General features: G+C 45.4%; 1 protein-coding gene and 1 long non-coding RNA gene across 2 annotated transcripts; one reads left to right on the top strand and one right to left on the bottom strand.

The window, feature by feature from the left end:
* Positions 1-396: 396 nt before the first annotated feature.
* Positions 397-97,587, bottom strand: LOC103280851 (uncharacterized). The gene is made up of 52 exons (XM_062976995.1): positions 97,312-97,587; positions 97,139-97,223; positions 93,469-93,713; positions 93,076-93,359; positions 92,718-92,989; positions 88,734-89,338; positions 87,107-87,683; positions 85,763-85,962; positions 83,230-83,610; positions 80,805-81,091; positions 78,364-78,635; positions 77,481-77,630; positions 77,092-77,351; positions 76,917-77,001; positions 76,652-76,708; positions 73,127-73,371; positions 72,735-73,018; positions 72,377-72,648; positions 68,327-68,931; positions 66,843-67,419; positions 65,066-65,265; positions 62,892-63,275; positions 60,237-60,523; positions 56,151-56,422; positions 53,268-53,408; positions 52,115-52,377; positions 50,484-50,568; positions 50,085-50,120; positions 47,135-48,508; positions 46,413-46,663; positions 43,706-43,886; positions 41,545-41,653; positions 41,324-41,412; positions 38,333-38,509; positions 34,558-34,760; positions 34,127-34,271; positions 32,514-32,758; positions 28,080-28,250; positions 26,837-26,964; positions 25,616-25,884; positions 23,874-24,085; positions 20,976-21,120; positions 19,268-19,518; positions 12,784-12,913; positions 11,989-12,157; positions 7,940-8,119; positions 5,732-5,862; positions 4,740-4,939; positions 2,736-2,874; positions 2,198-2,329; positions 840-954; positions 397-703 (listed from the first exon to the last, which is right to left on the bottom strand). The coding sequence occupies exons 1-52, from the start codon at positions 97,585-97,587 to the stop codon at positions 586-588; spliced, it is 12,951 nt and encodes a 4,316-aa protein (XP_062833065.1). The 3' UTR covers positions 397-585.
* Positions 97,588-99,462: 1,875 nt separating this feature from the next.
* LOC134297942 (uncharacterized) lies at positions 99,463-102,534 on the top strand. The gene is made up of 2 exons (XR_010004915.1): positions 99,463-99,989; positions 100,627-102,534. It is a non-coding gene; the product is annotated as an uncharacterized LOC134297942 (long non-coding RNA).
* Positions 102,535-121,896: the final 19,362 nt, after the last annotated feature.

The raw sequence follows: 121,896 nt of genomic DNA, 5'->3' as shown, positions 1-121,896 counted from the left end.
ACCAGTAATAGAGGTGATGTTAGTGTTAGTGTGTTCTGTTGTTAGAGTGAAATGTTAGATCAAGTTATGCTGTTGGGTGTTTGCAACTGTGTGTTTCCGGCAGAGCATTCCAGCAGCGCATGGGTTAATCACAAGCCATCTTGATTGATTGCCCGCAGGACCAATAGGTCAGGGCTTCCGTTTGAACTGTCTGATCGGAGCTTTCATCTGGAACTGAGGAATGCAGGAGGTGCCTGCTTGTACTGATAACAGCCTTGTAAATAAAGCAATTAGACCTGCTGGGATCATCAGTAATGCAAAGATTGAGCTGTCATTTTGTTGGTGCCACTTTTGCTGCTGCATCAAGTGGTCCTTCGGGTTAGCAGACAGAGAACTGACTCATCAAAACAGTCAGGGTGGTAGACAATCAATTTATCTCCCTCTCCCCAACCCCTGACAGTTAGTTGGAAAGATTCGTTTGGAGAACATGGGATTTGATGGCAGTCTTCAGAAAAATAGCTTTGGTTTATTACGAATAGGAGGGTCGAGAAGAGGAAATTGTGGACTCTGCCACATTCAAGAGACTATTGCCAGAAACCACTGATTTTAGTCCTGTTCGAAGGCCAGGTTGGAGACCTGGATGAAGTCTCTCTGGGCAGCCGAGGAGGAGGAGGGTCTGGAAGGATGCAGAGACCGGGCTCCTCTGGAGTTCCTGGTGCGCTTTCTGTTCAAAAGGGAAAAGAGGGCCTGCATCAGAGACCTGGGTGGAGACCTCTTGCCCACCTGCTTTGGGAGAAGCTGCTCTGAAGGTGGCCACCCCCTTGGATCTGAGCCTGCTCACCTGGACAAAAGGGACTCACCTGGGCAGGCAGGAGCAGAGCGCGATGGCGGTGATCAAGGTGAGAAGGACAGCACCGCCCGAGACCCCGAGCGTGATGTAAACGGCCATCCGGGAATCGTCTTCTGTTTGCTTTTCTGAAGCAAGGAAGGCAAAGAGGGGAGATCAGGAGGTGTCTGGCTGGGAGCAATTGCATGGGGACCCATCCAGTGTCTCCTCTCACTGAAGTCTGGATATATCCCACCTCACCCAGGTAGTGAAGTCGCAGGTGTGTTGAACCAGCAATGGGGACATTGTGCCATCCTTTTGCCCTGGTGATGTGCAGGGGCTTCTTTTGGCAATGCCAGGGAGTGAGAGGCACATTGAAGCCCATGGAAAAAGGTTAGGCATAGGCCAGGGGTTGCACTTGTGGAGTTCTGCTTAAATGCACTGGACTAGAAAGCACAACACCATGGGGAAGGGCACTGCATGGCTGTGGGCTGAACTATTATTTTATTTATTTATTTACAGCATTTATATTCCGCCCTTCTTTCTCAGGGAGGGGGACTCAGGGCGGATCACATTACACATATAGGCAAACATTCAATGCCTTTTAACATAGAACAAAGACAAACAAACATAGGCTCCGAGCGGGGCTCGAACTCATGTGATTCATTGCAGTTAATTGCACTGGCTTGCTCTCCCGCCTGCGCCACAGCCCGGGCCTAACTAGATCTCCTTGTGCATCAAACACCTCCAGGACATCAGCCAACATGCTCACATTAAACAGCATTACATTGTCTGTGGAAAGGACACCACTGAAAGCATGCCATTTATAACACTGGCCAATGCATATTTTGGCGTCTCAAATGTTAGACCTGTTTCTGGAGATGATCTGACCTACTGGTTCCAAAAATGGCACTAGTTTCCCTCTATCAGCTCTAGTATTTGAGATACAGAAGACATGCCATAGAACCATTGACATCTGCTCACCCAAAGAAAATCACGAAACTGGAGCAGATGGGGACTAGCCTATGGAATTATCTTGACCAGCCCCAAATAACTCCAGGAACAGGATGAAACACCAAGACATCAAGAAATTTCTTTTGTTGGGCTGTGGCAAGCAAACCACCTGCAGAAGGACAATAGCCTTGTTCTGCCAGCCAAAGGACAGATTCTGCCATTACATGGAGTTAGCCAGACTACGTTACCACCTTGAACTCATTTTGCAGCAATGCTGGAGACAAGGAGAGAGTGGGAAAGAAAGGAGGCAGCCACGGGGACATTTTAGAGGCAGCTGAACATAGCAGAAGGTTAATGAGGGCCATCCCAGCTGGACAGTCGGAGAGTTTGTAGCTCATGCACCTGTCAATTATGGCCATTCGGTGTGGGGATGCTTACCTATGGGTTTTGTCTCAATCTCACAGTAATTTCCATGATAGGCCTCAGAGCATCTGCAATGGAAGCCCTCGGGACTGCTGTCCTCATTGCAGACACCGTCATTCACACAAGGGCTTGAGAGGCAAGGGCCGTCTGGGAGGAAGGGAGAGAAAATTTACGAGGGATCCAAAGGATTAGGTAGTAGAGAGAGAGTGACCCTCCTTTCCCCTTTCTGGAAGAATTCCACTCAATATTAGGAAGAACTTCCTGAAGGCCAGAGAGAGCTATTTGACAGTGGGATCTGCTTCTGCCTGGGAGTCCAGTGGTGTCTCCTTCCTTCTCTGGAGGCTTTCAAGCAGAGGCTGGGCAGCCACCTGTCTTTGTGCTTTGACTCTATGCATGACCAAAAGGAGTTGCATTGGACAGCTCTTGTGGTCTCTTCCCATTCTATGATTCTATGAGGTCAGTCTGCCAGATCCACTGGCCTGGCCTTGAGGAGGATAATGATGGAGGCCCACCCTCCTTCCAACCCCTTGGCAACCATTGAGCATACACTCACTTGTGTAGCAGCCACGGACAAAGTTGACCACGGTGCAGAGTTCGCTGTGGGCACAGGCCGCTCGGGCACAAGAGACCCTGGAGCTGTTGGTGCAAAAGCACGTCTGGCCACAGTCCTCTGTCACAAACCTCTCTCCGACCTGGAGGGGAAGAAAAGAAGAGGAACTTTAATGAGAGAACCCTTCTTGGCCCCATCCATGTCCAGGGCGGAATTCCTCCCACCAAGAGATACTAGAAGACCTTCCTGAGATCTGCCTTGATCAATGCTTGGATGCTTTGATCATTGTAGGCCTTGGGATCCAATGCGGTTTGGTGCCTGGACTTCCCTGGATACCAAAATCCATGGATGCTCAAGTCCCACTAGATACAATGGCACAATCAATTGAGGCCCCTTATATATAATGGCCAAATAAAAACAGGCTTTTTGGATTCCCTGAAAAACATTTTCAAGCCATGAATGATGGAATCTGAAGATGCAGAATCTATGGATATGGAGAGTTAGCAGCAAAGTTGGAAGACTCTGCACCTTCCATGATATGCTGGGATAATCGTTGAGGAACATGGCTGGAAGCAGAACGTAGTAGAGCCATTCCTTTTTTGGAGTATGCTTCCAAAAGAGAATGGATTCCAGGACTTATGGTCAAAAGGCAACTTTGCCAAACTCAATCAGGAGGAACAGAAGGGAACTCCCTCAAACCAACCAAGGTCAACATTGAAAGGAGCTACTCCTTTCAATGGTGAGAAAGAGACATTTGTCCCTCTCAAAATACCTTGTATTTCTGCTGGATCATTGGAAGGGAAACATGGGCTTAATCCAGGTATTGGGGGGAAACCAGCTAGTAGTAGAGACTGTGCAACCCACAGAAAAAGACCAAAATAACCTGAGTTATATAGCTCTCTGCAGGGTTTTATGACTGTTGACTCCATCTGGCCATATTTTGTGATTGCAAGAGAAAGGCAAGATTCCTGGACGGCCCAGTTTGTGAGATGCTGAGATGCTTCTGCACTTTAAAGCAAACAATGAGAAGATAACCATCTTTGCTCAGAAGTGAAGTGCCTTTAAAATCTCCTTCCTGTTCTTGCCAGGCCTTCCAAGGCTGATATTCTAGACCAGGGCTTCTTATATTTTTCTACTTGGGATCTCTTTTGGCCTGAGAAGTGTTTATGTGACTCCAGGTATACAAAATAGGTATGAAACTCAGACCTTTACGGATAACAAATCAGCATTTGCAAGGCTTTCTAAACAGGCAGATTTTCCTTTTTAGGAAGTAAAGATGAAGCATCTTCTGCAGAGTTCACTGGACACCATGCACAATAGATTTATGTAAATGTCTGCAACAACCACTAGGTGGCGTTCAGAAACCTTTTATTGTTGCCAATTTTTTCATAACTTTGACATTGAGCCAAGGGGACTCAATTTGGGGTCAGGATCCATGGTTTATGAAGCAGTGGCCTAGAGGGCCATTTTCCATGGGACATTTATTGCTGCTGCAATAAATCACTCTGACCATGAGGTCATGAGTTTGAGGCCAGCCCATGGCGGGGTGAGCCCCCGTCAATTAAAAATAAAATAGCAACTCGACCTAGCAACTCGAAAGATAGTTGCATCTATCAAGTAGCAAATAAGGTACCACTTATAAAAGTGGGGAGGCAAGTTTAACTAATTTACGACATTGGAATGAGGAAGTGAGGAAGTGCCATCAGAGTGGATGATGAAGCAGCTGCTCCCCCCTGTGGCCAGAATCGAACATCCCCTCAGGAGAAGGTTAAATTGCCTCTGCGTCTGTCTGTCTCTGTTTGATGTGTACATGGGCATTGAATATTTGCCCTATATGTATATAATGTGATCCACCCTGAGTCTCCTTCGGGGTGAGAAAGAAGGGCGGGATATAAATACTGTAAATAAATAAAATAAATAAATAAGAAGGGAGTCGGTCAAGACTTCCTAGAAGGGAGTTCCACGGTTGTGTTGTCCAGGGAAGAAACGGGTCATTGTCTGCCTTACCTGATAATACCTGCCCAAGAAGGTGCATCCGCACTCCCGGAAGGGCACACACTCAAAGCCGCTGAGGACGTATCCGGGGAGGCACTCGCAGCCTTCGAGACAAGGGGCATCACACTCCGCCGGAGCAGCGAGGTCTGAACATGAAGCCGGGCAGGCGGACATGCAGGAGCTGTACTTGCTGTTTGGAGGGCACTGGAGAACTGCGGAGACCGAGACACATAACCTCTGAGCATGCAAAGGGAGGGCAGTGGAGGCAGGGACTCTCTTATGGGCATGAGAGACAGATGTGGAGGAATGTGGCCCAAGCCCTGCTTTGGTGCCCCCCAGAAACCCTTTGGAGACCCAAAGTGAGCCTCCTCCCAACCCTGAAGGAAAGCTACATTCCACAGTTTGGGGTGCATCTTGCAAAAAAGGTCTCCAAACGTTTCCAAATTGCCTTCAGATGTGGTAGTTCAGTGCATCCTTCCAGAATCCTCTGACATTCTCAAAAACATGGAAATAATAGCCCCACATTGGTGCACACTGCTGACCAGGAGTGATATCACATCTCTTCTAATGTGCTTGGAACATGTTGGAATGGCCCATTCCCTGGTATAAATATTGCCCCTGTCCCCTACTCCAATGTTCACCCTGGGTATAGTTGTAGTACAGCCATTGAATCAATGGGATTTCCATAAGTGTGGGCTCACCCTTCCATAACCGAGTCAAAGGGTCTAAGTGTAGCAGGAATTCACTCTAGGGTTTGGGCTGAGAGGGTGGCCCCGGAGTGTGACCTGGCATTTGCAGCCCACATCAATTGGCCACAGCTGAGAACAGATCTCTGTAGGCCAGGATTGGGCCCATGAAAGGAGGGGTTTTAACCCCTTCTGCCCTTCCCAAAGGAAGGAAGGAAGGAATGTAGCCAATGGGTCCCTTCCCTAGGCAAAGGGCCAGGGCTAGGCCTGCTCAAGGCCACAGCTGCAGAAGGAATGGGTCCGTGTGGCTCTCCTCACCGCAGGTGGTTTTCTCCCTCCAGTCCGGCAGAGAGACCCCTTCCTCCTGGCAGGCCAGGGTGTACTGGTCCAGGATGGGACACAGCCTGGCCGTCCGGTTGTCCTCCACGCACAGGTCAAAAAGGCAGGCCCTGCAGGGAAGGCAAAGGTGGTGGTGGTGCAAGGAAAGGCAAGGCGACCAAGAGTCAAAGGGAAGAAAGTTGGACAAAGAGTTCTTCTCTCACCCTGGACTTTCCACAGATATATAAACCTTCCTTGCTTAGTTTCTCCATACCTCACAACCTCTGAGGATGCCTGCCATAGATGAGGGTGAAGAGTCAGGAGAGAATACTTCTGGAACATGGCCAGACAGCCCGGAAAACATACAACAACCCTGTGATCCCGGCCATGAAAGCCTTCGACAACAGATTGGACAGAAGAGCTGAGACGACAATGGCCTCAGAGGGAAAGAAGGGGCCGTGGATCCCATTTAGTCCATCCTTCTTGTGCCAGAAGAAGCTGGAGAATTGCTCTCTGCATAGTTGAGGCTATGCGTTGGTTGCCAATAGGAACAATGGGCATCATCCATTGCTTGACCCTCATTTCAAGCCAAAAAAAGACAAACCTCCAGACTCCTTGTATTTAAAATATAAGACCAGACCCAGGAAGATCTTGGCTTCTCATTTTAACCATTTTTAGGCTAATCAAGTTGCAACCAGCACCAGATTGGGTCACTAGCATTTGGAGTTGCTGATGCGTATGACTTAAACAGGTGAGGATCCTACATCAGGTAAAGGTAAAGGTTTCCCCTGATGTTAAATCCAGTCGTGATCGACTCTGGGGTTTGGTGCTCATCTCCATTTCTAAGCTGAAGAGCCCACGTTGTCCGTAGACACCTCCAGGTCATGTGGCCGGCATGACTGCATGGAGCACCATTACCTTCCCACCGGAGCAGTACCTATTGATCTACTCACATTGGCATGTTTTCGAACTGCTAGGTTGGCAGGAGCTGGAGCAACAGCGGCCGCTCCCGCTGCTCCCGGGTTTTGAACCTGGGACCTTTCCATCTGCAAGTTCAGCAGCTCAGTGCTTTAACGCACTTCGCCACCGGGGCTCCCATCCTATATATATATATATATATATATATATATATATATATAATTTAGCATAACTTTACACTCATGGAACATAGCCTTAGTTGCACTCGGCTGCCACCCTGTGACAGAACAGGACTACTGCACAACTGAACGCACACTCCACAACAGCACAATGCTCAGGATTTTTGTGTGTTTTCCAGGCTGTATGGCCATGTTCCAGAAGCATTCTCTCTTGATGTTTCACCCACATCTATGGCAGGCATCCTCAGAGGTTGTGAGGTAACAAATGAAGTTGAGGTTTGTGGTGGCACAGTGAACATACCTCACAACCTCTGAGGATGCCTGCCATAGATTGGGTGAAAGATCAGGAGAGAATGCTTCTGGAACATGGCCAGGCAGGCTGGAAAACATACAACCCTGTAATTCTGACCATGAACGCCTTCGATAACACAGCACAATGTTCATTGAGCAGTGTTGCACAATGCACAACTTTGTGAAAGAATGCAGAATTATGTTCACTGTGCAATAATGCACAAGGCCACCACATACTATTTGCAAACCTCAACTTCATTTGTTACATATTGTCAGGAAAATTCCTAACTGTGTCAGAATGCTTGCAAAGTGTGGGCATCAACAGGACGCCAGATGATATGAATTCAATTCTTTTTCTCCAAAAGGTGTATTGAAGTTGATATTTATCCATAAATGATAATAAAGAGAGCTCAAACCACAGCAAAGGCTGGAAATTGCACAGCAACTACAGAAAAATCCGGATGGATAAAAGTGTATGTGTGTGGATAGATAGATAGATAGATAGATAGATAGATAGATAGATAGATAGATAGATAGATAGATAGATAGATAGATATTTGTGGCTGTAGAACCATTTCTCTTTGGTCCTGGTGTTTGGCCTTTTCTTTTCAGGTCATAAATGAGCAAGCAACACACACGGTGACTTTGATTGTGTCTTCCTTTGTGTTAGGAGGAGGTTGGATTGGATGGCCTTTGGGGTCCCTTCCAACTCCCCAGCTATGGTCCTAAGACTTTTAGGTTTCCCAGCCCCTGAAGACAAAACCCAGCCTCTTGCCCCAAGGGATGCCAAGCGAAAGGAAAGTGAAGACGGAAGACTCACTGCAGGAAGTTGTTTGGAGAGACCCGGTCGAAACAGGCTCGGAAGGGTCCGCTCGGATCGGCCAGGACGCCGCAGTTGGCGCTGCTGTTGGCCCAGCTGAGCTGCTCAGGGGAGCAAAGCAGGGAGAACCCGGTGTCCAGCTCGACCCCGTCCAGGTCTTCCTCAGAAAGGACGTCTCGCCTGCAATGGAGAAGAGGCACGCTTTGTTATGGTTGAGCCTTCTGGCTCCGATACTGGGAGACGAGGTCGTAAGACTCCTCGGGAGTCAGACTCTCTTGAGGAGCGCGAAAGGAAACGGCTCTGAGACTTATTTGCAGAACCAACTGACGAAGACTCCTTTGAGGGTTTTACGGAGAGAATGGAGGAAGAGATGGTTAGCTCAGAGGAGGATGACATGGAGTGGACTCGTGTGAGGGAGGATTTGGGTGTCACCGGCAATGATAGCATGGGAGGCAACTGGCGGGTTGCAGGATCGGACCCGTGGACGGGCTGGAGGGATGGGACGGGATCCACAGCTGGGGATGCTGTGGGGTGTAGTCAAAGGTGTTTTAGCTCTGATGAGGATGATGATGAGGAGGCACCTGGAATTAGGGTAACAGCTGACAGCGATGAGGAGTTATGAACTGGCATAAAATGGGGTCTAGAATCAATGGCTAATTGCGTTGGGCAAGGTAATCTGGACGAACGCTTGGGCTCTTGTTGGGAATTTCCTGAAGACGGGTGTGATTCGTTGCTGGATACGTAAGTTACCAAGGACACTGGGCATAGACGGCGGGAGGAACTGTGTGGGGTTTTTCTGTGCAACTTGTGTTTAATCTTGATAGCTTGGACCTCCGTCGTCTTTTTGACGGACATTAATTGCCTACTCTGGACTGACGCTGGACTGACTGACTGACTTCGACCTCGGACTATCCCTTCTGTGGCTATCGGTGGAACTGGTGAACTAAAGACGTCTGTACCTGGCTTTCGACCTCGGACCGGATTGGGACCCTGCTGACCGTTGCTACCCTGATTGATGTGTTTGGACCCGGATTTCGCTCGCTGCACGGAGGAGTAACAACCTTAGTTACTCAATTGTAGCTTTTGAGTAGCAGAGAGGAATCTGCTGCCAATTATTTGTGTTACATTGAATCTTTGTTTATCAACTTTTGTTTGTTTAAATTGCCAGGCTGAAGTAAGCATCTTTGATTTAACTCGGATTAAACTCCTGTTTAATCCGGTTTATCTTTTGAACCGTTTTTAGTACCAGCGGAGTCTTTTTTGTATCTTTTCACATTGAAGGCAAGTGTTTGCCTAGTCCTTTGTTTCTTATGGGCATTTTTTAGTTCTGTAACTTTAATAAACTGTGTTGAACTTTATTTGGTGGCGTTCTGTCTATGACACGCTTACATCCATTCCGGAGAAAGAGGAGAATCTTGCCTGTTTCTGGATTTGCAGTGAAATGGGAAAGGGAAAAGTATGGTATATAATAATATAATTTAAAGTAACTAATTTATGAGTTCTATATTTGTAAGTTTTATACTTCTATAGTAATATAATCTTTTATATATCCATCTCATATCCAACTTGTATAAGAAAGGGGTGGTGGTGACGTACCTACTTAAGTCTGAACTGGATTTAAATGAAGTCAGTGATAAACCATAACCCCGTCCCTATCACTGACTTCATTTAAATCCACTTCAGACTTAAGTAGGTACGTCTATACAAACAAACGATAGTCTATGTACAAAGAAAATGTGTCCAAATGACATATATTGTTACAGTTCCCCATACAAAGCTCAATTTGGCCGTGCCCGACAAAATGAAAAGGAGCAACAGCTCTAACATAAAAGTTATTCAAGTTATTCAAAAGGTATTGGTTCCAATACATATAGGCCTCAGGGATACAGTCAATGAAAATATCTTCCAAACAGATGGTTGGTCGTGTTGCTGTATACTGGAATGAAGAAAATAATTCCAGTATACAGCAACACGACCAACCATCTGTTTGGAAGATATTTTCATTGACTGTATCCCTATATACATTGGAACCAATACCAGACTTGAATAACTTTTATGTTAGAGCTGTTGCTCCTTTTCATTTTGTCGGGTACGGCCAAATTGAGCTTTGTACGGGGAACTGTAACAATATATGTCATTTGGACACATTTTCTTTGTACATAGACTATCGTTTGTTTGTATAGATACTTTACAAGTATTCTGGGACTTTGTATAGTTAAGTAGGTACGTCACCACAACCCCTTTCTTATACAAGTTGGATACGAGTTGGTGTTACAGATTGGATATAGAAAAGATTATATTACTACTAGCTATGCCCGGCCACGTGTTGCTGTGGTGAAGTATGGTGGTATGGAAAATAAAGTATTGAGGAATTGGTGATAGTTAAGGTAAAGGGTAAAGGTTTTCCCCTGACATTAAGTCCATTATAAATGGGTAATATAGCTGTGTGGAAGGGCCTTGAGTCTACACTGCCATATAATCCAGTTCAAATCAGATAATCTGTATTTTATAGGCAGTGTGGAAGAGGCCTAAGTGAGGCCTAACTCTGCCTGTCCCATGGGCTGAGTGGGTTGCTAGGAGACCAAGTGGGCGGAGCTTAGCCTTCTAATTGGCAGCAATTGGATAAAAACAATTATTCATCTCCCTCTAATTGGGACTTTATTTCTCTTTTCTTTTTGTTGTATGAACGTAGAGGCATGGATGAGGGGTTGTGCTGCCAAGTTTAGTGTTTCTGGGATGTGTAGTTTTGTTGTTTTGTCCTAGGCAGAAATTTCATTACCCTTTTATATATATAGATAGAAATATAAAACTTACAAATATAGAACTCATAAATTAGTTACTTTAAACTATACTATTATATACCATACTTTTCCTTTTCCCGTTTCACTGTGGATTATAGACATCTGTGCATTCTGTTTCTGGATTTGGGCAAAGGGAACATCCCAGGAATTTGGGGTTCTGAAGGCCCAGATGAACTCTCTGCGGTGAACTGGGCCTTTCCTGTCTCCCAAAACATAATCACCCTCTCCTTGGAAACTTCAGGAAAGCATTTCTTCCTGTGCTATTGGGGCCACTGGTCTTACCTACATGATGGGCTCACAGCCACAAACTATTCCAGAGGGATTTGTGCCATGGCCACAATCCCAACAGAAGTGCTTTGGGGCTGGCTATGGTCATCTCGGGATGCTTGGTAGCCATTTTACCATCAGCAGAGGTTGACATTGGACCACAACAAATGCTACTCCCATTATGGTGGCCATAGCATCATGGCACTCCCGGTGTGGTTGGATGGAATCCCTCCGCATTTTGTGCCTCTGGCTATTTTGGGCCTGGACTGCTAGTCTTTACAGTCCAACAACATTGAGAGGAATGCTTGAGGTTCTACTGCTTTCCTCGGGTGTTTTGGCCTACAACTCCCAGAAATCAAAGCCAGTTAACCAGCTGCTAGGATTTCTCAGAGTTGAAGGCCAAAACATCTGGGGACCCACAGGTTGAGAACCACTGCGATAAAGCTATGGGTTCTCCTTGGTAGCACACCCTTCATAAGACTGGCACAAATCCAGATGGAGGCCCAGAGAACTCTCCAAGCTGACATAGACTGATCTTTCCCCATGACCACAATGTACTTTCGGAATGGCTGGGTCATCTCTGGAAGCCATCCCACCTTCATCATATTGGACCACAACAAGAACTCCTCTCTTGCAGGAGCTGGAACTGTGTGGCCGTCCAGTTGTGTTTGGATGGAACCTCCCAACATTCCTTGCTATTTGATACTATATTTGGACCGGACTGCTGGGGTTTGCAGTTCAGCAACATTGAGAGGAATGCATGAGTCCTACTGCTTTCTGATCAAACTACGATTCTCCGTGGCATCTCCATCTGCTTAAGTCTGGACCAGATGGAGCAGCCTCTTTGTCAGTCAGTCCCAGTTGTGCCTCTCGCACACTTGGTACGTCAACCACAGCTCTGGCATGTCAACCACAGTTGGGGCTTGGGGGCCTTCCCCCCAAAGGGCCTTTGCCCAAACACTGGGCCTCTGGGGCCACTACCTGAACCGAGCGGTTCCTCTCTGGATGGGAACCTTCCAGCTCTCTCCGAAGGAGTCCACGTTGCTGACCAGCGTGCCGTCCGGTGTGGTGAAGTCGTTCTTGTGCTTCCCGTCAAAGTTCCCACAGAGGCCCTCCACGTTCTTCTTGTAGGTGTTGGGGAGCATGATGTCTGGAGGCAAAGACAACGGGCATGAAGCGAGGGCTGGAAAGGATGCATCCACTGCCCTGCCTTCCCCTTTGCCCAGGACACACCACTTGCATGGTAGAATGGCAGGCACCTGGTCTGCACTCTGCACACTCCCAGAGGCTCTCCTGTGATGCTTTCCCATCTCAGGGCCAAGACACCAGACTCAGGAGGGCCTGAGCCCTCATCCTGCTCAACCGTCATAAAGGGACCCTCCTACATCTGAAACCCTTGTAGGCGCGGCTTCCCCCAGTTTATGCTCCCCACAGAGAAGAAATGCACCCAATGTTCCCAATGGGTGCCTTTCTTCTGAGGGCAGGCCCCTTGGGTCCTTGAGTCTGGGGGCCACAGCACTGCACATGGCTGCACATTGAACATGGATATATCATGCATGTGGTCCATGGTTGCCCAGGCATGCAGCATTGCCCTTTGAATCTTTGTTATGTCACACAAAGTAGGGTTGTGCAACTCTGCATGCAGAGATGTACACTTTGCAAACTCTATCTAGGACTTTCAGGAAAAGGCTAGTAGATTGATGGATTAATCTTGAGTCTGTGGTTTCAATCATCTGCCTTGAAAGCACCACCTAAAAACTATCAAGCCTCCATTACCTGCATTCTCAGCTCCATCAAAGCTGACGGAAAGGCCAAAATCTGTGTCCAGGAAAATCCTTGTTGCTCGCTGCAGAATGCGGAGGCCTTCGTGGGGCTGCGCCGGGGGAACCGTCTTCACGCCGTCCACCTGAAAGGAACGAGGGAGAAGGGTCTCAGAAATGTTCCAAAAAAGGGCAGGATCCAAGAAAGCCAAGGAGCTCATAAGAAATGTCTTAAGGACCAGGGGATGTTTGGCTTGGAGAAGAGGGGGCAGAGAGAAGGGGGCATGACCTAACCCATTTTAAATGTCTGAAGGGAGGCCACCAAGAAGAGGGCTGGAGAAGGGTGCTTTCTGCTGCTCCAAAGGCCAGGGTATGGCTTAATAGATTCAAATCACAAGGTAAAGGATTCTACCTCAATATTAGAAGGTCTTTCTTGCATAAGATGTGGGAAGATGCCCTTTCCTCAATATGATATCCAAGCATGGCTCTCCTGTCACCTCCTCTCAACCTTCTCTTCCCGGTCTAAACATCTCCATCTAAACATCTCCCCAGAACTGCTCCTCAGAGGGATTCAGTTTCCAGAGCTTTGATCATGTTGGTGGGCCTTCTCTGGACACCTTCCATCTTGTTCATCTTCTTGAATTGCTTTGCTCAGAACTGGACACAAGATCATTATTCCAGGAGAGGTTTGTCCAACACAGAACAGAGTGGGAGTGGGACCTTTGATGTTCTTGATCCAGACCCTGAATACACTTAAGGAATTCAGTGTATGCAGGGTGGACCTTATGCTGTGGCCAAAATGCTTGAGTGCATACCTAATGGATCTTGAGTACGCCTTAAAACATCAGCAGGAGGAAGATCTTGGCTTTAGAAACCAAGCCCTACGAGAAGCAGCTGAGGTAGCTGGGAATTTTTAGCTTGAGAAAAGGAGGCTGAAAGAAGTGGACATGATGGCCGTGTTTGGATATTTGAAATTTGGGTTGAGGGGGAGTCAAGCTTGTTCTTGTGCTGCTCTGGAGACTAGGACCCAATGGAGCAATGTGTTCAAATTGGAGAGAAAGAGACTCCAGCTAAACATTAGGAAGAATTTCTTTAAGGTAAGAGCTGCTTGACAGTGGAATAAGCTGCCTTGGAGTCTGGTGGAGTCTACTACCTTCTTTGAAGGTCTTCAAGCAGAGATCAGATGACCATCTGTTGGAAGGGTTTGGATTGTTTCTTCTTGCCAGGTAGAAGGGATTGAACTGGATGGCCCTTGGGCTCTCACCCAGCTCTAGAAGTCTATGTGTCAGGGTTACAGCCTTTCTTCCAAAGCGTAGTTGAAACAAACCGAGATTCAAGCTGTAGTCCTTCCAAGGAAAAGGGGCAAGCAAAGCAAAGTCCTTTCCAGAAGGTCAGATACACAGAGTTTCACCAAAAAGTCCAAGTTCAAAATCCAAACAGTGTGTTCCAAGGGACAAGGGTCACCAAATAATACTGTAACACCAACACAACCATTGCTTCCAGCAATGAGCTGTTACGAACGCCAGCCCTTTATGCTGCTTCTGATTCTGATTGTGAAAAATCCTTCCCCTACAGACATTATAACAACTATACCAGCCAGTCTCATTAACACGAATGAGGAATCAAGTACACTGGAAGGTCGGGGAGGGATAAGGCTCAAGGAACAGAAGGCAGTCATTGGATCAGGTCCTGAAGTGGCTAGGGAGGGGGGTGGGTTTTCATCTGGGGGAGAGGGTCTGGAGAGGGTTGACAGGAAGGAAACCAACAGTGTCCTGCAGAAGCTGAACAATGAGCTGTCCTCTGAATTGGTTGGACAGTTTTTGGATACTTCCTGCAATTCACAACATCTTTTACAAACAAATAAGGTTGCAGTGGAAGTTTCAGACTCATCACTGAACAGTGGCAGATGGTCATCTACCCTGTTTCCCCTAAAATAAGACATCCCTAGAAAATAAGACCTAGTAGAAGTTTTGCTGAATTGCTAAATATAAGGCCTCCCCCAAAAGTAAGACCTAGCAAAGATTTTGTTTGGGAGCATGCCCAGTGCCTGCCAAACAGAACACCAGAGCATGCAGGATCAGTAAATGTACATACCAGTTGTACATGGAAATAATGGTAGTAACAAGAAATTCTTGATAGGATTCACATTTTGTCTGGTTATGCTGGTTTGTGATGACAACTACTGTACAGTATATAATAAATGATCGTTTTTTTGTTCAACAATAAATGTTAATTCTTCTTCATGGAAAAATAAGACACCCCCTGAAAATAAGACCTAGAGCATCTTTGGGAGCAAAAATTAATATAAGACACTGTCTTATTTTCGGGGAAACACGGTAAACGAGCGGTCCAGACATCTCTCTCACAAATTCTATCTATAAGCTGGTCGGAAGTGAAGATCAAGACCATTGACTGGCTTCGTAGAGAGTACCAATCCTGGAACCGCCCCATGTGTCTTATTATTGGATTGGAAGATAAAATGTTAAAGGAAAAATTGTTTTTATGTGGGCCCAAATTACAACAGTGGGGCATCACTCTTAGGAGGGTACTAGTAGACCCATTGATTCGCCCCTTGGATATTGGGCTGAACATTGATATGCAAGATTCCCCAATTCTAAGCCATGCTTATGCTACCTCCCAGTCCCACAACCAGTCTCCGCTCTTGTTCAGTCCCCTTCCCTTATCAGACGAGGCCAAATCAGTCGACTCCACTCCCCCTTCAGTGGAGAGAGGCCCCTTTTTTAAACGAACAAGCACTTCTGGAAGCTTTCCTTTTCAGGACAGCTGACTAGCCCCTACAAATGGCAACTCCATCCAGCCATTCCATCAGGGGGAAGAGGGCTCTCATGGACGTGGCTCCATTGAGGTGGTATGGGGGAGGAGAAAGAACGGTCACTATCAACCCAGGGAGAAGCGCAACAGAGTTTTTGCGACCCTGGAGAGGATTAGGTGTGTTAGTCTTCAGGACAGACCCCCCAACCTTAAGGTCCTGCTTTTGAACGCCAGATCCGTCAATGGTAAAACAACTGTCATCCAGGATTTGGTCCTGGATGAGGGGGCGGATCTGGCATGCATCACCGAGACGTGGCTGGATGAGCTGGGTGGTGTGAATCTCACCCAGCTGTGTCCTCCAGGTTTCGGGGTGCATCAACAGGCCAGGGTTGGGGGGCGGGGAGGAGGAGTCGCGGTGATCTTTCGGAAGTCCATCGCCCTGATCAGATGCGCCGTTCCGCAATCTTCGAGGTTCGAGTGTGTTTTCCTGAAGGTGGGAGCCCGAGACAGCTTGGGGATTCTGCTGGTGTACCGTCCACCCCGCGACCCAGCAGTCTCCCTGTCCGAGCTAGCAGAAGTGGTCTCTAATGTGGCCCTTGTCTCCCAACAACTTATAGTTTTGGGAGACTTTAACATTCATGCCAAGATCACATTGACAGGTGCAGCTCAGGATTTCATGGTTGCCATGACAACCATGGGGCTGTCTCAAGTTATATCTGGGCCCACACATCAGGCGGGACACACTTTGGACCTTGTTTTTATTGTGGACGGTGGGGCAGTCAGAGTGGAAGAGCAAAACATTCTTCCATTGTCATGGTCTGACCATTATCTGATCTGTTTAAGTTTTGCCGTGCCTTCTAACCTCCGCAGGGGTGGTGGACCCATTAAGATGGTCCGCCCCAGGAGGCTGATGGATCCGGATGGACTTCTGAGGTCTCTTGGGGATCTTCCTGTCCTGGAGACTGGCGATCCTGTCGATGATCTGGCTGATCGCTATAATAGTGAGCTGACAAGGGCACTGAACACGATCGCTCCCGAACGTTCCCTCTCGTTGCGTAGAGTCACGTTGACTCCTTGGTTCACCGAGGAGCTGGCTGTGATGAAGCGTGCGAGGAAGGGACTAGAGTGCATCTGGAGGAAATCTCGGGAGGTGTCTGACCAAGCACGGGCTAAAGCCACTATTAAGGCTTACTCCTTGGCTTTGCGAGCAGCCAGGAAAGCTTTCACGACTGCTCGCATAGCGTCTGCGGCCAATAGGCCATCGGAGTTGTTCCGAGTTGTTGGGGAGCTCCTGCGGCCTCCTGAGACCCAGGGGCTTCCTGATGACTTGGCAACTCGGTGCAGTGATTTCGCGCACCATTTTTCAGGCAAAGTTGCTCAGATACGCCATGAGTTGGACTCCAGCTTAATTGTAGTCCCAGCGGAGATGACCGAGGTACCTGTCTGTCCGATTTTGTGGGATTCTTTCCGGCTTGTTCTTCCTGATGGCGTGGAGGGGATTCTTGGGTCTGTGAGGGCGACCACTTGCGCTCTGGATCCTTGTCCCTCTTGGCTGGTTAAGCTAGCCAAAGAGGGGTTGTTGGACTGGTTTGTGGCTATAATAAATGCCTCCTTGGGGCAGGGGTAAGTTCCATCCTGCTTTAAGCAAGCAGTAGTAAAACCACTACTAAAAAAGACCACATTAGACCCATCTGTATGTAACAACTACAGACCAATCTCCAACCTCCCGTTTCTGGGCAAGGTTCTGGAGCGGGTGGTTGCCACGCAGCTCCAGGAATTCCTTGATGACACAGATTTTCTGGACCGCTCGCAGTCGGGTTTCAGGCCTGGGCACAGCACCGAGACAGCTTTGGTCACCTTGGTGGATGACCTCCGCAGGGAGCTGGACAGGGGGAGTGTGACCCTGCTAGTTCTCTTGGACATCTCAGCGGCTTTCGATACCATCGACCATGGTATCCTTCTGGGGAGGCTCTCCGGGATGGGGCTCGGTGGCACAGTTCTGCTGTGGCTCCAGTCCTTCCTGGAGGGTCATTCCCAAATGGTGAAGCTGGGGGACACCTGCTCGGACCCCTGGCCATTGACCTGTGGGGTCCCGCAAGGGTCTATTCTATCCCCCATGCTATTTAACATCTACATGAAACCGCTGGGAGAGGTCATCCGAAGTTTTGGAGGGTGTTGCCATCTCTACGCAGATGACACACAGATCCACTATTCGTTTCCATCTAATTCCAAGGAAGCCCCTCGGATGCTGAACCAGTGCCTGGCCGCTCTGGCGGACTGGATGAGGAGGAACAAGCTGAGGATCAATCCTGACAAGACAGAGGCCCTCCTGGTCAGTCGCGCGTCGGATCGGGGTATTGGGTGGCAACCTGTGCTGAACGGGGTTGCACCCCCCCTGAAATCACAGGTCTGCAGTTTGGGGGTCCTCCTGGACTCAGCGTTGACACTTGAGGCTCAGGTGTCAGCGGTGGCCGGGAGGGCTTTCGTGCAACTCAAACTTGTGCGTCAACTGCGACCCTACCTCGTGAAGTCTGACTTGACCACGGTGGCCCATGCCTTAGTCACCTCTAGACTGGACTACTGTAATGCGCTCTACGTGGGGCTTTGCTTGAAGACGGCCCGGAAGTTACAATTGGTCCAACGCTCGGCTGCCAGATTAATAACGGGGGCGAGTTACAGGGAGAGATCCACTCCCTTGTTTAAGGAGCTCCACTGGCTGCCGTTCATCTTCCGGTCCCAATTCAAGGTGCAGACCATCATCTATAAAGCCCTAAACGGTTTGGGACCCACCTACCTTTGTGACCGTATCTCCCTCTATAAACCTGCCCGATCCCTACGTTCATCGGGGGAGACTCTCCTGTCACCGCTTCCTATATCTCAGGCTCGCCTTGTGGGAACAAGGGAGAGGGCCTTTTCTGCTGTGGCCCCCCGTTTGTGGAACTCACTGCCTAGTGAAATTAGGCAAGCCCCCACTCTTTTAGCCTTTAGGAAAGATTTAAAAACATGGCTATTCTGATGTGCCTTCGGAGAGTAACTGTTCTTTTGTCACTCCCCTCAACATTTATCCCCTAGACTGTTTCGTTATCTGATGTCCCTGTTCCCTGAGGTTTTTATCTTGATCCCTTTCTCCCCCTGAGTTTTTAACTTAGTGTTCATGTGGCTCGCCCCTGTTAGATTGCTTTCTTGATTCTGTGCTGTACTGTATATTTCATCAATTGTATTGGTTAATTGTATTATGATATGTTGTTTTGTTGTGTTATATTGTATTGTCCTGGGCAGGGCCCCATGTAAGCCGCCCCGAGTCCCTTTGGGGAGATGGTGGCGGGGTATAAATAAAGTTTTATTATTATTATTATTATTATTATTATTATTATTATTATTATTATTATTATAAAAGTCCTTATGGTTGCAATACTCTTTTGAGCCAGCCGATTGGACCTCTGCAGCTGAATGGCATCAACCCTAAGATGAAGTAGGGTGGGGAGAGTGAACTCCTGCTCCTTCTCCTGAAGAGCCTCATCCTGCCCAGACTCAGGTGCTTCCATTCTCGAAGGGTCCTGCTCCTGCTCAGCAGAAGCATTCTCTCTAGTGTCAGGTTGCTCATCCACCTGGGGCTCAGATTCTGCTGCTGGGAGGAAACCCTCCTCCCCATCATCCTCATCTTGCCCCAAGGTCCTGACATCATGACTGTATGAATAGACAGGCGGATGTTTGCAATGAGTCCTTACCACCAGCTTCTTTCGCTGCCTGAGGAGCACGGTGTGGTTGTAGACGGAGACCTTCAGCTCCTTGAGGAAGGTGATCTTGCTGTTCGTCCCTTCCGCCTTGTTCTCCCCCTCGATGCTGAAGGGCTCCAAGCGCTCAGGAGCGTCCGGGCGGCTTTGGGTGACCACATAGGTGTGCTTCCCTTGGAAGTGGTGCTGCAGGCCGTCGAAGGAGAAGTAGTGGGGGTCCCCTGTCACCAGGCACTTCCCAAAGCCTGCCGGGCAGGAGAGATGGCATATAAAATACTTTCGCTATTTTTTATTCCCCCCAAAAGAAAACATAGTAAAAGAACAATGCTAATAAAAAGAAGCAGATTTTAAAATAAGGTATATTGCTAAAATTATGCAGCTATCTAGCTGCTACAAGGAAGGACTTGCATGTTTTTGGTGTGAGGGTTGTTCAGCAGCGGAACAGACTATCCCATAGATTCTGCTTCTTTGGATGCTTTTAGAAGAGCATGGATGTCCATGGGTGCATCTGAACTGTAGAATTAATGCACTTTGACACCACTTTAACTGCTATGGATTACAATTATGCATGGCATCTAACCCTGTATGCCAAAAAGTCATAGAATCATAGAATCATAGAATAGTAGAGTTGGAAGACTAGAGTTGGACTAGATGGCCCTCATGGGCCATCTAGTCCAACCCCCCGCTAAGAAGCAGGAAGTCCTGGTACCTACACTTCCCAGTATTCCATACCATGGAACCATGGCAGTTAAAGTAGTGTCAAATTGCATTCCAGAGCCTCTGGTGGCCTAGGGGATAAAAGCCTCATGACTTGAAGGTTGGGTTGCTGACCTGAAGGCTGCCAGGTTCGAATCCCACCCAGGGAGAGCGTGGATGAGCTCCCTCTATCAGCTCCAGCTCCATGCGGGGACATGAGAGAAGCCTCCCACAAGGATGGTAAAAACATCAAAAACATCCGGCGTCCCCTGGGCAACGTCCTTGCAGATGGCCAATTCTCTCACTCCAGAAACAACTCAGGTTGCTCCTGACATGAAAAAAAAATCTGTCATGGCGTCATAGCAATGGATTCCTGAACCAGCAGGGGATTGGACTAGATGGCCCTTGGGGTCCCTCTCAGCTCTATCTATCTATATAAAAGGGTAATGAAATTTCGGCCTAGGACAAAACAACAAAACTACACATCCCAGAAACACTAAACTTGGCAGCAGAACCCCTCATCCATGCCTCTACGTTCATACAACAAAAAGAAAAGAAAAATAAAGTCCTAATTAGAGGGAGAGGAATAATTGTTTTTATCCAATTGCTGCCAGTTAGAAGGCTAAGCTCCGTCAGGGGAAAACCTTTACCCTTTACCTTAACTACCAACAATTCCTCAATACTTTATTTCCTATACCACCAGACTTTGCCACAGCAACGCGTGGCTGGGCACAGCTAGTACTTCTATAAAATGCAGGCCATGCATGCCGTGTGCATTTTCCATTAGATGCAGGAATGGGAGGCTCCAAGAGTCCAGCCCTTTTCCTTCCCACCTGAATCATTCACCATTTCCTGCCCTGAACACATTCTGGATTCCTACCAAGAATGGTTGCAAAGGGTCTGGTGCAGCCTGTGACTTCTTCTCATTCCTGCTTGGGTCCCTTTTGTCCCCAAACTGCAATGCTTCTATTCCTTCCATCACGTGGTTTCCTGTGCAGTAAAGTACCTGTTGGTTTGCAGCCGTACTTCCCGTTGTTCTTGAGCTGGCAGATCTCCCCGACGTCACACCCGAAGCTCTGGCACTTGAGGAGGCCTCCCGGGCGGCAGCGGCATTTCTGGCTGCAGTGCCGGGTCACCCAGGTCTCCCCCACCTGCCAGAAGGGAAGGAGACATTTCAGGAATATGAGCTCGGCAGGGGTTCAAAGGCCCGATGGGACCTCAAGAGGCAGGGCCTTCTTGGTGGCCGCTTCAAGGCTGGGGGTCCCTTCTTACTCTCCCTTTGCCTATTGATTCCAGCAGATCTTTATGAACTAGATTCTAGCCTGAGTTCTCACCTCAAGCCCAAGTGACTCAACAGGGAGTGCAACTAATACTATTTATTTTATTTTATCCCATTTCTACCCCACCTTTCTCTACCCTGCAGGGGACTCAAGGCGGCTTACGTATGGCAACTATTAGATGCCTTAAAACACATAGTAAACTTAAAATTAGTATATATTAAACATTTAAAAACATTGCATTCAATATTAAAATCACGTCATCCAAAAATCATAGTCCAGGGCCGTTCCGTTGTCATTCTACATATTCCAAGTCAATTATTGCAATGTATTAATTGGAGCTCCACAGCCCTCATCCCCGTTTTTCCTTTGTGTGAATTTTTTTTGAAAGGCATAATAAAAATGTATGGAAAACAATTTATTGACTGATAGTCAATAAAAATGATATATTTTTTAAAAAATAGCCAGGTATGAACAAATGTTTTAATATGATGACTTGTTTAAAAATATTTTAACTTTTTATCATTGGCTCTATCTTGCAAGCTATCTTGCGACAGCATTTTCACAATACTGTTGTGAAGATTCTTTGAGGAAGCAGTGACAAGTGAATTAAAAATTGGCAGCAAGTAGATTATGGAACCCTGTCATCACGCCTATTAAAATCTGTAGAGTAGGCACTGATAAAACTACACTGCAAAATTAACGCAGTCTGACACCACTTCTACTGCCATGGAGTCCTGGGAGTTGTAGTTTTACCAAATCATCAGTTTTCTTAGCCAAAGAGCACTGGTGCCTCACCACACTACAACTTCCAGGATTCCACACTACAGAGCCAGGACAGTTGAAGTGGCATCAATCCAACTGATTCAACAATGTAGAAACACCCAGGGCCTGCTTTATTTTGGATGAATGCGAAAGGAATGTGACTCTATGAAAAATATAATAATGCTTGGTCAAGGGAGTAGGAAAAGAGGGAGATTGCATGATGGGGAGATTGACGCCACCAAAGAAGCCTTGAAAGACCCGAGAAGGGCAGCTGCTTTGCAAGGCCTGAGCAGGGAGGCTGATGACCGGCAGTCTTGGAGTGGGAGTTGGTCATCCATGGGGCCGCCATAAACTGAGGTCAACATAACACCAGTAACAGCAGCCAACAACACCAGTAACGGAGCCCCCAGATGGCGTAGTGGACTAAGTGACTTGAAGGTTGGGTTGCTGACCTGAAAGCTGCCAGGTTCGAATCCCACCTGGGGAGAGTGCGGATGAGCTCCCTCTATCAGCTCCAGCTCCATGCGGGGACATGAGAGAAGCCTCCCACAAGGATGGTAAAAACATCAAAACATCCGGGCAATGTCCCCTGGGCAACGTCCTTGCAGACGGCCAATTCTCTCACTCCAGAAGCAACTCTGGTTGCTCCTGACACACACACACACACACACAAAAAAGCAGCCACAACAACAGAACTGCCTTGGGTCCTACTATTGGGGAAAGGGACAGAGGGGCATGAAGTACTGGATATACTCATGTACAAGTCAACCTCATGTATAGGTCAAAGGCAAGCTTTTGGGCCAAAATTATTCATTTTGAGATGACCTATGGATAGATTGAACATCACCTTACAGAGAGGGGACATCACCAATGTTGATTCAGAGGGTTAGACCCTTCTTGCCACCACCATCATCCTCCCAAGGCATTAAAAAGGGTCAAAAGTGGGCCTAAAATGGGGAGAATAGAAGGGTTCTGTCCTTCTGTTGGGTTTCTCAAACAAGGACTGTGCTTTCTGCCTTTTGTGGTTGATTGATATTATTATCGCTGTATTAACTCCTGTTTCATTGTCTTACTGTGTTTTATTTTTTGTATATGATGCAATGTATTTATGCTGTTGTTTTTGTAAATTATGCTGGTTGGGCCTTGCCCCATGTGAGCTGCCCCGAGTCCCCATGGGGAGATGGTGGCGGGATATAAATAAAGTTTTATTATTGTTATTATTATTGTTGTTGTTGTTGTTGTTGTTATTATTATTTTGCCACTTGCCTCAGAAATGGTTCCTTGTTTGGACAAGAGATAAGGCTCAGTATATCAATTGACCCATCAATAAGCTGGCCCAGTTTTTGATAGGGGGCGGCGAGGTTGTCCTGTCAGGGTTCGAATTTTGACATCCGGAGAATCTCATAAACTCTCTCCCTGACATTGACAGCCTGGACCAGCAGATGGCATTGGAGACCAAGTTGTGGAACTTTCCGGAAGCGCAGACTTGGGAACGAGGGGGGTGAGGGCTTTAAAAACAAGTCTTTTTCTTCTGTAGAGATAATTGCAAATACAGCCATCTCCAATCAAATCTGTTGTGAGTGGCCTTCTTTCTGCTAACAAGCTCCTGCAGTGTGACATTAAGACTCTACTGGTATTTTCCCCATTTCCCCATTTTGGGACTGAACTTGTTAGACTTACGTATACATATACCAATCTCTACGCAACTCTGGAAGTTATGGACCCAGAATGGACAGATCTGCCGGATCCATTCAGAGTGGGCAGAGCAGCAAGTAAAACCAAGAGTGAATTCACCATCCCGCACAATAATGATGTCCCAGTCCCAGTCCCATCCCATGGAGGAGGAGGATCGGAGGGCTCACTTTGTAGTAGTTGTCGTCCTTGTCGTGGCACCCACACTCGCTGAGCGGCACGCATTGGTCATCACTGAGGACATGCCCCTCGTCGCAGGCACACCCTTCCAGGCACTGCCCGGCTGGCTTCTCGCAAAGGTCCTTGGCGTAAATGTCGGTGCAGGTTGCGGGGCAGGGGGAGGCGCAGTCAGTGTAGTGGCTGTTCGGTGGGCACGGAAGGGCTGCGGGGAGAGAACCACGGGGTCATGGACTTGTAAGGAATGGACTGAATGAATAATGTGGGGTCTGGCTCAGCCTATAATGACCTGGTAAGGCTGAAGACACCATCCAAATAATAGAATGTGGAAAACTGCATTATGGACAAAGTGTCAGCATGGAGGTCAGGGTGAGTGCTGGGTAGGTTTCTTCAAACTCCATCAATCATCTTCTCCAGCACCCTGATTAATTGGTTGCAATCGGCTTCCACACCAATTCCTCTTTAATGTCAGACTCAAACACATCTGTTGTCTGAAATCCAAACATTTATTTCAATATGTATAATACATATTTACAAAGCACAGCAAAAGCCATCGCTCTGAGTTGGCATTCTTCTATAGCCTCTTCGCTCGGCAAGCTCCAGCTCAACACACAGAGATAAGAAAGCACATTCCTCAGTCTGCAGGAAGTCCCCGACCTCCAAGGCCAGAAATCATGCCTGATTGGTCATAGCAGGCTGTCAGTCAAAACTAGCCTGCTGTTAACTGTTTCATTACTGAAACACACACTCTTGTACAACAGCAGAAAACACTTGATTTACATTTCATACACATACAACCATAATCCAACACAAAGGAGGTGAAGAATTTGATCAATTTTGGCATGAAAAGTGCTAATGAGAAAGCTGTTGAACTGACTTGAGAACTTTGGGGTCTAAACAACACATGTTTACATAGTCAAAGACAAGGCCACATTAAGAAAGAAGTTAAACAACTATCTGTTCTGCAACTGATGAGGCTCCAGTAGGTCTGGGCTGAATGACAGAGCTTATCTAAATAGCCAAGCAATGGATAACCAAAAGTTGCTACTTAAAGAGACCCTTTTCCTTTTCAACAGTGTGGCAGATCTGTGAGGAATGCAGCCTTTGTCCACCCGCCTTTCTTCTCCAGCAGCAGGCCTGAATGGAGGAGGTTGGTGACTAGGAATGATGAATGTATGTGAGTGAAAGCTCAATATATGTGATGTTCCCCCCTTTGTCTGTGTAACCAATATAGCTGTTTATAAAACGAGTCTGTGTGTCTGTCTACTTGTTTCTCTGAAAGTACCTGATGCACTCTGTCCCACTAAAAATGGACTAAATAACATTTTAAGGTTCAAAAAGTGTCCATGAGAGACTCGTAGAGAAGGAAGGTCCACAGAAGCCACCCAGTCCAACCCCCTTCTGACAGGCAGAAAGACACCATCCAAACCCTCTCAACAGATAGCCATCCAGCCTCTGCTTTAAAACATCCAGAGAAGGAGACTCCACTGTACTTCCAGGAAACATATAACATCACCAAACAGCTCTAGTCACCAGGAAGTTCTTCCTATTATTTATTTGGAATCTCTTTTCCTGCACTTTGAGTCCATTCCCCATTGTGACCAAGTCTCGAGAGCAGCAGAAAACAAGTGTGCCCCCTTCTCCTCAATGGGACCTCTTTTCAAATACCTGACCCAAGATGTTTGCCATTCTCCTTGCCCCTTCCCCTTCCCCAACTTCCTCCAGCCCCACTCACGGCAGAAGGTGCTATTTCTCCACTTGAGGGACACTCCTTCGGTCTTGCAGGCATCCGCATAGGCTTGGGTGATGGCACACAGGGTGGAGAGCATCCCGTCGTACTTGCACATGTCATAGATGCAGGTCTGGACAAAGAGCTCTGGCCGGACCAGGCGGTGGCAGGGTGCAAAGAGGCTGGACTGTAGGACATGGCATTGCTCCTCCACAAACGGACGCAGCTGGGCAGAGCAGGGAGGGTCCAGGTCCTGGCGGTCATCTGGCAAACAGCTGCAATGGGATGGCACACAAGTGGTCTGGGTCAGGAGCATGAAAATGACCTCCTCACTGCCCCTTACATCTCCCATATGGAACAGCTGAGACACTTTCTACACCTCCCTCTCCTCTAACTCCTTCCATGGCAGAGATTAACCCCAAGACAATTATAGGCTTCGATCTTGTGGATGGTTTTTGCAAGTGTCAGTTGCCCAATGCCTGTGCATGTTGTTGCTGTTGTTAATATTGTTTTAATGTCATTGCATAAGAAGGTGCCATTTGGAAAAGAGGTTATGGACATCCCTGATGGCCAATATTGAACCCAAATGGAATACAAAACTGGAAGCAGGAGATGGAGAAGCTCCATTTACTCTGCAAAAACAAGACCAGGAGCAGATTGTGGCATAGACCATGATTTACTCGCATCCAAAATCTGTGACACAGACCAAGAAATGCTCACAGCAAAAACAAAACAAACAAACAAAACCAAAGTAAGGCTAAACAAGAACATTAAACCAGCCATCATGCCAAAATCCAACCCTGTAGAATTTAAAGATAATAAGGTAAATTGATTTGCGCTATTAAACCTAATTAACTGGGAGTTAGAAAGACTCTGGATTTAAGCTACAAACATTGTCAGGGAAGAATGCCAAAAGATACTGTCTGCAGCAGAAAAGAAAGAGAAGCCAGGTGACAGGTGAAACTCTTCAAGGACAGGTGAGAATCAAAAGGCATGCAGAAAAAGAAGAATTAAAGCACCCCCATCCAGCCTCTGTTATAATGTCTCTAAGGAAGGAGCTTCCACAACACTCCGAGGCAGTGAGTTCAACTGTTGATCAGCTTAGTGACTTGAGTGCAGGGACCAGGAGAACTATGAAAATAATCAATAGATCTTTTCTACACGATAGAATCATAGAGTTGGAAGGGTTCCCCAGAGGCCATGGAGTTGAACCTGCCAGGGGTTTACCTGGCATCGCTGTCGCTGTCCACCTTCCAGCTGTTCCCAAACTGGGTGACATTTTGGGCCTGGGTTCCGTCCGGCATCATCAGCTCATCTCCCTGGAAGCTGTTGTAGTTCCCACACAGGCCACAAACCTGGGAGACAAAGCCAGGTGGCATCAGAGAGGGTCCCAATGGCCAAAGGAGCATAGTGTGTGTGTGTGTGTGTGGGGGGGGGGGCTATAGGGCTGCATGGGTTGGCCCCCTTCCTCAAATTTCTCCCGGCTAGAGCTGTACTCCCCACCCATCAATTGGTTCTCATGAATCTGCTCTGGGTTGTAGTCTGAACTTTGGAGTAGCCTTCAAAGAACCTCAACCAATGTTGTTTACTTGGGAACTGCATCATGGTGAGGACCTGTAGAATTAGAAGGAAATTAGGCCACTTCAGGGGTCCATTAATAGTGGAGTTATCAAATGGAGCCTCCATTTCCAGAGGCAGTCTATCTTACGATGACAATGAGAGGGAGGAATCACACATGGAAAACACTTGGCTGGAATTCTGCTTTCTAGGCAAAGAAAGATGGGACAGGCAATTTTCTGACCTAAAGGACCAGGCTGTGGCGCAGGCTGGTGAGCAGCTGCTGCAATAAATCACTCTGACCATGAGGTCATGAGTTCGAGGCCAGCTCGTGGCGGGGTGAGCACCCGTCAATTAAAAAAAATTAAAAATAGCCCCTGCTTGTTACTGACCTAGCAACCCGAAAGATAGTTGCATCTATCAAGTAGGAAATAAGGTACCACTTATAAAAGTGGGGAGGCAAGTTTAACTAATTTACGACGTTGGAATGAGGAAGTGAGGAAATGCTGCCAGAGTGGATGATGAAGCAGTTGCTCCCCCCTGTGGCCAGAATCGAACATCCCCTCAGGAGAAGGTTAAATTGCCTCTGCGTCTGTCTGTCTCGGTCTCTGTTGATGTGTTTATGGGCATTGAATGTTTGCCCTGTGTGTGTATAATGTGATCCGCCCTGAGTCCCCTTCGGGGTGAGAAAGAAGGGCGGAATATAAATACTGTAAATAAATAATAAATAAATAAACTATTCCAAGCAGTTTTGTTATCTTCTGGAACTTGGCAAGTTTCTTCTTATGGGAGATTCAAGACCCTTTGGGTGCCTGTGTGTAACCACGGAGGAGCCCAGCAGCATGCTCTCCCTTTCAGGAGCAAAGCCAGCTCTGCTGCCAACGGAAACAAAGCCTGCTGCCCACAGACTCACCTGGGAGAAGTAGGTGCCCGGGAGGCTGATCTCCAGGTGTTGGTCCCCGTCGTATTTCACCACCAGCCCAAAGTCGGTCTCCACGACTAAGTAGATGCCCACGTTGCCTACGGAAATGCTCTTACCCCTGGTGCGCCTCTCCACCGGTGCGTAGGCTCTCTCCCGGTCAAACTGCAGCGGGAAAAGAGACCCATCAGGGCTCCGGCCTTGGCAACTCTCCCCCTTCGGCACACCTTCACTCAGGCCCATCTACACTGCCATAGAATGCAGCTTCAGAATGCAGTTCATCTGCACCCTGATACAACCATCATTCCACTTCTAAGACCCAGACAATGGCTGCAAACCCCATGGGAGGCCTTGCACATGGAGAATGCATTTTGCCACAGAAGTGGTACAGCAATACTCCAAAATTAAAAAAAATTATCTGGGATTCCAAAATGCTCCAAATCCTGAAATTGTCCACCTAAATAGATGAGGTAATGGCTCTTTCGCTTTCTGTTTGTTTACTGTACCCAAATTTTGCCTCATGCAAAAAATTATTTAAAATATTGTGCATAAAATGGTAACCTATATACAAACTGAATTTTGTGTTTAGACTTGCGTCCGACCTCCAAGGTGTCACATTGTGGATATAGACGCCAATACAGGTATTATGGAACTCAAAACACTTCAGATCCCAAGCATTTTGCATAAGGGAGACTCAGCCTGTGTGTGTGTATGTGTGTGTGTGTATGTGTGTGTGTGTGTGTGTATGTATATGTATGTGTATATATATATATGTGTGTGTGTGTGTGTGTGTGTGTGTGTGTGTGTGTGTGTGTGTGTATATATATATATATATAGGTAAAGATTTTCCCCAGACGTTAAGTCCAGTCGTGACCGACTCTGGGGATTGGTGCTCATCTCCATTTCTAAGCCGAAGAGCCGGCATTGTCCATAGACACCTCCAAGGTCATGTGTCCGGCATTACTGCATGGAGCACTGTTATCTTCCTGCCAGAGCGGTACCTATTGATCTACTCACATTGGCATGTTTTCGAACTGCTAGGTTGGCAGGAGCTGGGGCTAACAGCGGGCACTCATTCCGCTCCTGGGATTTGAACCTGGAACCTTTCGGTCTGCAAGTTCAGCAGCTCAGCACTTTAACACACTGTGCCACCACCAGGTGACGATAGTGACCATATATATATATATATATGTATATATATGGTCACTATGTGACTTCCAATTTATGGCAACCCTACGGCGAATCTTGCACAAGGTTTTGTGAGACTTGATAACTTTTTCAAGGACCAGAGGTCCCCAACGTTGCTCCCTTTCCTCAGCAGGATTTTGTGGATTCCAAGTCAGCTGGATGTCAAATCCATTTCAGGATTTAGTCACATTACTTCCACTTTATGGCAACCCTAAGGTGAATCTTGCACAAGGTTTTGTGAGACTTGATAACTTTTTTAAGGACCAGAGGTCCCCAACGTTGCTCCATTTCCTCAGCAGGATTTTGTGGCTTCTAAGTCATTTGGATGCCAAATCCACTTCAGGATTTAGTCTGGAACTGGAACTTAAAAGGAGCTGTTCCAGGTGCTTATACTCCCTCATGGGACCCGCCCTTTGGAGAACTCATTCAAAGCTTCTTTCCATGGCTGAACTCAGGAAAGTCTCCAAGCTGCCCTTAGTTGCATCTATGCAGGAGAATGAATGCAGTTGGACACCACTTGAGGTTTGCCAAGGTCCTTAGCCTCCTCTGCCAGAGATGGTCAATGCCTCAACCAGGATTTCACAGCATGTTCATACAGAGAAGGCTAGAGACCTTGACAAACCTCATCTCCCCTGAGACGTGGCATTTAAAAGTGGTGCCAAACTGTGTGATGTGTGGGAGGATAAATGTTTGGGCTTTGGTGAAGGCCTAGTAAGGCTTGCCAAGACTGAAGATGCCATCCTAAGATTGAGGTCTGAAATTACATTATGAAGGAGATTGAAAGTGCTGACGAAGAAAAACTGCTGAACTGACAATAACTGACCTGGGAACTTTTGGTGTAAACAATAGGTTGACATGGTCAGAGACAAGTTAAAGAAGTTGAAAACCATGGGTCCTTACTTGAGGAAGAAAAACAACACTTGTCTGAAACTAATGGAGTGTCAGTACGTTTCTGCGAATAACAAATTCATAGAATCATAGAATAGTAGAGTTGGAAGAGACCTCAAGGGCCATCTAGTCCAACCCCCCGCTAAGAAGCAGGAAATCGCATTCAAAGCACCCCCGACAGATGGCCATCCAGCCTCTGCTTAAAAGCCTCCAAAGAAGGAGCCTCCACCACGGCCCGGGGGAGAGAGTTCCACTGCCGAACAGCTCTCACAGTGAGGAAGTTCTTCCTGATGTTCAAGTGGAATCTCCTTTCCTGTAGTTTGAAGCCCTTGTTCCCTTGCGTCCTAGTCTGCAGGGCAGCAGAAAGGAAGCTCCCTCCCTCCTCCCTATGACTTCCCTTCACGTATTTGTACATGGCTATCATGTCTCCTCTCAGCCTTCTCTTCTGCAGGCTAAACATGCCCAGCTCTTTAAGCCTCTCCTCATAGGGCTTGTTCTCCAGACCCTTGATCATTTTAGTTGCCCTCCTCTGGACGCTTTCCAGCTTGTCAGCATCTCCCTTCATCTGCGGTGCCCAAAACTGGACACAGTATTCCAGGTGTGGTCTGACCAAGGCAGAATAGAATAAGGGGGAGCATGACTTCCCTGGATCTAGACGCTATTCCCCTATTGATGCAGGCCAAAATCCCATTGGCTTTTTTAGCTGCCGCATCACATTGTAGGCTCATGTTTAACTTGTTGTCCACAAGGACTCCAAGATCTTTTTCGCACACACTGCTGTCAAGCCAGGCATCGTCCCCCATTCTGTATCTTTGATTTCCATTTTTTCTGCCGAAGTGAAGTATCTTGCATTTGTCCCTGTTGAACTTCATTTTGTTAGTTTCGGCCCATCTCTCTAGTCTGTCAAGATCGTTTTGAATTCTGCTCCTGTCTTCTGGAGTGTTGGCTCTCCCTCCCAGTTTGGTCCCGTCTGCAAACTTGATGATCGTGCCTTCTAACCCTTCGTCTAAGTCGTTAATAAAGATGTTGAACAGAACCGGGCCCAGGACGGAGCCCTGCTTGTGGCACTCCACTTGTCACTTCTTTCCATGATGAAGACGACGCATTGGTGAGCACCCTTTGGGTTCGTTCGCTTAGCCAATTACAGATCCACCTAACCGTAGTTTTGTCTAGCCCACATTTTACTAGTTTGTTTGCCAGAAGGTCGTGGGGGACTTTGTCGAAGGCCTTACTGAAATCTAGATATGCTACATCCACGGCATTCCCTGTATCGACCCAACCAATTGTCAGTCAAGAAAACAACAACAGGAAAATTGTTACATAAAGGGACACTTTTCTCTTGGAAAATGTGTCAGACCGGCAGGAACACCATTGTGAACAACTTCCTCCTCTCAAGAAGCTGATCAAGGATGGTGAGCACGAATGAGGAAGGAACGGATTATGAGTGAATGTTAGAGTATATGTGAATGTACCCTTTTTGTCTGTGTGACCAATATACAGTAGAGTCTCACTTCTCCAACATTTGCTTATCCAACGATCTGGATTATCCAACACAGTCTACCTTTTAGTAGTCAATGTTTTTGTAGTCAATGTTTTCAATAGCATTGTGATGTTTTGGTGCTAAATTCGTAAATACAGTAATTACTACATTACGTAACCGCGTATTGAATTGCTTTTTCTGTTGATTTGTAGTAAAACATGATGTTTTGGTGCTTAATTTATAAAATCATAATGTAATTTGATATTTAATAAGCTTTTCCTTAATCCCTCCTTCTTATCCAACATTTTCTCTTATCCAATGTTCTGCTGGCCCGTTTATGTTGGATAAGTTAGGGTTAGAATAATAATGAAGAATAAGCATGTGTTGGCTTCGGTGCGGTCTGAATTACGGCTCTTGTATAAGGTCTGGTGGATGAATGGCATAAGCACTTTGCATTGTTTTAAACTTTGTATATTGTATTTTATGACTATTTTATGACTGTTTTAACTGTTTTAATCGTTTTAGTTTATTGTATATCAGTGTAACGGCATCAATTGCCACTTGTAAGCCGCCCTGAGTCCCCTCGGGTGAGAAGGGCGGGGTATAAATAATTGAAATAAATAAATAAATAAATAAATAAGTGAGACTCTACTGTAGTTGTTATTAAACCCAATACTGGAGTCTTCTTTCTCTGAAAGTGCCTAATGCACCCTGACCCATTGAAAACAGATCAAAGAAGATTTTAAGGTTCAAAAAGCATTCATGACAACTTGGTTCATTCTACCCTGTAGATTCGCCCCTAGTCCCACTCAGCCAGATGCCAAAGTAGCAAGCAGTTCAATCCCCCAAACGGTCCAGGTTTCCCTCCATACCAAGATCCTCTTGTTGTTCTGGAGGGTGACCCGGGTGCCGTGGACGTCAACGTAGACCTCCCGCAGGTAGGTGGCGCCCTTCTGGCCTCGCTCTTCGTTCCTCCCGCTGACGGCGAAGGGGGTGGCGCTGCTGTTGTTGGCGCAGAGGGTGGCCAGGGTGTAGGTGCAGCTGCCCAGGAAGGTGTGCATCACCTTGTCGAAGGTGTAATAGTGCGGGTCTCCGGCCACGTGGCATGACGCCCGGCCTGCGGAAGGAAGGGGAAGCTCAGAGCCACGCACCCATTGGGAGACAGAGGCCAAGGGAAGCCAGAGGATGAACATGAACCATCAGGACCAAGGGAGAGTTAGGAGATGGGTCCTGTTTCTCTTCCATACACTAGCACAAGAGTTGGAGGCCAACACATTTTGTTTTTCAAAGACAAAGAAAGGTTGGGTTTGAGAAATTAGGTACCGCTAATTAAACGGAGGAGATATTTTATGACACCATAAAAGAAAAAGACTAGAAATGCCGGCGACCAAAAGGAAGGAGGAAGTCCTGATGGCTCTTTGTCATAGAGTATGGAGCAACAGCACCCCCTTGTGGCTGAATCCAAGCACAGCCTCCAAGGCATCGAAGCTGGAGCTCGACACAACATACCTCCTTTCTCTTTGTTCTGTTTATCCAAACGACATTGAATGTTTGCTGTGTATGTGCATGTAATCTGCCTTGAGTCCCCTTGGGGAGATAGGGCGGGATATAAATAAAGTGTTATTATTTATAAAGTGTTACTGGGACCAACTATTAGTTGGCAGAGAAATCACTACTGTAATTTTTGAGTAAAGAATCTTATCTGGAATGTTAGTGAAAGCTGCAGCTGCCAATCAGAGCTGACACCATGGGGCCAAATGAACCCTCAAGGTTCTGTATAAGCTAAGGAAGCGGCCTATGTTGCTATGAGGGGATCTGATCCACACCACCATCATCCTAAGTCTGATTCTGGAAGTCAAGTCAGGTCACATTAGGATAGGATTGGGACAGGAGACCACCAGGATTCTTCTCCAGTTAAAGCAGGAATGAATCCTGTGGGTGCCAGTCAGAGCGGTCAATATTGGCTTAATTGACCAAGTGTCTGAATTGTTTTCCAGGTTGAGTCGCAGGCATGGAAACAGGAAAGCCTGAAGCCCCAGTGATCCATAGCAACCTCAGGATGACAGTATTGGACTTGGATGGGTCGAAGACCTGGTTCAGTCCCCTTTGACCTATTATTATTAATATTTTTTTAATCATGAGAACTCATGTCAGGAAGCAGGTAAAAAAATATGAACAATCCAAACAATTCCAAATTAAAACCAATGAACAGTGAAATAAAAACATGTTAACCTAATTAAAAATTCCAACAAATGACATGTCTTCATTTGAGTTGCTGAACTACCACCTGCTCCTCCTTTCATTTCCTTACAGCTGGATGCTCTATGAACAGAATGAGCATACTTAGACTCTCCAGATGTTTTGGACTTTCAACTCCCACAATTCCTAACAACCTACCAGCCCAAGTTTGCCCAAGCCTGCTCTATGGAGACCCCTACCCCACATTGTCCAGCCTCCAAGCCTTGCCCACCGGCCCCAGACTCACTTCTGGTGTGGCAGCCAAGCACTCCATCCTGAACACCACATTTCTCCAGGACACCACATTCCCAAGGTGTGCATGCAATGGAGCCGCCATGTTCACAGGTGCAGCGCTCGCTGCAGGTCTCCTCCGGGAACCAACTCTCCCAAAGCTGCAGAAAGAGAGAGAGAGAGAGAGAGAGAGAGAGAGACAAAGAAAGAGATCCATCACATCTGGGCGGACGTCTGGAAGAACATGGCCATACAGCCCGGAATACATACAACAACCATGTTTGGGTTTGTTTGCAGGGGACCTGGCAGTTGAAGTTGATATTGTTCTTTATGAGTTCCACGGAGGTGGCGCTTTCCTCCATGGGGATGGCTTTTGTGGTCAAAGAATGGACACAGGTGTGTCTTCTTTGCTCACGGCCTCAATGACAACAAAGGGAGACAACCTGCCTGGAAGTACTGGCCCTGGTCATTGATGCACCCGCAGCTGCTCTCGGGGACGCATCGGTCTCCGCTCAGGAGGAAGCCTTCGTCGCAGAAGCATCCCTCGACGGGCAGACGGCTGCATGCGCTGCGCAAAGCAGGAGTCACGCAACTAGCGACACAGCGCTCCCCACAGCTTTGGAAGTGGCTCCCCGAAGGGCAGGAGATGGCTGCAAGGAAGAAGCAGAAAGGAAGAGAAACTCAGTGCATCCCCACAAGGCCTTCCACACGTTCACTCTGTACGTCTATGACAATGGTGGGCAACCTTTTGCGCTTGGTGTGTCAAAATTCACCAAACAACCTAGCATGACTTGGGTGGTGTGTCACTTCAAGAAAAAAAAAACAACAACACAATTTCGCAATATGTATAGTTTAAGTAACAAAAATACATAATAGTAATATATAGCTGTATTTAATAAATCAAAACTATTTACTACCATTATTTCCATGTAGAACAATCTATGGTACCTCTTGCAGTTTCCACACTGATTTTTCTCTATTCTAGTTTCAATGTAGTCACGAATAATGAATAATATAATAATAATATAATAGTAATCATATGATAATATACTACAATAACAGAATAATAATAGAATGATTATATATATATATATACACACACACACACACACACACACACACACACACACACACACACAGTAGAGTCTCACTTATCCAACATTCGCTTATCCAACGTTTTGGATTATCCAACGCATTTTTGTAGTCAATGTTTTCAATACATCGTGATATTTTGGTGCTAAATTCATAAATACAGTGATTACTACATAGCATTACTGAGTATTGAACTACTTTTTCTGTCAAATTTTTTGTAAAGCATGATGTTTTGGTGCTTAATTTGTAAAATCATAACCTAATTTGATGTTTAATAGGTTTCTCCTTAATGTCTCCTTATTATCCAACATATACGCTTATCCAACGTTCTGCTGGCCCATTTATGTTGGATAAGTGAGACTCTAATGTACAGTAGAGTCTCACTTATCCAACACTCGCTTATCCAGCGTTCTGGATTATCCAACACATTTTTGTAGTCAATGTTTTCAATATATCGTGATTTTTTGGTGCTAAATTCATAAATACAGTAATTACTACGTAGCATTACTGCATATTGAACTACTTTTTCTGTCAAATTTGTTGTATAACATGATGTTTTGGTGCTTAATTTGTAAAATCATAACCTAATTTGATGTTTAATAGGCTTTTCCTTAATCTCTCCTTATTATTCAACATATTCGCTTATCCAACGTTCTGCCAGCCCGTTTATGTTGGATAAGCGAGACTCTACTGTATGTATGTGTATATATATATATATATATATATATATAAATGTAATGTGCATAATTCCTATGGAGTAAACAACAAAACCACGTGACGAAATCACACTGAATTTGGCCACAAAAGACATAGTCATCCAATCAATCTGCATGCGGCAGCGTGTCAGCAAAAATGGCTAGGCGTGTCAGTGCTGACACGCGTGTCATAGGTTGGCCATCACTGGTCTATGAGAACTAGTGTGGCATTGTAGCTGAGACGTTGGAAGATGACTTTGGAGACCAGAGTTTGATCCCCACTCAATTAGGGCTGACCTTGGGCAAGTCACATATACTGCAGAATGAGTGCAATTGGATATGACTTGGATTGCCTTGGTTTAATGCCATAGAATCCTGGGAGTTGGAGTTCACTTCACTTCACTTTATTTCTTAATTAGTCTCTTTCCACCAGAGTGCTCCGAGCGACTTACAATTCAAAATATCATTCCACAATATAAAAACATTCAACATAAAAACATTCAACAGTGACTATTTGGCAAATTAGATCTGATTTACTTAAATGCACAACCAAACAGCCAAGTCTTGAGCGCTTTTACAAAAGGTCGCAACTCCGACATTGCTCTAACATATGGAGGCCATGAGTTCCCCAGAATCGGAGCAGAGGTCGAAAAGGCTCTACTATGCCTTGTAGCTTCCAGGTTGAAAGATCTTGAGCCTTTTCTGCCAAAGAGTCCTGGTGCATCACCAAACTGCAAGTCCCAGGATGACACTGAGCCATGACCATTAAAGTGGTGTGAAACTGCATCAGCGCAGCTTCAGAAGAAGGCAAATTCAATTTGAGTGTTACATTGATTCCCGTTCAGCTTTGACAACCCACTGGGTGACCTTGGGCAAGTCACAATCTCTCAGCTTCAGAGAAATGCAAAGGTAAACCTCATCTGAACTAATGATGCTCAGAAAACCCAGTGACTTGGGAGGCCCACAACAACAATGCAAACCTCTGCTCAGATAGTTACATAGTGGTTTGGACTGCAACCAAATGCTCTACCAATTATGCATGCATGCACAATGCATATGCAATGCCCATACATGCTCAATGTGCCTCTACTTGCCTAATAGCACTAACACCTTTTTCGCAACCTTGGACTGCACCAAAGGCAAATACCCCACTGTTTCTCTAGAGCAGAGCTTTTCAAACATTTCATGTTGGTGACACACTTTTTAGACACGCATCATTTCACAACACAGTAATTCAGTTTCACTAGCAAACTGGAGTTTAAACCAGTCCCTTATTAGAGATAAAAACACATACATACATTGTCATAAGGAGATGTATGGAAACACATCTCTCATGAATATTAAAACCTTTTGTTTATATATTTTTAAAATACATGATTCATTGCTTAGAGTAATTCACATAGACCCAGATGTTTCTAGTTATGTTTGTGCCACACATTGGTGCCAACATACCAACGTGGCACAACACACAGTTTGGAAATGTCTGCACACAGTTGTCCTGTTTTGTCTTTCAAGAACAGCCTTAAAACTGCCTTACTTCAGCAAAACATAAAGTACAGCACATTCAGTGGAATAATGCAAAAAGCAGCAAGGAAGTCATAGGGCAAACACAATCTCTAATAAACTCCCAAATCAAACAGCAGTCTTACTTCAGACAAAGAAACAGCCATAAATCCAGATGCAGACTAGGAGCAGGCACACGGAGAGTGAAGGCATTAGAGTCAGTTTGTTACCAGCAAGAGCTGGCTGCACCTGCTTCTGCTTTATAGCCTTGAGTCCCCTCACAGCTGCTAGGGAAGTTCCTAATTACTCAGCTGCATTTCTGGCAGATATTCTAGCTGAACGATGTCTCTGCTCTGTTTCATTTTGCCTCTCTAGAAATATAATATAATATAATAATAATAATTTTATTCTTATACCCCGCCCCATCTCCCCGAAGGGACTCGGGCGGCTTACATGGGGCCAAGCCCGAACAGAACAATAAAAAACCCAATAAAACCAAGGAAACCAATAATCAGACAATAAGCAAGTCATAAAAACCACATACAAGATAAAATGTTAAAATCATGTATTAGGTTCAAAGAATCTATGTGGGTACTTGCAAAATCTCCTCCTCAGATTCATGAACACTTTCATGCTCCCCTTCCTCTTCTGAAGAAGAGGAATCCCTAACAACAGTCTTCTTGATTTCCACCTGCCTCCTCACTGTCTCCTCAAACTCATACGATTCCCTTGGGGGTGGTGTCAGTTACCAGAATCCTCCACCAGCATGGAGAACAACTCCATTGGCTGTGAGATTCTGGGGTGTACAGTCTAAAAAGACTACTATTGCATGTTTGATCTTCCTCTAAATGCAGCCAAGCCAAGGCTTCTCCTCCCGCCCCAGTCTTGGTTTTGCCCAGAGAGTCCCTCTGCCCATCCTGCGCCCCACTCACGGCAGAAGGTGTCGTTCCTCCACTCCAGGCACAGCCCTGCATTGGAACAGGCCTCCGCGTACGCCTGCAGACCGTTGCAAATGGCCGTCTGCTGCCCGCTGGTGAAGCAGGAGTCCAGGACACAGTTCTCAAAGAAATTGGTTGGATTCACCACGGGATGGCAGTCCTTGAAGATTCCTGTTCAAAAAAAGGGGGAAAGAAGATCCTAGAAACATAGACCTGGAAGGAACCTGTGGTGTGTGGCTTGAATGAAATTGTATGAAAGGAGTGTGATTGGGGCCTATAAGGCTGAAGATACCATTCTAAGAGCATTGAAGCCTGGAAAACAACAAAAGGAGGTTACGAATTCAAGTATTCATACTTATAAATTTTTAATGAGTAGAGAGCTTAGACTGAAAATAGTGGATAACATGTAGAAATAGCAAGACTATGTTTTAAGGTAAGTTGCTGATAATAATATGCACTCAATGTCAGAATTAACTGATTGGGGTCGGGCTGTGGCGCAGGCTGGTAAGCAGCTGCTGCAATAAATCACTCTGACCACGAGGTCATGAGTTCGAGGCCAGCCCGTGGCGGAGTGAGCACCTGTCAATTAAAAATAAAATATAGCCCCTGCTCGTTGCTGACCTAGCAACCCGAAAGATAGTTGCATCTATCAAGTAGGAGATAAGGTACCACTTATAAAGTGGGGAGGCAAGATTAACTAATTTACGACCTGGAATGAGGAAGTGCCGTCAGAGTGGATGATGAAGCAGCTGCTCCCCCCTGTGGCCAGAATTGAACATCCCCTCAGGAGAAGGTTAAATTGTCTCTGCGTCTGTCTGTCTCTGTCTCGGTTCGATGTGTTTATGGGCATTGAATGTTTGCCCTATATGTATATAATGTGATCCGCCCTGAGTCCCCTTCGGGGTGAGAAAGAAGGGCGGAATATAAATACTGTAAATAAATAAATAAATAATTGACTAATGCAGGTATGCATGTATACATCAAAATTATTGTTACCTGACTATATCTGCTATGATTTGTTGTTCTTTTATATACCATAACTATAATAAACTGTTTCAAATTTTTCAAAAAAAGAATTCCTGAACTGCTGAACTGCTGACATGACCAGAGACAAATGTGGTGGAAAACAACATGTTTACATGACCAGAGGCAATGACTCTTTTAAGCTAAGGAAGTCAAACAATGCACCTTGCTTCAGAAGGAAATGCTAACATCTGTCCTCAGCTGATGGAGTCAGCATGTTTTAGCTGCAAAACAACCTGTCAGTCATTTACAAGTTTTTGGAACAACATCAGCAAGAAATATGCTATATAAGAGACCTTTTTACAATCCAAAAATGTGTCAGATCTGCAATGGAACGCAGAATACGGTCACCCGTCGCTTTCTCCAAGGGACGGAGAGAGATGGTGTATTTACAAAATGGGCAGATTTGCAGGGAATGCAATCTGGCCTACATACGGGTCTCTTCTCCAGGCGATGGAAGAAGGGATGGTAATGGATCCTTGATGGATGAATTAATGTTTATATATGTGTGGATGCTGAGTAAAATGTAACATCCCCTTTGTTTGTGTACCCAATGTAGTTATATAGTCTCTGTGTGTCTACTTTCTCTGTAAAGTGCCTAATACGCTGTCTCACTGAAAATGTAAAGGTTTTTTAACGTACTTTTGACAAACTACATGGAGAAATACATAACCAAGGGACCACTGAAAGACAGGATCATGCAATCATAGCCTTGGAAGGAACCCCTCCCAGGGCCATCTAGTCCAACCCCATTTTGCCATGCAAAAAAAATACAGCCAGTGGACGTCTGGAAGGCAGAATCATAGAACTTGTGGGGACTCCAAAGGCCATCTAGGCCAACCCCATTTTGCCATGACTTGTGGATGTCTATAAGACAGGATCATAGAACTGGAAGGGACTCCAAAGCCCACCCAGTCCATCCCTCTTCAGCCATGCAGGAAGGCACGATCTAAGCTCAATCAACGTCCAATGCAACCTCAGTTTCATAAACTCCAAATACAATGAGTCCAAGATGTTAATGCAGGTGTTGTGAAGCTCCTCATCTGTCAGATGGTCAATGGTCCAGTTGGTGCAATGCCCATTGGCTGTGGACCCATCATAGAAGTGGTGACTCTTTCAATGTATTTCTTGCAGGGTTGTACAGGACATTCTCTTTTGGGACCTGCTATAGGGATTGTCCTCCTTGGCCACCCCTTTTGCTGAAGTGGCTGCTACTATGGGCCACCGACAGAGATACAGAAAGCCCTGAAAGTGGCATCTCTTGGTGGCAAGTAGGGCTCTTCTTGGGAATGGTGGGAGCCCCCATTGCTTTTTGGCAGGTGGTTCTAAGGAGTGGCAACCCCTTCATGCTCCCAATAGTAAGGGTCTCTCAGAGCAAGGTCTCCCACAGACCTGCAACCTGGATCCTTTCGAGTGGGGGAAGGTTTTACCCCATTTATGGACCTTTCCAAACTTCACATGGATCTCCATAAACCCAAGAGGAAGAACCTGGCAGTCATGGGCAACCTTCCAAATGTTTTGGACTTCAACTCCTACAATTCCTAACAGTTGGTAGGCTCCATGCCTCACAACCTCTGAGGATGCCTGCCATAGATGTGGGCAAAACATCAGGAGCGAATACTTCTGGAACATGGCCATACAGTCCGGAAAACACACAACAACCCTGTGATTCCAGCCATGAAAGCCTTCAACAACACAGTTGGTAGGCTGTTAGGAATTGTGGGCGTTGAAGTCCAAAACACCTGGAGGGCTGAAGGTTTCCCATGTCTGGTTTACTACAATCAGAATTGAAGATGAAAGGAAAAAAATGGATCTGTCTGTCCCTAGAAACTGGAGAGCCTGGACCAATCTGGAGCTTACAGTGGTCAAGCAAACAAGCCACCCCAGCTTTGCAGCCCTTCTGGCTTCTTCCCAGTGGACAACTTCCATTCCTCGCCCATCATTTCCTACCAGAGGTCCTACCTGCTGGGTCTGTGATCATGGTACAGGCAGAATCCCTCCGGATTTCTTCCTCCAAGTCTGGCTTGCAAAGTGGTTCAGGGCTGGAACACCTACGTGATGCAAGGAGGAAAGCAATGGCTTTGAAGCAACTTTTAGGGGTCTCAGATCTTCTCAGAAAAGCTTCCTGGTGGAACCGCCTTCCCAGAACACCAAGGAAGCCCATGAACCTCTGAGCCACTTACTCTGTGAGGTTCTCCGGGACCAGCCAGCTGTCTCCAAGGCTGGTGGAACTGCCTGCAGGTTGTCCATCAGGCTTAAGGTTGTCGTCACTTGGGTCACCGTTGTAATTACCTTCAAGGAGCAAGAACAGAAGAAACCTTGTCAGAGTCAAGGGCTACATCTACACTGCAGAATTGGTGCAGTTTGACTCCATATCTACATTGCAGGATCGGTGCAGTTTGACCTCATATTTAATTGCTGTGGCTCAATGCTATGGAATCCTGGGGTTGTAGTTTGATTGGCGCCTTAGCCTTTTCTGCAAAGGGTACTGGTGCCTTACCAGACTACAACTCCCCAGGTTCCATAACACTGAGACAAATAATTAATAATAATAATAATAATAATAATAATAAAAGTTTATTTGTATCCCACCTCCATCTCCCCCAAAGGGGACTCAGAGCGGCTCACAGAAATATCAGATACAAAACAATAACAATGTACAATACATCAATAAACAATAACATGCACCGTCGTCGTCCTCGTCTCACTCGTTCAGTCGTTTTTGACTCTTCGTGACCTCATGGACCAGTCTACACCAGCTGTAGTATTTACACATTAACCAGAAAATTAAAAAGCACTTATTAAAAACATAGAATTAAAAACAGTGAGGCTGTAATAGTAGATTAGCAAAGTGCACATTATAAGTTGCGAATTCAAAACATAGATAAAGTGCTACAAGTTCGTTTGAGGTCAATTTGGGATGAGAGGAGCCCTGAGCCAATGTCAAGTAACCAGGAGAAGTGCGACCAATATAAAAAGGTATATAAATAAAAGTATCCACTGTTGCAGTAATACAGAAATTGTTTTAGATGTCATTAAACCTATATTTAGTTCACTGCATCAATATGAATACAGATACGAAAAGCATTGCTATATAATCAAACAAAGGACTGTTATATTCACAGTAAAAACAATATTTTTCTCTTGAAAGATGAATTGACTCCTTTTCTCATGAACAATAACTGTTCTTTAGTTCTTTAATTGTTCCAAATACACAAATTGATTCTTCTTCTTATATAAAATAACTAGCTTTGCCCGGCCACGCGTTGCTGTGGCTTATGCTTTCGGAGTGTTGCTCCTTATTTACTGTCCTGATTTTAGAGATTATATTGTTCTGTATTATTATATGACAGTAATTATTACATATTATATTTATAATCTTATATTATCTGCTTAGAACTGGATTATATGAGGCCCCTTCTTCACAGCTGTATAAAATGCACACTGAAGTGGATTATATGGCAGTGTGGAGTCCAAATAATCCAGTTCAAAGCAGATGATTATAAATGGGTTATATAGCTGTGTGGAAGGGCCTTGAGTCTACACTGCCATATATAATCCAGTGCAAATCTGATAATCTGTATTTTATAGGCAGTGTGAAAGAGACCTAAGTGAGGCCTAACTCTGCCTGTCCCTGGGTTGAGTGGATTGCTAGGAGACCAAGTGGGCAGAGCTTAGCCTTCTAACTGGCAGCAATTGGATAAAAACAATTATTCCTCTCCCTCTAATTAGGACTTTATTTTTCTTTTCTTTTTGTTGTATGAACGTAGAGGCATGGATGAGGGGTTGTGCTGACAAGTTTAGTGTTTCTGGGATGAGTAGTTTTGTTGTTTTGTCCTAGGCCGAAATTTCATTACCCTTTTATATATATAGATTGTCCTTATTTCTTTACTATGGATAGTAGACTCTAAAAAACCACAACCGGTTTCAGCTCAAAAGAGTCTTCATCAGGTGGATTGTAGTCTATTCTTTAAGTTGTTTTTAGAAAGATCTACTTCTTAACACGCAGACTCTGCAAGCAGTTTGATTCCAATGCAAGTATTTTCTTTTATGGTTCCATAACACTGAGACACGGCAATTGAAATGAGGTCAAACTTTACCAATCCTGCAGTGTAGAAGCACCGTAGAAAAAGGAAACACTTTGGGGGTCCTGGAACAGTGGGAGGAGTGGATAATGAGGGGTGACCTCTGATTCTCCCCACCAAAGAACTGGCCATTGAGAATGGGCCTCTTCACCAAGATGGTCCGTAAGTCATGGCTTTCAGGGCAAAGGGCCAGACTCAAGAGGGGCCCAAAGCGTGTTCCCCCCAATGAATGGCTGGAGGACAAGGGTGCGCCACTCACCGCACATGCCGCAGAGCCGTCCCTTGTAAGCCGGTGGGATGGAGACCTCTACGAAATGGTTCCCGTCAAACCTGACCCCCATCCCAAAGTCTGTCTCCAGGAAGATGTAGCTGCCACTGCTCTGCACCACAACCTTGTTGTTATCGATGAAGATGGGCAGGTTGCGCCTCTGGCCATTGACCTGGAAATATCCAAACCACATGGGAAAGATCAGGCCTTGGTCTGATCCACGTCCCACGGCCAGGGTCTCTCAGAAGCTCCCTTGGTTGCTCCCTCCCTCCATGGGTCGGCAGGGCTGAGGAATGAAGTCCCAGAACAGAATCAAGTCATCCAGAACTGGAAGAGTCCCCCAGGGGCCATCTAGACCAACCTTATTCTGCTGAATCCAGGATCTCCAAGTAAAGCATCCTAGGGAGTGATCTGGCTCAGAGACGTCTAGCACTGTAGCAATGCAAGACTTTGGCTGGACATTTGGAAGGAGAGCTTGGACACCAAAGAAAAGGACAAAAGGCCAAGTCTCCAAGGATATGAGAACTCAGCAAAAAGGTTTTGGTGTGAACAGTTCTCTATGCCTCTGTGTTCTCAATGAAATAAATTGGATGATGGAAGGATACACTGATGAGGTCTCCCCTGCCTGCACCCCATAGTTTCACCTTTGGAACCCCTGGCTTCAAGTACCACTGAAGCATTTGCCTCAGTGATCTCTATGATAGCCAAGGGATTCTCAGCTGAAAGGAAAGTCTGACAATGGATGCCTCTATTTATTTATTTATTTATTTACTTACTTACTTACTTTGTTTAATAATAATAATAATAATAATAATAATAATAATAATAATAATAATAATAATAATAATAATAATATGCTTTGATTGAAGTCAAAAATCAGAAACTCCTCAAAGCACAGCAGACAAAAAACCAGTACAAGAAAACCGCACTACAAACTAGAGCTGACATCTGGCACAACAAAACATTGCATGGAAAGTTCCTTGACAAAATTGAAGGAAAAGCTGATCAGGAGAAGACCTGGCTCTGGCTCACAAATGGGACCCTGAAGAAGGAGACAGAAGGCCTGATCCTTGCAGCCCAGGAGCAAGCCATCAAGACAAAGGCAATTAATAATAATAATAAAAAATAATAATAATAGAAGACCTGGCTCTGGCTCACGAATGGGACCCTGACGAAGGAGACAGAAGGCCTGATCCTTGCAGCCCAGGAGCAAGCCATCAGGACAAAGGCAATTAATAATAATAATAAAAAATAATAATAATAGAAGACCTGGCTCTGGCTCACGAATGGGACCCTGACGAAGGAGACAGAAGGCCTGATCCTTGCAGCCCAGGAGCAAGCCATCAGGACAAAGGCAATTAATAATAATAATAATAATAATAATAGAAGACCTGGCTCTGGCTCACGAATGGGACCCTGAAGAAGGAGACAGAAGGCCTGATCCTTGCAGCCCAGGAGCAAGACATCAGGACAAAGGCAATTAATAATAATAATAATAATAATAATAATAATAATAATAATAATAATAATAATAGAAGACCTGTCTCTGGCTCACGAATGGGACCCTGAAGAAGGAGACAGAAGGCCTGATCCTTGCAGCCCAGGAGCAAGACATCAGGACAAAGACAATTAAGGTCAAGATCGAAAAATCAGCTGATGACCCAAAATGCAGACTGTGCAAGGAAACCGACGAAACCATTGATCATATCCTCAGCTGCTGTAAGAAAATCGCACAGACAGACTACAAACAGAGGCACAACTATGTGGCCCAAATGATTCATTGGAACTTATGCCTCAAGTACCACCTCCCAGCAGGAAAGAACTGGTGGGATCACAAACCTGCAAAAGTCTTGGAAAATGAGCACGCAAAGATACTGTGGGACTTCTGAATCCAGACTGACAAAGTTCTGGAACACAACACACCAGACATCACAGTTGTGGAAAAGAACAAGGTTTGGATCATTGATGTTGCCATCCCAGGTGAGAGTCGCATAGATGAAAAACAACAGGAAAAACTCAGCCGCTCTCAGGACCTCAAGATTGAACTTCAAAGACTCTGGCAGAAACCAGTGCAGGTGGTCCCGGTGGTGATGGGCACACTGGGTGCCGTGCCAAAAGATCTCAGCCGGCATTTGGAAACAATAGATATTGACAAAATCACGATCTGCCAACTGCAAAAGGCCACCCTGCTGGGATCTGCGCGCATCATCCGAAAATACATCACACAGTCCTAGACACTTGGGAGGTGTTCGACTTGTGATTTTGTGATACGAGACCCAGCATGTCTATCTTGTTTGCTGTGTCGTAATAATAATAATAATGTTTGCAGTGTCATACTATGTTGTTGTGTCAATAATAATAATAATAATAATAATAATAATAATAATAATAATAATAATATTAAGCTGCTATAATTCTGCCGTGTGGGTGACTTCTATGTCTCCATTCAGTTCTTTATGAGTTAGGGTGCATTTACATTGTAGAATTAATCCTGTTCATGCCCACTTTAAATGCCTGGCTCCATGCTACTAAATCCTGGGATTTGTAGTTTGGTGGAGAAGGCTAAAGACCTTTATAAAAATACAGCTCCCAGGAATCCAAAGCATTGAGCCATGGCAGTGAAAGGGGCTTCAAGTTGCCAGGATGGCCCATCTTTGGGGTCCCTGTGAGGCCACAAAAGGGACCCTGTTGTCCTTACGTTCACGTTCCGGTTCTTGAGCAGGGAAACCCGCACGCCGTGGACCTCCACGTGCACCGAGTTGATGTAGGAGACATCCATGTTGGAGCCACGATTCTCATTGGTGGTGGAGATGTGGAAGGCATCGGGCACACTGCTGTCATTGGCACAGACCCGGGACAAGGTGTAGGTGCAGTTGCCCATGAAATGGTGGACCTGGTTGTCAAACGTGGTGTAATGGGGGTCTCCAGAGGCAATGCAGGTGGCACGACCTGTAGTGGACAGAGGAACCATGCATGAGCCCACCAGCCATGTGGATGGTCCACGGACAGAGTTAGAAGGAATGCATGAAGCCTGATGCTCATGGGGCCCAAGGAGAGAGTCCATCCACTGGGTCTGGCTGTTTAGCTCAATAAGAGCTCAATGCAGAACATTCACATTCCGTTCAAGGTCACAGATGTGGAGCCACACATGTGGTGCCATTGCAGATGCAGATCCATTGTGCATGCAGCACCTTCCCACTTGCAGTGCCATTTCACAGGCAGCATGCTTGGACACGCATCGCTATCATGCATTCAAGTGCAAATTCTTGGGCAATGTGTATCTGATTGACTCTGCTGAAATTGGTGCTAGTTCACCTACAGCTGTGCATTTTCTGAGTGTTCAGCTGCACATTCAGTTGATCAATGTTGCCATTGAGCACAAGGGTTGCATAAATTAGGGCTCCAAACCAAGTGACCCACCTGTGGATGGAAGGCCAGCTGTTGCTGTGGATGTCTCCTCTGGAGGCAGTGAAGGGGTTGCATCTGGGAGGATGGGAGAGGTTGTGGTTGTGTGGTAAGTCCGAGGGGGTGGGCCTTGAGAGGAAAGAAGGCTAACGTTACTCTCTGGGCCTCCAGACCCCCTTCCCATTTGTACATCCCACATCTCGTTCCTCATTGACTTACTTGTGGTTGCCTTCTCTGGAGGTTGTGATGGGGTTGCACCTGGCAGGATGGGCGAAGATGTGGTTGTATGGTAAGTCCGAGGAGGTGGGCCTTGAGAGGAAAGAAGGCTAACCTTATTCTCTGGGCCTCCAGACCCCCTTCCCATTTGTACATCCCACATCTTGTTCCTTGTTGACTTACTTGTGGTTGTCTTCTCTGGAGATTGTGATAGGGTTGCACCTGGGAGGATGGGTGAAGATGTGGTTGTGTGGTAAGTCCGAGGAGGTGGGCCTTGAGAGAAAAGAAGGCTAACCTTATTCTCTGGGCCTCCAGACCCCATTCCCACTTGTTCATCCCACATCTCGTTTCTCATTGACTTACTTGTGGTTGTCTTCTCTGGAGGTTGTGATGGGGTTGCACCTGTGAGGATGGGTGAAGATGTGGTTGTGTGGTAAGTCCAAGGAGGTGGGCCTTGAGAGGAAATAAGGCTAACATTATTCTCTGGGCCTCCAGACCCCCTTCCCATTTGTACATCCCACATCTTGTTCCTCATTGACTTACTTGTGGTTGTCTTCTCTGGAGGTTGTGATGGGGTTGCACCTGGGAGGATGGGTGAAGATGTGGTTGTGTGGTAAGTCCGAGGAGGTGGGCCTTGAGAGGAAAGAAGGCTAACCTTATTCTCTGGGCCTCCAGACCCCCTTCCCACTTGTTCATCCCACATCTCGTTACTTGTTGACTTACTTGTGGTTGTCTTCTCTGGAGGTTGTGATGGGGTTGCACCTGGGAGGATGGGTGAAGATGTGGTTGTGTGGTAAGTCCGAGGAGGTGGGCCTTGAGAGGAAAGAAGGCTAACCTTATTCTCTGGGCCTCCAGACCCCCTTCCCACTTGTTCATCCCACATCTCGTTACTTGTTGACTTACTTGTGGTTGTCTTCTCTGGAGGTTGTGATGGGGTTGCACCTGGGAGGATGGGTGAAGATGTGGTTGTGTGGTAAGTCCGAGGAGGTGGGCCTTGAGAGGAAAGAAGGCTAACCTTATTCTCTGGGCCTCCAGACCCCCTTCCCACTTGTTCATCCCACATCTCGTTACTTGTTGACTTACTTGTGGTTGTCTTCTCTGGAGGTTGTGATGGGGTTCCACCTGGGAGGATGGGAGAGGTTGTGGTTGTGTCTTCAGCTGGAGGAGGTGGGCCTTGGGGAAGGAAGGGAACAAACATCAGGAGAGGGGTTGGGACCACAATTTTGTCACCCTTGGGCACTTCTGTACATAGATGATGTCCTTTCCATCCACTCCCTCATTTCCTGACATCATACATTAGATGTCCCTGGCTTCACCCAGGGACCGGGCTTTGGCGCAGCTGGTTAGTAGCCAGCAGCAATAAATCACCACTGACCTAGAGGTTGTTGGTTCGAAGCCCGGGTCGGGGTTGAGTTCCTGACCATTAATAACCCTAGCTTGCTGTTCACCTGAGCAGCTCGAAAACAGCTGTGTCGGTGATTAGAGAATTGTAGTTACCGCTTAATGCGGGGAGGCTAATTTAACTTAATTTATGACACCACAAAACTGCCAGTGGCATGCAAAGAACTTTAGGAAGTACTCCCAACACAAAGAACTCGGTGTCACAGTGGATGATGAAGTTGCAGCTCCTCCTGTGGTCGGAATTGAGCATACGCTCCTGAAGCCGGAAGCTGGAGAATGTTAAGAGCCTCTACTTGTCTGTCTGTATATGTGATATGCCTGACAATGGCATTGAATGATGTTCTGTCTGTCTTGTCTGTCGAAAAGGGCATTGAATATTTGTAGTTTATGTGTACTGTGATCCGCCCTGAGTTCATTTTGGGAGATAGGGCAGATTATAAATGAAGTGTTGTTGTTGTTGTTGTTGTTGTTGTTGTTGTTGTTGTCTAATGACAGTAACTTCTCCAAGGGGACCAAATTGTCTTAGGGGTGAAAGTGGATTGGGGAACTTAATGCATATCCCCTCCAATTTACACAAATGGTTAGCCTTTAAGAAGCTCCAAAATACATTGTCATTTATGCTCCCAAGCAGTGTACTGTTGTAGCCCAGCTTGAGACCGGGTCCATTCAGCCAGTAATTGTCCCGGCACCTGCTTTGCTAGAGGACTTGGGATTTGGGCCTGAGATGCAACCAGAGCCTGAGATTCAGCCAGAGTTTGTCCCAGTGGATTCTGGGGCCAGAGACATAATGGTTGCAAGCAGGCATTTTGGACCACATTCCTCCCAACAGTCAAGTTCAGATCTCCAGGTGCCAGGTGGACATTCTAGTTTAGAGGAGAATAATGAGTTTGAGAGGAAGGCAGAGATAACTCATCAGAGGAGGGAATGAGAATGTTTGCGGAGAAGCAGACAGTTGCTTTTGAAACAGTCTAATGAGTAGTTTTCTCATGAGAGAAAGACCTTGGATTTCCCTTAAAATGGTTTGCTTTCCCTGCCACAGCCAGAGGTGGTAACATTGCTTATTCAAGAAAGAAGGATCTTTGCTCTGTGTTCCTGTGTGTTCCTGTGTATTCCTGCAGCCGTGTATCCTGCTTCAAGTTCCAGCCTTGCCTTGGCCAGTGAATCCAGTTGGATATTCCAGTGACTTTGCTGTTTGGTTTTTATTCCAGTCAAGACCCTCGCCTTGTGACTCTGAACTTTATTTTGCTTTTGCTTGCATATAACCTTCAATAAACAACTTGATTTCTTAGATTCTCACAATGGTGATGATGCACCATTATAATCCATGCATTCACTTGCACAGCATTACCTGAAGGTGTGGTCTCCTCAGGAGTAGGGGCCTCCCCTGAGGAAAGAGAAAGATGGGCCAGTTAGGAAAAGCACACTCAGAAGGTCAAGATGAATCTAGTGTAGGCTGCATCTACACTACGGAATTAATGCAGTTTGAGACCACTTTAACAAGATCTGGTTCAATGCTATGGGATCCTGGGATCAGTTATTGTTTTACGAAGTCTTTAGCCTTCTCTGCTAAAGAGGGCTGGTGCCTCACCAAACTACAATTCCCAGGATTCTATTGCATTGAGCCATGGCAGCTAAAGTGGTCCCAGACTGCATTCCTTCTGCAGTGCAGATGCACTCTCGTTCCACTTCTTGCACCTTCTTTTCTCCCTCCCCTTCTAATTGGTGCAACGGGATTTCTGCAACTTACCCAGGCAGCAACCGGGTTCAAGGGAGACGTCGTCCACATCCAGCCTGGTTTGGTTGCCTGGCCCTGTCCTGCCTTCCAGGAGGATCTGCCAGAAAGAAAGGGCCCATCAAGGAGTCAGTAAAGTATGTGTGTTTATTGTTTACATATGTTCAGGGAGAGAAAACAGCGGCTGCTGCACTGAACCATACCTGGCATCTGAAGGAAGCAAAACACTACCCAAGCTCAATACCTTAAGTTTTATTTTCATTTAAAAAAAAAAATTGAAAAGAGAATTGTGGGAGTTTTCTCTTTTCCATTGGAAGAAGAACGGCATAAGCTTTGGACTAGATGGCCCATGGTGTCTCTTCTAACTCCATTATTCTATTATTCTATGATCTGCATAACTTTTTTATCGCATCAGAAGTGAATTGAGCGGAAGGAAAATGACTTTGACGAGGTTTGGGGGAAATTTATTGAGAAGGGTTTAAAAGAAGTAGATGGGAAATTACCTACCTCCACAAGAAGAAATGGTATTTTGGAAAGAGAATGCAAATTGAAATGGCTCGGGGGGGGGGGGGGAAGAGGTGAAAAGAAACAGCATACAAGATATATATATTTACATAGTTGATGCAATGAATTAAGAGTGAAATATAAGAGTATTGAAGGTATTGATGTATGGATGTATTTTAAGAAAACTAATTAATTTTTTTTTTTAAAAAAGAAGTGAATTGAGAATATACTGCAAGCCGCTTCTGGTGTGAGAGAATTGGCCATCTACAGAGACGTTGTTCAGGGGATGCCCAGATGTGTTACCATCCTGTGGGAGGCTTCACTCATGACCCCACATGGAAGCTGGGGCTAACAGATGGGAGCTCACCCTATCTCGCGGATTCAAACCACCAACCTTCAGATCTTCAGGTCAGCAGCTTAGCCGGCACAAGGGTTTAACCCATTGTACCACCGCGGCTCCCTATCTCCATATCTTGAACCACGGCTTGTGTCTCTTGCTGTTAAAACAAGTAAGTGTGCTTTCTTCACTCCAAGGCAGAGCCCTTTGCCTTCCTCACACTCTTACAAGAATATAACATTATGTAACAAACTTTGGGAAAAAAATCTTTTCCTGGTTTGAAAGTGTTATTTCCCGTTTAATTGTGCAATCCTTACTTTAAAAGTAGCTCTTCTTTAGAAACTTTGTTTTTGTGTCTGCCACAAATTACGTTCAATTGGTTGAGACTCAATGACGAGAGATTCATTGGAAAACTAGATCAAAATGTGCTGCAGGATGTCTCGCAAAAAACAATGTTTTTGCAATTTAATAAACATTTTCCATGTTTTTATGATAGAACCAATTAGGAAATGGCATTTATATCCTAGGAACATAGTGTAATTGAAAAACAGAAAGAAAGCAAGATTTTAATGCCAAACCTACCCAGCTATATTCCAGTTCAGGCATGGACTTCAACTCCAAGAAATACCAGCCAATCTGACTAGTAAACTGGCTGGGATTTCTTGGAGTTGGAGTCCTAAATACCTGGAGGGCCAAAGTTTGCCTATGCCTGTTAAATCTAGCTACAATGACTAGCTATGAACCCACACCAAGGCGCAAGCACTCAAACGAAACACACACCTCTACACACAGGCTGGCCTCTCACCTGGAACCTGCCGGAGAGGTGTAGGTCCAGCTCCGCCCGCAGCCAAGCCCCGCCCTTGTTTCCAGCCAAGAGCCAGACCAGGAGGGGCTCGCGCTCCACTTCCTGGACCAGGTAGACCCTCAGGGACTCCTCCTCGGAGGCCCCTTCCATGCGGAACCAGAAGCGGAAGCAAGAGGGGCCACGGGCTTCGCACTCGGGGCTCATCAGCTGAGCCCGCTCCCCTGTGCGGGAAAAGGCGCTGTCGGCAAAGATGTAGTAGTTTCCTGGGGAGAGAACAGATGGGTCAGGGAAGGCAGGTAGCGGAACATGGGAACCGCCTGCAGGACATCCGGACGAGAAAGCACCAAGTCATTGAGAAGGCTGCAAAGATTTGTAAAGAGGCACCATGATCTAATGGGTTGACTGGAAAGGTATGTGTCGACAGCTGATTGGCTGAACCAGACAGGAGCCAGAATTTTGATTGGCTGCTGTCTCTGGCTTGCTGCTGAGACAAACAGTTTTAACTGCCACTTTCACCTCAGAGAGTGAAGAGAGCGCTGACTGGAAACATTTAGGAAGGAAATGGCTGCCAACTCTCCGAAGCCTGATTATTTATAACAACAACCACCACCACCACCACCACCACCACCACCACCACCACCAGTAGGATATTTTTAAGTAGAGCATCTTGTTTTCTGCATAAATTTTGCGCAGAAACAATGGCTTGGTTCGTATTATGAATCCCACATGAGCAGCCTCAATGAATAATGAATGAGGGTCCCCTATGTGTTGATCCACCATTCAATAATTGGCTCAAGGGGACTACTTTAATTAGGACAAACCAGCAAAATGCAGGCAAACAACATTTCTGGAAAATAATCAGACTGAAGATGATAAAGAGAAGCCAGAGTCTCATTGTATTCTGCACTGGTCAGACCCCAACTGGAGTCCTACCAACAATATAATTGTATGATTTGATGATGATGCGTATAAACATGTCATTATAGACCCCATGGTGGTTGACTTTTTCAATGTGCCAAGACCTCCTTTCCCATTCAGGGTGAGAACATTTGTGGATACTTTCCTCATCCCTACAGCCAATTTCAATCTCTTTCCCTGAGGGATTGCTGGGGCCCAAGCAAGGGCTGCTGAGTATGGTCCACCCCAAACCTACCTGAGGAGTTGCACGTCCTGTTGCTCCCGTCCAAGCCATCATTCAGGCAATGGGTGGTGCGGCGCCAGTCAAAGTCATCCTCCCCAGACTGCTGCCATTCACAAAAGTCTTTGTCAAAAGTGCAGTTGAAGAAGCAGGATTCTGGAAAGAAAGAAGGAGATCAACAGAGGACCAGAGGAACTCAACCGTTTGTTGGACTTCATGCATAAATTATTTCCTTTCCAGGTACATAACCTGATGTTCTCTTTTGGACAGGGGGGAATGGGATATTCCATGGCACAAAATCCCCCCAGCCCCCAGCAGTTGCAAAGCTCTTTGAGGAGGGAGCATTGGTCCTAGGCATGTGCGATCCATGAAAAAAAATGGTTTAATACTTGCTTCGAAAGTAGGGGGTGCTGGTGCTTCGTTTCTAACGTCATTTCCAAATTTTGAAGCAAAAAGTTCAAAATTTTCTGAAAGTTCCAATTCTTTGTATGCACCTCATTAATGGCAGGTGCGCATGAAGGGAAACTTTATTGTCAATGGGGAAACTTGAGGGGCTTCTCTCTCCCTCATTTTTTGACCTATCCTAATGAAATTTGCTACAGTGGTAGAACACATTTACCACTGTTAGCTCACCAAATCTAAGAACATTTGACTTATCCTTAAATTTTTGGCAATTTTCAAAGTTTTTATAATTTTTTTTAAAAATAATAACAAAAATCTGTTCCTGGTTTGGAAGGGTTATTTCCTGTTTCATTGGGTTTTCTGGGGCTGAGAGTGTGTGACTTGCCCAAGATCACCCAGTGGGTTTCCATGGCTGAGTGGGAATCAAGCCACAATCGTAGTCCAACTCTCAAACCAGTACACCAGCGGGCCGTTTTGAGACACCATGCTGTCTCAAAATGGCCCGCTGTTTCTTCCTATGAGGCTTAGCCCTGTTCTAACCACCCAGGAGGGAAAATGCTCACCTTTCCCTCCGGCAGAAGCTCCGTCCCCGTTGAGGATTCTCGTATATCCAAAGGTTTTCCAAGGCCATTAAATAAATGGGCTCTAGTGCTTCAAATTGGAAGGCTAATTCTGAAGGGCCAAACCACCTCAGAACCCAATTTGGAACTCAAAAAGGTACGATTTTTTTAATGATTAATGACGATTCCGAGAAATTTGCTCATCCCTAATTGGTGCAGCCATTAAATGGTCAGATAAGATAGGAAAGCAGGGAAGAAAAGAGACCACCGAGCAGCTGTGATGAGCACCATCATTGCCTGGTTGGCTTTTAAGGTGGGTTTTGAGGATCTGAACGTAGAGGTGGCTATGATGTCATAGCTATGAAGCAATATGTCGGCCTATCAACTGACTAGGATGCCATGAAGCCTTATTTGTAATATGTCTTAAGAGTGCAAGCTCTTCCAAAGCTTAGGCTTGGATTTAGGGTCTCGGTCCTCCCAACTGTTCAATAATAATAATAATAATAATATTTTTGTACCCCGCCACCATCTCCCCAGAGGGACTCGGGGCGGCTTACAGATATAAAACCAACATACAATAATATCAAATACAAAAACACACAAATAAATTTAAAAGGCATTAAAAATCACAGTCATTATAAAACACTTGAGAAACTATCAATACTACTGATTGATCCATAGCCCAGGTGCATGTAGGGAATGTGGCAGGTCCTGTGATATTTTGGGGTGTCCCTTCTGTTTTCCCTCACTTTCTCCTGCAGGAAACAGGAATTCAGTCCAGAGCGAGGAGAAGCAAGAGGGAGTCATCTCAGGTGCATCTACACTGTCAAATGGATGCAGTTTGACACCACTTTAAATACTATGGCTCAATGTTACAAAGTATTTGAATCTGCACTTTATTTATTTACAGCATTTATATTCCGCTCTTCTTTCTCACTCCGAAGGGGACTCAGGGTGGATCACAATGCACATATACATGGCAAACATTCAATGCCATGAGACATATGACATATATAGACAGACACAGAGGCAATGTAACATTTTTCAGCTTCTGGCTCCGTGAGGGTCTGCTCGATTCCGGCCACAGGGGGAGCTGCTACTTCACCGTCCACTTGTGACACCGAGTCCTTGATGGTAGTACCTCCTCATTCCTTATCACACACTGCTGGTAGTTTTATGGTGTTGTAAATTAGTTAAATTAGCCTCCCCGCATAAAGCGGTACAGTAGAGTCTCACTTATCCAACATAAACGGGCTGGCAGAATGTTGAATAAGCGACTATGTTGGATAATAAGGAGGGATCAAAGAAAAGCCTATTAAACATCAAATTAGGTTATGATTTTACAAATTAAGCACCAAAACATCATGTTATACAACAAATTTGACAGAAAAAGTAGTTCAATAATCAATAATTACGCTATGTAGTAATTACTGTATTTAGGAATTTAGCACCAAAATATCACGATGTATTGAAAACATTGACTACAAAAATGGGTTGGATAATCCAGAACATTGGATAAGCGAATGTTGGATAAGTGAGACTCTACTGTACCTAAATTTTCTACTCAACAGATGCAACTGTGTTTCGAGCTGCTTAGATCAACCGCGAGCTAGGCTATTAATGGTCAGGAGATCAATCTGACCCAGGCTTCAAACTCGTGACCTCTTGGTCAGTAGTGATTTATTGTAGCTGGCTACTAACCAGCTGCCCCAGAGCCCGGCCCTACTTTGGCAGAGAAGACCTTGTGAGACTACATCTTCCATGATGAGCCACAGTAATTCAGATGGCATCAAGCTGTATTCATTCTACTATGTAGATGCACCCTCAGTCCTGCTAGACTCTATTCACCTTTTTTGATCAAAAGGAGCACAATTTCGGATATAAATGTCATAAATAAATAAATTGCAGCAATGGCAGATACGAAACAAGGACTCACCGCAGACCGTCCCTGCCTCCCAGTCCGCCAGCGTTACTCTGGCCGCCCGACAAGCAGCCGCATAAGAGTGGAGCAGGTGGCACAGCTGGGCATCGCTTCCTTCGGTGGCGCAAAGGTCGTGGGTGCAGCTGACAAAATACGACCACGGAGAGACAACAGGGTGGCAGGCCGAGAAAGGACCGCCGACAGTAAGGAGGACCTGGCATTGCGCAACCGCCCCTTGCTGCTCTGATGGAGGGCAAGGCTGTGGATCAGGGACCGTGGAGTCGCACCTGAGGAAGGCCAAGGGGAAGCACATTCAACCGGCAGAAAGACACAATAACCGAGGCTCAACAGAGGCAATGAGGATAATTGATTAGGGCAACCCAAAAGGGAAATATTTATCCTGACATTTGAAACTCAACAGGTTCTTCATCAGAGAAAGATGATAAAATATTTATCATCTTTATCATATTCCCCCTATGAGCCCTCTAGAACTCTTAGATCATCGGGGGAGGCCCTGCTCTCGGTCCCACCAGCCTCGCAGGTAAGGCTGGTGGGAACGAGGGACAGGGCCTTCCTTCTCGGGGGTGGCTCCTCGGCTGTGGAACACCCTCCCCAGCAACATACGGCAGATACCAACTCTCCCAGGCTTCAGGAAAGCCTTAAAGACATGGCTGTGAACGCAAGCTTTTAATGAATGACAACAAGCACTTTACACGACCTGTACCAAGACTTGAGGATTCTGGATGAATGGATTTTAATCTTGGACATTCTTAAAATTTTATATAATGTGATTTTATTTTGTAATGGTACCTGTTTTATATGAACTGTTGTTTTGTAGGTTGTTTTATATGAATTGTTGTTTTTACATTGTTTTTAGGCATTGAACTTTTGCCTATTTACTGTAAGCTGCTTTGAGTCTCCTCGGAGAGAAAGGTGGGGTAAAAGTGATGTAAATAAATAAATAAATAAATAAAAGATGATAAAAAACATGCAAGGGAAAAAATGGATAGGGTTCCATTAGGGCCCGGGCTGTGGCGCAGGCTGGAGAGCAAGCCAGCTGCAACCAGCTGCAATGAATCACTCTGACCAGGAGGTCATGAGTTCGAGGCCCGCTCGGAGCCTATGTTTGTCTTGTCTTTGTTCTATGTTAAAGGCATTGAATGTTTGCCTATATGTGTAATGTGATCCACCCTGAGTCCCCTTCGGGGTGAGAAAGAAGGGCGGAATATAAATGCTGTAAATAAATAAATAAATAAATAGTGTTGCAGAATCTACCTGATAAGAGAGTAAGAGTTTAATACGCTCAAGATATCTAGGGCCTCTTCTACACTACTATATGATCCAGATTATAAAATCAGATAATTTATCTGCTTTGAACTGGATTATATGAGTCGACACTGCCAGATAATCCAGTTCACAGCAGATAATCTGGATTTCATATGGCCAAGTAGAAAGGGCCTAAATTTCACACAATTTAGAATGCTCTTTTAAAGCCAATACAACAAATTTGGCCACTCCAAACACCACGTATTGATTCTGCATTTTAGTTAGGATTGTATCCAAGGAGAAGGAGACCCCTCAGCAGAAGAAGCCCATTGGAAGCAAAGGTCACAGAAGCTGGCACAGAGTTTTGGGCAACAGTTTTGACCCATTTTTTATTTACTTTTTAACAAAAAAAAATTGTTCCTAGATTATAAATGTCATTTCACAATTGGTTCTATCATAAAAACATGGGGAAAAGTTCATTAAACTGCAAAAACTTCAGGGTTGTTGTATGTTTTCCGGGCTGTATGGCCATGTTCTAGAAGTATTCTCTCCTGACGTTTCGCCCACATCTATGGCAGGCATCCTCAGAGGTTGTGAGGTATGGAGAAACTCAGCAAGGAAGGTTTATATATATCTTTGGAAAGTCCAGGGCGAGGGAAGAACTCTTGTCAGTTGGAGGCCGGTGTGAATGTTGCAGTTAATCACCCTAATTCATTTCTTGAGGACATCCTTCAGCACGCTTTTGCTGTCGTTTTTCAATGAATATCTCACACAGTCTCAACCAATTCAACATATGTTGTCAAAGGCTTTCATGGCCAGAATCACTGGGTTGCTGTGATTTTTTCGGGCTGTATGGCCAAGTTCCAGAAACATTCAGGAGAAATGTCAGGAGAGAGTGCTTCTGGAACATGGCCATACAGCCCGGAAAACTCATAGTTTGTGGTGTCATTAAAATGAAGTTTCTGGAGTATAACAACTACTTTCGAAGTCAGAACCACACAATGGAACAGGAAATAATACTTTCAAACTAGGAACAGATTTTTTTTCCAAATTTTGTTACCTAGTGTACCCAAACAGTCTTCATTCCTTTTCCTCCAGTTCCTTTTCCTCCTACCTTCTCCCTGTTCTCCTTTTTTCCTTCCCTCCTTCTGTCCATCATTCATTGTATCCTTCCTTCCTTCCTTCTTTCCATCTTTCCATCTTTTCTTCCTTTCTTCCGTCTTTCCTTCCTTCTTTCCTTCCTTCTTTCCATCTTTCCTTCCTTCCCTCCGTCTTTCCTTCCTTCCGTCTTTCCTTCCTTCCATCTTTCCTTCCTTCCATCTTTCCTTTCTTCCTTTCTTCCTTTCTTCCTTTCTTCCTTCCTTTCTTCCTTCCGTCTGTCTTTCCTTTCTTCCATCTTTCCTTTCTTTCTTCCTTCCTTCCTTCCATCTTTCCTTTCTTCCATCTTTCCTTTCTTTCTTCCTTCCTTCCTTCCATCTTTCCTTCCTTCCTTCCTTCCTTCCATCTTTCCTTCCTTCCTTCCATCTTTCCTTCCTTCCATCTTTCCTTTCTTCCTTTCTTCCTTTCTTCCTTCCTTTCTTCCTTCCGTCCGTCTTTCCTTTCTTCCATCTTTCCTTTCTTTCTTCCTTCCTTCCTTCCATCTTTCCTTTCTTCCATCTTTCCTTTCTTTATTCCTTCCTTCCTTCCATCTTTCCTTCCTTCCTTCCTTCCATCTTTCCTTCCTTCCTTCCTTCCTTCCTTCCTTCCTTCCTTCCTTCCTTCCTTCCTTCCATCTTTCCTTCCTTCCTTTCTTCCTTCCGTCCGTCTTTCCTTTCTTCCATCTTTCCTTTCTTTCTCTCCAGAATGCAACATTTGATTCAATGGAATCTATCTAATTGGGACTAAACCAACAAGAGCCTGGGCATTGCATGGTGCATAAAAACAATGCATTTTGCACAAAAACACAATTTCATGTAGGAACGTATTATGTGTAAAATAAAAATAAAAACCTGACTGCCAGTATTAAAAACTCTGTTATTCTCTCTTGGGCAAAAATATTGTTCAGCAGAATGCAACTTTTCATTCAGGCGTTGTGATGACACAGTTGAGGAAGGTAAAATGAGTGAATATTGGGGTCGGGCTGTGGTGCAGGCTGGTGAGCAGCCTGTTGCAATAAATCACTCTGACCATGAGGTCATGAGTTCGAGGCCAGCCCGTGGCAGGGTGAGCACCCGTCAATTAAAAAAATAAAATAAAAAATAGTCCCTGCTCATTGCTGACCTAGCAACCTGAAAGATACTTGTATCTATCAAGTAGGAAATAAGGTACCACTTATAAAAAGTGGGGAGGCAAATTTAACTAATTTACGACATTGGAATGAGGAAGTGCTGTCACAGTGGATGATGAAGCAGCTGCTCCCCCCTCTGGCCAGAATCAAACATCCCCTCAGGAGAAGGTTAAATTGCCTCTGCGTCTGTCTCTGTCTCTGTTTAATGTGTTTATGGGCTTTGAATGTTTGCCCTATATGTATATAATATGATCCGCCCTGAGTCCCCTTCGGGGTGAGAAAGAAGGGCGGAATATAAATACTGCAAATAAATAAATAAATAAATAAATATTGGGTTGCTGTCTGGCCATGTTCTAGAAGCATTCTCTCCTGATGTTTCACCCACATCTATGGCACGCATCCTCAGAGGTTGTGAGATCTGTTGGAAACTAGGTGAATATTCCTCTAAAGGAAGCCTGTTGTAAAACTATTGGGAATGTTTCCCTGAAACCCTCGGGGGAAAGTGAAATCTCCGTGGCCTTTCCTTGGCCACAGACAGAACCTTCCTGGCCTTTGGCGCTCGCACTCACGGCCACTGGTCATCGGGGACCCTCCAGCTGTTTCCGAAGGCAGCGAGGTCCTCCACGATGGTCCCGTTGGGGGTGGAGAAGTCATCCTGGGGGTCCCCGGTGTAGGTCCCGCAGAGGCCGCAGACCTTCCCTCGGTGGTTCTCCGTGACATCGATCAGGAGGTCCTGGTCCCCGTCGAACTGAATGTGCACCCCAATGTTTGTGGTGACACGCACATAGAACCCAACGTAGTCAATGGTGGCATCGGGGAGATGGATTGTCGCCGGTTTGGCCAAAACACCATTGATCTGGATGGGAAGAAAGCAAGGGCAGGCCCCACATTAACTTCTCCTCCAGACACTCCTCTTACAGGGCTCACATTTTTGGCATTTATCTCAATGTTTGTTCTCTTTTTAACCCCTTTGCGCTATTAAAGTTGCTGAATGTTTTCATTATAAGAGATAGCCTTAACCGAGATGTGGAAATAATAATAATAATAATAATAATAATAATAATAATAATAATAATAATAATATCTCAGCTGGCATTTGGAAACAATAGACATTGACAAAATTATGATCTGTCAACTGCAAAAGGCCACCCTGCTGGGATCTGCACGCATCATCCGAAAATACATCACACAGTCCTAGACACTTGAGAAGTGTTCGACTTGTGGTTTTGTGATACGAAATCCAGCATATCTGTCTTGTTTGCTGTGTAATAATAATAATAATAATAATAATAATAATAATAATAATAATAATAATAATAATACATCACACAGTCCTAGACACTTGGGAAGTGTTCGACTTGTGGTTTTGTGAAACGAAATCCAGCATGTCTATCTTGTTTGCTGTGTCATACAATAAAATAATAATAATAATAATAATAATAATACATCACACAGTCCTAGACACTTGGGAAGTGTTCGACTTGTGGTTTTGTGAAACGAAATCCAGCATGTCTATCTTGTTTGCTGTGTCATACAACGTCGTTGTGTCAATAATAAAATAGACATTGACAAAATTACGATTTGCCATCTGCAAAAGGCCACCCTACTGGGATCTGCATGTTTCATTCGAAAATACATCACACAGTCCTAGACACTTGGGAAGTGTCCGACTTGTGATTTTGTGATATGAAATCCAGCATGTCTATCTTGTTTGCTGTGTCATACAATAATAATAATAATAATAATAATAATAATAATAATAATAATAATAATAATAATAATAACCTTATTTTTATACTCCGCCTCCATCTCCCCAAAGGGTCTCGGGGTGACTTACATGGGGTCAAGCCCAAATAAAAACAATAGCAATATAAAACACATCATATGTAGAAAAGACATACACAAATTATAAAATTTAACATTAACATATAAAAATAAAATAGCAAACTTAATAAAACATGATTAAAGACTAAAAGGATTATGAAAACAGACTGGGTAAAGCTTTTCCTTTATAAGATGCATAGGTCTGCCTTGCAGTAATGGCTGTACATGCATTCATTAGTACAGGTTGAGTATTCCTTATCCAAAATTCCAAAATCCATAACACTCCAAAATCCAGGGAAGAAGGGGACCTTTTTTATCCTCCCTAAAAGAAAGCTCTGGAGTTTTGAAGCAGCCACCCAGAAGAGCCCAAGTGCATCTACACTGTAGAATCAAATGCAGTTTGATGCCACTTGGATTGGCTTCCTCAATGTTGTGGAATCCTGGAAGTGGCAGTTTTACAAGGTCTTGAGCCTTTTCTACCAAAGACTACACATGCCTCAACTACAAACTACAACCCTCAGGTTTCCATATCATTGAGTCATTGCAATTAAAGTGGTGTAATACTGTATTAATTATACAGTGTAGACAATTTTATTTATTTATTATTTATTTACAGTATTTATATTCTGCCCTTCTTTCTCACCCCGAAGGGGACTCAGGGCGGATCACATTATACACACATAGGGCAAACATTCAATGCCCATATACACATCGAACCGAGACAGAGACAGACGCAGAGGCAATTTAACCTTCTCCTGAGGGGATGTTCGATTCTGGCCACAGGGGGGAGCAGCTGCTTCATCATCCACTGTGATGGCACTTAAAATCATAGAATCATAGAATAGTAGAGTTGGAAGAGACCTCATGGGCTATCTAGTCCAACCCCCTGCCAAGAAGCAGGAAATCGCATTCAAAGCACCCCCAACAGATGGCCATCCAGCCTCTGCTTAAAAGCCTCCAAGGAAGGAGCCTGCAACACAGTCCGGGGCAGAGAGTTCCACTTGTGAACAGCCCTTCTCACAGTGAGGAAGTTCTTCCTGAGGTTCAGGTGGAATCTCCTTCCTTTCCTGTACTTTGAAGCCATTGTTCCATTGTGTCCTAGTCTGCAGGGCAGCAGTAAACAAGCTTGCTCCCTCCTCCCTATGACTTCCTCTCACATATTTGTACTTCCTCATTCCAACATTGTAAATTAGTTAAATTTGCCTCCCCACTTTATGAGTGGTACCTTATTTCCTACTTGATAGATGCAACTATCTTTCGGGTTGCTAGGTCAGCAACGAGCAGGGGCTATTTTTTATTTTTTTAATTGACGGATGCTCACCCCGCCACTCTTGTTCACATCAAGGAGGAGCAATGAAAGAGCAAAGTTTAAGATGTGCATGGCCTGGCTGTGCACTTACATAAACGGCCTTGCCCTTCCGGAGGGCAATGTGCAGGCCTTCCAGGGTGATGGCCACCGAGTTGAGGGCCGTCCAGTGTGGGCTTCCCCGGTGCTCGTTCCGGGCGGTGATGCTGAACGCAGCCCCGGTGTCATTGTTGCAGCTCTGCACCAAGGTGTAGTTGCAGGCTCCTTGGAAGTGGTGGAGGTGCCCGTCGAAGGTGTCGTAGTGGGGGTCTCCGTAGACGTGGCACGTGGCCCTGCTGGCCGGGTAGCAGCCCCTCAGGCCCCCCTGGACCTTGCAGGCCTCCTCTGGGCCGCAGGACATGGACATGCAGAGGATGCTGCCATTCCCTTGGCACACGCAATGACTGCTGCACTCCTCGGTCACAAAGCCCTCTCCTTCCTGCAGAGGAAAAGAAACATAGGCAAGGAGGGAAAAGGCACCACAGAATACAAGAAGGAGGAAAAAGGCACCATGAAATGTAGGTGAGGAGGAAAAAGGCACCAAGGAACACAGGCAAGGAGGAGACATCAATGAGGAGGTGAAATAGACTAAGAAATGTAGGTGAGAATGAAAAGGGCACCAAGAAACATACCGTATATACTTGACGATAAGCCACGTTTTTCAGCCTTTTTTTTTTGAGCTGAAAAAGCCTCCCTCAGTTTATAATGGGGTCAAGGTCAAGGCCGGGCAAAAGAACCTGGATGCAATTGCTGGCAATATATGAGCTATTCCTCTCTTACCCTCCCTTATCCGTGTGTTTTCTTTTTCAAAGCCTCCCTTGCTCTTAACCAAGGGAATGTTTTGAAAAGGGAAAGAGGCCTTTACAAATCAGGAAGAAGAAAAAAATATATATCCATTAATCTTATGAAAGCATTTCCCCCTGAAATATTTGTTAATCTCTCCTACAGATATATAGGCATTAACCCTCTGAATGCATTTGCAAACTCTATGTACTTATACCTCTATCTATCTATCTATCTATCTACATTAATTTTATATATGAATTTTCCCCTCATATGTTTGCAGGTCCTTGCAAATCCTATATACATGTACCTGTATATCTGTATCCATATATATACATTATTTGACCTATTGATGCCTCGATTAATGTAATTTTATTGGTATCTATTTTTATTTTGAAATTTACCAGTACTTGCTTCATTTCTCACCTTCGGCTTATACTCGGGTCAATAAGTTATCCCAGTTTTTTATGGTAAAATTAGGTGCCTCGGCTTATATTCGGGTCGGCTTATATTCAAGTGAGGAGGGAAAAGGCACCAAGAAACAGGTGAGGAGGACAAATGCAACAAGAAACACAAGTGAGGAGGGAAAATGTACCAAGAAACATAGACAAGTATGAAAAAGGCACCAAGGAAGGTAGGCAAGGAGGAGAAATGTGCCAAGCCCTCCCTTTGCACACCAGAGTCAGGAAGGAACAGTCAAGGAAACATGCAGACCTCCCAAGAACATTTTGATGGATCTCTAAGGAGATCCCTCCCCACAAGCAATCCAGGATCTGCACTTTGAAGAACAATTTCCCACAACTACAACAAGCACCGAAGCTGAAAACAAAAGCAGTGGTTGGTGGAAAGGGGTCTCTGCCAATCTCCAAACAGCTGAAGGAGAAAATCAGTCCAAACCCAAACTGGATGAGATATCTAGGCAGCTTGTGTCCCTCAACCCTGGATCTGTTGCTCACCTCTAAAGTGTTTCATAGTCAGACTGAAAATAAGGAGATTGAGTCATTTTCTCCCCTTAATAAAGAAGGCTAAGGTAAAGGATAAAGGTTTTCCCTGACATTAAGTCCATTTGTGTCCAACTCTGGGGGTTGGTGCTCATCTCCATTTCTAAGCCGAAGAGCCGGCATTGTCCATAGACACCTCCAAGGTCATATGGCTGGCATGACTGCATGGTGCGGTACCTATTGATCTACTCACATTTGCATGTTTTCGAACTGCTAGGTTGGCAGAAGCTGGAGCTAACAGCAGGCGCTCACTCCGCTCCCCGGATTTGAACCTGGGACCTTTTAACACACTGAGCCACCGAAGGCTCCAAAGAAGGCTAGAATGGTGCAAAATCCCAAAATAAAACCCAGGAGCGGGTGTGGCAGAGTGCATTCCTGGCTCCGAGATGGGGAGATCTGCCACAAACACTTTGTGCTGTTGCTAGTCTGTTGTTTACATACTCACGGCATAGTACTGTCCTGCATAGGTGCAACCGCATTTGGATACGGGCACACAGTCTCCGCCACTGAGCACCAAACCGGCCTTGCAAGCGCATCCTTCAACGCAGGGCTGAGTGCAGTTGTTGGGGGCCTGGGGGTTGAGGCAGGTGGCAGGGCAGCCGGAAGCGCATGGGTCATAGTGTGTGTTGGGAGGACAATCCAGAGCTGACGAAAGAGAGGGGAAGGGGAAGGGGTCAGTGCCCAAAAAGGACCACATGGAAGCAGCCAATGAATAATAATAATAATAAAACTTTATTTATACCCCGCCACCATCTCCCCTATGGGGACTCGGGGCGGCTTGAAGGGTTGTTGTGTGTCTTCTGGGCTGTATGGCCATGTTCCAGAGGTATTCTCTCCTGATGTTTCGTCCACATCTATGGCAGCTCTGAGGTTGTGAGGTATACCTGCCATAGATGTGGACGAAACGTCAGGAGATAATACTTCTGGAGCATGGCCATACAGCCTGGCATACACACAACAACCCAGTGATCCTGGCCATGAAAGCCTTCGACAGCCAATGAAGGTTTGGAAGGCAATCCAGACCTTCATCATCATTCACAAATATTTGAACTCTGCACACTCCTACTTGGCTGATTCAAGATGAACAGAGGCTGGATAGCACATCAAGTCCATATCTTCCAAGGCTTCTATTGGGTCCATGAGTGAGTGAAGAGCTAGAGCAGACTAGAGATGGAAGTCTGGACTCACCTCCCTACACTAGAGCAGTGCTTCCCAATTTTTTGGCCCTTCATGCATTTTGGACTTCGGCTCTGAAGATTCCTGACAGTTCTCCTAAATGGCTGGGGCTTCGCCTGGGATCTACGACTTAGTCTCCTGTTTTAATACTGTATCCTGCTTGTTGATTTTAATGATTGTTTTTATTGATGTTGATGTTTTTTACTGGGATAATTGTTTTATTACTTTGTTACTGTTATTTGTTTGTTTTATCGGGCCTGGCCCCATGTAAGCCGTCCCGAGTCCCTTCGGGGAGACGGGGCGGGGTATAAAAATAAAGCTATTATTATTATTATTATTATTATTATTATTATTATTATTATTATTATTATTATTTCTTCTCTAGAGGAATGAGTTCCATCCCAAAACCAAAAGGATGATTTGGGTCCTTTGCCATTATGATTTTCAGCCTTTGGTCCTTTGGGCATCCAGATGGATAAAGCTAAAGGTTTTCCTCTGACGTTAAGTCCAGTCATGTCTGACTCTGGGGGTTGGTGTTCATCTCCATTTCTAAGCCGAAAAGCTGGCATTGTCCGTAGACACCTCCAAGGTCATGTGGCCATTGCCATGACTGCATGGAGCACCGTTACCTTCCCACCGGAGCGGTACATATTGATCTACTCACATTTGCATGTTTTCGAACTACTAGGTTGGCAGAAGCTGGAGCTAACAGTGGGTGCTCACTCCGCTCCAGGGATTTGAACCTGGGACCTTTCAGTCTGCAAGTTCAGCAGCTCAGTGCTTTAACACACTTCGCCACTGGGGCTCCATTACAGATGGATAACCCATCATATATCTACTTGGGACCTGAAAGGTGGACCTGACCTGCCAACTGTAGAGTAAGAAGCTCCCATCCCAAAACTGACAGGATGCTTTGGAGCCATACATATCTCCATCATTTCCACAACTATCAAGATATCCAGCCATTGGCTCTATGGGGCATCATGCCCACAAGACTCCTGCTCCTCCTGACCCTTGAAGGGCGGTGACTTTGTGTGGCTACTCACGGCAGAAGGTGGCATTTCTCCACGTGGCGATGTTCACTCCGGCTCGTTGGCAGGCATCTGCATAGGCTTCCAGGGCACCACAGAGGAGCTGCTGGCCTCCTCCCGAGGCACACAGGTCGAAGACGCAGCTCTCAAAGAATGTCCCAGGGCTGACCACAGGCAGGCAGGCTGACCAAGGCCCCTGGACACTGGTCATCAGACCGCAGAAGGCCTCCGAGGCATAAAGGGCTTCCGCTTCTGGAGCACAAGGGGGGAGATCCTCTGTGGGAGCGCCACAAGAAGGCTCGTCATGCTCTGAGTTGGGGACCTGCCAGCTGTTTCCCAATTCAGTGGAACTGGACGCTTGCTGTCCGTTGGGCATCATTTGATCATCCTGCGTGTGCCCGTTGAAGTTGCCACACATGCCGCAGGTCTGGTTGGAGTAGGCAGTGGGCAACCGGATTTCCACCGTGTGATCAGTGTCAAAGGAGACTGACAAGCTGAAATTTGTGTCCAGCCTCACGTAGCGCCCACTGTTCTCCACACGGATGGAACCGTCCAGTCGCTCCACTGGAAGGGTCATTCGGACCTTGTTCACCTAAAAGGGGGTCAAAGAGGCATTCAGGAAGAAGAAGGATCCTAAGGTCTCCTTGCAAGCTGTATTAGGTTTTAATTCTTGGTTATGACTATTTGTTTTATGTGTTCCTGTTTATGTGTATAATGTTTTAATTGCTGTATGTTTTAACTTGTTGTATGTTTCCTGCTGTGCTGGAAACTGTTCTGAATTCCTTGAGGAGATAGGGCGGTGTATAAATAAAGTATTATTATTATTATTATTATTAGACTGAAAAACACTCCATTTTGCTTTCATCTGTGTTTACAGTGCAATTCTGACCCTTGCTGCATTATCCCAAACCAAATCAGGGATTGGGGAGTGCCATATACATCCTAAAAGCCCAATCACATCCCAGATGCATACTCCAAAGAACAAGTTTGGCATTTGCTTCATCTAACTCCTACATTGAAGAGAAAAAGTATAAGGTTGTCACTGTCAATCATTCACTTAAATCTCACCTTTTTGATCATGGCTAATGCAATCAACCCATTTCTGAAAACATTACAAACTTATTATCAAGGGGCAAACAAACCAAGTTGTTGTTGTTATAGCACATATTGGAGAACATAATCTCTTGGTCAAATGCCCCAGGCCACTTTTGGAGCCAGCAAAAACTTTTAAAAACACCAAACTTATTCTGGACCTCTGCTTGCATTGACACTGCATGGGCATGTCTCTTAGTGGCTCTTCCATAGACAGCAATGCCTGCCAATAAGAACAGGGCTGATGGCAATTTTACCATGGCATGGTGGACTCCGAGAGCTGCTCACGGGAGTCCATTCTGCCTTCCTTGGATAGCCTTAAAGTTAGAAAGATTAAGCTATATTACAGATCCATTATGGTTTTAGTGTCAAAAGTAAGCCAAAGATGAAGATGTTTAGTCACTTACCAGCACGTGGCTGCGCTCATTTTTCACTATTTCAACCCGCTCCCCGTAAACATCCACCACGACTCTCTGGACGTAGGACACGGAGGGGTTTCCCCATCGGTACTCATTCTTGGCCTCGACGTTGAAGAACGGCAGCCCTGCGGGGTTGGCACAGACCTTGGCCAGCGTGTAGGTGCAGTTGCCCATGAAGTGGTGCATGGCCTTGTCAAAGGTGTAGTAATGGGGGTCCCCATAGGCATAGCAGACCCCAAAGGTGTGGGGGTAGCAGCCAGGGACCGCATTCTGGACCCCACAGAAATGGTCTGCCGGGCAGCGGGCGCTGAGGCACTCCAGGCGTCCTCCTCGCTGGGGACACACGCACTTGGAGGAGCAGGTGTCGTCCGTCCAGAATTCGGAGCCCACCGGGTAGTGCTTGCCCTGCTCCCAGCATCCGCACTGGTGGCTGGGAACGCATGCGCCGTTTCCGTGGAGCAGGAAGCCGCTGTCGCAGGCGCAGGCCTCGGTGCATGGGAGGCTGCAGGCGGCAGGAGCACGTGGGTCCACGCAGGTCCCGGGGCAAGCGATGGCACAGGACTCGTAGTGGCTGTTGGGAGGGCAGGAGACGGCTGTGGAAAACAAGGAGACCCCAGGTAAGATGTGGACCTGATCTATCCATCCTCTTGCCGGTCTTTCACAAATTTCTTTCTCTGGCATTATGTTCAAAATTGCAGCCTATGCTCTTTAAAAAAAAAAATGGGGAGGCAAGTTTAACTAATTTACAACGTTGTAATGAGGAAGTGAGGAAGTGCCGTCAGAGTGGATGATGAAGCAGCTGCTCCCCCCTGTAGCCAGAATCGAACATCCCCTCAGGAGAAGGTTAAATTGCCTCTGCGTCTGTCTGTCTGTTGTCTCTGTCTCTGTTCGAGTGAACCTTGAGTGGAGGTTTAGGAAAATTTAATATAATTAATGTTGGCAACAGAGTATCCAGACACATGCAAGCAGGATGGAGGAATTTCTGTTCCTCCAGCACAGGTTTCGGAATGGTGTGCCATCCCGGACGAGCCCCCAGTTTATGTAAGGCAATTTATCTCAAAAAGGAGTTCTGGCACAGGAGGCAATCAGACAGAAAATCTAGTCTCGTGAGAGTACAAAAGCAAAGTTTATTTTCACCATAGCTATGAGAAATGCAAATCAGCCGTACACACCAATGGCCTGTACAGTAGAGTCTCACTTATCCAACATAAATGGGCCAGCAGAACGTTGGATAAACGAATATGTTGGATAATAAGGAGAGATTAAGGAAAAGCCTATTAAACATCAAATTAGGTTATGATTTTACAAATTAAGCACCAAAACATCATGTTATACAACAAATTTGACAGAAAAAGTAGTTCAATATGTAGTAATGCTATGTAGTAATTACTGTATTTACGAATTTAGCACCAAAATATCACGATATATTGAAAATATTGACTACAAAAATGCATTGGATAATCCAGAACATTGGATAAGCAAGTGTTGGATAAGTGAGACTCTACTGTACTTGCAAATGGCTACCACGAAGCATGGCGCAGTAAACAAAGAATATATATCTTGGCTTATCTAAACTTGACCAATTACTGAGGGTCTTCTTCACCTCCACACCTCTTTGGCACAAATGGTGTCTGTTACCTCACTTGTTGATCTCAAGTTAGCATTTGGCCTTGGAACTTTCTAGAGAAAGGTGCCAGCTCATAGAGATACATAAATAGCCCTCTACTTCCTATCTTTTCTCTCTGTGTCCCTTCCCGTGTGTGTCTGCGTGAGAGCTGTGTATCATCTTGTGAGATTTCCGTTCGTAAGTAAACTTTTGAAGGAAAACTGAAGACTACAGCGTCGTTATTTATCCAGAGCTTCCTCGTCAGCGACTTCTGCTGTGCGTGTGTGCCTAGGAAACCGCTCTGACAAGATCATCCAATAAATTACCTTGGTAGTCTGTACCTGTACTTTTTAAATAAGTCATTTCTGTCTCATGGATGTATTTTTGAGACTGCAAATGCATACAGTTGACAGACTGCTTCTCTCTCTGGGGTGAAAAATGCTGTGGAAGCCAAGCAACTGCCCTTCCATCATACTGAAGGGAACCTTCAAGCCAAGAAGGTAAAACATCCATAAGAGCATATAATGCTGTATTTTATGCTCTACTACAACACAATGAAATTATAAGCAAATACATGGATCTAGTGCTTTAACTTCTTATCCAAAACCTTCTGTTTTATGCCAGCCCTTACTCACATTGCAACTGTTGTTTATGTGTTTCTATGATAGGTGCACAGGCTTCAAGGACAAAGAAGCTTCACTCCACTTATTCAATCCTTCATCAACAATCTGTCTTTCAATAATTCTGTGTGTTGTGGATTTTCCAGGCTGTTTGGCCAGGTCCAGAAGCTTTCTGTTTGCCCTTCCAACTTTTGTTCTCTGCTCTCCCACCTTTCTCCTCACTATTCTCAGCATTTTTCTTTATCAAGGTCTTCTCCAAGGTTCCAACCACGGTCCACATCTACAAGCTTCCACAGTGTTCTCTATTAACCTGTTCCAACATACTGAACTGAGCTCTTACATGCTCCACTAAGGATCATTTGCCTTTGCACTGCAACTGTCAAGAGTCAGACGCCAATTAACGAACAAAACAGAGTTTATTCAGGAGATAAGCCAAAAAGTAAACATAAACACAGAAGATATCTTGAAACACTTCACTATCAATGTTTCAAGAGCAGTCTGAACAAAAATATAACTCAAAAGTATGTCTTAACAAGCCAAGCTGTTTATCCACGCAGGCATTCAAATAAAACTAAAAAGACGCTTCAGTTCAGCTTAAAAAACAAATTGAGTTGACTTCTAACAAATAGACAAAACAAACAAGAACTTGAAACCTTCCAAGAACTGCAATGAGTAGCTTAAATCCGGAACTCCAAGCAGGAAAAACAAAGCTAAACAAACTTAGTGCAAAAGGAACTTTTTGGGTCCAAGCCCTTTCTGTAGCAGCCAGCCGGCTCTGTGGATTTAAAGGGACAGTTCCCAAAAGAAAACACCAAACTGGTCTGAAAACAAACAAACTAGAAATGCAGTAAACTGCTTCCATGGTGCAGATAAAGCCAAGAGCTCCAAGAGGAGGGTGAAGAGACGTAGTCAGGAGGATCCAAGGTCAGGTCAGGAGACAGCAGCGAAATCCGGAGGGCAAGCCAGTAGTCAAAAGCCGAGAGTAGTCGTCAATCAAAGGGTGAAGACAGAAGCAAGGTCAAATTCCAATCCAGGGTCCGAAGAGGGTGCAGTTATCAAAACCAGGTCCACGAAAAGGCACAAAGAGCCAAGCAACGATGGTAACAGCAGATCAGAAGCACAGTCCCAGTCCAGTCTTCATGAATGCACAGAAATCCCAATGGCGCCTCAGCAACACCTTGCCACATGCAAAGTGAAGTGGCCAAACATTCCCATTTTATTTCCCTTCCTCTTGGGTGTCCAAACACTCACACCCAAACACCAGGTGTCCCAGATCTTACTCAGAGTCCGAACTCCACACAGCTAGAGCTCGTGGATCAGGAGTGCCTAATAGTTCGTCGGAGTCCCAATCATCCTGCCCATACTTAGCCCCATGAACACTTAAAGAACCATCCTCCCTTCTCCAAGCATCCCAAGTGGGATCTGCTCCTGCAGACACCCCAAGTTCAGTAGTATCCATAGGCCCCAAATCCCCAGACATCTCCGGTGGCTGTGCCCATTCAGTGCTCGCTTCCCCAGCCACCACCTGTTCCCCAGCATCCATTTCTTCCCCAAACTCCCCATCTGAATCTTCCTCAGAAGATTCCCCATTGAGCTCTCTAATCCGTTTCCTGCGCAACTCCTCCAATGAACCCTCATCATGAGGTTTTTTTCTTCCTCTTCTAATCCCATCACCATCAACCATAATCCCCGAAGGCGCAGTCACAACAGCAACCATCTTACACTATCCCTACATTGCATGGCTTTATTTTGTGCTCTTTCACCTGCAGAAGTCTTGTCCTAATAACCACCATGGCTGTCCCCAAGACTTACGGCAGAAGGTGGCATTCCTCCATGGGTCAATGTGGACACCGTGGGACTGGCAGGCGTCCGCATAGGACTGGAGGTTCCTGCAAAGGGAGCCCGGGTCTTGGGGCAGAGCGCACTGGTCATAGACGCAGCCATCGAAGTGGACCGTTGGGTTCAGGGTGCTGTGGCAATGCCTGAAGGGCCCAGTTACGTCTGTGATGAGGCCACAGAAGCGGCTGCTCTGAGCTTCTTTGATCTCATCCTCTGTGCAGACAGGACTGGACCCTGAGGAACAACTGGGAGGAGAGAGTGACAACGTTTACCTGGTAAAAATGGAATGTCTGGGTGGGGGGTTCATACTTCCCTCATGGGTGCAACTTACACTGTGAGGTTGCCAACTAGCCAGCTGTTTCCCAGGCTGGTGGAGTCCGGTTCTAGTTCCCCACGAGGGTTCAGGAAGTCATCATCGGGGTTACCATTGTAGTTGCCACACAAGCCACACACCTTGCCCCTGTAGATGCTTGGGAGAGTCACTTCCACCTGATGGTCTCCATCAAACCTGACTCTCAGCCCAAAGACTGTGGACACTATGATGTAAAAGCCGCTGCGGAAGATTTTCACAAATGGCGCAAGGTCAGAGGGGACATCGCTTTCCTTCCCATTGACCTGGGGAGAGATTCAAGAACATCTCTTGGAGACCTGATATGATGCGCTAAAGAGGGAAGCAAGGAGGGATGCTATTGGAATGTTTCTCCCTCGCCGTTCACACTGTACCTTCACGGTCCCCCCCTTCTCCAATGTGATCCGGATGCCTTGGACATCCACATCCACGCTCTTGATGTAGGAGACCTGTGTGTTGCCCCCTCGGTGTTCGTTGGTGGCCTCCACATTGAACATGGGCAGGAGGAGGCTGTCAGGGCCACAGGGCTGGGAGAGCGTGTAGGTGCAGTTGCCCATGAAGTGGTGGGCTTGCTGGTCAAAGGTGTAGTAGTGGGGGTCCCCCGACACCACGCAGGACTCTGCCAGGAAGAGAAAGAGGTCAGAACTTGGTGTCTTAGGGAAGGAAGGAGCATCTGTGAGCCTCTCAATTGCTGGATCCTGTCCTGCTTGCCTTTCAAGAACAACCTTAAGACACTGTGGTAAGTAAATATAAACTGCTTTATTTCAGCAAAACATAAAGTACAGCACAGTGGTATAATGCAAAAAGAAGAAGAAGAAGAAGAAGAAGCAGCAGCAGCAGCAGCAGCAGCAGCAGCAGCAGCAGCCTGGAAGTCTTACTTCAGACAAAGAAACAGCAATAAATCCAGAGCAGGCACACGGAGAGTGAAGGCATTAGATTCAGTTTGTTACCAGCAAGAGCTGGCTGCACCTGCTTCTGCTTTATAGCCCTGAGTCCCCTCACAGCTGTTAGGGAAGTTCCCAATTACTCAGCTGCATTTCTGGCACCTATTCTAGCTGAGCAATCTCTCTGCTCTGTTCCCTTTCACCTCTCCTGGACTCAGGGTACTTGCAAAGTCTCCTCCTCAGACTCCAACTCACCCTCAGATTCTCGAACACTTTCCTGCTCCCCTTCCTCTTCTGAAGAAGAGGAATCCCTGACAGATCCACATTCCACAAAACCCAGCTTCCTAGTTTGCAAATCTCCTGGGCCTTTGGACCACATTTGGAGTCCAGCCTCAGTGTTAATGTATGAAGCTGTTTGGATTTGCCTGGTCTCTAAGGTGGAGAAGAACATGCTTAGGCATCTTCTGTCCTTTGAGCACCAGGAACCCAGGAAAGACATCAGGAGAAGCTCCAGGAAGCCTTCACTGTCTTTCCTGGGAGTTCATGTCCTACTCTTTTGGAATCAAGGTAGGTCCTTCCACTACTCTACCTGGTACCCCCCCCCCCCCCCAAAAAAAAATCTGGACTCCGTTCAAGGTTGGAGGAGCTGTGCTTGTTGTTGTGCTGATGATGGTGGTATCCACATGTCCCACGAAGATAAACTGCATTTAGTCTTTGATTCAAATCACATGTCAGGCACTCCTTTGAGGATGAAGGGCAAAAGCACAGGGGGATTTGGGATCCATTGGAGTTTGCTTCCAGGATTTTCGTGGATACCAAAACCCATGGATAGATTATAAATGATGCCATTTTACAAAATGGCAAAATGAAGGTTTTCTCTCTGGAGTACTTTTCAAAATATTTTCAGGTCACAGATTATGGAATCTATGGGTGCAGAACTGGTTGATATGGAGGACCAACTGTTTTGCTGGGTGAGGATCCAAGAAAGTAATGCTTTCTCTCCTGGGCTGGATGCAAGACGATAGAGTATGTGCAGAAGGCACTCGTGATCATTCCCTTCCACCATAAAGTGACAAACAGGGGTGTAAAATTGTGCTGTGCCATCTTATGTCACTCACAAGAGCCCATGAAAACAGTGCAATATATGGCCAAAAAAAGGAACAGCTATAAAGTGTGTCATTGGGGCCGGGCTGTGGCGCAGCTGGCTAGTAACCAGCTGCAATAAATCACTACTGACCGAGAGGTCATGAGTTCGAAGCCCGGGTCGGGTTAAGCCTCCGACCATTAAAAAAAAAAATAGCCCCGGCTTGCTGTTGACCTATGCAGCCCCGAAAGACAGTTGCATCTGTCAAGTAGGGAAAATTTAGGTACGCTTTATGCGGGAGGCTAATTTAACTAATCTACAACACCATAAAACTGCCAGCAAAACACGAGGAAAAGAATGAGGAAGAACAGCCACCAATGGACGGTGAAGCAACAGTTCCCCCTGTGGCCAGAATCGTGAAACTGGAAAGATGTTAAAATGCCTCTGTGTCTGTCTAAAAAAAACCTGAATGTTGTTTGTCTGTTTGCATTGAATGTTAAACACTACCAATACACAAATCCCACATTAACAATTACTACTACTACTACTACTACTTTGGACATATATGTAAAATAAAGATGTTCACATTTCAGTTCAGGATAGCGCACAGGACCTGATACCAAAAAGGATTTTGCAGAAAGCAAGAAAGATTTGAAGAAATTCAGTAATATTGAAACTTTAAAAACTTCCGCCGTGGTTCCAATATCATCTCAAAAACTCAACACTTGTATGCTCAAAGGAACCTCGGCTGCAGAGTCTGACCTGGGCAGGAAAAACTCAGGAAAAACACTCCACGAAATCTGATTGTTTTCTGAACCTTGACTGATCCCCATCTCTAGTTTGCAATTCTCTTAGGCCTCTGGACCACATTTAGAGCCAGTCCAGTTCCTGAGTCTTCATGTATAGAGCTGTTTGGCCCAACTTGTTCTGCAGACTGGAGAGGACCATGGCTGAGGCCACTGGACAAGCCTGGGAAGCCCTCGCTAGCCCTTTCCTGGGTCTCCGGGTAATGCTCTATGTCAGTGTTTCTCAAACTCTGCTCCTCCAGGCACTTTGGACTTCAGCTCACAGAAATCCCAGCCAGCTTACCAGGTGGGAATTGTGGGAGCTTGATGAAGGTGTATTGGGAAAATATAATACTTGTGTTGGAAACTATATATTGAATGTAATCATGTTAAGAAATAGAAAAAAGGAAAAATGTAATCACAAGCAGAATTGTGTGCCTATAGCCCAAAAATACATTCTGCCCTGGCAAATAGATCTCTCCCCATAGCAAAGACTAAAGTTCACTTAAAGAGGCCTCAAACATGCAGAAACACCTGTTAAGTGTCAACAGACCAGATAAGCCCATACCGGTGCACTGAAGACAAATTGAGGCTTTTAGGGTTGTCAAGGGGAGTTTAGGCAGCCTGTCTCCATGAGGAATGAAAAGGGGTGCTAATGGAGGTTGAGGGGGAGCCCTAAAAGCCGAGATAGGAAATTCCAGAGATAAGTTCTAATGAAGGGTCAGAGGTCTTGAAAGAGCCTATATTTTAGGAAAATGCAATAGTAGCTTTTTAGTTAAGTGCTGAGTAAGACTTTTTTGACACTAATTGGTGATGGATAATACCTATGTGACGTAGATAGAGGTAGACCAAAATAGTATATAAGGATCTGTGTTTCTTTGTTTCATACCTTCGCTTTCCTGATTACAGGAGAAGGTCTTTTTCTTATTGCTATATTCTCTCTGGCCACTGAGAATAAACGTCTTTTTTCTACAGGCACCGGAACTCTTTTTGTTTCATTGCCTCAAACCTTTGTCTGCCATTTCAAGCTCACACCCAAAACATCTGGAAGAACCCAGTTTGAGAAACTCTGCTCTATGGACCCAAGGAAAGCCATTCAAGTACACAACCACCACCCACAGCTGGGCTCAGTTTTAGGAGACTCACCAGAAGTTGGAGGACCTGCACTCGTGGTTGTGCTGGCAGTGGTGGTAATCACATGTCCTATAATACAAAAGTGCATTTAGTCTTTCATTTAAGGTACCTGTCACACATCCATTTGAGGAATAAGTCCAACTTTGGTTTCAAGTTTCCTGTGGACACTGAAATCTGTGGATGCTCGAGTCCCATTATCTAAAACGGTGTCCCATTCACAGAATGGCAAAAATGAAGGTTTGCCTTTTGCTCAAAGGTATCTCAGCTGCAGTCTTACCTGGGCAGTATCCGTCTGTCACATAAATGTCGTCCACAGCCACGTCACTGCGGAAGTCTTCTCCCCGCACACCTTCCAGGATTATCTGAGGAAAGACAAGGTCTCCAATGAGTTCCAAGTATGGTAAAGAGCCTACGTTTCTGGTCAGGTCTGTGCTCCGAACCCCCTCATTTACCTGCAGCCTTCCGGTGTGAGCGATGGAGACTTCTGCTTTCTTCCACCGGTCTCCGTGGTTCCCCGTCTCAGACCAGACTAACTCGGGAGATCCTCCATCAAGGACCACGTAAACATGGAGGGCCATGGTGCGAGCCACACCATACATGTGGTACCAGAAGCGGAAGCAGCGAGGCCCATTAGAGGCACAGGTGGGGCTGAGCAGGTGGGCCACGTCCCCCCGGTTGGCCTCGTTGCTCTTCAGGTAGATGAAGAAGCCCTCTGGAAAGGAGAACATGCCGTCAGCACCTTCAGGAGAATGGGGGGAACTGGTGGCCAGATGGCAATTGACGTCATTTCCAGTCTGAGCAAAGAGGGCCAGATCCATTAGGCCCATCCTTCATGACTTACCTCCCGTGGTGTGGTCAAATGATGGTCCTGTGGTCGAGGAGGAGGTAGGGCCCTTGTGCCGTGTCCAGTCAAAGCTTTCAGTGTCCGACTGCATCCAGGAGCAGAAGTCCGCGTCAAAGGAGCAGGAGAAGTCACAGGAAGTGGAGGAATCTGAGAAAGGGACAAGACTGGGTTGACCTATGGAAGGAGCAACTTCAGCTGTACAAAGGCATCATATCTGCAATGTTCCAGAAAGTGAATGTCCATCACAACCTCTGAGGATGCCTGCCATAGATGTGGGCGAAACGTCAGGAGAGAATACTTCTGGAACATGGCCATACAGCCCGGAAAACATACAACAACCCTGTGATCCCGGCCATGAAAGCCTTCGACAACACATTGAATGTCCATCACTGACCCTTCTTGGGCCTCTCCTTCTGCTCTTGCTTGAGGGTCACTCAGAACAACTTGCTTGAGGGTCACTCAGAAAGGACTGGAGGGGACCTGTTACGCTGAAGAGCTAGTGGCTCTGCCAAAGTCCCCACGTGGGAATAAATGTGAGTTATGGAACAGCACATGACTCTTTTGCACACAACTCTGCCTATAAACTATGAAATGCTCTCTTCACGTCCTGCTTCTTCTTCTGTTTATTCATACCCCCACTTTCTCTCTCCTCAAGGAAGCTTAGGTCCCTTCTACACAGCTGAATAAAATCCCCATCGAACTGGATTATATGGCAGTGTGGACTCGGATAACCCTGTTCCAAACAGATACTGTGGATTATCTGCCATGATATTCTGGGTGATATGGCTGTGTGGAAGGGCCCCTAGAAGCCATGTTGCCTTTCCCTTGTTGCCAATGTACTCCAGGTCCAAAGATGCCCCACTTTCCGTGCCCCACTCACCACAGGAGGTCCCCTTCCTCCATTCGCCAAGGGCCACCTCCGCCTGTTCACAGGCCGCAGCATAGGCTTCCAGGCTCTTGCAGAACTGGCCGCTGTCTCCGCCGGTAGCACACTGGTCATAGACGCAGGTCTCAAAGTAGAGCTGGGGAGGGATGTTCCCGTGGCACAAGGCAAAGGGGCCGTCCCTGGCCAGGAGGACATTGCACAGGCTCTGAAAGGCCACCTCCTTTATGGGGTCACAGGGTGGGGGGACCACTGGGGAGGAGTCACACCTGCAGGGAAGAAAGGAGTCCACGTGACAGTGGTGTGCTTTGGGAGCCTAAGCCGGACATACGATTCTCTGGGCTGTGATTCTGCAAAAAGGGAATACCCAACTAAGTGAATGGTTTGCAGGAGTCCCTGTCATCCTGCCTCATTCAGTTTTGGGAAGCTCAGTGGCTTTCTTGATGAACACGTTGCTTGCTTGCTTGAGCAGAGACTTTTATTGACACACTAGCTGTGCCCGGCCACGCGTGGCTGTGGCGTTGTCTGGTGGTGTTGGTGAGAAATTGTTGAGGTAGTGGTGGTATTGAATGTCTGTTGTATGGTAGTCTTTATGTTTAGTATGCATTTGGTTGTTTGTGTACTGTGAAAGTGGTGAGGATAGAGGACACTGTTTATGCTGGATTAGTGAGACTCTACTGTATATTTGTAATCTTAACATGAAGTGAATTATCTGGCAGTGTGGACTCAAGATAATCCAGTTCAAAGCAGATAATATAAGATTCTAAATGGGTAATATAGCTATGTGGAAGGGCCTTGAGTCTACACTGCCATATAATCCAGTTAAAATCAGATAATCTGTATCTTATAGGCAGTGTGGAAGAGGCCTGAGGCCTAACTGTGCCTGTCCCCTAGACTGAGTAGGTTGCTAGGAGACCAAGTGGGCGGAGCTTAGCCCTCTAACTGGCAGCAATTGGATAAAAACAATTATTCCTTTCCCTCTAATTAGGACTTTATTTTTATTTTATTTTTGTTGTATCAACCTAGAGCTGTGTATAATGGGTTGTGTTGTCAAATTTCAAGGTTGGGGGGCCTGTAGTTGTGTTGTTTTGTCCGCTGCCCTGATGCCATCACTCTTATATATATATAGAAAATCTCTCCTTGAGGTACATAATAACAACATTGTCAGATGACTCTCAAGTAACTTGTCTAGCTATACAGCACCAACCCATGACTGCGACCATTACAATTGTGCCATTGAAAGATACAGAGCAATGCCAGCTGGTTTCCCCAAGTCTCCTCTTCAGATATTGCCATTGGAAGCCAGGCACAACAGACTTTAAGGCAGTGATCTGTTCATGAAACAGATCATTTACATATTTCTGTTACTACAACCTAGAAAGGTCATCTGCTTCGTGATTTAGGTGGGGCTGTGGTGCAGGCTGGTGATCAGCCAACTGCAATAAATCACTCTGACCAAGAGGTTATGAGTTTGAGGCCAGTCTGTGGTGGGGTGAGCACTCAACAATTAAAAATAAAAAAATAGCCCCTGCTCGTTGCTGACCTAGCAACCCGAAAGATCGTTGCATCTATCAAGTAGGAAATTAAGGTACCATTTATAAAGTGGGGAGGCTAATTTAACTAATTTGTGATTCCATAAAAATCATCCACCCGCTTTTGAATGAAGAAGTGCCGTCGCAGTGGATGATGAAGCAGCTGCTCCCCCCTGTGGCCAGAATCAAGCATACCCTCAGGAGAAGGTTAAATTGCCTCTGCGTCTGTCTCTGTCTTTGTTCTATGTGTATATGGCATTGAATGTTTGCCATATATATACAATGTGATCTGCCCTGAGTCCCCTTCGGGGTGAGAAGGGCGGAATATAAATACTGTAAATAAATAAATAAATAAATAAACTAAAGAGTTTCTACTACTGTTACTATTGGGCCATCAGAGAGAAAATGCTCTCTGGCTCCCCCAAGAGGTCAATTCAGATATTGTACCATGGAAATTCTGGGGAAAATGCCACCCACACTAAGATGCAACATGAAGCAGTCACCCATGGGACCATTGCTGTCCTCCCTCCCATTGCTCACACTGAATTTGCACACCTCCATGAGTTGTAAACATTCATTCCTGTTTAACTTAAAAGAAGTGTTGACAACAGTGGGGGAAGGTAGGATGGCAGGACAAAGGAGCTTTCCTGGTCTCCCTCTCCCCTCATGCAACCCTCTGCCAATCAAGGGCCATTTATCTTGGGGTGAAGCTGTATTGGGGGCCATCCAGCCAAGAAATGAACAGGTGCACAAGGAGATCCTGGCATACCTCCTTGCACAATGCCTGAAATGCCGTTATGATGGTATGACCCCCAGTTGAGCCATCAAGGGCTTCAGAGCCGAGAGAAAGAGTCATGGCACAAGGTCTCAGGACTTGGGAGATGGTCAACAGAGTCCGGCACTTACGTCCAGTCAGCGTCCGGTACTCTCCAGCTGTTACCAAAGACATTGGGGTCATGTTCCAGGCTTCCGTCTGGCTTTAGGAAGTCGTCCAGCTGGCTGCCAGAGAAGGTGCCGCAGAGTCCGCACAGCTGCCCCTTGTACCTCTCATCCACCTGGACGAGCAGCTCCTGGTCCCCATCAAACTTGGCCATGAAGCCCAAGGGGCCCCTGAGGACCACGTGGGGAGGGCTTTCCTCCACCCGGAGACCATGGGCTAGGTCGGCCGGAAGTGCCACTTTTGCTCCGTTCACCTGAAGAAAGAGGAGGAGGAATCGAACCAGCCCATCAGTTATAAAGACAGCTCCCAAGATCTGGCTTCTGGTAGAGACCATTGGCTACTGGTTAGGTTGTTTGGCGAGTTATGTTATGATATATATATCTATATATATAAAAGAGTGATGGTATCACGGCAGCGGACAAAACAACAAAAGTAAACACCCCACAACCTCGAAAATTGACAGCACAACCCCTCATCCATGCCTCTAGGTTGATACAACAAAAAGAAAAGAAAAATAAAGTCCTAATTAGAGGGAGAGGAATAATTGTTTTTATCCCATTGCTGCCAGTTAGAAGGCTAAGCTCCGCTCACTTGGTCTCCTAGCAACCCGCTCAGCCCAGGGGATTCTTTACCTTAACTACCACCAATTCCTCAATACTTTATTTCCCATACCACCATACTTTGCCACAGCAACGCGTGGCCGGGCACAGCTAGTATGTGTGTGTGTGTGTGTGTGTGTGTGTGTGTGTGTGTGTGTGTGTGTATATATATATATATATATATATATGCATCAATTTTATTGTAATTGAAATGAATTTTTTTGTTTCTTTTTATTATACATTATTGGCCTTGGTCCCCATGTAAGCCACCCAAAGATGGGTCAAATATAAGAATAAAGTTGTTGCTGTTGTTGTTGTTGTTGTTGTTATTAGATGCTTTTGCTTCTAACACTCAGACTAAACACAAGATAAAATGTTCTGACAGGGCAGAATAAACTAATTTTGGAACATGAGGACTCCTTGGATCGTTGTTTCTAAACAGAGATTTACTGTTTTAGCAGCGGACTCCTGGAAGGGGATTTTAGGGACTCTATTGGGAGCCCCCAATGGTGCAGCAGGTTAAATCGATGAGCTACTGAACTTGCTGACCGAAAGATCGTTGGTTCGAATCTGGGGAGTGGGGCGAGCTGCTGTTGTTAGCCCCAGCTTCTGCTAACCTAGCAGTTTGAAAACATGCAAATGTGAGTAGATCAATAGGTACCACTCCGGAGGGATGGTAAAGGCGCTCCATGCAGTTATGCCAGCCACATGGCCTTGGAGGTGTCTATGGACAACGCCAGCTCTTTGGCTTAGAAATGGGGATGTGCACCAACCCCCAGAGTCGGATACGACTGGACTTAATGTCAGAGGAAAACCTGACCTTTACCTCTATTAGGCTTTCCTTTATTTTCCCTGAAGGTCAAATGACAAAAAAGTAGGTTCCAACTAAATTTGGGAAGATCATCCTGACAATGAAAGCTTTTGGAGTGCATAATCAATAGATACAGAGTCTGGAATAGGCCAGACTCTCCTTTGCAGGTTTTCAAAGAGAAGTTGGGGGGGAAGCATCCCAGGTTACTTTAGCCTGGGGGTGGACTAGATGGTCCTTGAGATGTTCTTTCCAACTCATAATTCTATTAAGTGGGAATGAGTTAATTGTGGATTTCTCCACTGTCACAATGGAAGCTGAGAAACTGAGATTTCAAGCCAGGGTATCAAAAACACTAAGGTCTGAACTGCGTATGTTCCTTGTTGAATGGGATGAAAGTAAAGCATGCAATACGTGCTATGCATCACCTATCCAAATGCATGTTGCTATTTTTGTGGTATTGTAGTGAAATGTTTAATCTATTGTGGCTGTTTAAGTGTGTATTCATTCTGGCAAGCATTCCAGCAGTAAGAGGTTAATTACAGCGAGACCTGATTGATGGCTAGAAGGGCAAAGGACTAAGACTTCTGTTTGAGTTACATGACAGGAAGATATGTCATGGACTGTGGAATGCAGGGGAAGTGCTTCAGTTCACTGATAATGAACTCAGAGAGAGACAGCGAAACTCCATGATTTGATCTTGTGGAGGCAAGATGTGTCCAGACAGCTTTGGCTATTAGCATTGTAAATATTACTGTAAATAAAGTCTTTATTGCCGCTGGGTTCAGCAGATAAGATCGACTGAGCTGTCGTTCTTTGTCGGTGCCACTTTCGCTGTTGCTGAAGTGGTCTGACGGGTGAGCAGAGGTGAGACCTGACGCATCAATCAGTCAGGACGCCGGTTCCCTGACAATACACACAAACACACCCTCAAAAGATCCAAGACAAATGCTCCAACCTCTTCATGGATTGTGTCATACTCACATAGACCTCCTTGTTCTTCCTGAGGGTGACGTGCAGGTTCCGGAAGGAGACGGCCACGGAGTTGAGAGCTGTCCAAGTGCTGCTGCCCCGGTCTTCATTGCGGGTCGTGATGGAGAATGGCTCAGAGGCGTTGGAGCACAGCTTGACGGCCGTGTAGTTGCAGCCCCCCTGGAAGTGGTAGAGCCTCCCATCGAAGGTGACGTAGTGGGGGTCGCCATAGATGTGGCAGGTGGCTTTCTCCGGCACATGGCACCCTAGTGCCCCGTCCTGCACTTTGCAGAGCTGTCCTTCTGGACACGATTTTGGGTTGCAGACCAGGTTGCCATTCTCCGCACAGATGCAGTGGCTGACGCAGTCTGGTTGCCAGAAAGCCTCTCCTTTCTGTGGAACGAGAGAGAAGAAGAGAGTCACAGAGTCATAGAATAGAGCTGCAGAGCTGGAAGAGACCCCAAGGACCACCCTGTGATGAGTGGATTGAATGAATTTGTACAATTGCATTCTGGCTAAGGGCCTATTAAAGCCAAGCTATTAAAGCTGGGTCGGGTTAAGCCTCTGACCATTAATAGCCCCGGCTTGCTGTTGACCTATGCAGCCCCGAAAGACAGTTGCACCTGTCAATTAGGGAAATTTAGGGACGCTTTATGCGGGAGGCTAATTTACAACACCATAAAACTGCCAGCAAAACACGAGGAAAGGAATGAGGAAGTACAGCCACTACTGGACGGTGAAGCAACAGCTCCCCCTGTGGCCGGAATTGTGAAGCTGGAAAAATGTTAAAAATGCCTCTGAGTCTGTCTAATGTATGTTGTTTGTCTGTTGGCATTGAATGTTTGCCATATATGTGTTCATTGTAATCCGCCCTGAGTCCCCTTCGGGGTGAGAAAGAAGGGCGGAATATAAATCCTGTAAATAAATAAATAAATAAGCAAGACTGAAGATCCCATCTTAAAATTAAAACAGAAAATGGCATTATGGAGGTGGTTAAGATTTGATGGAGAAAACATAACCTTTTGCTGTAAACAATATATTTTTACATGGCAGAGACAATGACTCTTTAAGTGAGTGGTTCTCAACCTGGGGTCCCCAGATGTTTTTGGCCTTCAACTCCCAGAAATCCTAACTACTGGTAACCTGGCTGGGATTTCTGGGAGTTGTAGGCTAAAAACATCTGTCGACCCCAGGTTGAGAACCACTGCTTTAAGTTAAGGAAGTCAGAAACAATGGCTCATGTGAAGGAAGAAAAACAACATCTGTTCCGAACGTGATGGAGCTTCAGCAAGTCTTAGCTGAATGACAGATTGTCAAACAACCAAGAAAGAACAACAGCAAACTTTGCTACACAAGGAGACCCTTTTCATTTGGAAAAGTGTGCCAGATCTGCAAGGAGTACAGTCTTGAACATCCGCCTTCTTCCAAGATCGACTGAATGAAGAACAACAGTGAGTATGGATGACTGAACGAATGGATTAGGAATGTCTGCTAGAGTATATGTGATGTTTCCCCTTTGTCTGTGTAATCAACATAGCTATTATAAAACTAGTACTGGGTCTACGTGTCTACTTCTTTCTCTGAAAGTGATTGATGCACTCTGTCCCACAGAAAATGGATTAAAGAACATTTTAAGGTTCAAAAAGTATTCATGACATCCAGTCCAACCCTCTTTGGCCAGACAGGAAGACTGCTTCCAGGCCCTCAAGACATCCTGCTCTGCAACCCTCCCAAAATCCAGAAAGGGAGACTCCACTATGGGACTTTGATGTCCTTCGATGCAGAACCTAGATCCCTACTGATGCAACCTAGGACCTCACAGTCTTTTCAGCTGTCACATGACACCATTGTCTAGTCTCAGCTTGTGCCTACTAAGAATCCTCAATGCCTTTCACATGGACTATGAAAGAGTTACGGGTACATTGGCTGGTGCAAGATGGCCCAAACCCAGGACGCTTGCATAGGAGACCCACCTCAAAATACCTTGGACTCAGCTTGTGGTCTACTAGGACTCTTAGATCCCTTTAATTTAGACTATGAAAAAGCCACTAGTTCAGACTACATTGGCTAGTGTTAAGATGGTCCAGACCCCAGGATGCCTATATAGGAGACCCACCTCAAAATATCTTAGACTCAGCTTGTGGTCTACTAGGACTCTTAGGTCCCTTTAATTTAGACTATGAAAAAGTCACTAGTTCAGACTACATTGGCTAGTGTTAAGATGGTCCAGACCCCAGGATGCCTATATAGGAGACCCACCTCAAAATATCTTAGACTCAGCTTGTGGTCTACTAGGACTCTTAGATCCCTTTAATTTAGACTATGAAAAAGCCATTAGTTCAGACTACATTGGCTAGTGTTAAGATGGTCCAGACCCCAGGATGCCTGTATAGGAGACCCACCTCAAAATATCTTAGACTCAGCTTGTGGTCTACTAGGACTCTTAGGTCCCTTTAATTTAGACTATGAAAAAGCCATTAGTTCAGACTACATTGGCTAGTGTTAAGATGGTCCAGACCCCAGGATGCCTGTATAGGAGACCCACCTCAAAATATCTTCCTTCCAAGAAACAACCGCAGTCTGCTCTTGGCACGCATTTTCCTCCACTGAGAAGGAAGCCTCCCTCGCACTCACATCCCTCCACGCAGGGCCGGCTGCAGTTCTCCGCGGATCCTGGATCGGAGCAGGTGGCCGGGCAAGAGCTGGCGCATGGATTGTAGTGGCTGTTGGGGGGACATGGGAGGGCTGCAAAACAAAGTGAGATACTGCGGTCAGTGTCTCCAAACTCCCCTTTGTGCTTCCTCAGCCAAAGTAATACCTCCCTCACGTGTGGGTTTTTTCACAGGGAAAGGTCTCACATTCTCAGGTAAAGACCTTCTCCGCTAAGATTCATTTTGAAGAAAACGGATGATCTGGAACCATACATGATTGCTATACCTCTATAGGTTCTCATCCCTGGGCTCTATGGAGCACTGATGCATAACTTTTTTACACTTGAATAGCACATTGTGTCCTTATCTACCATGGCACTAGGTGTTGGGAAATCATCCTGGACTACTCAAGTCTAAATGTAATCAGATAGATGATAGAGTTAGATTGAGGGAATCCTTTCCCTGTTTCCAAAGCATTCCTAGACCGGCTTTACTGTGTTTCACTCTATCCTGTTTACGTCACATCCCTTACTTTGAAGTTAGTAGAAATGTGAATCTTTAGGGACACTAACTTCCCATTGGTCAGAATGTCTTTTATGGCCCCAATAAACTGGACCATGCGGTTGGAACCATTTTTGGTTCTCTCTTCTCCCTTTGTTCTTCAAGCTAACAAGAAGCATCTTGCTGTCTCTCCTGGCAAGATGTAACTATGTAGATGTTTGTTATTTTTCCTTTCTTATTTTTCCTTAGAAACCAGTCTATAGTAATCTAGACAGCTCCCAAGCCTTTCTATCTACAATGGAGTTCTTTTTACCTGAATAAATACTTTTTGAACTTTTATTGAGACTCTGCAGTCCATTGCAATCCTAAAAAGCTTCTCTTGCTCGCCAGTGTAAGTAACTGTTGCATTTGAAAGCTTTGCTTTTGCTACTCTGCTGATTTTGGTGGAATCTCCCCCAGAGAGAGTTTAATTGAGTCTAACCACTCAGAGATTACCACAACACTGCAAGCAGGTGAGATGACAGCACAAGAATGGGGCTGAAAGGTGGACCTCACCTGCCTACTCAAATGGAAGGAGCTCCTATTCCAAAACTGACAGCATGTTTTGGAGCCATACCTGTCCCAAACGTCTCTATGGTCATCATGATACCTAGCCATTGGCTCTATGGGGCATCATGCCCACAAGACTCCTGATCCTCCTGAGCCTTGAAGGGATGTGACTTTGTGTGGCTACTCACGGCAGAAGGTGGCATTTCTCCACGTGGCAATGTTCACTCCGGCTCGTTGGCAGGCATCTGCATAGGCTTCCAGGGCACCACAGAGGAGCTGCTGGCCTCCTCCCGAGGCACACAGGTCGAAGACGCAGCTCTCAAAGAATGTCCCAGGGCTGACCACAGGCAGGCAGGGGGCCCAAGGCCCCTGGACACTGGTCATCAGACCGCAGAAGGCCTCCGAGGCATAAAGGGCTTCCGCTTCCGGAGCACAAGGGGGGAGATCCTCTGTGGGAGCGCCACAAGAAGGCTCGTCATGCTCTGAGTTGGGGACCTGCCAGCTGTTTCCCAATTCAGTGGAACTGGACGCTTGCTGTCCGTTGGGCATCATTTGATCATCCTGCGGGTGACCGTTGAAGTTGCCACACATGCCGCAGGTCTGGTTGGAGTAGGCAGTGGGCAACCGGATTTCCACCGTGTGACCAGTGTCAAAGGAGACTGACAAGCTGAAATTTGTGTCCAGCCTCACGTAGCGCCCACTGTTCTCCACACGGATGGAACCGTCCAGTCGATGCACCGGGAGGGTCATTCGGACTTTGTTCACCTAAAAAAGGAGTCAAAGAAGAGGGAGTATCCTAAGGTCTCCTTGCAAGAGTTTGAGATTGAAAAACACTCATTTGCTTTAATCTGTGTTCTGTGCTCATGTCTCTTAATTGCTCCGCCAAAGGACAGAGAAGAGAAGAAGGCTATTCACTCCAGGGACCCTACGGGAAGTGTAGATTGCTCCCTTGGAATGGGGGACACTGGGGACTTTGCACTTCCAGGAGCCCAGGGGGCTGAAAGACCTTCCTCAATATGTCTTTAAATTGTTTGGCTTAAGTCAATACCCATAATAATGTTTCATTATGGATCAATTATTGCTTTCGGTATCAAAACTGAAACAAAGACTAGGGTGTCTAGTGTTGTGACTCAGCTGGAACCTCAGATTGATTCTGATGAGGATGATGGGATTCAGGTTCACAACCAGGTTCAAAATGTCCCTGTTGTAGAAGATGAGGATCGGGGAGTGCAAGTTCATTTTGCCACAGCAAGGAATGAGGTTGTTGATACTGAAACTAGACAGGTGCGAATGGACTTGGAAAAGGGGGACAGTTCTCAGTCTGATAATGAGGCTCAGCAAACTAATGAGCAGACTGACCTTGATGAAACAGGTTCCTTAGATCGAGCTGACCGTTTGGAATTCAGGGTTCAGAAGAGTGTGAGAATTGCAAACAAGAGGGAGGTTAGAGGCCAGAGAAATGCCTTCATGCATTGTGAAGGGTATTAAAGCACTGTGTTTGGAGACAAACCTTTGTCAAAGGAACTTTTCGTTCAACCAAGAAGCAAGCTCTCATTTTCCTGGATTACCTTGCAGCTTCTGTGTTCATGTTCTTGGTACTTTGTCATGCTCTATTGGGACCTTGTTTACTCCTCGTGATTTCTGGATTTGTTCTCTATGACTTTGTTTTGTAACCATTTTTTGGAACTTTACTTTTGCTTTTAAAGAACCTTTGATCTTCTATTTTCTAAAAAACTAAAAAGACTTCAACCTGTGTGCAGTTTTGTGTATATAGCAAGGTGAAGCTACCCTGAGGTGCGACATCTGGTCACTTACCAGCACGTGGCTGTGCTCATTTTTCACTATTTCAACCCGCTCCCCGTAAACATCCACCACGACTCTCTGGACGTAGGACACGGAGGGGTTTCCCCATCGGTACTCATTCTTGGCCTCGACGTTGAAGAACGGCAGCCCTGCGGGGTTGGCACAGACCTTGGCCAGCGTGTAGGTGCAGTTGCCCATGAAGTGGTGCATGGCCTTGTCAAAGGTGTAGTAATGGGGGTCCCCATAGGCATAGCAGACCCCAAAGGTGTGGGGGTAGCAGCCAGGGACCGCATCCTGGACCCCACAGAAATGGTCTGCCGGGCAGCGGGCGCTGAGGCAGTCCAGGCGTCCACCTCGCTGGGGACACACGCACTTGGAGGAGCAGGTGTCGTCCGTCCAGAATTCGGAGCCCTCCGGGTAGTGCTTGCCCTGCTCCCAGCATCCGCACTGGTGGCTGGGAACGCATGCGCCGTTTCCGTGGAGCAGGAAGCCGCTGTCGCAGGCGCAGGCCTCGGTGCATGGGAGGCTGCAGGCGGCAGGAGCACGTGGGTCCACGCAGGTCCCGGGGCAAGCGATGGCACAGGACTCGTAGTGGCTGTTGGGAGGGCAGGAGACGGCTGTGGAAAACAAGGAGACTTAATGAATCACTTAATTTTAGCTGTTTCCTTTAAATTATCAAGTACTCTTTAAAAACCTTTGAATGAACCTCCAGAATCACTCGCAGTTGAAATCACCACAAGCAGAGTCACTCAGTGAAAGCAATTAGGCACTATCTATATATATAAAAGAGTGATGGCATCAGGGCAGCGGACAAAACAACAAAACTACAGGCTACCCAACCTCGAAATTTGACAACACAACCCATCATCCATGGCTCTAGGTTGATACAACAAAAATAAAAGAAAAATAAAGTCCCAATTAGAGGGAAAGGAATAATTGTTTTTATCCAATTGCTGCCAATTAGAGGGCTAAGCTCCACCCACTTGATCTCCTAGCAACCTACTTAGTCCAGGGGACAGGCACAGTTAGGCCTATAAGATACAGATTATCTGATTTTAACTGGATTATATGGCAGTGTAGACTCAAGGCCCTTCCACACAGCTATATTACCCATTTAGAATCTTATATTATCTGCTTTGAACTGGATTATCTTGAGTCCACACTGCCAGTTATTCACTTCAGTGTGCATTTTATACAGCTGTGTAGAAGGGGCAGTTCTAGGCAGATAATATAAGATTACAAATATACAGTAGAGTCTCACTAATCCAACATAAACAGTGTCCTCTATCCTCACCACTTTCACAGTACACAAACAACCAAATGCATACTAAGCGATGGCACAGGACTCGTAGTGACTGTTGGGAGGGCAGGAGACGGCTGTGGAAAGCAAGCAGATCCGAGATAAAGTGTGGGCCAAAGTTCCCAATTTTCTTACTGGTCCTCCACACATTGCTTTTGTTAGCAAAGGTAAAAACCTTAGGTTGCAGAGTATTAAAGAAAAAGAGAGTAAAGCTGCAACCGAAACATAGCCCCGAAGTAATGTGGTCAACTTACTTTAATGCTGTAACAGAAGCATAATGCAGGAACAAAAAACTCAGAGAGAGAATACAGGCAGAGTGCAAAGAATATATAAATGACAAACATAGCTCCACCTGTATCTGATTGATAAAGCTCCAAGTACAAACATACTACCAGTTAAAGGTACAGACCTACTGGCTAAACATGAACTATATAATTTTGCAAACATAATACTTTCAACGGCTTTCTCTGGAATTATGCCCAAAATGCCCATGCTCTTTTCCTCTCCTGACTCACTAGTGATATAGACTCAGACTGGCAGTGAACAAGTTGATGTTTGGGAAGATTGGATGCAATCGGTGTTAGACAATGAGTCTCCAGCCACATGCAGGCAGGATGGAGGCATATCTATCCCTCCAGCACAATCTTGGAAATACCAGAACAGGGCGAAGGACAGGGAGATATGCCACGAGGAAAGTTAAGAATGGAGAGGCAGGGATCTTGTTGCCAAATAAATCACATTGCCCTTTTAACTACATATGCCTGGAAATCACTAGGAAGAACCGTTTCAAGACCCTTTGCATAGAATGATCGACCTGTTGCCCATTTAACAGTGTATGCCTTCCCCAGTATTATAATGGCACTTTATAGCCATCATAGCTGAGTAACCACCCTTCCCTGAGGACATGATGTATTTGTACTTTTAGCACTTGGGTCTAGATCCTTTGAACCCAATCCATGATTTTATCATTTTATCTTGTATGTGGTTTTTTATGACTTGCTTTTATTGTCTGATTGATCTGTTTTATTGTTTGTTTTTATATTGTTCTGTCCAGGCTTGGCCCCATGTAAGCCGCCCCGAGTCCCTTCGGGGAGATGGGGCGGGGTATAAGAATAAAATTATTATTATATTATTAATGTACCATTTTTATCTATTTGTGCTCATATCATATGGTCACTGCATGTTTATGTAATATGCAGTTTCGTATAGAGGACTATGTTGTTCAATAATGGTTGTACTAATATTTTTACTGCTGTGTTATGTGCCTTTAACATTATTGCCAATGGGAAAGACATTGTAATTTAGGAAGCCACTAGATGGTGGTAGGGTTCCACCCAAGCCCAGCTAACCTCATCCAAAACCTTCTGTTTCATGCCAGCGATTACCGTATATACTCGAGTATAAGCCGACCCGAATATAATCCGAGGCACCTAATTTTACCACAAAATAACTGGGAAAACATTGGCTCCAGTATAAGCCGAGGGTGGTAAATTTCAGAAATAAAAATAGATACCAATAAAATTACATTAATTGAGGCATCGGTGGGTTAAATGTTTTGGAGTATTTACATAAAGCTCAAATTTAAGATAAGACTGTCCAGCTCTGATCAAATCATTACTCTCATCTTCTTCAGTGTAAATGTGCTTATGTATCCTTTTAATAATAATAGAGTAAAACAATACATGTAATAATAATAATAATGAATACAGGATAATAATACATGTAATAATAGAGTAAAATAAAAAATGCAATAATAATACTGTAATGAGATCAGAGTGAAATAATAAATGTATTATTAATAATAATAAAAATAGAGTAAAATAAATGTAATACAGTAGAGTCTCACTTATCCAACATAAATGGGCCGGCAGAATGTTGGATAAGTGAATATGTTGGATAATAAGGATAGATTAAGGAAAAGCCTATTAAACATCAAAATTAGGTTATGATTTTACAAATTAAGCACCAAAACATCATGTTATACAACAAATTTGACAGAAAAAGTAGTTCAATCGGCAGTAATGCTATGTAGTAATTACTGTATTTACAAATTTAGCACCAAAATATCACGATGTATTGAAAACATTGACTACAAAAAATGCGTTGGATAATCCAGAACGTTGGATAAGCGAGACTCTACTGTAGTAGCAACAATAATAGAGAAAAATAATAAATGTAATAATATCGATAATAATAGAGAAAAATAATAAATGTACCCTATATTCTCGAGTATAAGCTGACCCAAATATAAGCCAACCAGGACCCTCACCCGAGTATAAGCCGAGGGGGGCTTTTTCAGTCTTAAAAAAAAGGGCTGAAAAACTAGGCGTATACTCAAGTATATACAGTATTTGCATTGCAACTGTGGCTTCAGTCTACTCCTTCCTTCCTTCCCCAACTACCTCTATTACAACTCTGTTTTCAGTATTTATCCTTATCAAGTTAAACAGTTCTAGATGCTTCTCTTTATCTGCTCTGACCTTTCACAGTGTTCTTTATTAACCCTTTCCATCCCACTGTACTCTTACAAGCTCCACTCAGGATCCTGTACTTTTGCTTAGCTTCAATGGTTCACAATGGAACTCTATAAGTTCCACCATGTTACTTAGTTCATTATGGTGATTGGCTTCATGGTGTGTTTCTCCACCTGCAGAGATGTTCTCCTGATAACCACCATAGCTGTCCCCAAGACTTACGGCAGAAGGTGGCATTCCTCCATGGGTCGATGTGGACACCGTGGGACTGGCAGGCGTCCGCATAGGACTGGAGGTTCCTGCAAAGGGAGCCCGGGTCTTGGGGCAGAGCGCACTGGTCATAGACGCAGCCATCAAAGTGGACCGTTGGGTTCAGGGTGCTGTGGCAATGCCGGAAGGGCCCAGTTACGTCTGTGATGAGGCCACAGGAGTGGCTGCTCTGAGCTTCTTTGATCTCATCCTCTGTGCAGACAGGACTGGACCCTGGGGAACAACTGGGAGGAGAGAGTGACAGGATTTACCTGATAAAAATGGAATGTCTGGGTGAGGGGTTCATACTTCCCTCATGGGTGCAACTTACTCTGTGAGGTTGCCAACCAGCCAGCTGTTTCCCAGGCTGGTGGAGTCTGGCTCTAGTTCCCCACGAGGGTTCAGGAAGTCATCATCGGGGTTGCCGTTGTAGTTGCCACACAAGCCACACACCTTGCCCCTGTAGATGCTTGGGAGAGTCACTTCCACCTGATGGTCTCCATCAAACCTGACTCTCAGCCCAAAGACTGTGGACACTACGATGTAAAAGCCGCTGCGGAAGATTCTCACAAATGGCGCAAGGTCAGAAGGGACATCGCATTCCTCCCCATTGACCTGGGGAGAGATTCAAGAACATCTGTTGGAGATCCAAGATGATGGGCTAAGGACTGAAGCAAGGGAGGGATGCTATTGGAATGATTCTCCCTCGCCGTTCACACTGTACCTTCACGGTCCCCCCCTTCTCCAATGTGATCCGGAGGCCTTGGACATCCACATCCACGCTCTTGATGTAGGAGACCTGCGTGTTGCCCCCTCGGTGTTCGTTGGTGGCCTCCACATTGAACATGGGCAGGAGAAGGCTGTCAGGGCCACAGGGCTGGGAGAGCGTGTAGGTGCAGTTGCCCATGAAGTGGTGGGCTTGCTGGTCAAAGGTGTAGTAGTGGGGGTCCCCCGACACCACGCAGGATTCTGCCAGAGGAAAACAGAGGAATAGAAAGCTCAAAACTAGGCTTCCTATTGAAGGAGTATTGCACTTCAGGTTAGCTTCACCTTGCTAAAGACACCAGGCTGCACACCGAAAGTGGTCTTTTGTAGTTTATTAGAAAATAGGGAAAAACAGTTCATAAAAGGCTAAAGTATAGTTCCAAAAGATAGTTGCAAAACAAGGCTGTAAGAAACAAATCCATGGGAACAATAGACATAAAGCAGAGTCTTTTCAATAGACATCAAAGTCCCAGAAATGAGGTTACATCCAAGCCATAAGGTAACACAGGAAAGCAGTCTTGGTTCTTGATTCAAGCGAGGAAATTGCTTTGACCAAGATTTCCCTCTCAGCAGACTGCTTTAATAGCGTAACATGAAGGCATTTCTTTGCCCTTTGACCTCCTTCTTATTTGCTATTCTAAGACTTCTGCACAACCCCCGAAATTCCAGACGACTAGCACGATCGAGAGATGCGGCCCCATCGTCAAGGCCACTGAGCTCATTAGTGTTATCAGGCTGAGGATGGAAGCTGTTTTCCATTTCTGCTTCTTGCACCTGAGAACCATCCTCATTGACAACAACATTTCTTCCCATGGGAAAGCCTCCCTGCTCTTCATTTTCCACAGCAGGAACATCCTGTACCTAAAACCCATAATTCCCATCAGAATCATCTTGAAACTCATCCTGAACCTGAATCCCATCATCTTGAAACTGCATCCCAGAATTGTCATCAGAATCACACAGAGCCTGAGGCTGAGCCACAACAGGGAGGAACATCTAAAGCATCTCTGAGCATCCCTTCATCTATGTAGTTATTCTATTTGGGAACATGTGTGGAACATAGATCAGAATACCATTACTGATGTCAATTTACTCTGAGTCCCCTTCTATGGACAGCAGCCCTATGAATGGGAGACTTCTACATCATGGTTCAGATCTTGGAAGCTCAAAGCCATGGCTTCCTTCATGGAGTCATTCCACTTGTTGCATGGCCTTGCTCTTTTCTGAATGCCTCCATCTTTCTCTAACACGTCAGGCCATGTCCAAAGTACAATAGCTTCAGTTTGGTCCTAAGTGACTTGAAGAGACACATGTTGTTGGGGAAGGAGGCATTCCTCTAGATAGGGTTCTTGTGTGTTTTCTGGGCTGCCTGGCCATGTTCCAGAAGTATTCTCTCCTGATGTTTCACCCACATCTATGGCAGGCATCTTCAGAGGTTGTGAGGTCTGTTGGAAACTAGGCAAGTGGGGTTGATATAACCTCACAACCTCTCCTGTATGCTGGACCCCCCATAAACCCACCAAGCAACACCCATTCCTCTCCCTACACCTGGCAACATCTGGGACCAATTCAACCTTTTCCCAAAGAGGTAATGAATGTGGGGAAAGTATAAGGACTGGATACACAAAACACATGAGAGAGCGGACATTCTAGGAGACTCACCAAAAGTGGGTGGGATGGGTGTCGTGGTCGTCACAGTAGTGGTGGGGATCGGGTGTCCTATAACAACAACAAAAAAAAACACATTCTGTTGTTTCCTTTCAACCTTTTATCCCACAATACTTTGGGCTAAAATAAGAATGAAAGATTCAGCTGAACGCTGGTTTGTTTTGGTGACCATGGTGGACTCTGTCTTGACAACAGCAGACATTTGTGTTTTGCTAGAAATGCGGTAGCTGTAATATTTATACGTCTCATGGACCAATAATCCAAAGATATGTTTATATCCAGTGCCGGATCCCGAGAACATCCTCTTAAACATGTTCTGTGCTGAACATAGACCCCAGATAAGAAATACAACATATGCATTAGATGCATTACGCTTCCTTGTTTTGAACAGCAGCATTATGCAACCATCACCAATATGCATCTCTTCATTGTTCCTTTGTGTGATGTGGAATAATGCACTGAGACTGATTTAAAATTCTTAAGGAATCAAGCAGGACACTGAAGACACCATTTTTGCACCATTCAAAAAACGCACAAGTGACCATGAGGTCATGAGTTCGAAGCCAGCCCGTGGCGGGGTGAGCACCCGTCAATTAAAAATAAAAAATAGCCCCTGCTCGTTGCTGACCTAGCAACCTGAAAGATAGTTGCTATCAAGTAGGAAATAAGGTACCACTTATAAAAAAAAGTGGGGAGGCAAGTTTAACTAATTTACGACATTGGAATGAGGAAGTGCGGTCAGAGTTTATGATGAAGCAGCTGCTCCCCCCTGTGGCCAGAATTGAACATCCCCTCAGAAGAAGGTTAAATTGCCTCTGCGTCTGTCTGTCTCGGTCTCTGTTTGATGTGTTTCATCAGGGCATTGAATGTTTGCCCTATGTGTGTATAATGTGATCCGCCCTGAGTCCCCTTCGGGGTGAGAAAGAAGGGCGGAATATAAATACTGTAAATAAATAAATAATAAATAAATTCAGTGAGTATGAAATTCATATGACCCACAATGTATAAATGCAACTGGAAGGGAAACTATACATGAAAGTAACAACAATAGGATTCTATCAATAATTGGCATTTCAATGCACACCCCCAAGGACAAGATATTCTTGTGTTTTCCAATGTATTCCTGGCATCTCAATGGACTTGCAAGGAAGGCTAAGTCCTAAGGCTCTTTTGTGTGTCAGGGTATTGTGAATTGTGTGAAATGTTGAAATCAATCTAGGCTGTTAGAAATGCCTTCTGTGTGAGTTTCGGCAAGGCATTTCAGTAACTATGGAGTTAATAAGAACCTGCTTTGATTGACGTATCACAGGACCAATGGGGTCGAGTTTGTTTGACCGGGACTTCCTTCTTGGTCTGTGGAATGCAGAGGAGTGTTGTCTGTTAGTGTGTGTGTTCGGCGTGAGCATTCTCTGGAGATGGACTATGAATGCTATGCTCTGTAGCCGAGGAGACACAGCCATGTGTCCGGGATTTATTGTGAATAATTGCAACTGTAAATAGTTATGTAAATAAAGTTAAACAACAGTTAAACAACTGACCCTTCGCCTGCTGGAGTGTTTGTTGACCAGTGCTTATTCTCCGCATGGGAAGACAGCCTGGAGAAGGAGGTGAGACCGGGATGATGATTTTTGGAACCCACTCTGCACGGCAACCAGGGTCTCACCCCACCGTCGTCACCCCTGACATTGTGTGTCTTTGACACTTGGGCTTTTGGTTGCAACTAGTCTTGTGAACAAGAAACCCTTAAATTCACAAAATTGATGGTAGAGAAAGACACACAGGTGTATTTCAGAGTGTGAAGCCTCCCCTCTGTATTAAACCCAGAGAGCTAGGTGTCCTTCTCACCACTCGTCATCTTCATAAAAGTATTATAGGACTTGGAAAACCCTTGAGGTCGTCCTCACTCCATCAAAGAGAAGCACCATTTGCAGCTCTGAGGGATCTCTTCTAAAGAGTCTTACCTGGGCAGTATCCACGTGTCATGTAAATGTCATCCACGGCCACATCGCTGCGGAAGTCTTCTCCCCGCACACCTTCCAGGATTATCTAAGGAAAGGAAAGTTCTCCAGTGAGTTCCACATACAGTCAAGATCCTGCATTTCTGGTCAGGCCTGTGACACACCTCCTCCATTACCTGCAGCCTTCCTGTGTGAGCGATGGAGACTTCAGCTTTCTTCCACCGGTCTCCCTGGTTCCCCGTCTCAGACCAGACTAACTCGGGAGATCCTCCATCAAGGACCACGTAAACATGGAGGGCCATGGTGCGGGCCACACCATACATGTGGTACGAGAAGTGGAAGCAACAGGGCCCTTTAGAGGCACAGGTGGGGCTGAGCAGGTGGGCCATGTCCCCCGGGTTGGCCTCGTTGCTCTTCAGGTAGATGAAGAAGCCCTCTGGAAAGGAGAACATGCTGTCAGCACAAGGGAAATTGCACAGAATGGAGGGAACTGGTGGCTGGAGGAGAATGGGCTTTGTTTCCAGTCTGAACAAATGTTGTGGGCTCAGCCATCGTGGCCTATATTTCATCAGGAGTTGGATTTGGAAACAGACTATGCTACGGATCCAGGAGACATTCCAGGCCCAGAACGAGGCCCCTTGGCCTTGCAGCTGCCTGATGTTATAACGCCAGAGGATCTGCTAATTGGAGAACATTCCGATGCCTCGTCAATCTTGCCTACACCAGATGGTGTTGTTTTGGGCGAAGATGGGCTTTTCAATCAAAGATGGGCTTTTCAATCGGAGGGAGTGTTTTACGAGAGATCGGAGCAAAAAGGAGGCAGTTCGAAGAAGCAAGAGGTTAGCTCTTAGGCTCCATAATGACTAACTGTTCCCGTGTGAAGCTTTGTGGGTCCTGCACTCCCTTAATCTCGCAACCTTGGAGTCTCCTTAAAGGTGTTCCTCTTAGTGTTCTCATTGCGGTGTCAACTTTGCCTTTCTTTGGAAGAGGTTCCAGTATCCAGCTCCTAGTCTTGTCTCCTGTCTGGAAACCACACCAGGTTCCCAGTTCCATGCAAGCTGCGCCGTGCCATGATTCCCGAGTAGACCTCACCTTGCTACCTTGCTTTCCTTGTTCCTGAGTCGAGACTGACTTTGCCTTGTTTACTTCACTTTCCTTGTTCGTGACGGGACTCTCCAAGTGGATTATAGTTGCAGTTTGCAGCACTTGGTTCTTGGCTCTTTCTGAAGGACTATCCTTGACTTTGCTGTGAAACTATCGAGTTTCACTGGTGGATTATAACAAGGACATTGCTGAACTTGTTTTGAATTGCTAAAGACTTCATATTAAGGACTAATACTTTAACTGACTCATTTCGCTAACTGCGTGTATGTGTGTGTGTGTGTGTGTGTGTGTGTGTGTGTGTATATATATATATATATATATATATATATATATATATATATATACTAGCTGTGCCCGGCCACGCGTTGCTGTGGCGTTGTCTGGTGGTGTTGGTGAGAAATTTGAGTTAGTGGTGGTATTGAATGTCTGTTGTATGGTTGTCTTTATGTTTAGTATGTATTTGGTTGTTTGTGTAATGTGAAAGTGGTGAGAGTAGAGGGGGTCTTTGTAGCTGTGTAGTATTGTATAGTATTCATACGTTGTCAAAGTGTTGTGAATGGTTAGATTGTGTCTTGGTGCATAGTAGAAAGGGTTGGGGTGGATGGCCCTTAGGGGTGTCTCCAAATTATTGGATTGTATAGTTGTATAATTATTATTATTATTGTTGTTGTTGTTGTTATCATCATGATTATTATCTTTATTATCATCATTATTATTATATAGTGGGTGGATGGCCATCTGTCAGGAGTGTTTGGATTGTGTGGTCTTGCATGGTAGAAGGAGGTTGTACTGGATGATTCTTAGGGATGTCTGCAAACATAAGGATTCCATGATATTGCTATTAGTATTATTATTATCAAGAGGCTGTATGGCCATCTGTTGGGAATGTTTGGATTGTGTTCTCCATGGCAGGAAGGGGTTGGACTGGATGGCCTTTAGAGGTCTCTCCTATCTCTGTGATTGTAGGATTCTATTATTATTTTTATTGTGGAGATTGTGGAGATATTGGCTGGCCATCTGTCAGGAGTTTGTCGAAGAGATAAGCAAACACTATAAAGGTTCAAAACATAAAAAGAGATGTGACATGTAAGGGCCACAGAAATAGTCAGGCCTCTCTGAGTATAGAGCTATCTTCTTTCTATGTGAAAAAGATAAGCAAATACTATAAAGATTCAAAACATAAAATGCACTATGTTATTTAGAGCATCACGTACAAACATTATTACCTGAGAGTTAACAACAATAATGAAAATAATAAGTACAGTCAACTGTTGTAATTCACAGTAGTATCTTCCAGACTATAATGTTTAAAGGAAACTGTAAGGGTTGCCAAATCCAATTGGAGTCTTCAGAAACTGTTTAAATAGTGGAGACTACTTGATATGTTTTGACTTTAGTCCACATTTAAGCCTTGATAATTATAGTTTCCTTTAAAGATTACAGTCTGGAAGATACTACTGTGAGAGTATAGTGGAGATAAATAATGCGGATGATGGGTGGGCGCTAGGACCCAGGGGACAGCTTTTTCCCATTGCCTGCCTTTCCTCCTGCTGGCGAGCTGGATTGTTCTTGTGTTGCCATGAGGTTTCTCTTTCCCTCCTGGCATGGCTCCCATGTCCGTGGTTCTCTCCTTTAAGTGAGGGAAAGTGGGTGCCGCCATTGTGGCTCTCCTGGTCAGGAGAAGCAGGAGGAGCAGGGAGAGTGCGGTTGACATGCTGGTCATGGGAGGAGGGCAGAGGTTCTGCCGTAGGTGAGATGCCTGGGGTGGGAGGCTGGCGGGGGGGGGGGGAGATGAGAGGGAGTGTGTTGAAGTGAGAATGATTGTATATAGAGTTGTTTAAATTTAATTGAGTTATAGTGATGCAATGTGAGCTGGAGATTGCATCATGCGCTGTCTGCTGTCCACTATGCGAGTGTGTAAGGAGTTAACTGTGTATTGCATCAGACAGCAGAGGTGGTTATAAATAGCTCCCTGTGTTATCTCTCTGCCCTCTGCTCTCTGCCTCTCTGCACTCTGTATGTATATATCGTCTTGAAAGTTTTCCGTTTGTTAGTAAATCTTTTGTAGAAAGCCAAACAGGCTTCAGCCTCTTTATTGGTGCCAGTGATTCTTCGTTGATCTTCCGCTGCATGTATGCTTATCCAAACTCTGACAGAGTGCGCAAGCGTAGATGATGCGTTGTGGGTTCTGTCCATGTGGAGGTGTATGATGTGATTTTTCTGGCTCAACCTTAAGGTGTGGATGTTGTATTGTGTGGTGAAATTGCTAGGTTGGGGCGTGTTTACTTTTGTTGTTTTGCTCGGTGCCGGGATTCCATTACCATTTTTATATATATATGCTTCAATAAACTGCTTGTGTGTTATACTGGCTCCTGTCTGGTTTTCAGGGTGCTCCCGCAACCTTCGGGTGTGACAGCAAAGAGGGACAGATCCATTAGGCCCACCCTTCAGGACTTACCTCCCGAGGTGTGGTCAAATGATGGTCCTGTGGTCGAGGAGGAGGTAGGGCCCTTGTGCCGTGTCCAGTCAAAGCTGTCAGTGTCCGACTGCATCCAGGAGCAGAAGTCCGCGTCAAAGGAGCAGGAGAAGTCACAGGAAGTGGAGGAATCTGAGAAAGGGACAAGAGTGGTTTGACCTAAGGAAGGACCACTCCAGCTCCAACCATGGTTGAGGAAAGGTCTCCAACCCAGAAAGTGAATGTCCACTGCTGATTCCTTTTGGACCTCCCCTTCCAGTCACTTAGAGCAAAGCTTATGCAGACAAGGAAGCCATTTCTGCATGCCCTCTCCATTTTCTCTTTCCCTTCCTTCCCCTTTCCAGTAATCTCTATGGTCCACCTGGCTACTCAAGATGGAAGAGGCAAGCACTACAACTCTTTAGCAGGAGCCATCCAGGGAGCAGCTCTCCATGCCTCTCAAGGAACCCAAGGACATCGGAAAGTCCACTTTCCAGAGAAGGAGAAGTGGTTCTGGCCTAGAGCTTTGGCAAAACCAGGGCTTCCTTTGCCTTTTCTCTGATCCTATTTCCTTTCCTCACTGTTTGCTCAAGATGTAGAAGATGCAGCCCTAGACCTGGCAGAGAAGTTGGGGTGGCTTTCATGGAAAGCAGGATCAAGAAAAGTGGATCTAGTAGGACTAAATGCACTGCTCTATAGGATATGATCCCAGATTATCTGCTTTATGAGTCTTCACTGCCAGATAAGCAGATAATCTGGGATCAGATCCTGAGATATAGGGACAGTGTGGAAGGGGTCTGAGATACTTACTCATAGGACTCTTGAAGAGAAACATTTTGAGCTGATGGGTTGGTTGCCTTTTCATTCATTAACTAATCATGCAGTCTGTTGCCTATCAACGCCTTCAGCAAGATAAGATATTGAGGGCAATGCAAGATCATAAGGAAGATAAAGAACTGGGTGGATTTCAAACAGATTAATCTGGCCTTCCCTTGTGCAAGTCAATGGCCTGCCCAACTCTCAGCTGACCATCCAAGGCTGCCTTTCTTGAGTCTTTCCAGTAGCCCATTGACTCCAGTCCAGACTCTGATTGGAATGTCTCAAGCTGAAGGCTTCCTAGTCTTGCATTGTCCCATATACACTTTTGACAATATGGATGACTTAAGGGCTGGGCCTTCTTTCTTGAACCCACAGGCTTAAGCTATGGGCCTATGGTGGGTGACAATGGGACCTTCAGGAAAGACAGGCTCTTCCCCACCCCATTTTCACTGCATCTCCTTTACAATGGACTCAAATACGAGTGATGGGACCACATACCTGGTGTGTGGGTTGATGTGGTTGTCTCAGTTGGGACTGTGGTGGGAGGCACTAGAAGGAAAGAAACCAAGCCTTGTTTTGAAAAAAGGAATCTATATCATTTCATTTATGACACACCTTCAGTCCATCAAGTATCTCCTTCACGCTTTGGGGTCTTAAGAGCAAACCTGGGAAGCTGAGCAGCTGGAAAGAGAGCAACTGGGACCCAAAGTTGATGCAGAGAGATTTGTGGATCTGGAAGTCCCAAGTCTCATCCCAAGTCTCTGAACTGTCACATAGAGCAGAATAACCCGGGCTATGGCGCAGGCTGATAAAGCAGTCAGCTGCAACAAATCACTCTGACCAAGAGGTCATGAGTTCGAGGCCAGCTCGGAGCTGCGTTTGTCTCTGTCTTTGTTCTATGTTAAGGCATTGAATGTTTGCCTTATATGTGTGATGTGATCCGCCCTGACTCCCCTTCGGGGTGAGAAGGGCAGAATATAAATACTGTAAATAAATAAAATAAATAAATAAAATGTCAACAGATGGGTCTTTTGAGCTGCTCTGCTCTGGCTTTTTCTCTGTCCTGAGCCCTTGGTTTCCTGGGCAGGACTCCCTTGTTTTTTCCCATGTGTTCCACAGCACCTTGTCCTCTGCCTTTCCAAAGGGAATATAGAGATATGAATGGCCCAAAATGAAGCCATCTTTCTCCTCCTTTCTTCAAAAAGGAAATGAACCCATGTGTGCAAGCAGCCAGAAGCACTCTAGGGCAGTTGTTCTCAACCTGTGGGTTCCCAGGTGTTTTTGGCCTCCCAGAAATCCTAACAGCTGGTAAGCTGGCTGGGATTTCTGGGAGTTGTAGGCCAAAACACCTGGGGACCCATAGTTTGAGAACCACTGCTCTAGGGCTTCACAGGAAGGTTAGGAAAGTTTCACTCTGAGAAAGAAGGACTACATCCAGTTTCTGTGTGTCTTGCCTTGGAGTGATAGAATCCTAGACTTGGAAGACACCCCAAGGGCCATCTAGTACAACCTCCTTCTGCCATGGAAAAATCCACCATCCAACTTTTGACAGATGGTCATCCAGCCTCTGCTTAAAAGTCTCCACAGAATTGAAGGAGTCTCCACTGAATTCCCAAGTAAAAATTAATCCCATGTTCGAACAACTACAACCATCATGAAGTGCTTCCTAATGTTTAGGTGGAATCTCTTTTCATATGGATGACTTAAGGGCTGGGCTTTCTTTCTTGAACCCACAGGCTTAAGCTATGGGCCTATGGTGGGTGACAATGGGACCTTCAGGAAAGACAGGCTCTTCCCCACCCCATTTTCACTGCATCTCCTTTACAATGGACTCAAATACGAGTGATGGGACCACATACCTGGCGTGTGGGTTGATGTGGTTGTCTCAGTTGGGACTGTGGTGGGAGGCACTAGAAGGGAAGAAACAAAGCTTTGATTCAAAAAGGGAATCTATATCATTTCATTTATAACACACCTTCCATCCAGAAAGCATCTTCTCCAAACTTTGTTGTCCTAACAGCAAACCTGGGAGGCTGGGCAGCTGGAAAGAGAGTAACTGGCACCCAATAGATGATGATCAAAATACTGCAGATATATATATATATATATAGGTTGTACTTAACATAATAGGAATATTACTGAGGAATAACAATCAAATCCAGAGCCATGGGACCAACATACAGATGGGGAATGATATCCAAAGGGACATTAGATTAGGTATTAAACCCTAATCTAATCTAAACCAGGTCTATTGGACACTCCATTCTCAGTGGTTCTAACCATTCTAAACCCACTTTTAGGAAAATAGAATAAAATAGAATAAAATTTAGAATAAAAGAAACAGAATAAAAAACCAAAAACACAAAAAAGCAGAAATTTCATAATATATAATGCTGAAACTATGTAGCTAACTAATTGGCAACTATAACAAACTACAAAACAAAATCAGAAGCCAAGCAAATGATGGCTGATCCTGATGCTCCACCTCTGACCCATTTCCTGAGTAATAAATGGCCACATTCCTACCCCATTTTAAACATAGTTTCCTTGAAGTTGAATACACTTCTTGCAGGGATCAACCCAAATTTGATGCAGAGTGATTTGTGGATCTAGAAGTCCCAAGTCCCATCCCAACACTCTGAACTGTCACATAGGGCAGAATGGCAATAGAGGGGTCTTTTGAGCTGCTCTGCTCTGGCTTTTTCTCTGTCCTGAACCCTTGGTTTCCTAGGCAGGACTCCCTTGTTTTTTCCCATGTGCTCCACAGCACTTGGTTATCTGCCTTTCCAAAGGGAATATAGAGATATGAATGGCCCAAAATGAAGCCATCTTTCTCCTCCTTTCTTCAAAAAGGAAATGAACCCATGTGTGCAAGCAGCCAGAAGCACTCTAGGGCAGTTGTTCTCAACCTGTGGGTTCCCAGATGTTTTTGGCCTCCCAGAAATCCTAACAGCTGGTAAACTGACTGGGATTTCTGGGAGTTGTAGGCCAAAACACCCGTGGGCCCACAGGTTGAGAACCACTGCTCTAGGGCTTCACAGGAAGGTTAGGAAAGTTTCACTCTGAGAAAGAAGGACTACATCCAGTTTCTGGGTGTCTTGCCTTGGAATGATAGAATCCTAGACTTGGAAGACACCCCAAGGGCCATCTGTTACCAGGTGAGTGTACATCGGAATCAGCAGCGTGCAGTTAACACCATGTGCAAAAGACTCAGACCAGGCAGATGAATTGAAAGAACAAAAGGAAACTTTACTTGTTGAGTTGGAGTCAAATAAACAGTTCAGCAATCATACAATGTCCATGTAGTTGCATAAGATCAATAACTAATCAATCAGCGTTCAATATACATCCAGCATAGCATATTTAAATCAGCTACTTGACCGTAGCCAGAGAGCCTGTCTATTTCTGTGCTCTCCCTCCAAGCTCAAATTCCAACTGACAAACCAACTGACAAATCAAGCCATCTGCCATCAAACAGATACATTGTTGTTTTAGGCGTGGCTTAGCTCTCTGCAAAGCTGAGCTCTTTTGCAGAGATCTCCTGCAAACATCTTTTTGCAAGGATTTCTTTACACACACACACACACACACACACACACACACAAACACACACAGCAATTTGGCGCAATACCATCTAGTACAACCTCCTTCTGCCATGCAAAAATCCACCATCTAACTTTTGACAGATGGCCATCCGACCTCTGCTTAAAAGTCTCCACAGAATTGAAGGAGACCCCACTGGATTCCCAGGTAAAAACGAATCCCATGTTCGAATAACTACAACCATCATGAAGTGCTTCCTAATGTTTAGGTGGAATCTCTTTTCCTGCAATTTGAATCCATTTATCCATTGTGTAGGCATGGGCAAACTTGGGCCCTCCAGGTGTTTTGGACTTCAACTCCCACAATTCCTAACAGCCAGTAGGCTGTTAGGAATTGTGGGAGTTGAAGTCCAAAACACCTGGAGGGCCCAAGTTTGCCCATGCCTTCTCCAAAGGATCAGAAAATAAGCTTGCCCTCTTGTCCTCCTCCTCTTCAATGGGACATCCTTTCCAGTATCTCAACCTGGTTCTCATGTCCCCTTCTTCAGGCTTCTCTTCTCCAAGCTGAACATCCCCAGCTCCCTAAGATGCTCCTCAGGCGGATTCTTGGCTTCCAAACCTTAGACTCCTTCAGTCTCCCTTCTCTGGACATCTTCTTGGACAGCCCAACTCTCAGCTGACCATCCAAGGACGACTTTTTTGAGTCTTTCCATTAGCCCATTGAGTCCAGACTCTGATTGGAAATGTCTCAAGCTGAAGGCTTCCTAGTCTTGCATTGTCTCATATACACTTTTGACAATATGGATGACTTAAGGGATGGGCTTTCTTTCTTGAACCCACAGGCTTAAGCTATGGGCCTATGGTGGGTGACAATGGGGGCTTTAGGAAAGACAGGCTCTTCCCCAACCCAATTTCACTGCATCTCTTTTACAATGGACTCAAATATGGGTGATTGATATATATATATATATATATATATATATATATATATATATATATATATATAGTAATCCGCCCTGAGTACCCTTCGGGGTGAGAAAGAAGGGCGGAATATAAATACTGTAAAAAAAAAAATTAAAATAAAATGTTGATAGGCACTGTGAAGACACAGACATTGCCTAAAATGTTGATAGGCACTGTGAAGACACAGACATTGATCTTGGAAGCTAAGCTGGGTCAGCCTTGGTTAGCACTTGGATGGGAGACCACCAGCAAATCCTAGGTGCCAGAGACTCTATTTCAGAGGAAGGGACTGGCCAAACTACCCCTGTGTGCTCCTTATCAAAGAAAACTCTATCAAATTGGGTTGCCGTAAGTCAACAGGCAACTGGAGGGCACGGGCTCACACAGAAGAGAGAATTTCATGAGGTGGTGCTTGTTACTTCTTTGCATGGAAATCAAGCAACGCCTGGTGAGATTCCCTCTTCCGCTCATCCGTTGAAGGTACCGAAGCCCTGCCTGGTTTTTAGTCTGGCAACTCTAGCAAAATATATTGTAAGAAGGCAGAAGGCAAGACTCCTTAGAGAGAGTTCCCTTCACGGTTGATCCTGAATGCATTAAAGCAAGGAAGGGGTCACTTACCGCAAGGCCCCCTCCGAACGGCCACGTTGTCAATGGCCGTGTCCCCGTATTCCGTCAGGCCCCGGATTGCATCAAAAGCCACCTGGAAAAGGATTAAAACATTACGAGGAAGACCAGGGGAACATCTACACATTAGAATGGGTGCAGTTGGACATCACTTTAACGGTCATGGCTGAAGGCTACGGGATCCTGGGAGCTGTAGTTCAGTGAAGAAACAGCCCTCTTCGGCAAATAAGGCCAAAGACAGTGCAAAACTACAACTCCCAGGATTCATGAGCCATGGCATTTATTCTGCAGTGTGGATGCACCCCGGGTCTCCTTTGCTCCACCCCACCACCGTCATAGCCACAGATGACATGGTCTTCTTGGTGGCTTCTCCTAGGTTATGAGTCCATCACAAAGCAATGGATTCAAACTGCAAGAAAAGAGATTCCACTTGAATACTGGACAAACGTCCTAACAATCAAAGCTATCTGAAGGTAGAATACACCTTCACTTGGGAGTATGGTGGGATCTCCTTCTCAAGAGGTCGTTAAAGACAAGCTGGATGGCCATCTGTTGGGAGTGCTTATCACCCCGAAGGGGACTCAGGGCGGATCACATTACACATATAAGGCAAACATTCAATGCCTTGACATAGAACAAAGACAGAGACAAACAAACACAGGCTCCGAGCTGGTCTCAAACTCATGACCTCTTGGTCAGAGTGATTTGTTGCAGCTGGCTGCAGCTGGTTGCTCAACAGCCTGCGCCACAGCCAGGGAGGATTGTATCCTCCTAAATTGTCAAAAATATATTGGACTAAATGGCTTTTGAGGGTCCCTCCCAACTCTAGAGGGATATAAATGGCCTTTTGTAGATCTGATTATCCATGGCGTTCTTCTCGCTACTCATCTCTAGGTTCTCTGTGGTTAGTTTTGGTTGCTCTAGGATGACAATTGTGACTCAGTGCTATGAGCTGTAGTTTTAAAAGGACTGGGCTGTGGCACAGGATGGTAAACAGCTGCTGCAATAAATCACTCTGATCATGAGGTCATGAGTTCGAGGCCAGCCCGTGGCGGGGTGAGCACCCGTCAATTAAAAATAAAAAATAGCCCCTGCTCCTTGCTGATAATAATAATAATAATAATAACTTTATTTTTATACCCCGCCTCTATCTCCCCAAAGGGGACTCAGGGCGGCTTACATGGGGCCAAGCCCGAATAAAAACAATAACAATATAAACCTAGCAACCCGAAAGATAGTTGCATCTATCAAGTAGGAAAAAAGGTACCACTTATAAAAGTGGGGAGGCAAATTTAACTAATTTACAACGTTGGAATGAGGAAGTGCCGTCAGAGTGGATGATGAAGCAGCTGCTCCCCCCTGTGGCCAGAATCGAACATCATCTCAGGAGAAGGTTAAATTGCCTCTGTGTCTGTCTCTGTCTCAGTTCTATGTGTATATGGGCATTGAATGTTTGCCCTAAATGTACATAATGTGATCCGCCCTGAGTCCCCTTCGGGGTGAGAAAGAAGGGAGGAATGTAAATACTGTAAATAAATAAATAAATAAATAAATAAATAAATAAATAAATAAATAAATAAAAGGACCTTTGCCTTCTCTGCCAAAGTGTGCAAGCCACAGTTACCAAGAATCAACAGCATTGTGGTTTATACTCTTTTAATTCTTTTAATTTGCCTTTTGTTTTGTATTGTTATATTGTGTGTTGAGGCCTTGGCCTTTGTAAGCCGCATCGAGTCCTTCGGGAGATGCTAGCAGGGTACAAATAAAGTTTAATAATAATAATAATAATAATTGACCCTTTGGGAGTGAAAGTGGTGTCAAATTGCATTCAGGCATCCTGAGCTTCTCTGGCTTTTCTGCTCACCCTGACGTTTCAAGTGCCGGTCTCTTGGGTGTTACCTTGATGTTCTCTTCCTTTGGGAAATGCACCGAGGTGAATCCGTGAATCCAAGCAGAGCCCTGGTTCCCTTTCCGGCTCCATGCCGTGTCCTCTCTTCCCCCTTCAGCCACGACCACCACCTTCAGCTCATTGGCCTCTTCTGAGCCAAACATGTGGAACCAGAAGTCGATGCAGATGTCTCCCACAACAGCCAGCCTTGGGCTCTCCAGCCGGTTGGCCTCCAAGGGAAGGAGGTTGCTGGCCTCCTGGTAGACGAAGTGGCCGCCTGCGAGGAAGACCACAAAGACAAGGAACCCATCTGCCTTGGGAGAGAAGCGAAGCAGAACGCAAGGGAAGGAACATCCTCTGAGCAAATAAGAGCCGGCCGGGGAAGGGAGGTGACCTTTGGAAAAGCTCCTTCAAGCTTGGCTGCAAAAGGACAATCCTTGGCTTTGCCAGATTCCGACCAAGTCAAGGATGCCGTCACCTGAGCAAGCCAAGGGTGACCGTTTGAAGTCAGGATGCCAATGCCCTTCAGTGGTGTTGGGAATCACCCTGGACTACTCAAGTCTAGATGTAGTTAGATAGATGACAGAGTTAGATTGAGGGAATCCTTTCCCTGTTTCCAAAGCAGGTCTAGACAGGCTTGACTGTGTTTCACTCTATCCTGTGTGCGTCACATCCCTTACTTTGAAGTTAGTAGAAATGTGAATCTCCAGGGACACTAACTTCTCATTGGTCAGAACGTCTTTTATGGCCCCAATAAACTGGACCATGAGGTTGGAACCATTTTGGTTCTCTCTTCTCCTTTTTGTTCTTCTAGCTAACAAGAAGCATCTCGCCATCAAACAACTATTCAGATGTTTGTTATTTTTCCTTTCTTATTTTCCCTTAGAAACCAGTCTAGAGTTGACTCGACAGCTCCCAAGCCTTTCTATCTACAATGGAGTTCTTTTTACCTGAATAAATACTTTTTGAACTTTTACTGAGACTCTGCAGTCCATTGCAATCCTAAATGGTCAAAGACTTCTCTTTGCTCACCTCGTGTAAGTAACTGCTGCCTTTGCTACTCTGCTGATTTTTGGTGGAATCTCCCCCAGAGAGGGTTAAATTGAGTCTAACCGCTCAGAGATTACCACAACAAATGGTTCTTTCAGATCCATTGTTATCAGTTTATTTAAAAGGCTGGGTTTGGAGCTGGAGATGGGAAAGGCATATCCAACCTATGGCAACCAGAAGCAAACCTATCATGTGGTTTTCTTGGCAAGCTTTGTTTCTTGTCACCATTGCCTTTCTTCAAGGCTGAGAGAGTGTGGCCTTCCCAGGATCACCTGGTGGGTTTCCACAGTTGAGAGGGATTCAAACCCAGTGTTGAATGCCCAGATTACTACACCACAATGGCTCTTCTCTGAGAAATAGCTTTTTTGGAAAGGGATACTGGTCAACCAGTGTGGTTTCTACAAAGAAGGAATTGTATTGCTGTGAATATGTGGATCACTACGATATAATGTGGCTCTTTGAGTAATACCTTTCATTTCCAAAAGACATTGCAATCCAAGCTGAGGACAGTTGATTTTGGACTTGTAACTCCCAGAATCCTGCAGCCAGTATAGCCAGTGGCCATACTACTGGGGATTCTGGGACATGCAAGTCCAAAAGAGGATCTATGGATACAATGTTGTGAGCCGCTTTGGGTCCCGTATTTTGGGAGAAAACCAGGATACAAATAAAGATTTATTATTATAATTATAATAATTATTATAGATTTTCAAAAGACATTTTCAAAAAGAGGATAGGAATTATATTGTCAAAGGCTTTTATGGCCGGAATCATTGGGTTGCTGTGAGTCTTTCGGGCTGGTTGGCCATCTTCTAGAAGCTTTTTCTCCTGATGTTTCACCCACATCTGTGGCAGGTATCCTTAGAGGTTGTTACCTCACAACCTCAGAGGATGCCTGCCACGGATGTGGGTGAAATGTCAGGAGAGAATGCTTCTGGAACATGGCCATACAGTCCAAAAGACTCACAGCAACAGAATGGATTTTAATCTTGGACATTCTTAAAATTTTATATAATGTGATTTTATTTTGTAATGGTACTTGTTTTATATGAACTGTTGTTTTGTAGATTGTTTTATATGAATTGTTTTTACATTGTTTTTAGGCATTGAATTTTTGCCTGTTTACTGTAAGCCGCTTTGAGTCTCCTCGGAGAGAAAGGCGGGGTAAAAGTGATGCAAATAAATAAATAAATAAATAAATAAATAAACCCAGGGTAGGAATTGTGCGATATAAATGAAACTGAGCCAAATAGAATAGGAAATCTGTCTTCCCTCCTTCCTGAGCCAAATAGAATAGGAAATCTCAGGAACTCAAACACATTCTCATTCTACTGAGCAGTTACAAATGAATAAACACATTTGTAACTACAGTAGAGTCTCATTTATCCAACATAAACGGGCCGGCAGAACGTTGGATAAGCGAATATGTTGGATAATAAGGAGAGATTAAGGAGAAGCCTATTAAACACCAAATTAGGTTATGATTTTACAAATTAAGCACCAAAACATCATGTTATACAACAAATCTGACAGAAAAAGTCGTTCAATACGCAGTAATGCTACATAGTAATTACTGTATTTACGAATTTCGCACCAAAATATCATGATATATTGAAAACATTGACTACAAAAATGCGTTGGATAATCCAGAACGTTGGATAAGTGAGTGTTGGATAAGCGAGACTCTACTGTATTGGGTATCTGTTTATGCATTTATGTCTCTTTATGGCCACAGTCATGAATTAAAATGCAACAAGACCTGCCTAAAAATCCACAACCTGCCAAAGCTTTAAATGCAGATGAATGTAAAGCAAATATAAAAGCCATGATCTGATTGTGAGCTGCAAAGGGGCAAACGTGTGGTGCATCTATAATGCATTTTGACCTCATTTGAACTGCCAAGTCCTGGGAATTGTAGTTTTACAAAGTCCTTAGCCTTCTCTAGGAGCCTCCGGTGGCGCAGTGTGTTAAAGCGCTGAGCTGCTGAACTTGCAGACCGAAAGGTCCCAGGTTCAAACCCGGGGAGTGGAGTGAGCGCCCACTGTTAGCCCCAGCTCCTGCCAACCTAGCAGTTCGAAAACATGCCAATGTGAGTAGATCAATAGGTACCGCTCCGGCGGGAAGGTAACGGCGCTCCATGCAGTCATGCCAGTGGCCACATGACCTTGGAGGTGTCTACGGACAACGCTGGCTCTTTGGCTGAGAAATGGAGATGAGTACCAACCCCCAGAGTCAGACATGACTGGACTTAACGTCAGGGGAAACCTTTACCTTTTTTAGCCTTCTCTGCCCAAAAGTGCTGGGGCTTCACCATAATAAGAAATCCCAGGATTCCCTGGCAGGGACCATGGCAGTTCAAGGGGTGCCCACCTGCCTGCATCCTGCACCCTTGTTGGCTGCAATAAAGAGGGACTCACTTCCGTCGGGGTGGTCTCTATCGGGCCCTGTGCCAGGGGTCGGCGTGGCATGCTTGGTCCGGATCCAGGCTCCCTGGTTCGTGCCACAAACCTGCGTCCAGTCACAAAAGGGCCAGGAGTTGTTGTTGAAGTCACACCTGGCCAGGTAGTCTGAAAGGCAGAGGTGGGTCATGAAAGGGGGCTCCTCCTTCGCCCCAGAGCAAATGCAAGGGAAGGGAAGGTAGGGTACTTACCTGTGCCAGGAGCCCAGGTGCCCAAAGGACTCTTTGCCTCGCTTCCTTGTTCCCTGCTAAAGAGAAGGATAGTATACTGTATGCCATGCAGCTGTGGACAAGTCTACATTGGGACCACCAAATGCAGCATTGCCCAAACACAAGTCAAAAAACATGAAAGGCACTAGACTCACTCAATCAGAGAAATCAGCCATAGCAGAGCACCTGATGAACCAGCCTGGACACAGGATATTATTTGAGAACACAGAAATGCTAGACCATTCCAACAACTATCATGTCAGACTACACAGAGAAGCCATTGAAACCCACAAGAATATGGACAACTTCAACAGAAAGGAGGAAACCATGAAAATGAACAAAATCTGGCTACCAGTATTAAAAAAAAACTCAAAAATCAGAACAGTAAATAAAAAGCAACACTCTGAAAACAGAGGAGTTCCAGACATGGGAGCCAGGGGCAGCTAACGACTCTGAACAAAGGATAATAATAATAATAATAATAATAATAATAATAATAATAATAATAATAATAATAATAATAATAATAATAATTGTGCGGTTTTCTGGCATTGTGTATTTCTGCTGCTTCTGTGACTGTTCATTTGGGTTTTGATGATTCCGTAGCCCACTTGTCGATGGATGTCCAGAATCAGCAGCATCCACCGCGGTCCTTTTTATCCTGGGCGACGACCGAGCCAGTATAGACTTCGTTTGGGTTTGATTCTCCATAATGCTAATGGGTGAGGTGCTCTTGGTTGTGCTCCTCAGCTGAGGCCTCTCTGGCTTGGTTGGACCTGCCAGTAGTTACACTACCGCCAGCACAGCCCTCAGTCATCATTGGAGCAGCTAAGCCCCCCCACCACGTCAAGGTGGCACCTTGGAACTTATGCCTCAAGTACTACTTCCCAGCAGCAAAGAACTGGTGGGATCACAAACCAGGAAAGGTCGTGGAAAATGAACACGCAAAGATACTGTGGGACTTCCGAATCCAGACTGACAAAGTTCTGGAACACAACACACCAGACATCACAGTTGTGGAAAAGAACAAGGTTTGGATAATTGATGTCGCCATCCCAGGTGACAGTCGCATTGACGAAAAACAACAGGAAAAACTCAGCCGCTATCAGGACCTCAAGATTGAACTTCAAAGACTCTGGCAGAAACCAGTGCAGGTGGTCCCGGTGGTGATGGGCACACTGGGTGCCGTGCCAAAAGATCTCAGCCAACATTTGGCAACAATCGACATTGACAAAATCACGATCTGCCAACTGCAAAAGGCCACCCGACTGGGATCTGCACGCATCATCCGAAAATACATCACACAGTCCCAGACACTTGGGAAGTGTTCGACTTGTGGTTTTGCGAAACGAAATCCAGCATGTCTATCTTGTTTGCTGTGCCATACAACATCGTTGTGTTGATAATAATAATAATTTTATTCTTATACCCCGTCCCATCTCCCTAAGGGACTCGGGGCGGCTTACATGGGGCCAAGCCCAGTCAACAAAAATAAAATAACACCATAAAACAGATTAAAAACAATGAAAACCAGTCATAAAAATTCACATATAAAGACAAAAGGTAAAATCTAGATAAAATCAGGAGAAACCTGGGCCAAAGTGCTAATTATGTCGAAATCATCAGGAGGGGGTGGATTGTCTAAATTATCGTCACCTTCAAGGTGCTGGAAGAGGCGTAAACAGGGGACTATAATTGGAAAAAACAACTAGGAATCTAGGAAGGCAGAGCTCCCAGGCAGGAAGAAGCCAGGAAATGAAGCTATTCAATGCTAATTAAGGTGATTAACTACAACATTCACACTGGCCTCCAGCTGACAAAGAGTTCTTCTCTCATCCTGGACTTTCCACAGATATATATAAACCTTCCTGGCTTAGTTTCTCCATACCTCACAACCTCTGAGGATGCCTGCCATAGATATGGGTGAAACGTCAGGAGAGAATACTTCTAGAACATGGCCATACAGCCTGGAAAACATACAACAACCCTAATAAAATGTGGTCTAGAAATGGATTGGGATTTGGTTGACTAGAAGAACCCAAAGGGTGGAAGCTCCTTCTCTGGAGGCTTTTAAGCAGAGGCTGGATGGCCATCTGCCGGGGGTGCTTTGAATGTGATTGTCCTGCTTCTTGGCAGAATGGGGCTGGATTGGATGGCCCCCAAAGTCTCTCCCATCTCTATGATTCTGTGGTGCCTCTGACCAATGGCTTCTTCTTCTTCCTTCTGGAGAGAAGAAACCTAGATGAACCTCAACAAGGAGAAATGGAAGGAGCTTCGCTTTGGCAGTAAAAAATGAAATGCACAGATAGAAGAGGGTGAGACCTGGCTTGGAAACTGTCCATGTGAAAGGGATCAAGGAGCCTTAGGTGACCACAAGCTGAACATGAGCCAAGAGTGTGATGCAGCAGCTAAAACGGCCAATGTGATTCCAGGCTGCATCAAGAGAAGAGTGTCTAGATCCAAGGAGGTCCTCTCTTCTGCTTTGTTCAGACCACATCTAGAAGAATCCTGTGTCCAGTTCTGGGCAAAATAATTCAAGAAGGACATTGACAAGCTGGAGCATGTCCAGCAAAGGTCCAACAAAACTATCAAAGGTCTGGAAACCAAACTCTATGAGGAATGGCTCAAGGAGCTGAAGACATTTAGTTTGGAGAAAAGGAGGCTGAGAGAAGAGGACGGAGAGCCGTGTTTGAAGATCTGAAGAGATGTCCCATTTGGGCGAGGGATCATTTTTGATGCTCCAGAGATAAGGACATAATGGAGAAATGGATTCAAGCTTCAGGAAAAGAGATTCCAGAAGTTTAGATGACTAGATGTTGGATGGGCATCTCTTGGGAGTGCTTTGCTTGCATCTTCCTGCTTGCCAGAAAGGGGTTGGATTGGATGGCCTTTGGAGATCCCTCCCAACTCTAGGATTCCATGAACCCATAATATTTCCAAATGGAAACATTCACGGTGGAATGATTGGTGATGGCATCTTGTTTCCTGGAAGTTCTCAAGCAGAGGGCTGGATGGCCTTCTGTCGGGAGGGATTGGATAGGGTGGCCTTGGCATTTCTTTTAACTTTAGGATTCAGTTGCCATGGAAGACCTCATAAACTGTGGGGTTTTGAAGGGATTCTCTACTTTGGAATAGGAAAGGATGAGGAGAAGGACGCTGAGCTTTGCTAAAGTGGGCAGGAATTGGAAGAAGATGCAGAGAAGAAGAGAAGGAGCAAAAAGACACCCTGGACAGAATCCCACTGTGATACATGTAAATCCCCGCTCCCAACACAAATGTAGTTGAATATTTTCTTCTGATGCTCAAGAACAGGGGTCCCCAAACTAAGGCCCGGGGGCCAGATGCGGCCCATCGAAGCCATTTATCCGGCCCCCATGGCACAAGGGCAGAAGGGGTTGGGCTAAATGGCCCAAGGGATCTCTTTTTCTCTTACAACCCCTATTATTATTATTATTATTATTATTATTATTATTATTATTATTATTATTATTATTATTAGCATTAAGACTGGGTGGCCATCTGTCAGGAGTGCTTTGCTTGTGCTTTCGGTGCACAAAGGCAGAAGGGGATTGGACTCAATGGCCCAAAGGGTCTCTTCCAACCCTTTTTTTTAAATTATTATTGCTATTATTATTATTATTATTATTATTATTATTATTATTATTATTAACATTGAGGCTGGGTGGCCATCAGTCAGGGGTGCTTTGCTTGTGCTTTCGGTGCACAAAGGCAGAAGGGGATTGGACTCAATGGCCCAAAGGGTCTCTTCCAACCCTTTTTTAAAATTATTATTGCTATTATTATTATTATTATTATTATTATTATTATTATTATTATTATTATTATTAACATTGAGGCTAGGTGGCCATCAGTCAGGGGTGCTTTGCTTGTGCTTTCGGTGCACAAAGGCAGAAGGGGATTGGACTCAATGGCCCAAAGGGTCTCTTCCAAACCTCTTTTTATTATTATTGCTGTTATTATTATTATTATTATTATTATTATTATTATTATTATTATTATTAATTATTGCTCGGTGGCCAACTATAGTCCGGCCCTCCAACAGTCCAAAGGATTGTGAACTGGCCCCCTGTTTAAAAAGTTTGGGGACCCCTGCTCAAGAACATCCATATTTAAGTCATGGAAGAGAAGCGGTGCATGTGGCACTGTTGTCCATGAGAAGACCTACCCCTGATGACACAAGCAATGCTCAAAGGGATCTTGATGCACAATTTGTGACTAATGGAGAGAAAGACATTGATAGCCTGAGCTTCCATCAGAAGCAACCACTACCTTGTTTCCCCGAAAATAAGACAGTGTCTTATTAATTTTTGCTCCCAAAGATGCGCTAGGTCTTATTTTCAGGGGAGTCTTATTTTTCCACGAAGAAGAATTCACATTTATGGTTGCATTTTTAAAAAAATGAAAATTTAATATCTATTGTACAGTAGTTGTCATCACAAACCAGCATAACCAAACTGTGAACCCTTTCGAGAATTTCTCTATTATATTTTATTGCTAGACTGTTTCTAAATTACTGTTTTAAATTTCCGTTCGTATGTAAATTTATGTTGTTGTTGGGCTTGTCCCTGTGTAAGCTGCCCTGAGTCCCTTCTGGGAGATGGAGGTGGGATACAAGAATAAAGTTATTATTATTATTATTATTATTATTATTATTATTATTATTATTATTATTGTTTCTTGTTACTACCTTTATTTCTATGTACAACAATGTATGGTATGTACATTTACCAATCCTGCATGCGTCCAAACAAAAACTTTGCTAGGTCTTACTTTTGGGGGAGGCCTTATATTTAGCAATTCAGCAAAACCTCTACTAGGTCTTATTTTCTGGGGATGTCTTATTTTCGGGGAAACAGGGTATATGCAAGGCTTAGCCCTACAATAGCTGCCTAACTTCTTTCTTGCTGTGAGTCTCCAAGGTGCTTCCAGGTCTCACTGAACAAAGGAAGAGGGAACGGCTTACTTACCCTTTGACGTCTGTCACTGAGAAGCATAAAAGGACCCAAACGGGCCAGAGAACCAGCCTGATCCCCATTTGGCCGGACGAGCTGGATGAACAATCCAACTTCTTTGGAAGGCAGGCGAGGAGTGAATGAGGTGCAAGTGGCAGGCGGTTAAGAGTGGTACAAGGGAGGAGGGAGGGCTGGGCGGAGGCATCCATAAAACTGGATCCAGGCAGGTGAGATGAAGCAAGGCAGCCAGGGAAAAACACACCTGGCCTGCCAAGGAGAAAGGGGCCAAAGTTTGGAACCACAAGCAACCATCTCTGAGAGTTCTTGGAGAACGGGAGAAGTCCCAGCAGATTGGAGTAGGGCCAATGTGGTCCCTGTCTGTCTTCAAGAAGGGGAAAAAGGACGACCCAAACCATTACCAATGCCCGGTCAGCCTCAAGTCGATACCAGGCAAGATTCTGGAAACTTGGATGTTTAGGTTGGCCTTTGGAGAGACAGCCATTGGATGACCAGCCTCATTATAATTCTATTCTGAATTTTACTACCCTGTTTCCCCTAAAATAAGACATCCCCAAAAAATAAGACCTAGTAGAGGTTTTGCTGAATTGCTAAATATAAGGCCTCCCCCAAAAGTAAGACCTAGCAAAGTTTTTGTTTGGAAGCATGCCCAACGAACACCAGAGCATGCAGGATCGCTAAATGTACGTACCATAGAGTGTTGTACATGGAAATATTGGTAGTTACAAGAAATTCTTGATTGGATTCACAGTTTGTCTGGTTATGCTGGTTTATGATGACAACTACTGTACAGTATATAATAAATGTTCATTTTTTTTGTTCAACAATAAATGTGAATTCTTCTTCATGGAAAAATAAGACATCCCCTGAAAATAAGACCTAGAGCATCCTTTGGAGCCAAAATTAATATAAGACACTGTCTTATTTTCGGGGAAACACGGTAGGTCCCTCTTAGTAAAGGTAGAGGTTTCCCCTGACGTTACGTCCAGTCATGTCTGACTCTGGGGTTCATGCTCAAGAGCCAGCATTGTCCGTAGGCACCTCCAAGGTCATGTGGCCAATGGCATGACTGCATGGAGCGCCATTACCTTCCCGCCAGAGCGGTACCTATTGATCTACTCACATTGGCATCAGGCCTGTAGCAAGGGGGGGGGGGGTTTAGGGGTTCAACCCCCCTCCCCCGAAATTTTTCAGGTTATTAAAAAAACCCTGGTTTACTCATGAATTTTAACTGGTTAATAATAATAATAATAATAATAATAATAATAATAATAATAATAATAATAACTTTATTTTTATATCCCGCCCCATCTCCCCGGAGGGACTCGGAGCGGCTTACATGGGGCCATGGCCAACAGGAATACAATAACAGCAATAAAACAATAAAACAAGATCGGCAATAAAACAATGTCACATCAATAAAAACATAACATCAATAAACAGTTATAAAAGTCAGCGCACGGCATAAAATGGTTAAAAACAGGGCTAAAACACGGAGCTGGGCCACGGGGAAAAACTTCAGCGTGGTTGAGGTAGTTTCACAGTTTAAAAATAAATAAAGTGCAAAATAATCGTGGCCAGGCAACCTATTATTACATGAGCAGGAAAATCGACCCTATAATAATTAACCCTCAAAGGCTTTTTGGAAGAGCCAGGTCTATGAGACGCAAAACATGGCATGTTTTCGAACTGCTAGGTTGGCAGAAGCTGGAGCTAATAGTGGCCGCTCACTCCGCTCCCGGGATTTGAACCTGGGACCTTTTGGTCTACAAGTCCAGCAGCTCAGCGCTTTAACACACTTCGCCACCGGGGCTCTTTGGTCCCTCTTATCTGGGTATTTTAATCTAATGATTCTATCTTTATATTGCTGCTGCAGTCCCCCCACCTATGACGTTTGACTGAATTGTGTTGGTGGTTGTTTGATACTATTACTGTTGTACAGTAGAGTCTCTGTTATGGTTGAGCCTTCTGGCTCCGATACTGGGAGACGAGGTCGTAAGACTCCTCGAGAGTCAGACTCTCTTGAGGAGCGCGAAAGGAAACGGCTCCGAGACTTATTTGCAGAACCAACAGACGAAGACTCCTTTGCGTCCCTGTGGATTTTACTCTAGACAACTAACACCTTTTGAACAAAATTATACCATCTGGGAAAAGGAATTGTTGGCTATTAAGGTGGCTTTTGAGGTGTGGCGGCACTGGTTAGAGGGCGCACGTCATCAAATTGTGGTCAGATCTGACCACAAGAATTTAGAACATTTGCAAACTGCCAAGAAATTGAATCAACGTCAGATTCGATGGGCCTTGTTTTTTTCTAGTTTCAACTTTACGGTTCAGTTTGTGGAAGGGAAGGTAAACTTGCGGGCGGATGCATTATCTCGTAAGCCTGAGTTTAAGACTTGTGAGCAGACAGTGTGTCAGACAATTTTGCCTACTGCCTCTTTATGCGTGGTAGAAAACGAGGCTGGTTTACACGCTCAAATCCTAGAGGCTCAGAAGGACGATAACTGGACTCAAGAGCAACTCATGTTACTTTCGGTAGGGACTCGTACTGTGCTGCCTCATTTACAAGACCAGGAAGGGGTATTGGTACGTAATGGACGGGTTTATGTACCGGTGGGTGCACTCAGGTTGGAAGTCATTAGGGCACATCATGATGAACCAATGGCTGGGCATTTTGGCAGGTTTAAGACCGTACAACTCATTACCAGAAATTATTAGTGGCCTAAAATGCGACAGGACATTCTCCGTTTTTGTGATAGCTGCGCAGTATGTCAGCAGAGTAAGACGCCTGTCGGGCGCCCTAGGGGTCTATTATCTTCCTTGCCTGTTCCTGAGAGACCATGGCAGATTATTTCCATGGATTTCATTTCTGACTTGCCTAGGTCTGGGGGTTATACATGTATTTGGGTGGTGGTGGATCTGTTTTCTAAAATGGCTCATTTTATACCATGTTCAACAATTCCAGCGGCTCCTACATTGGCTTTACTATTTACCAAACATATTTTCCGTTTGCATGGGGCTCCTGAGGTTATTATTTCTGACAGAGCTCCTCAATTTGTGTCTCGTTTTTGGCGGCACTTCCATGAGTGTTTGGGGACCAAATTGAATGTCTCCTCTGCTTTTCATCCACAAACGGATGGTCAGTCTGAGAGAGTTAATGGGTTGTTGGAGCAGTATTTACGTTGTTTCTGTCTGGAACAACCGAGTGCTTGGGTAAAATGGCTGTCGGTGGCTGAGTTCGCCTATAATAACGCTGTACATACGTCTAGTCAACACACACCATTTGAATTAACTTATGGCTTCCATCCGCGGGGAGGGGTGGCGCCGTCAACCAATGTGGTTTCCTCTGATCCGGTGTACCGTTCCTCTGAAATGGCTGCCTTACATGATGTTGCTCGTCGGTTGTTGTTAGAAGCTAAGGCAGCGCAGAAAACTCAAGCCGACCGCCATAGACAAGCCGGGGAAGAGTTGGAAGAAGGGGATCTGGTTTGGTTATCCTCTAAACATGCTGGGGGAAAGTTTGCGCCACGGTATTTGGGTCCTTTTCCTATTGCTAAAAAGATTTCTTCTGTGGCATTTAGATTGCGCTTGCCATCTTCTTTTAAGATTCACCCTGTGTTTCACCGTTCTTTGTTAAAATTAGATACTTCTGGGCGCCGTAACACTGTAGCCGAGGAGATCACTGCTGTGTCTCCACCTTTGGAGGAGGAGGCCTTTGTGAGAGGGGATAGTGTTATGGTTGAGCCTTCTGGCTCCGATACTGGGAGACGAGGTCGTAAGACTCCTCGAGAGTCAGACTCTCTTGAGGAGCGCGAAAGGAAACGGCTCCGAGACTTATTTGCAGAACCAACAGACGAAGACTCCTTTGAGGGTTTTACCGAGCGAATGGAGGAAGAGATGGTTAGCTCAGAGGAGGATGACATGGAGTGGACTCGTGTGAGGGAGGATTTGGGTGCCACCGGCAATAATAGCATGGGAGGCGACTGGCGGGTTGCAGGATCGGACCCGTGGACGAGCTGGAGGGATGGAACGGGAGCCACAGCTGGGGATGCTGTGGGGCGTAGTCAAAGGTGTTTTAGCTCTGATGAGGATGATGATGAGGAGGCACCTGGAATTAGGATAGCAGCTGATAGTGATGAGGAGTTATGAACTGGCATAAAATGGGGTTTAGAATCCAGGGCTAATTGCGTTGGGCAAGGTAATCTGGACGAACGCTTGGGCTCTTGTTGGGGAACTTCCTGAAGACGGGTGTGATTCGTTGCTGGATACGTAAGTTACCAAGGACACTGGGCATAGACGGCGGGAGGAACTGTGTGGGGTTTTGCTGTGCAACTTGTGTTTAATCTTGATAGCTTGGACCTCCGTCGTCTTTTTGACGGACATTAATTGCCTACTCTGGACTGACACTGGACTGACTGACTGACTTCGACCTCGGACTATCCCTTCTGTGGCTATCGGTGGAACTGGTGAACTAAAGACGTCTGTACCTGGCTTTCGACCTTGGACCGGATTGGGACCCTGCTGACCGCTGCTACCCTGATTGATGTGTTTGGACCCGGAGTTCGCTCGTTGCACGGAGGAGTAACAACTTAGTTACTCAATCGTAGCTTTTGAGTAGCAGAGAGGAATCTGCTGCCAATTATTTGTGTTTCATTGA

This window comes from Anolis carolinensis, chromosome 3 (genome assembly GCF_035594765.1).
Source record: "Anolis carolinensis isolate JA03-04 chromosome 3, rAnoCar3.1.pri, whole genome shotgun sequence".
NCBI classification, from domain to species: domain Eukaryota; kingdom Metazoa; phylum Chordata; class Lepidosauria; order Squamata; family Dactyloidae; genus Anolis; species Anolis carolinensis.
Note: the sequence above shows the minus strand (reverse complement) of the source record. Positions and strands in the feature narration are given on the sequence as shown.

What these genes read in the sequence shown, in the direction of transcription:
- LOC103280851 (XM_062976995.1), bottom strand. Translation starts at nt 97,587, where the DNA reads ATGTTCTCCTTTCCAGAGGGCTTCTTCATCTACCTGAAGAGCAACGAG. An exon ending in ATGAGCACAGCCACGTGCTG is followed by an intron (nt 87,684 to 88,733) that starts GTAAGTGACCAG and finishes CTCCTTTTTTAG; the next exon opens with GTGAACAAAGTCCGAATGAC. An exon ending in GCTTGGCTGCCACACCAGAA is followed by an intron (nt 32,759 to 34,126) that starts GTGAGTCTGGGG and finishes TTCCTTCCGCAG; the next exon opens with GCCGGGCGTCATGCCACGTG.